The following is a 124,620-nucleotide window of genomic DNA, read 5'->3' as shown; positions in this document are numbered from 1 at the left end:
GATAGATCGATAGATAATAGATAGATCGATAGATGATAGATAGATAAATAATAGATAGATAATAGATAGATAATAGATAGATGCTAGATAGATAGATAATAGATAGATAGATAATAGATAGCTAGATGGATAGATAATAGATAGATATATAGATAATAGTTAGATGGATAGATATTAGATTAATAGATAATAGATAGATAGATAATAGATAGCTAGATGGATAGATAATAGATTGATAGATAATAGATAGATAGATAATAGATCGATAAATAATAGATAATACAGTAGATAGACAGATAGATAATAGACAGATAGATAATAAATAGATGCTAGCTAGATAGATACTGTAGATATAGATAAAAAGATAATAGCTAGGTAGATGGGACCTCAGCCTCCTCTGTACACACTGTATCCACATCTTTACATGAAGCTGATACTGTTGCACTTTTGTGTTTATTTTTATATTATTTGTATAATATTGTTATTATTTAATGTAATATTTTTAAGATAGATAAATAAACAAGAAAAGAAGCAGAAGCCTGACCAGAGATAACTGTGAGTGCCCATGATCCGGAAGTCGCAGTGCTCTGGATGCAATGGATGTTTACGGCGTCCTAAGCGCTGCAGTCTGTTGAGCGCAGGTGACTCCTCCATGTTCAGTGAGCCGCGCGGATTCACCGCATTCAATATATTTCTATTGGTGAAATTTCTCTTGCAGAGGCTCGTGTCTCCGCAAGAGAAATTGACATGTTGCGGTCTGGAAAGAAGCAATGCGTGTACGTCTCCGCGGGCGATCCGCCGGCGTTTGTGGTGGGCATGGGATTTCTTGAAATCCCATCCACTATGCTCTAACATCTGGACTCTGCGAGTTTGATGCTGCATAAATACGCAGTGTCAAACCCACAGCTGTTCCTGATTGTGGGCACGGACCCTAAAGCTATATGCCCACATTCAGGATATATAGCGGCATTTTGGCCGCAGCGTGTATTCGATACCTGCACTTTCTTATCACACAGGTAAATCCGCATGTGTTCATTGAACCATGCGGATTTACCACATCTAGTGATACCCATATGGCAGATAATTGACATGCTGCGACTCGGAAACCTGCGCCGCAGGCGAGTTTATGCAGAAGCAAATAGAAGCACAGTGGACATGGGAGTTCTATAAATCCCATCCACTGTGCTTGTAACCTAGAATGTAGGTGATGCGCCCCAGAGGCCGCGGGATACTCGGCACCAGGCCCGTTAACTTCAATGGGAAATGTCACAGTGGCAGTGACCCGGTCCGTGGCCTCAGGCGGTCATGTAAAAGATCGTTCTGGAGAGGACACATCACTTGTGCTTATTTTATGGTCATGTAAAAGGGAGTAATGATTAGGGATAAAGTTTATGTAGTGAATCGTGACGCCAGTTGGAGTGTTCGACTGTAGTATAGCCGGCACTGCAGATGATCCCTGGGGCAGGTAATGGCACTGCAGATGATCCCTGGGGGAGTAGATGGTGATTGCAGTGCAGATGTTTAACCCTCTCCAACCAGGGCAGGACCCCCACAGATTGTGATGGAAGTAGAAGGCACGGAGTAATAAGGCAGGAGACAAGGAAAGTCACTTTATCATTTACTGTAGTTCAGGTGCAGTTCAGAGGAGATATTACAACTCTCACCAGGTTACAATCTGCTCTGGAGAATGGGAGTTATCCCTCCTCTGCCTTGACTCCTCCTGCTATTCTAATCCCTGTTCTGGGACCAAGGCTTCCCAGAGTTTAAAACTTCCGATATAGCCTCTACTCACTGTGTATTTCTCCTTTGGCAACTTGCAGCATGGATCCTGTGTGTGAGCAGCTCAAGTTCCCAATTGCGCTATCCTTCACTGATCCTCGTCCGCTGCCGTTTTCCCGGGGAAAACACTCTGCTGTTGGTTGTATAAATCCACACAGTCTCTCAACTTACCACCCTGCTCTGAAAGCATGGATGGTCTAGGGGCTGATTCCCTGATGCTTCTAGCTTTCACTCCTGGATCCAGCACATGTGTCATGGCTCCCAAGAGCATTCTTCTTCTCCTTCACACTGAGAACAACAGCTCTTCTCCTCCCCTCCCAGTTAAGGTGTGTCTGCAAAGCTCTAAGCTTCAGACAAGTGAGGGAGTGAGGTGAATAGTGTGTGTGTGTTGTGGTCTCTAGCAGAGAAAGCATAACTCCTATTGCTCACAAAACACATACAAAACAGTATATATTTAACCCTTTTGTGGCGATAAAGATGCAGGGCGCCACATAGGCGTTTCGGGATGTACTCTAAGGGTGTGTGCACACGCTGCAGATTCTGCTGCGGATCCACAGCGGATTTGGCCGCTGCGGATCCGCAGTTTTTGCTGCGGTGTACAGTACCATTATTCCCTATGGGAAATGGAAACTGCAGTGCAGACGCTGCGGAATTTTCCGCGCGGATTATCTGCGGTTTCTAACCACAGAAAGAATTGACATGTCAATTATTTCTGCGGATTCCGCAGCGGTTTCCTATCTCCTCCATTGTGGAGATGGTGAAACCGCAGGGCCAAACCGCAGGCAAAACCGCAGAATAATCCGCAGATAAACCGTAGGTCTTTTGACCTGTGGATTTATCTGCGGATTTTGCAAAATCCGCGCGGATGAATCCGCAGACCAATCCGCAGTGTGTGCACATACCCTAATAGGTATGTGCACATATTCAGGATTTGCAGCAAAAAATTCTGCTGTAATCCTGATGTGTTTGCAGGAGAAACACTGCATTTTTTAACACTCATTTTTATTGCATCTTTTTCCACACTCACTGAAATGGATGAAATCTGCATGAAAAAAAAACTCCAAGAATTGACATGCTGCAGAAGGAAATCTGCAGCAAATCTGCAAGGAAAGAATAAGCAACGTGTGTATGAGATTTCAGGAATCTCATTAACTTTACCGGTACTACAGTAGAAAATCCTGAAGATTTTGTGACAAAACTGCATGGAAAAAACATGACAGTAATGTAATGTGTGCACATACTCTAAACTCATCTTTCTTTTTATTATAGTTGATCACTTTATCATTATGTTTCTCTGCTCTTTCCGTGAGCTCATATCTACAGAACCATCTGATAATCCACAAGCAGAACCTAAAACAATAACAAAATGAGCAAATACCCCATAGTAAGTAAATAGTACAAGTAATAACATAAGAAGCAGAAAAGCCATCTCACCGCGAGAAGGTGTACCCAATCGGGATGGATATTAATTCTTCATCCCACTATGTGCCAGCAGACCTCAAAATAGATGGGGGCAGAACAGGACCCAGACACGACTGTTCAGAAAGAAGCCCAGCCCAAAAAGGGGGAGCCAGAACTCGGTTTGTACGAAGTACAAAAAAACTACAGCAAAACCAAATAAAATGAGCCGGAACATATGTTGGCATAAGTGCAATGTGTAGGTGCACAATCACACTGTGGACATTTAACAAACATCTGCTGCAAGTTCTGATGTGTTGGCAGCAAAAATACCGAATTGAGCATTTTGTTTGTGTTTTTACCTGCGCTTTTAACCCCTTAAGCCCCAAGGGTGGTTTGCACATTCATGACCGGGCCAATTTTTACAATTCTGACCGCTTCCATGGATCCCGGTGATTCTGACATTCTTTTCTCGTGACATATTGTACTTCATGTTAGTGGTAAAATTTCATTCAAATAACTTGCATTTATTTGTAAAAAAATTTTTCCCACTTTGAATTTTTATGCCCTTAAATCACAGAGATACGGCACACAAAAAACTTAATAAGTAACATTTCCCACATGTTTACTTTACATCAGCACAATTTTGGAACCAAAATTTTTTTTTTTGTTAGGAAGTTATAAGGGTTAAAACTTGACCAGCGATTTCTCATTTTTGCAACACCATTTTATTTTTACGGACCACATCACATTTGAAGCCACTTTGAGGGGTCTATATGATAGAAAATACCCAAAAGTGACACCATTCTAAAAACTGCATCCCTCAAGGTGCTCAAAACCACATTCAAGAAGTTTATTAACCCTTTAGGTGCGTCACAGAAATTTTTTGAATATTTTAAAAAAAAATGAACATTTAACTTTTTTTTCACAAAAAAAATACTTCAGGTTCAATTTTTTTTATTTTACCAAGGGTAACAGGAGAAATTGGACTGCAAAATTTATTGTGCAATTTGTCCTGAGTACGCTGATACCTGATATGTGGGGGGAACCACTGTTTCTGCGCATGGCAGAGCTCAGAAGGGAAGGAGTGCCGTTTGACTTTTTCAATGCAAAATTGGCTGGAATTCAGATCGGACGCCATGTCACATTTGGAGAGCCCCTGATGTGCCTAAACAGTGGAAAACCCCCACAAGTGACCCCATTTTGGAAACTAGACCCCCCAAGGAACTTATCTAGATATGTGGTGAGAACTTTGAACCCACAAGGGCTTCACAGAAGTTTATAACGTACAGCGGTACAATTAAAAAATCATATTTTTTCCACAAAAATGATCTTTTCACCCTAAAAGTTATTGTGCAATTTGTCCTGAGTACGCTGATACATGTGGGGATGTCCCAGGGCACATGGACGGGATAGTACGTCATATGGGATTAAGGGGTTAATGGGTATTTTTGCACACATTAATACAGTTGAAATATGAAACAAAAAAGCTGCAAGGATTGACATGCTACAGAATTAAATCTGCAAGGAAATGATAAGCCATTTGTTCACGAGTCTTCATGGAATCTCATTCACTTTGCTGGTACTAGGAAAGAGTTTGTGACAAAACTACATGGGAAAAAAAAGCAACAAAAATGCAATGTGTGCAAATGTAACAAGGTGGCACCTGGTGGTAGTCATCACTGAGTCTATTAAAGTAACAGTCTATAAGCACCCTGGCCCCTTGCACATGAAAAAGACAGGCGCGGTACTAATCCTACAACACAGTCAGTTAACTTCTTGCCACGCTCACTGCAGCCACTGAGGGTGAGGATCCAGGAACAACAGACAGGCACAGTTCTTATCCAACAGGGAAAACTTTACTGTACATGAAACAATGCTTCCTGCTCTGTCCCTGCAGCTACTTGAGGCAAGTCAGTATCAGTGGCTCCCTCCCTAACTTGAGAGGTACAGCAGTCTTTCTGATGATGGTCTCATGGTCTGTCTACACTGCCCGGCAAACTGAGGCAGCGGTCTTTGGCAGCTTTGTCCCGTCATCCGTGGAACCTTCTGCTCCTGGCTGTAGGAGCGTCCTGCCCTGGGCAAGCCTGCCCAGGCACTTACTGGGAGACAGGAATTTCCTGTCCCTTTGAGGCTGCCGACCCAACCCCCTTAGTTAACCTTTTACTAGCCCTAATCTAACGTAATGTTAGATATTACAATGCACAATAGTAAAACATTAAGACAATATCAGACATACAAGCACAGCACATGAATAACAGTAATACATAGTAGTTTATAGCGAAACCGTCCGGACACCGCATGGGGCACACATGCCGGACATACAGGAGAGAGGGAGCAACTGAGGGTCCCCACCACCTCCTTAAACACACACCCTAAACTCGTCCTCTGACTTTTTTTTATTGCTTATTACTTTGTCATTATATTTTGGCGTTTCTCTGCTCCTAGGTGAGCTCGTATCTACAGACGAGTCCTGCAAGGTTTGATGATCTTCTATCTAATGCCTCAGTGGTTATATAGGAAATTAAAGGCATATTCCTCACGTCTGGATCTCCCACTGACAGCAGTGAATAACATGTGCTTTTCCTTTTAAGAAGAATATTCCTTCATGATCCGCCCCGCTGTGACTCAGTGTTACTGGAATAGCAGGAAGTTTCTGCCAAGCTAAAAGAAGAGATTGAAAGTAAAAAGCTGACATTGGGGCGATAGGACGGGTTTCCTGGAGATCCCACAGAAAGCGCAGAAGTGACATATTATATTATCCTTTATTTTAGGATTTGTCATAGTGGGACGCGTCTGTGGGGTGGTGATTGGCAGCAGTTCTGGATTCTTCGGGGTTGGGAAGGTCCACAACGTGTCTGATGCTACTGACTATGTGACCCTTTAAATCTGGGATCATGGAGATGTGTCTGCACCTTCAGCTTCTATTGTTCCTGGGAATTGTTTTGAGGAATATCCCGCAGGTAAGAACTGAGCACAATGGGAACAGGTGTTATCGGTGTCTGTGTATGGCACCATGTGCCTGGGCATGGGGACAGCTGGGGAACCAAGGTCTATGGATGAGACTCTACAGGGTGTATGGTTAGTAAGGCAGATGTCCATGTGGTTCCAGCTGTGATCCTACAGCGCCAGTCCATATGGGGATGTATGGATACCGGGCTGTGGCTGGAATATATATATAGGAACATGTGGCTGGAGTGCTTAGATACAGGGGGCTGCAGCGAGGGCTTAGATATAGGGGCTGCAGCGAGGGCTTAAATATAGGTGCTGCAGTGAGTGCTTAGATATAGGGGCTGCAGCAAGCACTTAGATATAGGGGCTGCAGCGAGGGCTTAGATATAAGGGGCACCAGCAAGGGCTTAGATATAAGGGGCTCCAGCGAGGGCTTTGACATAGGGGGCTACAGTGAGGGCTTAGATATAGGGGCTGCAGCGAGGGCTTAGACATAGGGAGCTGCAGCGAGGGCTTTGACATAGGGGGCTCCAGCGAGGGCTTAGATATAGGGGGCAACAGCGAGGGCTTAGATATAGGGGCTGCAGCGAGGGCTTAAATATAGGTGCTGCAGTGAGTGCTTAGATATAGGGGCTGCAGCGAGGGCTTAGATATAAGGGGCACCAGCAAGGGCTTAGACATAGGGAGCTGCAGCGAGGGCTTTGACATAGGGGGCTACAGTGAGGGCTTAGCTATAGGGGCTGCAGCGAGGGCTTAGACATAGGGAGCTGCAGAAAGGGCTTTGACATAGGGGGCTCCAGCGAGGGCTTAGATATAGGGGGCAACAGCGAGGGCTTAGATATAGGGGCTGCAGCGAGGGCTTAGATATAGGGGCTGCAGCGAGGGCTTAGACATAGGGAGCTGCAGCGAGGGCTTTGACATAGGGGGCTACAGTGAGGGCTTAGATATAGGGGGCAACAGAGAGGGCTTAGATATAGGGGCTGCAGCGAGGGCTTAAATATAGGGGCTGCAGTGAGTGCTTAGATATAGGGGGCTGCAGCGAGCACTTAGATATAGGGGCTGCAGCGAGGGCTTAGATATAAGGGGCACCAGCGAGGGCTTAGATATAGGGGGCTCCAGCGAGGGCTTAGATATAGGGGGCTGCAGCGAGGGCTTAGATATAAGGGGCACCAGCGAGGGCTTAGATATAGGGGGCTGCAGCGAGGGTTTAGATATAAGGGGCTGCAGCGAGCGCTTAGATATAGGGGGCTGCAGCGAGGGCTTGGATATAGGGAGCTGCAGCAAGGGCTTAGATATAGGGGGCTGCAGCAAGGGCTTAGATATAGGGGGCTGGCTGCAGCGAGGGCTTAGATATAATAGGGGGATGCAGCGAGGGCTTAGATATAGGGGGCTGCAGCGAGGGCTTAGACATGGGGAACTGCAGCGAGGGCTTAGATATAGGGGGCTGCAGCGAGGGCTTAGAAATAGGGGCTGCAGCGAGGACTTAGATATAGGGGGCTGCAGCGAGGGCTTAGATATAGGGGTTGGAGCGAGGGCTTAGATGTAGGGGGCTGCAGCGAGGGCTTAGATATAAGGAGCTGCAGCGAGGGCTTAGATATAAGGGGCTGCAGCGAGGGTTTAGACATAGGGGGCTGCAGTGAGCGCTTAGATATAGGGGGCTGCAGCGAGGGCTTAGATATAGGGGACTGCAGCGAGGGCTTAGACATAGGGGGCTGCAGTGAGAGCTTAGATATAGGGGCTGCAGCGAGGGCTTAGATATAGCGGGCTGCAGCGAGCGCTTAGATATAGGGGACTGCAGCGAGGGCTTAGACATAGGGGGCTGCAGTGAGAGCTTAGATATAGGGGCTGCAGCGAGGGCTTAGATATAAGGGGCTGCAGCGAGGGCTTAGATATAGGGGCTGCAGCGAGCGCTTAGATATAGGGGGCTGCAGGGAGGGCTTAGATAAAAGAGGCTGCAGTGAGGGCTTAGAGATAAGTGGCACCAGCAAGGGCTTAGATATAAACGGCTGCAGTGAGGGCTTAGATATAAGGGGCTGCAGCGAGGGCTTTGATATAGGGGGCTGCAGCGAGGGCTTAGACATAGGGGGCTGCAGCGAAGGCTTATATATAAGGGGCTGCAGCGAGGGCTTAGATATAAGGGGCACCAGCGAGGGCTTAGATATAGGGGGCTGCAGCGAGGGCTTAGATACAGGGAGCTGCAGCGAGGGCTTAGATACAGGGAGCTGCAGCGAGGGCTTAGATACAGGGAGCTGCAGCGAGGGCTTAGATACAGGGGGCTGCAGCGAGGACTTAGATATAAGAGGGCTGCAGCGAAGGCTTAGATATAAGGGGCTGCAGCGAGGGCTTAGATACAGCGGGCTGCAGCGAGTGCTTCGATATAGCGGGAAAAGCCTATCGGTTCCACAAAGTGAATTGGCTACCTATTTTCTGATAGTCGGCCATATAGTAGCCGTGTCACGTGCTTCAATAAAGCTAGTAGATATTTGCATACCTTATGTTCCCTAAGATTGCATCAGAGCTGAATTTATTTCCTCTTCAGGGCAGAGTTGAGATAAACCAGTAATTTGACCTGCAGTCCCATGCAATAGTCAGAAAATGCTATATTGTATTGTATTCTGCCAAATGGCAAACTCATCTCATCTACAACTGAATGATCACAGCCCCCAAGTGGAAGGACACTATGGAATCACACATCACAGGGGAATTAGAGAGTTTCAATTTCATTTGTGTGTGTATCCTGCGGTTTCTAGATATGAGAACTAACGTCAGGACTCATCTACATTGCATACATGTATATAGCAGAGCTGAGATTATTAGCTGTGGCAGAGCTGAGTAGGTCATTTTGCAGGACTCACAGTCACATCCATGTGTTACATCCAGGTCTGTTTACCTGGGACTGCCGGAAAGTCCTGAGCATTGTCACATAACCGGTGCAACGTATTCACCTCTGCTACATTATAGGACATATAAAGCCAGTGAGTGTCTCACTGCTGTTTGTCGTCACCTTCGACCATCATTGTACAGATATAATCTATGTAACATTGAGGCCTATTGTAGTACTTATCTGACATTTTTATCCTGAGTCTGAGCCAGATAAAAAGTATCAAGAGGAGTCCAGATAAAAATACAGAACTGTGCGGCATAAGGCCCACCCATGACACCAATCGTTATCTCTGGGTCTGCCTGCGATAATCCAGTTACAGCTCCATCAGTCCCATAGAGAACAGTGGTGTCTATACCTCCCTTCCAGGGCAACATCGCTAACACCGCCCAATCCAAACGTAGTGCCCCTATGGGAGCTATTCTGACTTATGGATATGTAGAACGTATGGTGCCTGGATAGACCTCTCTTTCTGGGCCCTTTCCGTATCGACCTGTACTCACGTTCATACCGATTAATCAGACAGCTTAACTCAGCCACGATCTCATGTAAGAAGACTCCAGGAAAAGAGGGATGCTTTAACTGAAATTCTTGTATTATGATGAAAGCAGCAGGTAAAAAGGAATATTCTTCAGAGGACATGTAAGAAGATGCATACAAATGGAGGGACGATCACAAAATGGAGAATAAGGGAGGGAACAAACATACATCACAGGACTACGGGGAGAGAGTTGGGACAAAATACAGGGAAAGGCAAACTTCTGCCTAGCAACAGATGATGCAACACAAGGAATGCAAATATTAAATGATTTCCCAAGTCGTGGGACATGACACTCCCCGTCTGAAATCCTTGGATTTCACGATGTCCGTAACTCTTCGAAGTCGTTCGAACCTGAAAAACAAGAGAAAAGAAAAACATGCATGCAATAATAAACATTTTTAAAGTCCAACTCGTTGTTGTTGACCCGTAGATCACACCGGAAGATAAGTCCAAGTCTATTAAACCCATCTTCGGATTGGGGAAGCCGAAAACATGCCAACTCTTCCACAAACCCAGCAATCCAATGGCAATGTTCAAAGTTCAATCCAATGGAAAATGTCAATGTTCAATAAAACTGGGGAATGAGGAGGAATGCTCCCCGCCGTGAGCAACGTCCAGGAGCAATGTTCAGTTCATGTGACGTCCTCCTTTGGCAGTAGCAGCACGAGATTGGTGACCGGACGGAGGAAGGTTCGGGTAGAGCCCCCTTTTGTCACCTTAACTTCTGTCTTACGCGTCTTTCCGTCCTCGCTGGGCATGACCTTGGTGATAAGACCCATTGGCCAGTCGTTACGATGAGCCTCTTTGTCTTTTAAGAGAACAAGGTCTCCGTAGAAGGTAAAGGAATCAATTGCAATGTCCATTTCGTCTCTTACAACTTCAGCAATTTCTACTGCCAGTACTGCAGCGCAAAGTTCGAGTCTGGGTACAGAATGTGCAGGCTTTGGGGTTAATTTGGCCTTACCCAGGATGAAACCACAATGCACCTTATTAGCTTCTAAGGTCTTCAGATAAGCTACTGCGGCTATGGCTTCTGTAGATGCATCACAGAAAATATGAACTTCTCTTCTGATTGCAGCCAAAGATGATCTTGGAGAATAACAACGTGGGACTTGGAGTTGCTCTAAGAACTTCAATGACTTCTTCCATGTCTCCCACCTTTGCTGTTTCTGAGTCGTCAGCGGGGTGTCCCAATCGGTGTTCTCGGCAGTGAGCTGTCTTAACAGTATCTTGCCTTGAATAGTGATGGGTGCTACAAACCCGAGAGGATCGTAGATGCTGTTTATGACAGATAGGACTCCTCGTTTGGTAAAGGGTTTGTCACAGGGCGACACTTGGAAGGTGAAGGTGTCCTGTTTGATATCCCACAGTAGACCAAGGCTGCGCTGTGTGGGAGGAACATCAGAACCTAGGTTGAGGTCCTTTAGGTTCGTGGCATGGTCCTCAGATGGAAACGCGCTCATTACCTCTTGACTGTTAGAGATGATCTTGTGGAGTCTGAGGTTTGATGTGGATAGCATTTCCTGTGTCCTGGAGAGTAGGTCAATTGCCTCTTCACTTGTGGGCAAGGACTTGAGCCCGTCGTCTACGTAGAAGTTCTTCTCTACGAATTGACGAGCATCGGATCCGTACTCTCTCTCACCTTCCCGGGCTGTCCGTCTCAGTCCGTAGATCGCCACAGCAGGTGAAGGACTGTTGCCGAAGACATGGACCTTCATCCGGTAGTCTATGACTTGATTGTTGACATTGTTGTCTTTGTGCCATAGGAACCTAAGATAGTTTCTGCTGTCTTCCTTCATGATGAAGCAATGAAACATCTGCTGAATGTCGGCCATTATAGCAACAGGTTCTTGTCTGAAGCGGATCAATACTCCAAGGAGGCTGTTGTTCAGGTTGGGTCCAGTTAGTAGCAGGTTGTTGAGAGAGAGGCCTTCATACTGAGCACTGGAGTCAAACACCACTCTGATCTGGTTAGGCTTGTGAGGGTGATAGACACAAAGGATGGAAGGTACCAACATTCTTCTCCTTCCTTCAGTGGTGGCGCAGGTTCAGCATGATCTCTGTCAAAGATGTTCTGCATAAAGTCAATGAAATGCTTCTCCATCTCTGGTTTCCTCTTTAGGGTACGCTTTAAGGATGAGAACCTTGCAGTTTCTTGCTGCAGGTTGTTCGGCAACCTCGCTCTTGGGAAACGAAAGGGTAAAGGAGCTACCCAACTGTTGGAGTCATCTTGAACAAATTCTTTGTCCATAACCTTTATGAATTCTTTATCTTCCCTTGTGGGTGCTAACTTGTTGTCTTCATTTGTGGAATCAAACACTGTTGACCCGAGGTTTTCGTCCCAGGGCTGGAGCATGTTCATGTTGTTGAAGGATTCCTGTTGCCTCTTGGTGTTGCTCACTTTCTCTTTCACCCAGTAATGATGTGGGCATGGCTGAAAATGAGTGCTGCGACCATTTGGCAAGATGTGTGTTTTGTAAGAGGAGATGTTATTAGGTCTCTTCATCTTGAGTATGCAAACATTGCCTATAATTACCCAGCCTAGGTCAAAGCGTTGGGCAAATAAATAGTGCGTCGTGTGGTCCGTTAATTTGCTGACGTACCTTGTGCAGCCGGAGAATGTCTCTGCCAAGCAAAATCAGGATATCTGCGCTGTTGAGGGCTGGTATCTTGTTTGCTATCCCCTTGAGATGTGGGTGATGAAGAGCAGCCTCTGGCGTTGGGATCTCTTCTCGATTGGATGGAATCTGGTTGCACTCGACAAGTGTAGGTAAGGGTATCTCTACGGTGTTTTCGAGGGATGTCGCTATAAGACCACTGGCCCTTCTCCCAGAGACCTCTGTAACACCGCTGCAGGTACTTAAGGTGTAAGGGTAAGCATTTCCCTTTAAGTTAACATATCAAAGAGTTCTGACCTTGCAAGTGATCGGTTGCTCTGATCATCCAAGAGGACGTACACCTTCACGGCTTTCTCTGGGTGACCGTTGGGATATACGTTCACCAGGCAAATCTTCGCACAGGACTTGTCCCAGAGACCTTCTCCGCAGACTTCTGTGCATGAAGAAGATATTGTGGTATGACTTGCAGTTTGAGCTGCGTCCTCCCCATCATGGCTCGTGGTGGGGGAAGGAGTACGTGTAGAGTCAGGACGGTATGGGTGGAGTGCTTGTACGTGATCCTCACTGTCACACTCCATACACTTAATTGTAGTTTTACAGTCTTTAGCAAAGTGTTCAGTAGAAGCACAACATCTGTAGCATACCCTGAACTTCTTTAGAAGTTCCTTGCGTTCTTGGAGCGGTTTCTTCCTGAAGCCGATGCCCTTTTTTAAGGGATGTGGCTTCTTGTGGATGGGACACTCACGATTTGGGTTCTCTATCTTTTCACCCTTGTTGCTCTTGCCTGGAGCTGATGTTGGTAAGGGAAGAATATCCGTCTTCTTCACTGACACTGGACCCCTGCGGTTTCTGTCATTCGAGCATGTGCTCACGTATTTAGAAGGAGGTGAAGCTGGGCCACTGGATTCTCCGTAGGAAAAGCTTGGGTCGTTCTTACGCTCTGCAATGTCTTTTATAAACTCACAGAAGTAGGAGAACGGAGGAAATGACACTTGATGGTCTTTCTTGTATTTTGACCCTATTGCAGTCCACTTCTCTTGTACATTGTATGGTAACTTGGAGATAATGGGGTTTACTCCATGAGCAGTGTCCAGGTAGCTGAGGCCAGGTAGGTGGGTGTCTGCCTTGGCCAGCTGGAGCTCTAACAGCAGGTCACTGAGCTCTAGGAACTTTGAACTGTCCTTGCTTGATATCTTTGGAAAACTCTGTAGTCGCTTGAACAGTGCATCCTCTATGGCTTCTGGACTGCCAAAGTTTCTCTCTAGTCTTTCCCATGCAGCCATGAGACCAGCCGTTGGATTACTGATATGTACAGACCTGAGTCTCTTGACACGCTCTGTGGATTGTGGTCCTAACCATCTGATCAGCAGGTCCAGCTCTTCCGCAGCAGTGATGCCGAGGTCACTAGTTACGGTTCTAAAGGCACTTTTCCAACCTCTGTAATTTTCAGGTTGGTCATCGAACCTTGTGAGACCGGTTTTAGTAAGTTCACGGCGAATCATGTACCTTGCGAAGTCGGACATGTCTGTTCTTTCTGACTTAGGATGCACAATTGTAGGCTGAGCGGTGTTGTACATAGGGGTGGAGACGTCTTGGCCTTGAAACATGGGGAAGTATGGAGTGGCATATGCATTTAGTCCAGCAACTGGTTTGGTGGGTATAGTTTCTGCTACCTGCGGAGGTGGCACTGTGCGGTTGTCGAGGGTATAATGACCTGCCGGCATATTGGGTTGCAAGTAGGTATTAGCCTGTGGATTTTGGTGAGATGCAGGGTTTTGGCGCATACTGGAATATGAAGGAAGTTCAAGTTTGGGAGCATTGTACTGACCTTGAATGCAGGATTCTGTAAGTGGCTCGGCATCCTGGTACTCTGGAGAAGCGTCAACACCATCAGGAGTGTTGGTGATGATCTGCGGTTCGCCATCTTGGCTTAGCACGTAGTCTCTTGTGCGTTCAATAGGGTCTTCTGCCTCCATTTCACACAAACTGACGCTGTCTCTTTGACTCCCACTGATAGCCTGCTCGAGTACCTTTAATTCTGCTATGGCTGTTGCATGCTCACATTCCTTCTCTAGAGCTTCCTTTTCCGCTTTCATGCGTGCCACTTCTGCATCCATTTCTGCAGCAGCTGCATCCATTTCTGCTCTCTTTTGTGCAGCAGCTGCGTCCATTTCTGCTCTTTTTTGTGCAGCAGCTGCATCCATTTCTGCTCTCTTTTGTGCAAAGGCAGCTTGTACCTTAGTAGTTTCAGCCTTAGCACGTGCTCTTATAAGCTGCTCAGTAAGAGTAGAATATTTTGATGAACTTGACCTAGATGAACGTTTTGAGTGCTTACACGATTTGGATGTGCGAGTTGATGCATCTGGTGTCCGTGCGATTCTAGCCTCTATCTTGGCTTTAATGTCACGTACAGTGCAGTCTCTTTCAGAATTAAGCTGCTGGAAACCTTGCAATTCATTTAAAGTCTCTGGGAGATTCAGTTTCTTCAGGAGAATAATGTATTGGTCACTCTTCTCCATATACATTTGGTATGCTGTGCATAATTGTTCTAGAACTCCCTCTGGTGGTAACTCATGAGAAGCAGGCCTTGATGCAGTGTCTATATGACTCAGCACTTTCTTCCATACTGAAGACACATCACTATATAATTCACATTTTGCAGTCTCTAAATTCTCCATGACTTTCCATGTGGGTTTGACTGTACGTTTTCCCCTTTCGCTAGATGGTGGATGGGGGTCTGGGTCTCTTTCCTGTGCTTGTAAGTCTGGTAGGGACATTGTATTCCTTGCTTCAGACATGATTAGATTGCAGGCAGGAAGAGTTGATGATGGGGGTTATACTTCCCACTGTTCAGCAACAGGAAATACACAGACTCTGCACAGAGTTGATACTTTGCATCTAATGCTGGAGCAGCTGCAGGGTCCTGTGTAATGATGGGAGTTATATTCCTCTCTGTTCAGCTGCAGTGTGTGGCTTCTATGCACGCTGGGGTCTGGCTGGAACTGGGTTACAGTCTATCTGGAAAATGTCCTTTTCCACTGAGATTCAGCACAGACCTTGAGTTACTGTCTCTGAAGGCAGGTTATTCCTTTTTACTATTCTGACTCATGGATATGTAGAACGTATGGTGCCTGGATAGACCTCTCTTTCTGGGCCCTTTCCGTATCGACCTGTACTCACGTTCATACCGATTAATCAGACAGCTTAACTCAGCCACGATCTCATGTAAGAAGACTCCAGGAAAAGAGGGATGCTTTAACTGAAATTCTTGTATTATGATGAAAGCAGCAGGTAAAAAGGAATATTCTTCAGAGGACATGTAAGAAGATGCATACAGATGGAGGGACGATCACAAAATAGAGAATGAAGGAGGGAACAAACATACATCACAGGACTACAGGGAGAGAGTTGGGACAAAATACAGGGAAAGGCAAACTTCCCCCTAGCAACAGATGATGCAACACAAGGAATGCAAATATTAAATGATTTCCCAAGTCGTGGGACATGACAGGAGCCTTCACATTGCGCTTTTCTGCACGTTCATGGGTCCCGCTGGGGCTTGCGTTGGAACCCCCCACCCACTGCAAAATGAGATTCAGACATATGCGCCGACGGGGGCATAGACTATAATGGTGCCGGCAGAGCGAACATGCACTCTAATGTGCATCATTATCGGGCATATACGACTACTGGAGAGGGACACGCAGACATGGCAGACTGTACAGTTTCATGCCCCCCATTCAGTATTACAGCTTCATGATGATGTTTCCACGCACAGTGTGATGCTTGAAAGATGCCCCCAACACACCAATGCCCACAATGCCTCCACACACAGAGTGTGAAGGCCCTAACACATGCTAGGATTTCCCTGCTGTGCACCCGCTACATGATTCCACCACAGCGCCTCCATTACCCATATGGAAATGCCCAGTGTCCTCCCACACCATGATGTCTCCACACACAATAATTCACCCAATGATTCCCCTAAAATGCCACCCACACAAGGATGCCCCCACAGTGCCACCCACACAATGAATCCCATACAGTTTCACCCACACAAAGATGCCCCAACAGTGCCACCCACACAATGATGCCTCCACAGTGCCACCCACACAATGATGCCTCCACAGTACCACCCACACAATGATGCCTCCACATTGCTCCACACACAATGATGCCCCCACACAATGATTCCCTCACAGTTTCACTCATACAAAGATGTTTCCATAGTCCCACTCAGTAATGCCTCCACTGTGTCACCCACACAATGACGTCTCCACAGTGCCAACCACACAATGATTACCCCACAGTGCCACCCACACAATGATGCCTCCTCAGTGCCACCCACACAATGACGTCTCCACAGTGCCACCCACACAATGATGCCCTCCTCAGTGCCAACCACACAATGATGCCCCCACAGTGCCACCCACACAATGATGCCTCCTCAGTGCCACCCACACAATGATGCCTCCTCAGTGCCACCCACACAATGATGCCCCCAAAGTGCCACCCACACAATGATGCCTCCTCAGTGCCACCCACACAATGATGCCCCCAAAGTGCCACCCACACAATGATGCCTCCTCAGTGCCCCTCACACAATGATGCCTCCTCAGTGCCACCCACACAATGATGCCCCCACAGTGCCACCCACACAATGATGCCTCCTCAGTGCCACCCACACAATGATGCCTCCACAGTACCACCCACACAATGATGCCTCCACATTGCTCCACACACAATGATGCCCCCACACAATGATTCCCTCACAGTTTCACTCATACAAAGATGTTTCCATAGTCCCACTCAGTAATGCCTCCACTGTGTCACCCACACAATGACGTCTCCACAGTGCCAACCACACAATGATGCCCCCACAGTGCCACCCACACAATGATGCCTCCTCAGTGCCACCCACACAATGACGTCTCCACAGTGCCACCCACACAATGATGCCCTCCTCAGTGCCAACCACACAATGATGCCCCCACAGTGCCACCCACACAATGATGCCTCCTCAGTGCCACCCACACAATGATGCCTCCTCAGTGCCACCCACACAATGATGCCCCCAAAGTGCCACCCACACAATGATGCCTCCTCAGTGCCACCCACACAATGATGCCCCCAAAGTGCCACCCACACAATGATGCCTCCTCAGTGCCCCTCACACAATGATGCCTCCTCAGTGCCACCCACACAATGATGCCCCCACAGTGCCACCCACACAATGATGCCTCCTCAGTGCCACCCACACAATGATGCCTCCTCAGTGCCACCCACACAATGATGCCCCCAAAGTGCCACCCACACAATGATGCCTCCTCAGTGCCACCCACACAATGATGCCCCCAAAGTGCCACCCACACAATGATGCCTCCTCAGTGCCCCTCACACAATGATGCCTCCTCAGTGCCACCCACACAATGATGCCCCCAAATGCCACCCACACAATGATGCCTCCTCAGTGCCACCCACACAATGATGCCCCCAAATGCCACCCACACAATGATGCCCCCAAATGCCACCCACACAATGATGCCTCCACAGTGCCACCCACACAATGATGCCTCCTCAGTGCCACCCACACAATGATGCCCCCAAAGTGCCACCCACACAATGATGCCTCCATAGTGCCACCCATATGATGCCCCCACAGTGCCACCCACACAATGATGCCCCCACAGTGCCACCCACACAATGATGCCCCCACAGTGCCACCCACACAATGATGCCTCCATAGTGCCACCCATATGATGCCCCCACAGTCACAGTAGTCCAAACATAATAATGGCCCTAGTGTGCTTCCCACACAATTCTGCCCCCTCAGTGCCCATCATACAATGATGTGCCCACAGTGCCCCCTCACACAACGATAAACTGCTTTGGTAAAATGAAAGGTGCGCTGCGATTGGTTGCTATAGGTGTCAAGGACAGTAGGCCTCATTTTACATGACTGTCAAGAAGAAAACTGTTGCCCATAGCAACCAATCACAGCACAGCTTTCATTTTACTAAAGCAGTTTCAAGAATGAAACCTGCATGCTGATTGGTTGCTATGGGCAACAGACCGTTTTAGGCATTTTTGATAAATGAGGCCTATCCACCACAGACGTCTCTTACCACCAGTCTGCTTCAGACAGGTGACATCTTGAAAGAGACTGAGTGGAGCGGTGGGTGCACATGTCTTTAGGAGTTACGGAAACAGACAAGCAAGTCCTTTCCGGCTCGTTAGAGAGGAGAGAACCTGCAAAATAAAATTAAAAAAATCCATATTTACCTCTGGGACTGGTGCTGAATCTTCCTGTGGTCATGTGACATTATGTCATGTGACCGCTACCCCTAATCAGCAGCCGCTGATCGGCTGCAGCCGTCTCTATTCCATCACAGCGTGGTGACAGGAGGAACAATTGATCAAAAGTTCAAATCCCATTGGGAAACTTAATAACTTAATAAAAATAATGTAAAAAAAAAAATAAAAAAAATTTAAAATGTAAAAAAAAATAAAACTTTTTAAAAGTTAATAAAATCTAAAATAAAATGAAAAGAAAAAAAAAACAACATATTTGGTATCGCCGCATGTGACAGTAATAAAATATCAATACTTATCCCATACAGTGAATGCTGAAATAAAAAGAAAAAAAAGGGCAAAATCGCTGTGTTATGGTCACTTGGTCCTCCAAAAAAATAAAAGAGAGATTAGAAAGTCATATGAACCCCAAAGAAGTGCCGATAAAAGTTTCAGCTTGTACCGCAGAATCGATATGGCTCTTGGAAGGCAGGTAGGAATAATAGGGTGCGAAGAGCGGCCCACTGGTCATCTGTGGCCTAAATTCCCCCATAGCCCTAACTATAATCCTAATACCTATGCAATGAAAGCCTTGAATGCTTGGAGGTTATACACCCCGTACTCCATATATATCCAGCCTTACATTATAGGCTGGAGTCCTATGTTAGTACCCTACACATCTTACTCTTCAGCCCTTATTGTGGAGCTCAGAAGCATTTTGCGAACCCTGATTTGTGGCAGCTGCAGGATATACATTGCAGAACCAGGTTTTTCGGTGGCTTGTGCAGTACAGGTCCCTGATGGCTGTGAAATGCAGAACCATGATATCTGGTGGTTAAAGTACGGTATATAACGCAGAAGTCTGGTACCAGCACTATGTAGTACATCTGCTATACCAATGGTGGTCACATACAGCGCAGATTATGTTGAAGGGTTAAACTGAAGGTCCTGGGCCCCGATGCTATTTTTTTTATTATTGCACGTCATTTGTAGTTCAATTCAGTGTATATAGGAAAAAAGGTCCTTTTGTGCCCCTTTAAGGAGGAAATGTCGCTTTCCTTAAATATGCACTTTTGTTACCTGGTGTAAATGCCGATGTTCTCCGGAATCTGGTGATATTTTTCTTTTGTTTCTGCGCCTCTCTGTTCCTGAGATATAGCCCTTGTTTTCTTATTTGTAAATTTTGTCTTGTTCGCTCAGGGGGTGTGGCCGCGTACTATTTGTGGGCGGATTATTTGAGAGCCATGCCCCTTTAGTTAATGAGACAAGATTTACAAACAAGGAATAGGTGGCCATATCTCAGGAACGGAGAGGCGCAGGAAGAAAAGAAAAACTGCGTTGGATTCGGTAGAACAGAGGTATTTAAACCAGGTAAACAAATTACATGCTAATTGCAAGTGACAGGTCTTAATTAAAGTACCATAAACACCATCAAACAAAGCTGAAATCATACCAACAATGACGGAATAGCAGAAATAATGTCATCAATGTCTAATTATGACTGCTATATAATTGTTATTGAGACTCACAAACCTCAAGTGTTAAACCATCAAACTTCAGACGGGGCAAATGCACATGTCAAATTTTAATGTTGTGTGAATGTTAACTTATACTTCCAAAATTCATCCCGTGATGGAATCTCAACTTGGCTTTAATGCAGTCATTAGTGTAAAAATTAAGTAGTTACGTGGTCCTATCGAGGGGGCTGAGGATAAAGTGGTGCCTCATGTCAACATCAACTAATCACTTCAAATCCCTAGTCCACCATCGAAAAACCTCGGCCAAGCAGTGTGTCTTGTTGATGTCCCCAACACTAAGTGTAAAATGGAAGAAAGCAATTTTATGTGAGTTATTACCCCCAAGTGTATATTTCGGCAGGCAGTGGGTTATCTGTCAGTTGGGGTGTGCCTAGGGTTTCACCAGCCAATCGGAATGTGAACATCTCTTGGTGACCCCCATGCGTGAACACTACAGTAAGCTTGCAGTCATAGTAATGTGGAGGGTGGAGCACCACAACCTTGGGCAGGTCCGTTTTACCTATTGCCCTTCCATACAGTGCATTTGTAATCATTGGGTGGAACAGCTTTTTTATCTCTCGTAAATTGTTAACTTGCACTAAGATGTGGTAACCCGGCATCTACAATCTACATATTGACCTTCTATTCTGTACCATATAATTAACTCGTCAACTACTTTTTATCAATAATTACCAGAGATGACTCCACTATCAGTAAACTAATTACCGTACTTGTATACTATTTATGTCAGCAAAATAGACTCTGTCCATAATTAGGACAATCTATATTATTTGGGAATTTTCACTGCATTGTATCCTGTTCATTGTCATTAGAATGTATAAAGAAGCGAGCGTTGTCATCTCAGCCGCTGCCTATGCAGAGCGCAGCAGCCTGTGACACACTGACCTGCGCTCTGCAGCAACTGAGATGACAAAAGCTGAGCAGCAACAAGTGCTTCTCACAAAATTAGAATATCATCAAAAAGTTTATTTCAGTCTTTCAATACAAAAAGTGAAACTCATATATTCTATAAAGTCATTACACACAGAGTGATCTATCTCACGTGTTTATTTCTGTTAATGTTGATGATTATGGCTTACAGCCAATGAAAACCCAAAAGTCATTATCTCAGTAAATTAGAATAATTAACAAAAAACACTTGTAAAGGCTTCCTAAGCGTTTATAAAGGTTCCTTAGTTGTTTCAGTAGCTCCACAATCATGGGGAAGACTGCTGCCCTGACAGATGTCCAGAAGGCAGTCACTGACCCATTCCACAAGGAGGGGAAGCCACAAAAGGTCATTGCTAAAGAAGCCGACTGTTCACAGAGTGCTGTATCCAAGCAGATTAATGGAAAGTGGAGTGGAAGGAAAAAGTGTGGTAGAAAAAGATGCACAAGCAAACGGGATAACCGCAGCTTGGGAAGGATTGTTAAGAAAAGGCCATTCAGTAATGTGGGGGATATTCACAAGGAGTGGACTGCTGCTGGAGTCATTGCTTCGCACCACACACAGACGTATCCAGGACATGGGCCACAAGTGTCACATTCCTTGTGTCAGCCACTCATGACCAATAGACAACGCCAAAAGCGTCTTACCTGGGCCAAGGAGAAAAAGAACTGGACTGTTGTCAGTGGTCCAAGGTGTTTTCAGATGAATGTAAATTTTACGTTTCATTTGGAAATCAAGGTCCCAAAGTCTGGAGGAAGAGTGGAGAGGCCACAATCCAAGCTGCTGGAGGTCTAGTGTGAAGTCTCCACCATCAGTGATGGTTTGGGGAGCCATGTCATCTGCTGGTGTAGGTCCACTGTGTTTTATCAAGATCAAAGTCAGCGCAGCTGTCTACCAGGACATGTTAGAGCTCTTCATGCTTCCCTCTGCCGACAAGCTTTATGGAGATGGAAATGTCATTCTCCAGCAGGACTTGGCCCCTGTCCACACTGCCAAAAGTACCAATACCTGGTGTACACACAACAGTATCACTGTGCTTGATTGGCAGCAAACTCGCCTGACCTTAACCCCATATAGAATCTATGGAGTATTGTCAAGAGGAAGATGAGAGACACCAGACCCAACAATGCAGATGAGCTGAAGGCTGCTATCAAAGCAACCTGGGCTTCCATAACTCCTCAGCAGTGCCACAGGCTAATCGCCTCCATGCCACGCCGCATTGATGCAGTAATTGATGCCAAAGGAGCCCCGACCAAGTATTGAGTGCATTTACTGATCACACATTTCAGTAGGACAACATTTCGGATTTATAATCATTTTTCAAGCTGGTGTTATAAAGTATTCTAATTTACTGAGATAATGACTTTTGGGTTTTCATTGGCTGTAAGCCATAATCATCGACATTACCAGAAATAAACATGTGAAATAGATCACTTTGTAATGACTCTATTAAATAGAGAAGATTAGCTTTTTGTATTGAAGAACTGAAATAAGTTAACTTTTTGATGATATTCTAATTTTGTGAGAAACATCTGTAATGAATGAAGACATGATTGAATCATATAGAGCGCGTGCGATTCAATGCCGTTTTCATTCATTACTAAGAGCTGCTTTTAGATTTTTCCACGTTTTCTAGGAGGTTGGTTTAGGTTTTAGGGATATGATTAAGGACAGGGTTAGGGTAATAAATTTGTTATATAAAAATATAATAAAAAAATTAGAAGTAACTAATATAACATGTAAAAAACTTTGGTCTTTGGTGATGGCTCCTCTCTCCTCTATTTGGACCCCGGTGTTGTGTCATTATTTTTGTTGTCTTGAGTATTTTAATGTTAATACGCACATGACAAATACAATTCTGACGAAAGTCATAGTGGAATCCCCCAGGGAACATCCACTTGTTATATTTGGAATTTTCTTTTTTTTTTTTTTTTTTTTAGCAAATTCAGAAGAACAACTTATTTACTGATATATTCATATGGCACATGCAGTAAATATATCATATGTATATTATATATGTACCAATGCAATATGGCATAGTCCAAAATTGGGTATTTCTTTAGGACCATATTGCCGACTCTCCCAGAACTTCCTGGAAACTCCCCCAAACAGGGATACCTTTTAGAATCCTGGAGAACTTGACAAATCGCCAGGGCGCTGCGAAACCTTCCAGAAATCAGGCTCTGCAGTGGTTTAGGTGGGGCTTAAATGCTTATTCAGGGTCTCGGATAGAGACGTGGAGAAGAAATAAAAGGGCCAAATGTCTAAATAAAATACTATATTTTGACTATGGGAATAAGTTTCCTCCTGGAAGGGCACTATGAAAAATTGTAAAGTATGCCACTTAAGGATTAAAGCTGGTCCAGAAGATGACCTCAGGATCCTACAGCGAGCCTCGGGCCTGACGTAATAAGACCAATCTGGTGCTGGGGTGATGAAAAGAAGTACAGAGGTGGTTTTGCACTTTGGCCATGAGGACGGCCCTAAAAGCCCCTCAGTTATCACTACTTTTATAAGTGGCATTCAGTACTGGGGAGGGGGGGTCCTGTTAAAGATTTTGCATTAGAGCCCAGGACCTTCAAGTAGCACTATTGTGGTAATTGCAGGTACGCAGGATGCAGTGACGAATCGCGAGACAACTTTCCACAGTCACGGCTTGATCACCAAAAAGGGGTAACACGGGTTGCCCTCACAGGGGCTCTAAAACAAGCATGCACAAACAGGTCGAACACGACTACTTCCGGCAATAGCCGGTCACTATAGGGCCATGGTATGGCCGACTACAGGTCCGTAAATATTTAGTCAACTTAGCCGTCCAGACATCCCTCGCCGTTCGGGATGGTGGTTTTTCGGCGTAGTAGTCGCTGGACCCAGTTGCTGAGGCGTTGGCGAAGTCTTTGCGCGCTACAGCCCGCTGATGACACTGGAGCCCCACAGGCCCCGGCGGAGTCAATGGACGGATGGGCCGCAGTCCCCGGACTGGGGCAAGCGGCAGCGATGTAGGGTGGTGAATCACAGACCACCTGTGCAGCTAACGGCTGCGACGGGGAGTCCACGGCCAGCAGAGGCTCGGCCCCTGCTGCGGACCGGAGCGGGACAGTGGTGGCCGGCGGCGGCACTGTACTTGCCGCAGCCACTGGTGAGAGCAGGGCGGCTGTGGGTGGCGGGGAACAGGCCGCAGCCACGGACTGGAGCGAGATGGCAGCGACCGCGGGTAGGCCGCAGCTGCAGGCTGAGGTGAGGTGGCAGCGGCAGCGGGTCGAACTGGGGCCACAGTGGCCGCGGGCTGGAGCGGGGCAGCAAATCTCGGATGATCGCCCTGGCGCCGTCCCTCTGGAGTCCTTAGTCGGCGTCTTCCCTGGCACTGGTAGGTCGCTCTATCTAGCAGTCGCTCCCTCGGTCTCCTGCTGCCTCTGTCCCGGTCTGCTGACTCATCGTCCGGGGGATTCCCCGCCTCCTTTATGCTGGTTCCTTCCCCAGCCCATCTGCCTGTCACAACGGTCCAACTCTGTCCCCCGGGGACAGTTTCCCCGGAACCCAGATGACGGCTCCCTTGGTTCCGGCCCGGACACTCGACGGGGGCCGTTCCTCCCACACTATTAAAATTGTGCATGAAGTTTAGCTGCCAAATAAGTCGTCACTCATCACCTATGGAGGGCACAGTCGACCCCAATAAAACTCTAGGCAAATTCGACTATTTCATAGCCTAGCAGGGTCTTGGATTTGGCACTCCTTCAGTGGGCCGCTGGTGGAGTCTAGACTATTCACAAATCTTTGTGCGTTTCTAGACCAATAAAAAAAAGTGAAGTGCGAGACTTTATGATGTTTCATAGTCACGTAGTCACAAGAGCCTGCAAGAAATCAAGACAGAAAGAGGAAGAGCTTCTCATTGCAATGGTGTCCTGTGGTTCGGGTGGGGCGACGGTGACAGATTGCGTGTGTTTTGGAACTGGATTTGCGTTTCCTGATACTATACAAACAAACAATTATCATTAATTAAGTAGCAAACCAAAACCAAACAAAAAAAAAAGATAAAGTGCTAAGGGTAGATAGTATTGCAATAATACAGTTATTATAGAGTTAAAGGGTTTTTCCGGGACTCCTCTATTGAGGGTGCATCCTCAGCATAGATTGGAACCGCTTCAAACAAGTGACATCCACCTTTTTTGCTTTTTCTCCCAGGCGTTTTTCAAAATCTAAAAGTTGAAAAAACGCTTAAAAGATGAAACATGGGAACAGCAAAAGGGTTTTACAGTAGTGGATAGTAAGGGTTTGTGCACTCAGTGTCTTTTTCAGGTGGATTCCGCCTGGAACTCGCCTCAAAACCACCACAAAAAGTGAAAATAGTGCATAGCAATGTAAAAACGGCTATGAATATGTAACGTTATGGGCAAATTTGGAACTTTTCTCGGAGGTAATAGCTTCTGAAGATGTTAAATATGTGAATTTTTCCTTCACATAAAATCAATCACATATAGGACTGGTGCCTTTATTTTACACTTGAAATGATGGACTTTTATTTGTGCTCGGGAAAATAGGATAAATGGAAAACGGCCATCCAGAACAGTGAGGATCCGCGGAACCAGAATAAAAGCGCAAGATTTATTTCTACGTACAGAATGGCCATAGGTTGAAAAGCTTAGCATAAAATCTCAGCAGTTTGACTCGGGTTTCACTTTTTTGGCTTCTTCAGGGGCCTGGTAAACAAATGAGATCATCTGTAATTCATACTAACCACATTCTTTGGGGAAGATATTATTTAAAGCAGCACAAAAACAGAAAATCTAAACCTAGACGTTATGTCAAGGATTATTCTGGACAGAATTTCCTAGAAAAAAAAATAAAATAAAATAAACTTAGCGAAAATATATAAAAAAAAAATAAATAAAAATGACAATCAACTAGTATGCAGTATATAAAACTACATGCAAAAATATCTGATTCATGCGGTCCACGGTTTGGGCAGCATGAATCAGGTAATAGGTTCCCTTTAAGGGGTTAAAGTACCGTAATTGTTGTGATGTTGCTATCAGTCTCCTGCAATCAACTGTACAGGCTCAATAGGTTCCCATTCCATGACAGCAAACATAAACCTTGATGGACAGTAATTACCTAGCAACTGTTACAGTTTGCACCACAAGCGTTTTGATGCATGCTACTCTGACATGTCTGTAGGTGATCAGTTTTGTCTGACTACAAGTCCCAGCAAGCACATTTATGGGAGTGGGCAAGTGTCCTTCAGGGGGTTGCTAGTATATAGTATATTTTCTTACATTTGATTCCTTATTATTGTGATTTTTTTTAACTTGTTCTGAGATATGTACTGTTACTTTAAGGCCACCTGGAACTAGTGAGGCTTGGGCTCAATTCAGATCCATGATGATGCAAAAGGGAAGGTTGCCGTCATTCACCTATAGTTTGTTCAGAGTTAGGTGGCAAGTATGGGGGGACATACTGTAGGGACATCATCCTTGGAGTTGACTGAAGCCTCCTCGGAGTTGACTGAAGCCTCCCCGGAGTTGACTGAAGCCTCCCCGGAGTTGACTGAAACCTCTTCGGAGTTGACTGAAACCTCCTCGGAGTTGACTCAAGCCTCCTCGGAGTTGACTCAAGCCTCCTCGGAGTTGACTCAAGCCTACTCGGAGTTGACTCAAGCCTCCTCGGAGTTGACTCAAGCCTCCTCGGAGTTGACTCAAGCCTCCTCGGAGTTGACTCAAGCCTCCTCGGAGTTGACTGAAGCCTCCTCGGAGTTGACTGATACCTCCTCGGAATTGACTGAAACCACCTCGGAGTTGACTGAAGCCTCCTTGGAGTTGACTGAAGCCTCCTTGGAGTTGACTGAAGCCTCCTCAGAGTTGACTAGAGCCGCTTCAGAGTAACAGTTTGTGTAGTGTGGATCTCTGACATGACTGTAGTTGATCAGTTTTGTCTGACTACAAGTCCCAGCATGCAAATTTATGGGAGTGGGCAAGTGTCCTTCAGGGGTTTGCTAGTATATAGTAAATTTTCTTACTTTTGTTTCCTTATTATTGTGATTTTTTTAACTTGTTCTGAGATATGTACTGCTACTTTAAGGCCACCTGGAACTAGTGAGACTTGGGCTCAATTCTGATCCATGATGATGCAAAAGGGAGGGTTGCCGTCATTCACCTATTGTTTGTTCAGAGTTATGTGGCAAGTATTGGGGACATACTGTAGGGACATCATCCTTGGAGTTGACTGAAGCCTCCTCGGAGTTAACTTAAGCCTCCTCGGAGTTGACTCAAGCCTCCTCGGAGTTGACTCAAGCCTCCTCGGAGTTGACTCAAGCCTCCTCAGAGTTGTCTCAAGCCTCCTCAGAGTTGACTGAAACCACCTCGGAGTTGACTCAAGCCTCCTCAGTGTTGACTCAAGCCTCCTTGGAGTTGACTGAAGGCTCCTTGGAGTTGACTGAAGACTCCTCGGAGTTGACTGAAGGCTCCTCGGAGTTGACTGAAGCCTCCTTGGAGTTGACGGAAGCCTCCTTGGAGTTGACTGAAGCCTCCTCAGAGTTGACTAGAGCCGCTTCAGAGTAACAGTCTGTGTAGTGTGGATCTTCCTCATAGCTTTTCACCTTACACATCCGCCTCTCCTGATCCTCCACGTGGTCCACTCATTTTGACCTGACAAGTATTTTTTTTCCGCCATTGACCTGACTTTGGAAGTCACAGTCTTCTAATTCAGGACAAGGAAGTTATAGAGGGGAGAAGATATTTCCATTCCCCGCCGCAGACGTCACTTACATTCAAGATGTGGGAATTTTTTCTTGCATATTTGTGAGGCGGTCGACGCGCCTTACAGATCACTGCTATGCGCTTTTCCTAAGGACATGAATTTTTTTTTTTTTTTCATGTTCGTGAATTTGTGAAATTAAGCTAAAGGGAGTAAGAGCAGTGTCCCTGTACACCCTGAGGAGCTGTGTACACATGCGGGGGTTTCACAAGGCCTTTACATTTAAGTCATATCCATAGGCATCAATGTATGTTGGGAAGGAATTTGGGTCAAAGAATGTGTAGGAGCCCCTTTATTCTAGTAATTGGTGAGGTTCCAGGTTCAGCTGCCGTAAGAATCACGTCAGTGGAGGCCACATCTGGATATCTGGACTTTCTTGATCCTTAGGATAGAACAGTTACTCAGTAGCCTCCTGGGGTAACTGACACAGCGCCATCTATGTGTGTGGCTGCATCTGGTACTACAGCGCTGACCTCCAGTATCGTGGTAAGGCAGTTAGATGGTCCCCTCTTTTTGCAGATTAGAGAGGGTCCTGGTTACGTTGTCATAAGTGGCAGATCAGTGGCGTTCAGCTGCTTGGAGTTGTTCACACAGAGTTTTTGAGGAGGATTTTGGAGCAGATTTTGCCGCAAAATCCTCATGAAAAATACTCTGAATAAACTTCCTATTAATGGGAAAACTCCTGTGCTGTTTTTTTTCTGTTTTCTACTGTATGGAGAAAAAAAAGTTACATGTCAATTCTAGACGTGCTTCTGGTTAAAAATAAAAACTTTCCAAATTTGACTTCTGAATTGACAGAAGCAGAAAAAAAACACTTCATACATAAAAACTGTGTTAAAAAACCCCATAAAAAATACATAAAATATTAGTTTTTGAAACTGCATTTTTGACAGCCGGGAAATTCCAGATGAAGAAATCATTGTGTGCATTGGAACTGGATTTGATACAGACTGCGACTTTTATTTTTTTAATAGTATGTTCACACTGAGTTTTTCCGACATGTTTTTTTATGCTGTTTTTGTGGATGAAGTTTTCTTTCTGCTTCCATTGGTTCAGTAGAAGCTCCTCAACAATTTTTACGAGGCTTCTTTTTCCGGCACCATGTTTATTAACTGTGTTTTCCCCTTGGAAATGAATAAGAAAATTATTCAAAGAGTTTTTGATGCTGTTTTTAATGTGGAGTTTGGAGTAAAATCTGCTCTAAAAAATTTCTTGAACATACCCCAATATTTACCCTGGTTCTCTAAATAAGTCATGTGTGATCAGTGTGGGTCGGATTCTTTGAGCCCCAACAATTAGTCAATCTGGGGGTCACGGGCGGCATCTGATGAAATGTCTGAGATGGCCTATTACACACCCTCCGCAACAGGCATGAGGGTCCTCCCACGAACAATGTCTCCCACAAACAATGTCTCCCTGGCAGAAGTAATGACATCGCTGAGCACAGCTCCTGTAATACATCACGGCCAATACTGGAACATTTCCTCTTAGGGAAAGAGAAGGTACGAGAACAGCAGCAGAGATTCCTCCGGGTGATGAATCGCTTATTTATACTGAGGCTGGAAAAGTGACAAACATGAACCAGGCTCTACTGGCTTTAGAGGAACATATTCAACACAAATATTCATAGCAGATCCACAAAATATAATATTAAAGTCTCTTAGACAAAGGTCCCTGCAGTATCATACAGGATGTAACTCAGGACCAGTAATGTAATGTATCTACACAGTGACTGCACCAGCAGAATAGTGAGTGCAGCTCTGGAGTATAATACAGGATGTAACTCAGGATCAGTAATGTAATGTATGTACACAGTGACTGCACCAGCAGAATAGTGAGTGCAGCTCTGGAGTATAATACAGGATGTAACTCAGGATCAGTAATGTAATGTATCTACACAGTGACTGCACCAGCAGAATAGTGAGTGCAGCTCTGGAGTATATTACAGGAGGTAACTCAGGATCAGTAATGTAATGTATGTACACAGTGACTGCACCAGCAGAACAGTGAGTGCAGCTCTGGGGTATAACACAGGATGTAACTCAGGACCAGTAATGTAATGTATGTACACAGTGACTCCACCAGCAGAACAGTGAGTGCAGTTCTGTAGTATAATACATGATGTAACTCAGGATCAGTAATGTAATGTATGTACACAGTGAATGCACCAGCAGAACAGTGAGTGCAGCTCTGGGGTATATTACAGGAGGTGACTCAGGATCAGTAATGTAATGTATGTACACAGTGACTGCCTCAGCAGAATAGTGAGTGCAGCTCTGGGGTATATTACAGGAGGTGACTCAGGATCAGTAATGTAATGTATGTACACAGTGACTGCACCAGCAGAATAGTGAGTGCAGCTCTGGGGTATATTACAGGAGGTAACTCAGGATCAGTAATGTAATGTATGTACACAGTGACTGCACCAGCAGAATAATGAGTGCAGCTATGGGGTGTTGTGAACTCATTTTCTGGTTTACCTATGGCTTCTGGTGAGGATGGTGGAGCTGGCTGTGATGACAGAGGAGTGAGTGAGTTCTCCATCTGGGCTCCCTCTAGTGGTGACAGTAGGTAATGAAGCTGATCTAAATGGCAGAGACCTGCCACCTGAGGAGGAGGACTGTGAGTGGACATCAGGAGTCTCTGACTGGATTTAAGACAGCCGACTCCCTAATTTTGTGCTGGTGATTTTCCTGCCCTGAGGTTGTGGTTTCCAGTTCTGTTCCTGCCTTCTCAAGCTAAGTGTGCTCTGCTATTTTTTCACATGAGATTTGGTCTGGTTTACTCAGTTTTTGTGGTCAGCCAGCCCCTGCTGGGGCTGTGCTGAATTTCCATTCTTATGTCTCTGTTTATGCCAGTTTGCTTTTTGTCCCTGATCAGATTGGTCTCTTTTTGCTCTGTCTTCAGAATATACCAGAGTGCTGATATAGGGAATTGAAGTGTAGCGACTTCAGGGTTTTTGTTATCAGAAAGTGTTGGACATTTTTTGGCATTGTTTTGTGTGTGATTGCAGACAGCATCTTTCCTTTCCTGTCCTTTATAGTTAGTGTGGGCCCCATCGTTTGCTCAGCCTATTTTTCTGCCTGTGTTTGTGTTTTCATCTTGTCTCACCGACAATACATGTTTGGGGGCTGTCTATTGCTTTGGGGTCTGCTCTGGGGCAGTTTAGTTTTCCCCTTTTCTTTCTTTAGGCTTATTTAGTTCTCCGGCTGTGACGAGGCGTCTAGGATCATCGTAGGTACGCTCCCCGGCTACTGCTAGTTGTGCAGATAGGATCAGGGGTCTGCAATCCGCTTAGTTACCAACCTCTCTGGTTTTCTGTGGCTTAGCTTGTTTTTGTTTTTCCTCCTCGGTGACTCATTCATAACAGAATCACCAGCCATACCGCAGATTCTAGGGTACTCAAAAGCAGGGAAAAAAAAAATTTGTAAAAAAAAAAAAAGGGTCAGAATTTTTTTTTCTTTATATATATATATATATGTATTTTTTCCTCTTTTTCTCTGGGGCCATAGGAGGATTTTTTCCTTAATGGAGATTAAGCAATTGTCTGATCCTGTGGAGCAGCTCGCTGCTGAAGTGCGGGGAATCTCCGCCTATCTTGCTCAATAACATGTTTGCTCAGCCTGTCTTTCTGTCTGTGTTTGTGTTTTCATCTGTTTTCACCGTCAATACATGTTGGGGGCTGCCTATTGCTTTGGGGTCTGCTCTGGGGCAGTTTAGATTTCCCCTCTTCTTTCTTTAGGTTTATTTAGTTCTTCGGCTGTTAACTAGGTGTCTAGGACCACCGTAGGAACACCCCACGTCTACTGTTAGTTGTTGTGAATAGGATCAGGGGTCTGCAATCCGCTAGCTACCAACCTCTCCGGTTTTCTGGACTTAACTTGTATTTTTGTTTCTTCCTCCTCTGGTGACTCATTCATAACAGAATCACCAGCCATACCGCAGATTCTAGGGTACTCAATAGCAGGAAAGAATTGTAAAAAAAAAAAAAAAAAAGTGTCAGAATTGTAATTTTTTTTTATGTATATTTTTTCTTCTTTTTCTCTGGGGCCGTAGGAGGAATTTTCTTAATGGAGATTAAGCAATTGTCTGATCGTGTGGAGCAGCTGGCTGCTGAAGTGCGGGGAATTTCCGCCTATCTTGCTCATTCACATGCTGCTGAACCAAAGATTCCTACTCCTGATGTGTTTTTTGGGGATCGGTCTAAATTTTTGAATTTTAAGAATAATTGTAAATTATTTCTTGCCTTGAAGCCTAACTCATCGGGGAGCTCTGCGCAGCAGGTTAAAATTGTCATCTCCTTGCTGCGCTGCGATCCCCAGGATTGGGCGTTTTCTTTGACACCTGAAAATCCTATTCTGACTAATGTGGATGCATTTTTTCAAGCCTTGGGGTTGTTGTATGATGAACCTAATGCTATTGATCAAACTGAGAAAGCCCTATTGGCATTGAACCAGGGTCAGGATTCTGCAGAGTTACACTGTCAAAAATTCCTAACGCGGGAGGTTCTTACTACATGGAATGATGGTGCCTTGGCAGCTCTCTTTCGCAAGGGCTTATCAGAAACCGTAAAAGATATTATGGTGGGATTTCCTGTTCCCTCTGGTCTTGACGATTCTATGTCATTAGCCATTCAAGTTTATCGGCGTTTATGTGAATGTAAAACTACACGAGAGGTGTTACCACCTTTTGGACAAATGTCTGAACCTATGCAATGTGATGGGGTTTTGTCTAGGGTGCAACGTCAGGAGTTCAGAAGGCGCAATAAGCTGTGTTTTTTCTGTGGAGATGCCTCTCATACTATTTCTGTCTGCCCTAAACGAGAGAAACGTTTTGCACACACATTTGCTGTGGGCAGTATACAACCTAAGTTTCTTTTGGCAATTACTCTGATCTGCTCCTTATCCACATTTTCCGCCAAGGCTTTTTTGGATTCAGAAGCGGCTTTGAATCTGATGGGTTTGGATTTTGCTAAACATTGTAGTTTTCCCATGATACCTCTGCGGACGCCTATTCCTTTGAGGGGTATTGATGCTACTCCTTTGGCGGAGAATAAACCTCAGTTTTGGACCCAGGTGATAATGCGGGTCACCCCAGACCACCAAGAAAATCGTAGATTTTTGGTACTGCATAATTTGTATGATACTATTGTTCTGGGTTTTCCCTGGTTGCAAATCCATAATCCAGTTTTGTATTGGAAATCCGTTTCTGTAGTGAGTTGGGGCTGTCGGTGTGCTTTTGGTGACGCTCCTGTTTTCTCCACCTCTCCCCAGTCGCATGATGTTCCTGACTATTTGGCTGATTTTTATGATGTATTTAGTGAGAATAAGTCTGCGTCTTTGCCTCCTCATAGGAGTTATGACTGTGCAATTGAGTTGAGCCCTGGGTGTAAATTCCCCAAGGGTCGACTTTTCAATTTATCTGTACCCGAGCACAAGGCTATGTGATCCTATATTAAGGAGTCGTTGGAGAAGGGTCATATTAGACCATCCTCTTCACCCTTAGGTGCTGTTTTTTTTTTCGTGGCTAAGAAAAATGGTTCATTAAGTCCTTGTATTGACTATCGTTCCCTTAACAAGATTACGGTTAAATATCAGTATCCGTTACCCCTGATTTCTGATTTATTCTCCAGAGATAAAGGTGCTTGCTGGTTTACTAAGCTTGACATCAGGGGGGCGTATAATCTTATTCGCATCAAGCATGGGGATGAATGGAAGACGGCGTTTAATACTCCGGAGGGACATTTTGAGTACCTGGTGATGCCTTTTGGGCTCACTAATGCCCCTTTTGTCTTCCAATCCTTCATGAATGATATTTTCCGTGACTTTGTGGATAAGTTTTTGATCATCTATTTGGATGATATTCTAATCTTTTCCAGTGATTGGGATTCTCATGTGGAACATGTTCGGACTGTGTTCCGGATTTTGAGGGAGAATTCCCTGTATGTTAAGGGATCGAAATGCCTTTTTGGTGTACAGAGGATTTCATTTTTGGGATTTATTTTGTCTCCGTCAACTATTGAAATGGACCCGGAAAGGTACAGGCCATTTATGATTGGGTTCCGCCCACTTCGTTGAAGGCTCTCCAGAAGTTTTTGGGTTTTGCTAATTTTTATCGTAAATTTATAGCTAATTTTTCTGGTATTGCCAAACCACTGACTGATCTGACCAAGAAGGGCGCTGATGTGCTGAATTGGTCTCCAGAGGCTGTTTTGGCATTTCAGCAGCTGAAGCGGAGGTTCACTTCTGCTCCGGTTTTAAGGCAACCTGATGTCTCACTTCCATTTCAGGTAGAAGTAGATGCTTCAGAGATTGGTGCTGGAGCTGTTTTGTCCCAAAAAGATCCGGTGACTTCTAAAATGAATCCCTGTGCCTTCTTTTCCCGAAAGTTCTCCCCATCTGAACGCAACTATGATGTGGGGAATCGGGAATTATTGGCCATGAAGAGGGCATTCGAGGAGTGGAGACATTGGTTGGAGGGAGCTAGACATCAAGTTGTGGTCCTCGCTGACCACAAGAATTTGATTTACCTGGAGTCGGCCAAACGCTTGAATCCTAGACAGGCTAGGTGTGCCTTGTTTTTCACGCGTTATGATTTTGTGGTCTCCTTTCTTCCGGGCACTAAGAATATTAAGGCAGACGCCCTTTCTAGGAGTTTCTTTGCTGATTCTCCTATTGTGACCAAACCTACTACCATCCTAGGTGAGGGGGTAGTTCTTTCTGCCATCTTGCCCGATTTGAGACGTGACCTGGAAGATTTTCAGGAGGACAAACCTGAGCATTGTCCTATGGGAAAATTGTATGTTCCTGACCAGTGGAGGAAGAGAGTGATGTCTGAAGTTCATTGCTCCGCGTTGGCTGGTCATCCAGGTATTTTTGGTACCAGAGATTTGGTGAGTCGGTCTTTTGGTGGCCCGCCTTATCTCGTGATGTCAGGAATTTTGTGCAGTCTTGTGGGACTTGTTCCCGGTCTAAACCCTGTTCTCGTTCTAGTGGGTTGTTGATGCCCTTGCCGGTGCCCAAGAGGCCATGGACCCATATCTCAATGGATTTTATTTCTGATCTTCCTGTCTTTCAGAGAATGACTGTTATCTGGGTGATTTGTGATAGATTTTCTAAGATGGCCCATGTTGTACCACTACCAAAGCTGCCATCTTCCTCAGAGTTGGTGTCCTTGTTTTTACAACAGGTGGATAGGTTGCACGGGATTCCTGAGAACATTGTGTCAGACAGAGGAGTCCAGTTTGTCTCCAGATTTTGGAAAGCTTTTTGTTCCAAGCTGGGAATTCAGTTATCCTTCTCCTCTGCGTTTCACCCACAGACCAATGGGCAGACTGAGAGAACAAACCAGACTTTGGAGTCCTATTTGAGATGTTTTATATCTGCTGATCAGGATGATTTGGTCTCATTTTTGCCCTTGGCTGAATTCGCCATAAATAATAGAGCTAGTTCTGCCACATTGTTGTCGCCCTTTTTCTGTAACTTTGGGTTTCATCCTCGATTTTCTTCAGGGCAAGTGAAATCTTCAGCCTGCCCAGGTGTTGACACTGTGGTAGAGAGAATCCAGCAGATTTGGGGCCAAGTGGTGGATAAGTTGTCCCTCTCTCAAGAAAAGGCCCAGCGGTTTTCCAACCGGCATAGGACCATTGGTCCCTGGTTTAAAGTGTGTGATATGGTTTGGTTGTCGTCTCTATGAAGGTTGCGTCTCCAAAGTTCAAGCCAAGATTTATTGGACCTTATAGGATTTTGGAGATTCTTAACCCGGTTTCTTTTCGATTGGCTCTTCCAGTTACGTTTAAGATCCATAACGTGTTTCATAAGTCTCTGTTGAAGAGGTTTGTTGAGCCAGTGGTTCCTATGGCGGCACCTCCTGACCCTGTGTTGGTTGAAGGTAATGTAGAATATGAGGTAGAGAAAATACAGGATTCTCGTCTGGCTAGATGGAGACTCCAGTATTTGGTCAAGTGGAAGGGTTATGGCCAGGAGGACAATTCTTGGGTCACTGCCTCTGACATTCATGCCGATAGATTGGTTTGTGCTTTTCACCAAGCCCATCCTGATCGGCCTAGTGGCATGCATGAGGGTTCGGTGACCCCTCCTCAAGGGGGGTACTGTTGTGAACTCATTTTCTGGTTTACCTCTGGCTTCTGGTGAGGGTGGTGGAGCTGGCTGTGTTGACAGAGGAGACGTGAGTTCTCCATCCGGGGTCCCTCTAGTGGTGACAGTAGGTAATGAAGCTGATCTAAATGGCAGAGACCTGCCACCTGAGGAGGAGGACTGTGAGTGGACATCAGGAGTCTCTGACTGGATTTAAGACAGCCGACTCCCTAATTTTGTGCTGGTGATTTTTCCTGCCCTGAGGTTCTGGGTTCCTGTTCTGTTCCTGCCTTCTCAAGCTAAGTGTGCTCTGCTATTTTTTCACATGAGATTTGGTCTGGTTTACTCAGTTTTTGTGGTAAGCCAGCCCCTGCTGGGGCTGTGCTGAATTTCCATTCTTATGTCTCTGTTTATGCCAGTTTGCTTTTTGTCCCTGATCAGATTGGTCACTTTTTGCTCTGTCTTCAGAATCTACCAGAGTGCTGATATAGGGAATTGAAGTCTAGCGACTTCAGGGTTTTTGTTATCAGAAAGTGTTGGACATTTTTTGGCAGGGTTTTGTGCGTGATTGCAGACAGCATCTTTCCTTTCCTGTCCTTTATAGTTAGTGTGGGCCCCATCGTTTGCTCAGCCTATTTTTCTGCCTGTGTTTGTGTTTTCATCTTGTCTCACCGACAATACATGTTTGGGGGCTGTCTATTGCTTTGGGGTCTGCTCTGGGGCAGTTTAGTTTTCCCCTTTTCTTGCTTTAGGCTTATTTAGCTCTCCGGCTGTGACGAGGCATCTAGGATCATCGTAGGTACGCTCCATGGCTACTGCTAGTTGTGTGGATAGGATCAGGGGTCTGCAATCCGCTTAGTTACCAAACTCTCTGGTTTTCTGTGGCTTAGCTTGTTTTTGTTTTTCCTCCTCGGTGACTCATTCATAACACTGGAGTATATTACAGGAGGTAACTCAGGATCAGTAATGTAATGTATGTACACAGTGACTGCACCAGCAGAACAGTGAGTGCAGCTCTGGGGTATATTACAGGAGGTAACTCAGGATCAGTAATGTAATGTATGTACACAGTGACTGCACCAGCAGAACAGTGAGTCCAGCTCTGGGGTATATTACAGGAGGTATCTCAGGATCAGTAATGTAATGTATGTACACAGTGACTGCACCAGCAGAATAGTGAGTGCAGCTCTGGGGTATAATACAGGATGTAACTCAGGATCAGTAATGTAATGTATGTACACAGTGACTGCACCAGCAGAATAGTGAGTGCAGCTCTGGGGTATAATACAGGATGTAACTCAGGATCAGTAATGTAATGTATGTACACAGTGACTGCACCAGCAGAATAGTGAGTGCAGCTCTGGGGTATAATACAGGATGTAACTCAGGATCAGTAATGTAATGTATGTACACAGTGACTGCACCAGCAGAATAGTGAGTGCAGATCTAGAGTATAATACAGGATGTAATTCAGGATCAGAAATGTAATGTATGTTCACAGTGACTGCACCAGCAGAATAGTGAGTGCAGCTCTGGGGTATAATACAGGATGTAACTCAGGATCAGTAATGAAATGTATGTACACAGTGACTGCACCAGCAGAGCAGTGATTGCAGCTCTGGGGTATATTGCAGGAGGTAACTCAGGATCAGTAATGTAATGTATGTACACAGTGACTGCACCAGCAGAATAGTGAGTGCAGCTCTGGGGTATAATACAGGATGTAACTCAGGATCAGTAATGTAATGTATGTAGACAGCGACTGCACCAGCAGAATAGTGAGTGCAGCTCTGGGGTTTAATACAGGATGTAACTAAGGATCAGTAATGTAATGTATGTACAAAGTGACTGCACCAGCAGAATAGTGAGTGCAGCTCTGGGGTATAATACAGGATGTAACTCAGGATCATTAAAGTAATGTATGTACACAGTGACTGCACCAGAATAGTGAATGCAGCTCTGGGGTATAATACAAGATGTAACTCAGGATCAGTAATGTAATGTATGTACACAGTGACTGCACCAGCAGAACAGTGAGCGCAGCTCTGGGGTATATTACAGGAGGTAACTCAGGATCAGTAATGTAATGTATGTACACAGTGACTGCACCAGCAGAATAGTGAGTGCAGCTCTGGAGTATATTACAGGAGGTAACTCAGGGTCAGTAATGTAATGTATGTACACAGTGACTGCACCAGCAGAATAGTGAGTGCAGCTCTGGGGTATAATACAGGATGTAACTCAGGATCAGTAATGTTATGTATGTACACAGTGACTGTACCAGCAGAACAGTGAGTGCAGCTCTGGGGTATAATACAGGATGTAACTCAGGATCAGTAATGTAATGTATGTACACAGTGACTGCACCAGCAGAATAGTGAGTGCAGCTCTGAAGTATAATACAGGATGTAACTCAGGATCAGTAATGTAATGTATGGACACAGTGACTGCACCAGCAGAATAGTGAGTGCAGCTCTGGAGTATAATACAGGATGTAACTCAGGATCAGTAATGTAATATATGTATACAGTGACTGTACCAGCAGAATAGTGAGTGCAGCTCTCGGGTATAATTCAGGATGTAACTCAGGATCAGTACAGGATCAGTAATGTAATGTATGCACACACGTCATTTTTTTTTGGGGTGTCCTCCATTTTAATAACCAGTAAAGGCTAAGTATACAGTTGTGAGCTGATATTAATAGCCTGGGAAGCTTCATGGGTATTTACCCCCTTCCCAGGCTATAAACATCTGCCCCCAGCAGTCAGCTTTCCCTCTGCTGGTTAAGAAAATTACGCAGGAGCCCACGCCATTTTTTTTTTCACACAAAGAATCTTTTAATAATTAAATACATGTACAGTAATCACTAAATGTATTTGTTACTGACATCTGTGTATCTAACTATTCTATTTGTATTTACTGTATGTAATCCATCTCTTCTATCCTGCCATATTTTACTGTACGCAGCAGATGAATTGCCGGATTTTTTTCTTTTTACTATATATAATGTATATATTACTGACATTTACAGTATATATGTATTCTATGTGTACATATCTATTTTATCTATTCTATTCTGACCTGTCACTATAATATTACTGTATGTGGCACACGAATTGCCATTTTTTTAAAGGACACCGGTGCATAAAAATCGAACAGAAGTCACATGGTCTGAGTGCTGATTTTTTTTTTCTCGCACCCATAGGCTTGCATTGGCGAGTTTCGGCCGAGTCTCGGTAACAATAGCAGACTGCTGTGATTTTACACGCACGCTGAATACTCCTGAGAAAATAAACGCTGATGGGCGCTGCCTCAGAGATTAGCACTGGGCCGAGTGTTGTGTGATGTTTTGTCCCATAGCACTCGGCCGTATTCTGCAGTAGTGTGATGCCGACCTTACACTGATCTAAAGGGACCCAAAGAGAGCCCTGATCTGCCAAATCACGGGGATGCTAAGGTCATGCTTGAAATCAAAGGCATTAAACACTGGAGATCAGAGTTCATTCTGCTTCCAGCCAATAGCAGGGCCCAACGCTGCTGGTGCATCTACAATGCCTATGTCCATGTGATCCCCACGCTGACCATGTATGGCACTGTGGCGTCAAAACTGTATAATTACAGCAAAATTTGCATGATTGTTTAACCATGAAACCTCAACTTAGACACAGTATCCTATCTTCTTCTACGGATTACTTCAATCTTTTTATTTTTTTCAATCATTAGCTACAATAACACATAAAGAATCTGACTGTCTGACGCTCCAGTGGCTTTTCACTTTAATTGTTCTTCAGGATGAAAGACACGTTTCATAATGTATTTATGATGGAAAAAGTGTTTCCTGTTCTTGTTGTTTCCTCCTGTTGATTAATGTTAACTGACCTGAGAAGGGAAGTGGCAACAATAACAGAAGACAAATGGTTTATTGGAATAAGCACATGGCGCAATTTACAAGAATATAACTACTATAATACTGCTGCTATGTACAAGAATATAACTACTATAATACTGCTCCTATGTACAAGAATATAACTACTATAATACTGCCCCCTATGTACAAGAATATAACTACTATAATACTGCCCCTATGTACAAGAATATAACTGCTATAATACTGCTCCTATGTACAAGAATATAACTACTATAATACTGCTCCTATGTACAAGAATATAACTACTATAATACTGCCCCCTATGTACAAGAATATAACTACTATAATACTGCCCCTATGTACAAGAATATAACTGCTATAATACTGCTCCTATGTACAAGAATATAACTACTATAATACTGCCCCCTATGTACAAGAATATAACTACTATAATACTGCTCCTATGTACAAGAATATAACTACTATAATACTGCCCCCTATATACAAGAATATAACTACTGTAATACTGCTCCTATGTACAAGAATATAACTACTATAATACTGCCCCCTATATACAAGAATACAACTACTGTAATACTGCCCCTTATGTACAAGAATATAACTGCTATAATACTGCTCCTATGTACAAGAATATATCTACTATAATACTGCCCACTATGTACAAGAATATAACTACTATAATACTGCCTCCTATGTACAAGAATATAGCTACTCTAATACTGCCCCCTAAGTACAAGAATATAACTACTATAATACTGCCCCTATGTACAGGAATATAACTACTATAATACTGCTCCTATGTACAAGAATATAACTCCTATAATACTGCTCCTATGTACAAGAATATAACTACTATAATACTGCTCCCTATGTACAAGAATATATCTACTATAATACTGCTCCTATGTACAAGAATATAACTACTATAATACTACCTCCTATGTACAAGAATATAACTACTATAATACTGCCCCCTATGTACAAGAATATAACTACTATAATACTGCCCCTATGTACAAGAATATAACTACTATAATACTGCCTCCTATGTACAAGAATATAACAACTATGATACTGCCTCCTATGTACAAGAATATAACTACTATAATACTGCCCCTATGTACAAGAATATAACTACTATAATACTGCCCCCTATGTACAAGAATATAACTACTATAATACTGCCCCCTATGTACAAGAATATAACTACTATAATACTGCCTCTATGTACAGGAATATAACTCCTATAATACTGCTCCTATGTACAAGAATATAACTACTATAATACTGCTCCCTATGCACAAGAATATAACTACTATAATACTGCTCCGTTGTACAAGAATATAACTACTATAATACTGCCCCTATGTACAAGAATATAACTACTATAATACTGCCTCCTATGTACAAGAATATAACTACTATTATACTGCCCCTATGTACAACAATATATCTACTATAATACTGCTCCCTATGTACAAGAATATAACTACTGTAATACTGCCCCCTATGTACAAGAATATAACTACTATAATACTGCCCCCTATGTGCAAGAATATAACTACTATAATACTGCCCCCTATGTACAAGAATATAACTACTATAATACTGCTCCTATGTACAAGAATATAACTACTATAATACTGCTCCCTATGCACAAGAATATAACTACTATAACACTGCTCCGTTGTACAAAAATATAACTACTATAATACTGCCCCTATGTACAAGAATATAACTACTATAATACTGCCCCCTATGTACAAGAATATAACTACTATAATACTGCTCCTATGTACAAGAATATAACTACTATAATACTGCTCCCTATGCACAAGAATATAACTACTATAATACTGCTCCGTTGTACAAGAATATAACTACTATAATACTGCCCCTATGTACAAGAATATAACTACTATAATACTGCCTCCTATGTACAAGAATATAACTACTATAATACTGCCCCTATGTACAACAATATATCTACTATAATACTGCTCCCTATGTACAAGAATATAACTACTGTAATACTGCCCCCTATGTACAAGAATATAACTACTATAATACTGCCCCCTATGTGCAAGAATATAACTACTATAATACTGCCCCCTATGTACAGGAATATAACTCCTATAATACTGCTCCTATGTACAAGAATATAACTACTATAATACTGCTCCCTATGCACAAGAATATAACTACTATAATACTGCTCCGTTGTACAAGAATATAACTACTATAATACTGCCCCTATGTACAAGAATATAACTACTATAATACTGCCTCCTATGTTCAAGAATATAACTACTATAATACTGCCCCTATGTACAACAATATATCTACTATAATACTGCTCCCTATGTACAAGAATATAACTACTGTAATACTGTCCCCTATGTACAAGAATATAACTACTATAATACTGCCCCCTATGTGCAAGAATATAACTACTATAATACTGCTCCTATGTACAAGAATATAACTACTATAATACTGCTCCTATATACAAGAATATAACTACTATAATACTGCCCCCTATGTACAAGAATATACCTACTATAATACTGCCCGCTATGTGCAAGAATATAACTACTATAATACTGCCCCCTATGTACAAGAATATAACTACTATAATACTGCTCCTATATACAAGAATATAACTACTATAATACTGCCCCCTATGTACAAGAATATACCTACTATAATACTGCCCCTATGTACAGAAATATAACTACTTTACATAATATAACACTGTCCAGTCCTGAGCAGTGATATAGGGAGATATCGGTTTTTAGCCCTTGTGAGATTAGGCAGCTGTAGCATATAAAGGTTTCTTGGATTCTGACATTTACAGTTTGTTTTGCTTTCTATCCCATCACGACATTTAGCCGGGGGATTTCTGGTTTACTGGAACCCATTAGGGTTTCTTATGAGCTGGCTTCTTCTCCAGCGTTTACCTCTTGCATGGGCTTTTTATTGATTATTTCAGGCTGTTCTTTTCTCTAGTTGTTGCAAAGGGACACCTCCAGCATGGCGTGATGTGCTAAAGCCACTTATCTTAATTTCTGCCAAATCCAATCAGTTAAACCTTCCTTAAAGGAACAGTAATTTTATTCTATTGTTCCCTGTTCTCACCTCTATCAGGAGTGGGTGACTGCTGTTTCTGTGTTTTATAGGTGTAATGAATTTTATGTCTGGTTATTCCACCACACCCAGGTGCTGTGGCCAAGCTTTACTATTTGGGTGTGACTTTGAGTAAAGCAATATCTCCATGGAACTACAAAAATGAAGACAATTGTTAGTTGTAGGTGTTGGAAAAAGCCAACTCAGAGCCTCTATCTATCCCTGAAAGATTTCTGTGCTGAATATATTTATCTGGCTAAATAAATGATATAATTCTGCCTGTCTGCAGTCACCACGAGGGGGAGCTCACTGCATTATTAGCAATATAACTCGAGAAAACTTGTTTTAACAATATTACCCATTCATCCACTGTTTGTCAGTCTGCTTGAGACAGCAAAGTTGAGTGTGCTGCTGGTGAGTGACCAGCCAAAATGTAAGCTGTAGCTGGAAGGATGACATGCCAGAGTCTCTTTCTGAATGGAGACTGTACGGGTCAGCTGGGAAAGCTGAGCAGTCTGTGTGTCATGATCCATGCTGGATCAGGGCTGATATAAAGCACAGGTAACCTTTTTTTTTCCTAAGCTGTGCTTAAGGTGTTTTTGCCCCCGGTGGCGATTAGGATTATTGCACTGTGGTGTCGTTTGTTCTAAGTTTGCCCCGGTGGTGGTGAGCGTCATTGCACTCTAGTTTCTTTTGTTTAGTTCACATGATTATAATGCAGGTGTGATTGCTGGCTCTGCTATAAAAGCGTTACAGGTGTTGCAATCAGTTTTGGTGATAGTGTTCATTTCAACCATCCTTGGTGGAGGAAGGATCTAGAGAGAGGTCCTGGCAGCTCAGTCAGAGCCATGGTGTGAAAGGAGTCATAGGGGATTTCCTGGTAGCTCTGACAGAGCTTGGTGGCAGCGATTCAGGAGGAGAGCTGCATGCTGGTGGTGGACTCTGTTGCCAGGAGCAAGTGCAACAGAGTAAAGCTAAGTTGTGTTTCCCTGTTTGTGTTTTCTCCTTAGTGTGTATTAGTACAGCGGTGGGGCCAGTGCCTGTGCCACCCAGCTCCCTAGCAAGGGATAGGTGTAGGGTGTGCTAGGGTGACAGGTTTCTGATCGGCGCCCGGTGCGGAACCGGCATAGGGAACGTTAGGAGCGTTAGGGACACTGAATCATGGAAGTGCAGGAGGTCTCCATGTCCCCTTTCCCTATCGCAGGGCCCACCGTTGTAACTGTCTCCCTACCCCTTGTCTTGTTGTTTTAGTTACCGGCCTGCGAGCCGTGTCACACAGGACAGTATCACGTGCCGTGTCCTGTTGTTCTAGTTACTGGTCTGCTGGTCGCATCACACAGGACCGGTCCACGTGACACTGTGTGTTGGAACTGCAGAGAACCGTGTGGAAGCTGCAGCCTGTTCAGTGTGAACTGTGTCCAGGGCTTGTGAGGCATACAATACAAACATGGGTAAGGAACACCTGGCTGTTTGACACTCGCTGTATTTATGATCCATTTACATAGGGTTTGCTCCACACACTGGTGTCTTATTAGTATACCATATTATTGCCCCTTATATATGGTGCAATTCATGTGCTCCCTATTGTACTGTGGACACATTGCACATTTTGCAGGGATGGGTATTGATTATTTATACACAATGAGACTGGTCTGATTTGTCTTTAATTCATTCCATTATTTTATTTGTCAGTGAATGACCTTTTACTTCCCATTTCTTCACTTTTTGGTCAGTGTTTCCCCCTTTTCAGCCTTCACTGAGAACCTCGCTTATTTACTGCTGTTATACCTACATATTGGGAGATTTTGAGATTATTTGTTGGATTGTGTTTATAATTTGTTTCCCATAATATTCATATTTTATTACTTAGATGCTGTGACTTCAAACTTTTTAGGTTATTGTATTAGTAGGGGTCTTCTCCTTTTTGTGATGTTTTCAGTCCAGATATATTCTCTTTTAAAATTACTTACTCCAATAATACTGCTACATGATGGCTACTGCATAGTACAGTTTTGTGCTCACTTTATGGCACCATTATGCAAATGCTGTATCACAGTATTATATGGCTACTTTCCTGTAGTTAATTGTCACTTTATATTACGTCGATAATATTATGGCAGCATTAGTCTCATTGTTTTTTCACCTTCCATGGAGGACATCATACATGTTCAGTTCAGAAGCCTTGGAAGACTTATCAAATGCTGAGATAGAGCAGAAGAAAGCATATATGTACGTAATAAGACTGGAGTATTGGAGGGCGAGCATCTAGAAAAGTAATGGGACTGGAGTAGTGAAGGACGAGCATCTAGAAAAGTAATGGGACTGGAGTAGTGAAGGACGAGCATCTAGAAAAGTAATGGGACTGGAGTAGTGGAGGGCGAGCATCTAGAAAAGTAATGGGATTGGAGTAGTGAAGGACGAGCATCTAGAAAAGTAATGGGACTGGAGTAGTAGAGGGGGAGTATCTAGGAAAGTAATGAGACTAGAATTGTGGAGAGAGGAGCACCTTTTTAGGTAATGGTCATTGGAGTAGTGGAGAGGAAGTATCTAGGAAAATAATGGGACTAGAATAGAGGAGGGGAAGCATCCAGGAAAGTAATAAGCACTATAGTGGTGGAGGAGGAAAGCATCTAGAATGGAATGGACACTGGAGTAATGGAGGGGAGAGTATCTAGAAAAGTAATGGGCACGCACTGGATTAGTGAAGGGGCAGTATCTAGGAAAGTAATGGTCACTGGAGTAGTGGAGGAGTTAAGCATCTATGAAATTAATTGGACTGGAGTAGTGGTTGGGGAGCATCGAGGAAAGTAATGGGACTGGAATAGTGGAAGGGAGAGGCAGTCATCATAGCCATAAACTACTGTCAATGTGGTGTAAAATTATTCTGTTCTCAAGCTCAGTATCAAATAATTTATTTTCTTTACTCAGGTTTTTGCCCTTGAACAAGTTTTCTGCAATAAAACACAGTTCCTAAATGAAGACTTGAACACATGCTGTGCCCGCTGTCAATCAGGTGAGATGTTTTATGATACACTTTGTTTGTGGATTTTTTTTTCAGCCACTTCTTCTCTCCTTTCCTCATGAGCTCATCATTTATTCTGAAAAACAACTAAAATCTATCCTACTCTAAACAAGATGGACTACCAGCTCACTAAGGGACCAGATTACAGCTGCCCAGTGAGTGTTGGAGAGAAGCACAGACGAGCACACACTGCTGCTTTCTACATGGTGAATTATCTCACCCCAATACTGGATTCACAGCTGCACTGCTCAGTATTTCTGTATAATGCCCTCCATGCTGCAGCTTCTGAATATGTGCAACAGAAAAGCAGGAATCCCTCATGTGTGCTGTGTATGGAAGACTTGATAGCATCTAGTCTCCATCTAATAGGTCAGAGACAACTACAAATAAGAGATGCATTCTGCAGAGGAAAAAACATGGTGAAAAATGTAGAATACAAATCGCAAATAGTGTAACTCCTCATTTACACACAGGACGTCTTATTCTGAAAAGCCACCTGAAACAACAGAAAAACACAAATTGCATATAATAATAATTTTATTTCTATAGTGCCAACATATTCCGCAGCACTTTACATTATAGAGGGGACTTGTACAGACAATAGACATTACAGCATAGCAATAATCACACAGATCAAAACAGATACCAAGAGGAATGAGGGCCCTGCTCGCAAGCGTACAATCTATAAGGGAAAAGGGGAGACACGAAAGGTGGATGTAACAATTGCTTTTATTGTTTTTATGGTTTGGACCATCCCTAGTGTAAGAATCGGGTGTTCCTGTTGCTGCATGAACCAGTTAACAGTCTAAATATGTAACAGTACAGACACAGAGGGCTATTAAATGCAAAAAGCATGTGAGAACATGATGCGAGGAACCTGGTTATGGTAAAAAATTTAGAAATGAGCCACACAGGGATATTTCGTTAATGCGTTGAGGCGGTAGGCCAGTCTGAACAAATGAGTTTTTAAGGCACGCTTAAAACTGTGGGGTTTGGGGATTAATCGTACTAGCCTGGGTTGTGCATTCCAAAGAATTGGTGCGGCTCGTGAAAAGTCTTGGAGACGGGAGTGGGAGGTTCTGATTAATGAGGATACTAACCTCAGGTCATTAACAGAACGGAGGGCACGGGTAGGGTGGTAGGCTGAGACGAGGGAGGAGATGTAGGGTGGTGCTGAGCCATGGAGTGCTTTGTGGTGAGGGTAACAAGTTTATACTGGATTCTAGAGTGGATGATTAGCCAGTGTAATGACTGGCACAAGGTAGAGGCATCGGTATAACAATTGGTGAGGAATATGATCCTGGCTGCAGCATTCAGGACGGATTGGAGAGGGGAGAGTTTGGTAAGAGGGAGACCGATTAGAAGAGAGTTACAATAGTCCAGACGAGAATGAATAAGAGAAACAGTAAGAGTTTTTGCAGAGTCAAAAGTAACAAAGGGTCGAATTCTAGAAATGTTTTTGAGGTGCAGATAAAAAGAGCAAGCCAGTGATCAGATGTGGGGGGCAAAGGAAAGCTCAGAATCAAGTATGACCCCAAGACAGCGGGCATGTTGCTGGGGAGTAATGCTGGAACCACACACGGAAATGGCAATGTTGGGCATAGGTAGGTTAATAGAGGGAGGAAACACAAGGAGTTCAGTTTTTGACAGGTTCAGTTTCAGATAGAGGGAGGGCATGATGTTAGAGACAGCAGTAAGACAATCACTGGTGTTTTCCAAAAAGGCTGGCGTGATATCAGGAGAAGAAGCGTATAATTGGGTGTCATCAGCATAGAGATGGTACTGGAACCCAAATCTACTGATTGCTTGACCAATAGGGGCAGTATACAAAGAGAACCGATCCTTGAGGAACCCCAACAGTAAGGGGAAGATGAGAGGAGGAGGAGCCAGCAAAAGATACAGTAAAGGAGTGGTCAGAGAGATAGGAGGAGAACCAGGAGAGAACGGTGTCCTTGAGGCCAATGGAACGGAGCACTGTGAGGAGGAGCTGATGATCCACAGTGTCGAATGCTGCAGAGAGATCCAAGAGAATTAGCATGGAGTAATGACCATTAGATTTAGCTGTTAGTAGATCATTAGAGACTTTAGTGAGGGCAGTTTCAGTAGAGTGTAAAGAGCGGAAACCGGATTGGAGAAGGTCGAGGAGAGAGTTATCTGAGAGATAGTAGATCAGACGGGAGTGGACCAGGTGTTCCAGGAGTTTAGAGATGAAGGGAAGATTAGAGACAGGTCTATAGTTCGCGGCACAGTTTTGGTCAAGGGATGGTTTTTAAAGTAATGGCTGTATGATGCATATCAAACAGTGTACATAATGAAAAAAGTGAAAAAGTCTAAGAGAATATGAAGGTTCACCCAATTCTTGGTAAAAACTGGGACTTCGCTTCTATCAATGTCAATGCAGTGATATAACACATGGGGGGAGTTTTTTCACTTTTGCTTCAACTTTAGAGGAGGACGAGGGGGAGAAAAATAAAAAAAAATAAAAAAAAAGCACTGAAGAAAAAAATATTTGCGTCTATAATCCTTGTTTGGTACGACTGGAAGCTAATCATGAGAAATTCTATAACATGAGCAACAAGTACAGATAAGAGAAGAGTACAGTAAACGTGACATATTACAAAACCCAGGAGGAGTAGGCAACCGATCAAGCCAGAGAATTCTTACTTCCTTCTCAGAAAGAGGAAATCTTCACTTCTACTTTATGGTGGAGGAGGGACGATGTTCTAGAAACTGCCCAGAGTTCCTGAGCAATAACCTGCTGAATCAGATACTGCGCAATGGCAGCAACAATGTAGTATAAAGGTCAAGTCCTCCTTAGTTTAGTTATTGCAATAACCCCTTAGTGCCACAGACTAATAGTGCAGTGCCAGGTCCCAAAACTGAGTGCTCTACAGTTATACCGTAGCGTTTCTGGGTGCACATTTCACAATTACTTTTGGTGCTACTGACGATCGTTGGGACTGACCGTTTTATCAGTATTCCTTGGCGCCAATGAAGGCTCTCCAAATAATGCATACCTACCTTTATATTATACATATATGTAGAAAGTAAAGTTAACCTGTCAGGAGCTTTAGGATCACCAAAATGATCACATTACTGCGTAGGGTTGTAAAAGACAAGTGTCACTAGTGTGTCACGTCCACCTCCTGGGAGATCTATGGTTAGGTGACCATTACGTATTGTGAATCGCAAGTCTTCCATTTAGCCTGTGTGTTTTGTTCCTTATATTAATGAACTTCGTTACCTTTGGCACTGAAGAGGTTATCAACTCTTTTGTATGCTGGTTATAGACATGCAGCGCCATCTCACAGCTGCTCCTGACCTGCTCATTTCCTCTCTCTCTCTAAAACCTGGCCAGACCTTCTCATCCCCGCTTGTGAAAGTTTACTTCCTGGCTTGCTGAAGTTGGAGTTCATAGTTGCTGCTGGAGATTGTTGTTTGTTGTTTTTGGGTGTATGCTTTCTCCATTATCCTCTTTCTATTTTTTTTGTACATTCCTATCCTTCCCTATATTCCTCTCTACCCTTGGTGAGTGTTTTTGTATGTAAGTTGCTTTTTGTCATCCCTGTTTGTCTTATGTGTTTATACACTAACATATCTGTCCTACGCCACCTAAGACAGAAAGGTTAGGGTATATCAGGAGCATAGTAAGGCCAGAGACTCGGGCCTCTCTACCTTCAAGAGTATCCCTGGGACAAGGATAGTTAGGGCCCCAGTTCCAGAGACAGTTTGAGGCCCCACTTCCTTACCAAAGACCATCACAAGTTCACACATATCATTTCCTCTCTCTCTCTAAAACCTGGCCAGACCTTCTCATCCCCGCTTGTGAAAGTTTACTTCCTGGCTTGCTGAAGTTGGAGTTCATAGTTGCTGCTGGAGATTGTTGTTTGTTGTTTTTGGGTGTATGCTTTCTCCATTATCCTCTTTCTATTTTTTTTGTACATTCCTATCCTTCCCTATATTCCTCTCTACCCTTGGTGAGTGTTTTTGTATGTAAGTTGCTTTTTGTGATCCCTGTTTGTCTTATGTGTTTATACACTAACATATCTGTCCTACGCCACCTAAGACAGAAAGGTTAGGGTATATCAGGAGCATAGTAAGGCCAGAGACTCGGGCCTCTCTACCTTCAAGAGTATCCCTGGGACAAGGATAGTTAGGGCCCCAGTTCCAGAGACAGTTTGAGGCCCCACTTCCTTACCAAAGACCATCACAAGTTCACACATATCATTTCCTCTCTCTCTCTAAAACCTGGCCAGACCTTCTCATCCCCGCTTGTGAAAGTTTACTTCCTGGCTTGCTGAAGTTGGAGTTCATAGTTGCTGCTGGAGATTGTTGTCTGCTGTTTTTGGGTGTATGCTGCTTTCTCCATTATCCTCTTTCTATTTTTTTGTACATTCCTTCCCTTCCCTATATTCCTCTCTACCCTTGGTGAGCATTTTTGTATGTAAGTTGTTTTTTGTCATCCCTGTTTGTCTTATGTGTTTATACACTAACATATCTGTCCTAGGCCACCTAAGACAGAAAGGTTAGGGTATATCAGGAGCATAGTAAGGCCAGAGACTCGGGCCTCTCTACCTTCAAGAGTATCCCTGGGACAAGGATAGTTAGGGCCCCAGTTCCAGAGACAGTTTGAGGCCCCACTTCCTTACCAAAGACCATCACAAGTTCACACATATCTTTGTTGTCATAAAAGGATATTCCATTGCTGAAAAAAAACATTTCCAAGACTATCAACTTTAAATGATGTCCGAGAGGTCCGTATTCTACTCTGCAGTGACATTTTAAAACGTCACTGCAGAATAAGCAGCTGCACAAAAGCTTTCAGCTGCGGGGAGCCGAGTGTCCAACAAAACTGAGCTCCCCTTGCAGAAGGCAGAGATGGTTTATTACGATCTCTGCCTTACTAATCGCTGAATACACAGCGCTGAACAGAAGCTTAGTCCTCCTGACCCAGGCAGGTGTCATGTGAAAATGGGGAAATCAAGAAAACGTGGGGAAATCAGGTAAAACAAAAGGATTTAAATGTAGAAATGCTCCCACCCCCATGTGGTCTTTTATGTCTTTATGCGGGGCACAATATGTGATATAAATGAAAAATAGATAAATAAAAAAAGGAGGAAATACAAAAAAAGCGTTTACCAATCCAATTCATAGTTAATAGTAGGGATGAGCGAAACGGGTCGAAAAATTTCAAAAGTCGCCGACTTTTGGCAAAGTTGGGTTTCATGAAACGAAACCCGACCCTAGGATGAGGCCGGCCACGAGGTCGGCGACTTACGCGCCAAAGTCGCGTTTCAAAAGTTTGTTTTGCGCTCTTTTTCAGCCAATCAGGATCCACGGACACTGTGGGCAACGTGATGACATAGGCACGGGTCACCACCATCTTTCAGAAGGGCATGCAAGTGATTGGCTTGCTTTGGTGGGCGTCGCAGGGGGTATAAAAGGGCGTGCACGCCGACCGCCATCTTACTTCTGCCGATCTCAGTATAGGGAGAGGTTGCTGCTGATTCTGTAGGGAGAGCGTTAGGCAGGGAAGAAGACAAAAAAACTGCTTCTGCTGCTAGCGATTTGGCCTGCACAACACACCAGTCACTGTGTGTGCAGTGCAAGGGGAGGCTATATTGTGGTGTATCAGTGGTGTTGGTTGTTGGGCTGCCTTTTAAGGCTTCCTGACAGGCTGGCATTGCTGTTTACCCACTGCTCTGCAAACTGCTTTTTTAAAAGCAATCCAATCTCCCTTATCCTCTAGTCACTTTTGTCACAGCTGTGCCATCGAGCCTGTGACATAGCGCTCAGATATCAGTGGGCCTCACACAATCCAAAAGTGTCCAGTGTCCACAAGTGTCTGCAGAAATTCAAAATCTCCCTTATCCTCTAGTCACTTTTGTCACAGCTGTGCCATCGAGCCTGTCACATAGCGCTCAGATATTCATTGGGCCTCACACAATCCAAAAGTGTTCAGTGTCCACAAGTGTCTGCTGAAATTCAAAATCTCACTTATCCTCTAGTCACTTTGGTCACAGCTGTGCCATCGAGCCTGTCACATAGCGCTCAGATATTCATTGGGCCTCACACAATCCAAAAGTGTCCAGTGTCCACAAGTGTCTGCTGAAATTCAAAATCACACTTATCCTCTAGTCACTTTGGTCACAGCTGTGCCATCGAGCCTGTCACATAGCGCTCAGATATTCATTGGGCCTCACACAATCCAAAAGTGTCCAGTGTCCACAAGTGTCTGCTGAAATTCAAAATCTCACTTATCCTCTAGTCACTTTGGTCACAGCTGTGCCATCGAGCCTGTCACATAGCGCTCAGATATTCATTGGGCCTCACACAATCCAAAAGTGTCCAGTGTCCACAAGTGTCTGCTGAAATTCAAAATCTCACTTATCCTCTAGTCACTTTGGTCACAGCTGTGCCATCGAGCCTGTCACATAGCGCTCAGATATTCATTGGGCCTCACACAATCCAAAAGTGTCCAGTGTCCACAAGTGTCTGCTGAAATTCAAAATCACACTTATCCTCTAGTCACTTTGGTCACAGCTGTGCCATCGAGCCTGTCACATAGCGCTCAGATATTCATTGGGCCTCACACAATCCAAAAGTGTCCAGTGTCCACAAGTGTCTGCTGAAATTCAAAATCTCACTTATCCTCTAGTCACTTTGGTCACAGCTGTGCCATCGAGCCTGTCACATAGCGCTCAGATATTCATTGGGCCTCACACAATCCAAAAGTGTCCAGTGTCCACTAGTGTGAGCAGAAATTCAAAATCTCCCCTGTCCTATAGACACCTTGTACCTTGTTTTACATTACTATATAGTTTGTTGGATTTTGTCTACATTTTTACCAAAAATGAGGAAGGCTGGTGGAAGAGGCCGTGGAATTGGGCGGGGGTTGGCAGCTGGTAATGATGGTGTTGGTGGTGGATCTGATGGTAGTGGCAAGAGCAAAATAGGACCGAATGCAGGAGGTGTTGAGCCTGCGTCATCGTCTGGCTCCATAAGGCTTCGAAGGCTTAGTTTTCTAGGAGTTGGCAAACCGCTTTTAAAGCCAGAGCATCAGGAAAAAGTTTTGTCTTACATTGCTGACTCAGCCTCCAGCTCTATCGCCTCCTCTTCTTCAGTTGTAAAAAGTAAAAGCACTGAGTCGTCATTGGAGGCTCATGTTCATGAACCACACCTTTCCTTGTGTCCTTCACCCCAACCAAGATTGAAGGATGACGCAGGCCATACTACTGATTACTCCATGGAGCTGTTTTCACATACCATGCCTGGATTATCAAGTGAAATGGTGAATTACCCAGGCCAAGATGAATCTGACATGGAGTGCACTGATGCACAGCCGCTGATGGATGATTCTGCTGGTACATTCACTCAGAGCACTACATTGTCCTCGCAGTGTACAGAGCCAGATTCTGACCCTGATGAGACTCAGGTGCCCCTTCCCGCACACTATACCACCATACACGGTGACACAGAGGAAGGAGCACATGACATTGAAGAGGAGGTGATGGATGACCCAGTTGTTGACCCAGATTGGCATCCATTGGGGGAAGAGGGTGCTGCTTCCAATAGCTCAGATGAGGAGCATCCACAGCAGACATCGACATCACAACAGCTGTTATCCGGCAGGCCCGGAGCACTCCAAAGACAGGTTCCAAAAATCAAAAGAGTTGCTGGACAGCTTGTCCAGAGGGTCAAAAGATCACAGCGTGCTAGGCCGCAAAATGTCTGCCAAAGTAGGAAGAGTGCAGTGTGGCACTTTTTTGAACAAAATCCTCATGATCAGGCCAAGGTTATCTATAAGAAGTGCGCAAAGACCTTTAGCCGAGGGAAAAATCTGAAAAATTTGAATACCAGTTGCATGCTTAGACATTTAACCAGCATGCACTTGCAAGCGTGGACACAACACCAAAGCTCAAGTGCCACATGTGCAACTGATCACAACGAAGGTAGTCAGCAACGCTACATTGTTTCCCCCACTGTAAGCCCACCGGTTAGCACAGCAGCAAATGTTGAGGTGTCGTTGCAAGGCCACAGCAGTCAGGGAATCCCACTGTTATATCAACGAAAGACTGATTCTAGGCCATCAGAAAGAACACCAACTCCATCACCATCATCAACCCTCTCTCAGTCCGCCCTGTCCACCACTACTTCCACCATATGCAGCTCTCAAGTCCAGCTCACCCTCCCAGACACTATGAGTAGGTCAAGAAAGTACTCAGTCTCTCATCCGCGTACACTGCGTTTGAACGCCCACATTGCCAAACTAATCTTGTTAGAGATGATGCCCTATCGGTTGGTGGAAAGCGCAGCTTTCCGCGAACTCATTGCCTATGCAGTACCACGCTATGACCTACCCAGTCGCCACTTCTTCTCTCGCAAAGCCATCCCAGCCCTCCACCATCATGTGAAAGACCGCATTGTCCATGCACTCAAGCAGTCAGTGAGCAGAAAGGTGCACCTCACTACTGATGCATGGTCCAGTCGGCATGGCCAGGGCCGTTACGTGTCCATCACTGCGCACTGGGTTAATGTGGTGGATGCAGGGTCCACAGGGGACAGCGGTGGTGGGACAGTGCTGCCTAGCCCACGGTATAGGAAACAGTTGGCTGTAGGCGTTCGACCCTTCTCCTCCTCCTCCTCCTCCAGAAGCGAAAGCTCGTCCACAGAGCGCAGTCGTACGAGCACTCCATCTGCAGCTGCCACTGTTGCACATGAGGTGTCCCCCTATCGAGCAGCTAGTGGAAAGCGTCAGCAGGCTGTGTTGCAGATGATGTGTTTGGGCGACAGACACACCGCCGAGGTGCTGGCCGAGTACTTTCAGCGACAAACTGAGTCATGGCTGGGCAGTGTACATCTTGAGGTAGGCAAGGTAGTTAGTGATAACGGGCGTAATTTTGTGGCAGCCATAGCCCTTTCAAAACTCAGCCACATACCTTGCTTGGCTCACACCTTGAACCTGGTGGTGCAGTGCTTCCTCAAAAATTATCCGGAGTTAACAGCCCTGCTCCAGAAGGTGCGAAGACTGTGCGCGCACATCCGCCGGTCGCCTGTACACTCCGTTCGTATGCAGAAGCTGCAGCGATTGCTCCACCTTCCCAACCACCGCCTCATTATCGACATTGCAACAAGGTGGAACTCCACCCTGCACATGGTGGAGCGGCTGTGCGAGCAGAGGCAGGCCATAATGCATTTGTGGGAGGATACACGGCCAGGCACTTTGAGAGCAGACATGGAGTTGACCGGTGTGCAGTGGTCGAAGCTGAAAGACCTCTGTAAAGTCCTTCAGTGTTTTGAGGAATGCACACGGCTGGTAAGTGCAGACGACGCCATCCTAAGCATGAGCATCCCACTTATGCGTCTGCTCATGCAAACTTTGACGCACCTTAAGGAGCAGGCGTCTGCAGCCAATGTTGATGAGGAGGAAGAGGAGGAGGGAATCCTTGATGACATTCAGCCATTGTCTGCTCAGGGACCTCTCCTGGACGAGGTGGAGGAAGAAGAGGAGGAGGAGGAGGAGGATGATGGGGATGATTACTTAGGGGAGGAGGATGCATCTCGAGGGGCAAGTGAAAATGTTGGCGTGGCAAGGTCTGGTACAGGGTTTGTGCGTGACTGGAGGGATGTATATTTGCCAGAAAGTGCTCCTCCAACCAGCACTCGCAGTGCATCATTGACACCGGGAACATTGGCCCACATGTCAGATTATGCCTTGCAGATCCTAAAAAGGGACCCCCGCATTGCCAAAATGATGAACGATGACGACTACTGGTTGGCCAGCATCCTGGATCCACGCTATAAAGGCAAATTACAAAACATCATGCCACAGGAGAACCTTGACCTAATATTGGCTAATAAACAAGCAACTCTAGTAAATCGGTTGCTTGAGGCATTCCCAGCACACAGCAGCGGTGATGGTTCTCACACGAGCCGTACGGGCCGGGGTCAGCTTGGCAGAGGTGTTCGTGGTGCACACAGCAGAAGTGGCGTTGGAGACAGGGGTTTCATGACAATGTTGTGGACTGATTTTTCAAGTACCGTTCACACAACTGGTAATACTGCATCGATGGAAAGTGACAGGAGACAGCAGTTGTCAACTATGGTTACAAACTACTTTTCCTCCCATATCGATGTTCTCCCACACAGGTCATTCCCCTATGACTATTGGGCCACTAAACTGGACACCTGGCCTGAATTGGCACAATATGCCTTACAGGAGGTCGCTTGCCCAGCTGCAAGTGTGCTATCGGAAAGAGTCTTCAGTGCAGCTGTATCAATCCTGACAGAAAAAAGGACCCGTCTGTCAACCCAAAATGTGGATGATCTAACCTTCATTAAAATGAACCATGCATGGGTTTCCAAGGATTTTGTCCCACCTTCCCCTGATGACACATAGGGTGACAGAAAAATGGCTTGCTTTGGTCCACCTCTTCCTGGGACTTGACCTATTTCACCTTTTGCATCAGCTGAATGTCCAACATCAACATATGCCACTTTCTAAAACTCCCTAACTGTGCTGCCCCCCCCCCCATGGCTGGGGTCACCACCTAGCGCACGACACCGTGCGAGTGCCGTTGCCCTGGACAGGTGGGTGGGCCGACTCTTGGGCGCGGGCACTGGCACAGGGTCCCTCATAGTGCAATCAAGTGTCTCTGACGGTGGTGGTGCACACCCGCCGTCAGACACACCGCCGTACTATGAGGGGCCCAGTGCCAGTACCGACGCCCACGAGTGGGCCCCCCTTGCTTGGGCAGGGCCCCAGCATTTGCAATCTTTACCTCTCCCTGCTCCTCCGCTGTGTAGTCTGGGCCGTCAAATCCATACTGGGCGTAACACCGTCTGAGCCTGCCTCCTGATGTATAGACATATATTTTGAATGTGTACGCTATCCATACATGTTATCTGGGGATACGGAACCCTTTCTCACCTTTGTGCAATCACGTGCAATCCATACTGGGCCTGACATCGTCTGAGCCTGCATCCTGATGTATAGACATATATTTTGAATGTGTACGCTATCCATACATGTTATCTGGGGATACGGAACCCTTTCTCACCTTTGTGCAATCACGTGCAATCCATACTGGGCCTGACACCGTCTGAGCCTGCCTCCTGATGTATAGACATATATTTTGAATGTGTACTCTATCCATACATGTTATCTGGGGATACGGTACCCTTTCTCAGCTTTGTGCAATCACGTGCAATCCATACTGGGCCTAACACCGTCTGAGCCTGCCTCCTGATGTATAGACATATATTTTGAATGTGTACACTATGCTATCCATACATGTTATCCGGGGATACGGTATCCTTTCTCACCTTTTGTGCAATCACGTGTAATCCATACTGGGCCTGAGAACGGCTGGCGAGCTGTTAAGCAAGCTACAGCACCTGTGGTTTGCACACGTAAGTTTTTCATTTTTTTCAGGAATGACGGTTAGGCCTAATTCCGGAACTGCGGTTGACCTGCACTTACTGGGAAATCATCGTTCGCGGGTAATAATTGTAATCACAGATCCCCATCACTAACGTTGTTCAGCGGGTTATCTGCACCTGTAAGCGACAAACGCTGGCCTTTTCAGTGTAGCGCACATGCAGCCACGGACATGTAAGGGCATGACACACCAGTTATTGGCCAATCTCATGTGCCAGAGCCTCACGTGTCCCTCTAGTAAGCCGGACTCGGACCGCGGGGCATGACGGAGTCTCGTTCGTTAACGGAATTAAGCTTGCAATGTGTGCATCTGTTCTGTAGCTTGCATGGTTGAGGTTTCCCAGGTGGAGTCGAATTAAACCATAGGCTCCACTCCTGGTGGTGCCCTTCTGGACATTCCTTTAAGGTTCAGCTTTGCAACCATACTGCCCACGTAAAACAAACACTTTGCCTTCATGAACGCTGTTTGGAGGGTCATGACTCGTGGGAATAACGCCGCCCGATCAGTTAACCTGCTAGAGAGATCCTTCGTTGCTCCCAAGCATGACATCACACTCCCTAGGAGGAAGGTAATGCCACTGTGGCGACCGTACTCCTGGGGGCGACACAAGTGCACTGATGCCCAGCCACTGCTCGATGAATCTGCTGGTACATTGACCCAGACCACTACATTCCCCTCGCACGCTACACGACCTGAATCTGACCCTGATGAAACTCAGGTTACCCTTCCCATATACAGTTCCATCTTATACGGTGACAAAGAGGAAGCTGCAGATGAAAGTGCAGGTTCGGCCCACCCGCCATCAGACACACCACCGTACTATCAGGGGCCCTGTGCCAGTGCCGTCGCCAACGAGTGGGCCCCCCCTGCTTGCTCAGGATCACAGCACTTGCAAGGTTGAAATACTGTGCAGTGAGATGGAAGATGGGAACGACGAGGAGTCCAGACTAGTACAGGGATTCCCTAGCGAGGAGACTTATTTCATTGTTTTCAATGTTGGGACAGCAATTTTTGGGGAGCACTATACTCTGGAGAATGATAGATGGGGCCCACCATACACTGGAACATTCCAAAGGTGGACATCAGACACTGGAGCAGCATTTACAGGGCCCATTATACACTAGAGCATTAGAAATGGGGCCCATTATGTTTGGAGCATTATTTGGGCCCATAAGACAGTGGAGCTTCATCCATGGGGACCAACATATACTGTAGCATTATGTGGAGCTCATCATATACTGTTTCAAACATTATATGGGACCAATGATTCTGTATGGAGAAATAGATGGGCCTCGTCATGAGCTGTAAAAAGTGAAGTATTTTTCATTGTACTATACCGCTATTTCTCTGCCGTATCGGAGCATGATGAGTTGTGGCATGTGTTAAAGGGGCGCTCTTTCGCCCAGGGCACATGAAAACCTGGAGCCAGCCCTCCCCCCCCACAACTGTAGCCAAATAACCCCCATTTTTCAGTGCGTAACTTGTATTATGAAGTTAATTAAGTTTGACAAGCTTAAGTAAGAAGAATTGATGCTTTTGGCATTCAAATGGGCACTGTAGGTGTGTTTCCTGTCCTCCTCTCACTGCCGACTTTTATTCCCCATTGACTTACATTGGGTTTCGTGTTTCGGGACGACCCCGACTTTTCCCTATAATCGGACGATCTTGCTCGACCCGACTTTTGGAAAAGTCGGGTTTCACGAAACGAAACGCGACCCTAAAAAACCTAAAGTCGCTCAACTCTAGTTAATAGCCCCGCCCCATATATATAAAAAAGAACAAAAGATAAAAGGTGTCCAATACATAAAAATAATTGCTACAGAAAGTGGAACAAATTTTAAATGTTACTTAGTGATCCTTTGTAGACATAAAAAAAAATGATAAACACAGACAATTGTTTCCTTTATTTTACCATTGATATCCCCAAATATCGAAAAAAATAGGTAAAAGAGAGTTTGAAAATAACATAAAAATTAAGCTTTATGTAGATGCAAAAATCATTTGAATATCTTAGCGAGAAAACGTTTTTAGCTCTTTAAACAGCATAAAGAAAAAAGATAAAGAAAAAATATGGGCAGCACACCTTTGGTATTAAATTAATGCACAGGTGCACAAATATGCTGTGGCCAATATACAGATATATATATACATACACAGCTGCTGCCGGCGCCCCTGCACTGTGTCCCTTTCCCCCTCTATGCAGGGACGCTGCCTTAGGTTGGAGTCACACACAACGTATAAAAAGTCGGTCCGTTTTTGACGGACCAGAATCGCACAAATGTTTCAAACAAAACAGTGATCGGTGACAAACAGTGATCGGTCTGTCATCCGATTGTCATGCGAGTATGTCGCATGACAATTTTGTCGCATCTAAGCATCCGTGTGACATCCATATGGAATCTGTACGGCGAGATTTTCTCGCTGGCTTGCAAAATGGACATATAATGGAGCCCAATGACAGGTTAAAACACAAACGAAAGAATAGATATTGACACATAGAATACATATACTGTATGTATATATATATATATATATATATATATATATATATATATATATATATATAAACACGTCATTGAGACATATACAGTGGGGAAAAAAAGTATTTAGTCAGTCAGCAATAGTGCAAGTTCCACCACTTAAAAAGATGAGAGGCGTCTGTAATTTACATCATAGGTAGACCTCAACTATGGGAGACAAACTGAGAAAAAAAAATCCAGAAAATCACATTGTCTGTTTTTTTTTCATTTTATTTGCATATTATGGTGTAAAATAAGTATTTGGTCAGAAACAAGCAATCAAGATTTCTGGCTCTCACAGACCTGTAACTTCTTCTTTAAGAGTCTCCTCTTTCCTCCACTCATTACCTGTAGTAATGGCACCTGTTTAAACTTGTTATCAGTATAAAAAGACACCTGTGCACACCCTCAAACAGTCTGACTCCAAACTCCACTATGGTGAAGACCAAAGAGCTGTCAAAGGACACCAGAAACAAAATTGTAGCACCAGGCTGGGAAGACTGAATCTGCAATAGCCAACCAGCTTGGAGTGAAGAAATCAACTGTGGGAGCAATAATTAGAAAACGGAAGACATACAAGACCACTGATAATCTCCCTCGATCTGGTGCTCCACGCAAAATCCCACCCCGTGGGGTCAGAATGATCACAAGAACGGTGAGCAAAAATCCCAGAACCACGCGGGGGGACCTAGTGAATGAACTGCAGAGAGCTGGGACCAATGTAACAAGGCCTACCATAAGTACCACACTACGCCACCATGGACTCAGATCCTGCAGTGCCAGACGTGTCCCACTGCTTAAGCCTGTACATGTCCGGGCCCGTCTGAAGTTTGCTAGAGAGCATTTGGATGATCCAGAGGAGTTTTGGGAGAATGTTCTATGGTCTGATGAAACCAAACTTGAACTGTTTGGTAGAAACACAACTTGTCGTGTTTGGAGGAAAAAGAATACTGAGTTGCATCCATCAAACACCATACCTACTGTAAAGCATGGTGGTGGAAACATCATGCTTTGGGGCTGTTTCTCTGCAAAGGGGCCAGGATGACTGATCCGGGTACATGAAAGAATGAATGGGGCCATGTATCGTGAGATTTTGAGTGCAAACCTCCTTCCATCAGCAAGGGCATTGAAGATGAAACGTGGCTGGGTCTTTCAACATGACAATGATCCAAAGCACACCGCCAGGGCAACGAAGGAGTGGCTTCGTAAGAAGCATTTCAAGGTCCTGGAGTGGCCTAGCCAGTCTCCAGATCTCAACCCTATAGAAAACCTTTGGAGGGAGTTGAAAGTCCGTGTTGCCAAGCGAAAAGCCAAAAACATCACAGCTCTAGAGGAGATCTGCATGGAGGAATGGGCCAACATACCAACAACAGTGTGTGGCAACCTTGTGAAGACTTACAGAAAACGTTTGACCTCTGTCATTGCCAAAAAGGATATATCACAAAGTATTGAGATTAAATTTTGTTTCTGACCAAATACTTATTTTCCACCATAATATGCAAATAAAATGAAACAAAAACAGACAATGTGATTTTCTGGATTTTTTTTTCTCAGTTTGTCTCCCATAGTTGAGGTCTACCTATGATGTAAATTACAGATGCCTCTCATCTTTTTAAGTGGTGGAACTTGCACTATTGCTGACTGACTAAATACTTTTTTTCCCCACTGTATATATATATTTCATAGAGTTCTTCATAGCAGAATAGCCGCAAAATCAATTGCCGGCTTCTGTGAAATTATTCCAAAACCCGACATGAAATGACACATGGTTTACATACAGTAAACCATTTCATTTATTTTATTTTTTATATCTCTTTGACTAATAATTAGATGAGGGTTTGTATGTAAAATTTGTAACATGTAGGTGTTAAACTAAGGGGTTAATTCATTGGAAAAAAATGCGTGGGCTCCCGCTTTAAATTATCAACCAGAGAGGGAAACCCAGTGAGTGAGGGCAGATATTAATAGCCTAGAGAGGCACCATTGTTTTTGCCCCCCCTCCCCCGGCTACAAAAATCTGTCCCCAGACACCCCAGAAAAGGTGCATCTATAAGATGCGCCTTTTCTGGCACATAGCCTCTGTATTTCTATTGCCCTGTAGCTGTGACTAATGGGTTAATGATGGGTTAATGTCACGTTGCTATTGGAAGGTGACATTGAGCTGATTAATAATAGAGAGGTGTCAATAAGACACCTATCCATTATTAACCCTAGACTAGTAAAGGGCTAAAAAAACACACTCTTTTAATGAAATAAAGACACCAAGTTTTTGACCAGATTTATTGCTCTGCTAATCCATAAATAAACCATGGACCTGTAAAAAAAATAAAACAAAAAAGCAACAATATTCTTACCTCTCCGCTGGTCAGTCACGTCCCCCGCTGCAATCCATCAGAAGGGGTTAAGTGGTTTATAACGGGATCAGTGCTAATGTGACCAGCCCGATGTAAACCACTGCCAGAATGAATTAGTTCCTCTCTGTGCAGCCTCCCCGGCTGTCTGGAGATGAACTAACGAGCATGGGAAAGTTTCAGAATTTTTTCCCACGCTCATCAGTTCACCTCAGGTCAGCCAGGGACTCTGTGCAGCCTCACTGATGTCCCTGGCTGACCTGAGTGGAACTGATGAGCATGAGAAAAAATTCTGAAACTTTCCCACGATTTTCTATTGCCTAGCACTCGTCTGTATTATTCGCTCGTGTGACTCCGGCCTTACTCACTGCCCCGGGCCTCGGCACAGACCCCGGTGTGCTCCTGCTTCCTGATTCATGCTTGCGCACCACGGAACTGGCGACGCACCAAATGCGCACGCTTCCTGAACATTCTTAATGGGGCAGCACGCGCATTTTACTAAATGCCCTAAGCTTGTTGCTGAGAGGAAAAAAACAAAAGGAATGACCTAGCTACAAAAGGCACTTCCAATATACCATATCACCTATAAATTCACAGAAGGATATGCCAAGTAAAAAGTAATCGTTTTTATTTAACAAAAATTAACACACAAATTAAAAAGAATTTTCGTCTTAAAATTAACACACAAATATGGACCTTAAACTACAGGAATAAATACCCACGTTATAAGCTATTATATAAGTTTCATAACAAAGTTGGCATATTCAGAGCATATAATGAAAAAATCACAGAATTCCACAAAGGAGAGTTTCTACAGTTGTACATTCTATAAGTGCTTATATAGTTCAATGCATATGGAAACTTCAGTATACAGATTTACAAAAAAAGTTTAAAGCTCAGTATTCAAAATTTTGCAAAAATTGCATATAAATTATATACCAACCCTATTTAGGGATAAATGAGCATGTAATATTTAACAGAGTAAAAATGTTTATATAAACCTCTAAAAAAAGGATTTTTACAAATACAGCTCTATGTTAATATCACTATAGCTTATAACCTAATACAAAGAGAGCCACCATGAAACCACACAAACAATGCCACATCCAACAACATGTATAGAAAAACAAGCTTGTATAGTTTGGCATTTCTCCTTTTCTTTCCCCCGTTTTTGGAGGTTCTTGTCCCTTTCTTTTTAAATTTTCTTTTAATATTTTTCTTTTCGCTGATTGTTAATAAAGAAATTAATATATATTAGTCATTTTATAATGCAAGTATAATAATTTTATAACAGAAATGTATATATATTTTGTCTATTAAGTGTCTATCATGTGTTCAAGCAATGAACTTTGTCGTCCTTTTGAATCAGGTGACCTGTTAGACGCCGAGCACCTGAATGACAAGTGGACTGTTTTTTCTATTTAAGAACCTGTTCATGATACCTGCATGTGGTTTTTTCCTGAGGAAGGAGTTCTGTGAAACTTCGAAACGCATCGAATAAAGACCACTGTAATAATAATTGTTCATAGTGATCGCAGCGCGGATTGTCTGACCACTTTTTTCCTATCCTGCATCTTCAGAGAATAATACGGAAGAGAGATTTATTAACCGGGAATTCATAAAATTTCAAAGTTAATATTCTCAGCTAAGGAAAACCTATTTGTGGACAGGAACGCATGTCTGAACGAGGCTTTAATTACTCTACCCAGCAATTTAATTCACTAAAAGTTCAAGTTCTTTTAATAAAGGACACAAGTGCACCCGAAGATTATTGTATTCGTCATCTAAATACATGTATTTAGGCTGTGTGCCCACGATGCGATTTTTAAGCGTTTTTGCCGCGATTTTCGAAGCGAAAACGGTTAAAAATTGTGTACAGAACGCCCTCCATGCATTCCTATGGCATTCCGCACATGCTGTGCTAATGCTGCGTTTTTTTCCGCGGTGGAATCGCATCGCGGAAAAAATTGCAGCATGCTCATTCTCTTGTGCGGAATCGCAAAGAATTGCCGCGATTCCGCACCCATAGGAATGCATGAGAATCGCTGACTTCCCGCATGTGGCTATGCCCACCATGCGCGAAGTTAAGCGTCTCATGTGCGGTTGGTACCCACGGTGTGGAGGAGAGGAGACTGTCCTCCAGGCCCTGGGTACCATACCCCTGTAAAAAAAAGAATAAAAAATCGGGGTATATTTACCTTCCGATGTCCCGCGCTGCATTCCCGGGCCTCAGCGTTCCCAGTAATGCCTTGTGGCAAGGTCCTGTGATGTTTGATGAGTGTGACCAACCTGTCAATCACTTTCCAAGCGATGCTTCAAATCGCTTGGAAAGTGTTTGAATATCGCGACAAAATCGCGGTAAAATCGCGCGGGGAAAAAAACGTGCGATTTCTGGGAAGGAGTCCGGTTTTCTGTGTCCGGATTTTAACGCTACGTGGGCACATAGCCTTAGTGTTTGAGACACTTTTGCACCTTCCTTGATGGTTGTAAGACTCTAGAAGAGTGCGAAAACGCCAACATGAAACAGGTGACACAAGGAAGGAAAAATGTCCAACGTGTCTAGCAAGTTGGGGCAAATTTATCTTACCGCTTTGCGCCTTTTTGATGGCCTTGTGTTGTCTTTTACAGGCTTTTATCGCAGGGAGACATGTACGCTGTCTACAGAAACGCTGTGCTTGCCATGTAAGGAGGGGACCTTCACATCAAACTGGAACTACCAACCAAGATGCAAGCCGTGCTATCCCTGCGGTAAGGAACGCTCTTATTAGAGCCGACTCAATTATTAGGGGTCCAAGAATTGTCTGAGGATGCTAAAGAACCAAGGTGTTAGGCCACCAATGCAAGACATATGTGAAGCCATAAAGCATTTTTTATGTAAAAACAGCAGGGGGGAGCTGAATTGATCTTTACATATTGGTACATATTGGTAGGACATTGTGTTGGTAGCACCAGGGCTGCCACTAGGAATTTCGGGGCACCATACTTACAAAGTTTTCCGGGCCCCCTTAAGCCGAGTCCCACCCCATCTCCATCCTGCCCCATGATCCTGCACCATGTGTCTACATCCTGCCTCTGATGTCAGCTGCCAGCCTCCGATTGGCTGGCGGCTTTTAATTATTGCCGTGCGGGCCCGCACGGCAATAGAGTTTAACTAAACCTGCGTCTCGCACGCAGGTTCATTTACTGCACTGGCAGAATCCTGCCACTGGGGCCCGATGAGCAAGAGAGAGGGGGCACCATGCGAGCGCCTTCTGCTCATCAGGCCCCATACGTCAGTCAGGGCAGTAATGCCCTGATGGCGGCCCTGGGTAGGACATTGTTTACTTTAACACATATCACTAATTTAATTAAAGTGTACTAATACTAACATCCATGTTTATTTGAGGATTATAAGACATTATTATTATTATTATTATTATTTATTTTTAGAGCACCATTGATTTCCCGGGGCTGTACATAAGGAGGGGTCACATAGAAGATACAAATATAAATTACAAACTAAAAATGATCGACTGGTACAGAGGGCCCTTGTGGCTTATGGTCTACATTATAGTTTAAACTTGAGAAAAATCAGCCAAAACATTTTTTTTTCATCAAACGCTGCAAAAACTGATAGCAATGTTTTTTGCTGACCTTTTGCACTTACTTATTGCTTTCTATGGGAGAAAAAACACTACAAAAACACTGAAAGAATTAACATGTTGCAGTTTTACCAATACAGTAAGGACAAAAAAAAAGCAAATTGTGTGCATGAGATTTCCGAAATCTCATAGCTTTTGCTGGTACTGTAAAAAGCAGATTTTAATTTGTGTGTGTGTGTGTATATATATATATATATATATATATATACTGTATATATATAATGTAGCAAAAAAGCAGCGTGTGAACATAACCTTAGGATGGCAAAGGACCCCATTACTGTGCGGAGACCCGGACTTTTTCAGTCCTCTGCTTCCATCACATTAATAAAATCACAATACAAATTGAACCTTATTTTTCAATATGGCAACATTTTTTATGGAAAATACTAGCCATCCCGGAGATGCAAAATTGAATTATTTATTTGCTCCAAAGTGATGCGATAATTTAATCCTTATGAATACAGAAGATTTAGTTTATTAAACAGTCCTCAGTGTTTTTCTTATCCTGAGTAACCCCTTCTCTCTCTCACAGGCCTGAGCTTAGTGGAGAAGGAGCCATGTTCCTCCACCCATGACACCGTCTGTGGCTGTCCAGAAGGGCAATCTTGTGCCATGTACGATGGAGTGGGCACATGTCGGTTATGTGAACCCTCTTTGAGTCTTGATCCCACTACACCAGGACCAGCAGAGAGCCCACCAGGACCAGCGGAGAGCCCACCAGGACCAACGGAGAGCCCACCAGGTGAGGATTTTGTAATATTGAAAATTCCTGGTGTTGGTGGTTGCAGACGTCAGCCCCACTTATCCTACTTGTATAATCCATCTAAATACCTAAACATAATACCCAAAATTAAAAGAACAAGACACTAAGATACATTTTACAAAAAAGGTGTCACGCCGTGCTCACCTGGGGGCGGGACCTCGGTCCCGACGTCATCTCTTCCAGAGCTGCGGTCACTCCGGGGGTCCCGTAGGGTGCGCACGCGCAGCTCTCGTCCCCGGGCCTCCTCCTACATGTCACGTTTGCGCTTGCGCGCTCCTGTCAGTGCTGTATAGGGCTCGGTCCTCTCTATGGTAATGGAGGACCTGACCCGGAACCTGTAGTGGTCATGTGCTTTCTGGCTAGGTCCTGACCCGGAACCAGTAGTAGTCATGTGCTATATCAGACGACCTCCCCCTAGGGGAGGTGCCTGATTATTGTTGTGCTTCCTGGCTTGGTCTGCCTTGTCCCTGCCTGGCTGTGCGCTGTACTCAGGTCCTCTGCCTTGCACTCTGTTGTGCCTCTCGGCACACGCTCTGAATCTGCGCTCTGCTTTGTACTTGGTTGTGCCTCCTGGCACACGCTCTGACCCTGTGTTCTGTCTCGTACTCGGTTGTGCCTCCTGGCACATGCTCTGACACTGTACTCTGTCTCATACTCGGTTGTGCCTCCTGGCACACGCTCTTACCCTGTACTCTGTCTTATACTCAGTCGTGCCTCCTAGGCACACACTCTGATTCCGTGCTCTGTCATATACTCAGTTGTGCCTCCGGGCACACACTCTGATCCTGTACTCAGTCTCTTCCTCTGTTACACCTCCTGGCACACCTGCTGCCTGACTCAGTGCTCTGACGTGCTCCTTGCACGCTTCCTGCTTCACTCACACCCGGACGAACGAAGTCTCTGTATACCACGTGTTCCCAGGTCCACACTTTACATGTTCCTGCAGACACTCTCACCCACTCGTGTCTCCTGTGAGCCGGCCGCCTGGTTCCAGCAGTCGTGGTGCCTCACCCCCTGGGGCTTGCCCCTGACACTCCCTGTATAGGGGGTGGTCTTCACTAGGTCAGCTCGCCCTGGGAGGGTTGGTGTCACGACCCAGAGGGTCCACTCCAGGAGTCGTCATAGTATAATCAGGCCATGGACCCCGCTGGTGCCACCACCTCCATCCAAAAGGAACTGGTGTTCCTACGGGAGAGTCAGACCAGGATTATGGTCCTTTTGAAATCCATGGAGTCTCGTTTGTCGGCCATACAATCTGTTTCTGCCCAGTCCTCGGTCCTGCACCCGATGCCGCGCCTCGGCAAGCCACCCCGATATAGCGGGGACCCTAAGTTTTGTCGAGGATTTCTGAACCAATGCCGGTTACATTTTGAGCTTTTGCCGCAGCACTATCCCACTGAGCGTGCCCAAATTGCCTTTATTGTTTCACACTTAGAGGGGGAGGCATTAGCATGGGCGAACCCCCTCTGGGAGCGCAATGACCCACTCGTCTCTCGGCTTTCCACCTTTTTGGACACCTTCCGCAAGGTGTTCGACGAGCCGGGTCGGCTGGCCTCTATCACCGAGTCCCTCTTTAACCTCCATCAGGGTACGCTACCGGTAGGACAGTATGCCATCCGTTTTCGTACCTTGGCCTCCGAACTCGGTTGGAACAACGAGGCTCTCGTAGGGATCTTTTGGCGTGGCCTGTCCAGTCGGATCAAAGACGTACTGGCAGGTCGGGATACTCCCACCTCTTTAGAGGATCTGATCTCACTGGCGACACGCATCGACCTGCGGTTTCAGGAACGTGCCCGTGAATTAGCCAGAGAGAGGAGCTCCTCTCACCTCCTCCGTTCCTGCTCCAAGAAGCCGGGAAACTTCTCCGCCTAGGGTTGATAGGAGAGGCCTCCCTAGGTGTACGTGATTCCTCTCCCCCCCTGCTCGTGTCCATATTATTGAATCTCGGTGCCAAGCGTTATTCTGAGGAGGCTTTCCTGGATTCTGGCGCGGAGGGGAATTTTATCACACTCGAGGCGGTTAAAAAATACCGGATTCCTGTCAGATCCCTGGAGACTCCTCGGTCGATTGTTTCGGTCAATGGTACGTCCGTGCTGGAGTCCGTTACCCAGGCCACCGAAGAGATCGAGCTGCAGATCGGAGTCCTGCACCTGGAGAAGATCTCCTTCCTCGTCTTGTCCACCATGTCTCACGCACTTCTTCTAGGCCTCCCTTGGCTACGGACTCATGAACCAACCCTGGACTGGCGGTCGGGCGAGATACTCCGGTGGGGACCGTTCTGTCAGGAGAAGTGCCTGTTGCCCGTCCGTCTGATGAACTCTGCCGGTCCATCCCCGGCACCTACAGGTCTGCCGTCGGCTTACTGGTCCTTAGCAGATGTCTTCGACAAGAAGGAGGCCGAGACTCTGCCCCCCCATCGGCCATATGACTGTCCGATTGACCTCATTCCTGGTTCTACGCCACCCAGGGGTAGGATATACCCACTATCCCCTGCTGAGACCCAAGCTATGTCTGACTATATCCAGGAGAACCTTGCTAGAGGTTTCATCCGTAAGTCCTCCTCGCCCGCGGGAGCGGGATTTTTCTTTGTAAAAAAGAAGGACGGCTCCCTCCGTCCTTGCATAGACTACCGAGGCCTGAACAATATCACGGTCAAGAACAAGTACCCATTGCCATTGATCCCGGAGCTCTTTGACCGACTTAGAGGAGCTCGAATTTTCACCAAACTGGATCTTCGTGGGGCCTACAACTTGATCTGCATTCGTTCCGGGGATGAGTGGAAGACCGCCTTTAACACCAGAGACGGTCACTACGAGTACTTGGTCATGCCCTTCGGCCTCTGCAATGCCCCAGTGGTTTTCCAGGAGTTCGTGAATGACGTCTTCCGGGATATGCTGTACTCCTGCGTGGTAGTCTATCTGGATGACATCGTCGTTTTTTCTCCAGACCTCTCCGCCCACAGAAAGAACGTGCGTCAAGTCCTCCAGTGCCTGAGGGAGAACCGCCTTTATGCCAAGCTCGAGAAATGTGCCTTCGAGCAAACGTCCCTGCCATTCTTGGGGTACATTATCTCAGAATCAGGTCTATGCATGGATCCGGCAAAAGTGTCCGCCGTCCTCGATTGGCCACAGCCCCATGGGGTGAAGGCAATCCAACGCTTCCTTGGTTTTGCGAACTACTACCGACAGTTCGTTCCTCATTTTTCCTCGTTGGTTCGCCCCATCTCGTCCCTTATCTGCAAGGGAGCTAACCCAAAGGCTTGGCCCTCTGAGGCTGAAGAGGCCTTCCAGTCGTTGAAACAAGCCTTCGCCGCTGCTCCGGCGCTTCACCGACCTGTGGTTAGTAGACCTTTCACTCTCGAGGTAGACGCATCCTCTACTGGGGCTGGCGCAGTCCTTCTGCAGAAATCCTCTTCTGGACGTTTTGTCACCTGTGGCTTCTTTTCTAAAGTATTTTCCTCCACTGAGCAGAACTACTCCATTGGCGACAAAGAGCTATTGGCCATTAAGTTGGCCTTGGAGGAGTGGAGGTACTTACTGGAGGGTGCCATACATCCATTCAAGATCTTCACAGACCATAAGAACCTGGCGTACATCCAGTCCGCACAGAGGCTCAATCCTCGGCAAGCCAGGTGGTCCCTATTCTTCGCCCGCTTTGACTTTGAGCTACATTTTCGGCCCGGCGATAAGAACGTTAGAGCGGATGCGTTGTCAAGATCATTCCTGTCGTCTGATGCAGAGGAAGAACCCTCTCATATCATTGATTTATCCAAAGTAATTACTGTGGCTCCTGTCAAGTTAACCACGTTACCTCCGGGAAGAACCTTTGTGGCTGAGAATAACCGAAAACGAGTGCTAAATTGGGGACATTCGTCCAAGATTGCCGGCCACGTTAGTGTCAAAAAGACTTTGGACTTAATCTCTCGCCATTATTGGTGGCCTTCACTCTCCCAGGATGTTAAAGACTTTGTAGCATCTTGCCCGTCCTGTGCCCAGAACAAGATACCCAGACAACCACCCTCCGGTCTTCTGTTCCCGCTTCCCATTCCGTCGGCTCCATGGCAGCACATAGCCATGGATTTCATTACTGATCTGCCTTGTTCTTCCGGTTGTACTGTGGTCTTGGTGGTTGTAGACCGATTTTCAAAGATGGCTCACTTCATTCCTCTTCCCGGACTACCCTCTGCTCCTGACTTGGCGAAGATCTTCATTTCCCATATCTTCAGGATTCACGGCTTCCCCCAGCACATCGTGTCGGATAGAGGGGTCCAATTCACCTCCCGGTTCTGGAGAGCTCTATGCGGACTCATGAAAGTGTCATTGGATTTCTCTTCCGCCTATCACCCCCAAACCAATGGGCAGGTGGAACGTACCAACCAGATCCTTACATCCTATCTCCGGCATTTTTCTAATGCTCATCAGAATGACTGGGTCGGTCTACTTCCTTGGGCTGAGTTTGCCTACAATAATCACTCCAGTGAATCATCTACCAAGTCTCTTTTCTTCATCGTCTTTGGACAGCATCTCAATGTGCCTCTACCGGTACTTCCTGTCTCGGGGGTACCTGCTGCCGATTCTCAGTCTGTGGAGTTCTCCAGGGTATGGCAGGAGACCAAAACCGCTCTCGAGAAAGCACGGGAAAGAATGAAATTACACGCTGACAAGAGGCGCCTGGACGTTCCTCCATTTCTCCCTGGTGACAAGGTGTGGCTCTCCACCAAATACGTCCGCCTTAAGGTACCATCTTACAAACTGGGTCCCCGTTACATAGGTCCTTTTGAGGTCCTCAGGCGGATTAATGATGTTGCTTACAAATTGAAGCTGCCTCCTTCACTCCGTATTCCCAATTCCTTCCATGTGTCTCTCCTAAAACCTGTGGTTCTTAACCGATTTCATCCTTCTCCAGGCCGCACACCCCAGCCTGTTGGCTTGGGGGATGAGTTTGAGGTGAATGACATTTTGGCCATGAAGAAGGTAAGAGGGAGAACCATGTTCCTGGTCGATTGGAAGGGTTTTGGCCCCGAGGAGAGGTCATGGGAACCCAGGGAGAATATCCACGCACCCCTGATTTTGTCTAAGTTCCTCTCCAGTTTTAGAAAGAGGGGGCGTAAAGGGGGGGGTACTGTCACGCCGTGCTCACCTGGGGGCGGGACTTCGGTCCCGACGTCATCTCTTCCGGAGCTGCGGTCACTCCGGGGGTCCCGTAGGGTGCGCACGCGCAGCTCTCGTCCCCGGGCCTCCTCCTACATGTCACGTTTGCGCTTGCGCGCTCCTGTCAGTGCTGTATAGGGCTCGATCCTCTCTATGGTAATGGAGGACCTGACCCGGAACCTGTAGTGGTCATGTGCTTTCTGGCTAGGTCCTGACCCGGAACCAGTAGTAGTCATGTGCTATATCAGACGACCTCCCCCTAGGGGAGGTGCCTGATTATTGTTGTGCTTCCTGGCTTGGTCTGCCTTGTCCCTGCCTGGCTGTGCGCTGTACTCAGGTCCTCTGCCTTGCACTCTGTTGTGCCTCTCGGCACACGCTCTGAATCTGCGCTCTGCTTTGTACTTGGTTGTGCCTCCTGGCACACGCTCTGACCCTGTGTTCTGTCTCGTACTCGGTTGTGCCTCCTGGCACATGCTCTGACACTGTACTCTGTCTCATACTCGGTTGTGCCTCCTGGCACACGCTCTTACCCTGTACTCTGTCTTATACTCAGTCGTGCCTCCTAGGCACACACTCTGATTCCGTGCTCTGTCTTATACTCAGTTGTGCCTCCGGGCACACACTCTGGTCCTGTACTCAGTCTCTTCCTCTGTTACACCTCCTGGCACACCTGCTGCCTGACTCAGTGCTCTGACGTGCTCCTTGCACGCTTCCTGCTTCACTCACACCCGGACGAACGAAGTCTCTGTATACCACGTGTTCCCGTGTCCACACTTTACATGTTCCTGCAGACACTCTCACCCACTCGTGTCTCCTGTGAGCCGGCCGCCTGGTTCCAGCAGTCGTGGTGCCTCACCCCCTGGGGCTTGCCCCTGACACTCCCTGTATAGGGGGTGGTCTTCACTAGGTCAGCTCGCCCTGGGAGGGTTGGTGTCACGACCCAGAGGGTCCACTCCAGGAGTCGTCATAAAAGGTAATGGTAACCATCTCTATGGGAGATTTGTAAACTGTCACCCACTTGCCTGCTGTTGTATTCATCCTCGGGATTTTATCTGCGACAATCTGCAGGTAAAATCCACAGCATTTCCGTTGAATTAAATTTGTCTCAGCATGTCACTATAGGGCGATGCACTGCAAGGATTCTTTACGGCATGCTGCAAAATGAATCCTTTCTAAGGGAATGATCGGGGATGGCTTTAAGGGGTGGGAAAGTGGACTCTGTGATTGTGTTTTAGCAAACTAACACAATATCAGGGAAGCATTATGTGAAAGTATTACTTATACGGCACTATTGTCCCGGCACTATAAGGCCGTATTTTGTGGCTGACATTGCAAGAAAATCTGCCAAAAAGTAATAGATGATGGGGGACCTACTTTTCTTTTCAAAGTCGCTCCGGTGCCACACACACTTCTACATTAGAAGGTGAGCGCCACTGATGCCGTCCATTCGGCAGGTGCCTCCCAGGAGGCGCGCTTGATTCCTGCCAGCGAGTGTTGTGCACATGTCCTACTCTTATGAATAGTACGTACAGGTGCGTGATACCTGCCGGCCATACACGTGTCCTGGTAATCACCTGTTCAGAAGATGTCATCAGTGCGTTTCACCCCCTAATGTGGCCACATGGTGGCTCGGCGGTTGGCGCTCTCGCAATGAAGTTCTAGGGTTTTGGTTTCAAATCTGACAATGATCTCAGTCATGGAGTTTTCATGTTTTCTCCATGTTCATACTGGTTTTACCACACACGAAAAACATGTGGTATACCAAGAGAAAACTGGAAAGGTTTTCTTCGCATTCTGTATTAAGCACCTTTTTATGATGCATCACTTTCTGGTGGCCTCATCCTGAAACCAAAAGTAGATGAAGTTCTGTGACTCTTCTCAATTACTGTTTACCAGAGGAGGTCATAGTCAAGCTTGCAAAGGGTTAATCTGCTAAAGAAAGAATCAGCTGCGTGTAAAGGATTAGGCAGGGGTAACACTACCGTAGAATACTGAGAGTGAGTTCTATGCGAGAAAACATCACACAGCACTCGGACCAGTGTTAATCTATGGGTCAGTTCACATCACCAGGTTTTTTTCTCCAGCGTATTCTACGTGCGTGTAAAATCACAGCATGCTGCAATTGGCACCGAAACTCGGCCAAGACTCGCCAATGCAAGCCTATGGGTGCGAGAAAAAAAATCCCTCAGCACTCGGATCATGCGAGTGCTGTCCGATTTTTAAGCACCGGTGTCCTTTGGAAAGCCGGCAATTCATGTGCCGCATAGAGTAATATTACAGAGTGACAGGTTAGGATAGAATAGATATATACACATAGAATAGGGGAACACATAGATATATAGGGGTCAGTGACACACACACACACACACACACACACACACACACACACACACACATCAGCCATATCCTCCTTCTTCTCCTCTCGCTTCCTCAAGCTCAATGTGGACAAATCTGAACTCATCATCTTTCCTCCATCTCACAGATCTTTCTTATCTGACCTATTTATCACAATTAATGACATCACACTTTCCCCAGTACCGGAAGTCCGCTGCCTCGGAGTAACCCTTGACTCTGCCCTGTCCTTCAAACCGCACATCCAAGCTCTCTCCACCTCCTGTCGCCTCCAGCTCAAAAATATTTCCAGAATCCGTCCTTTCCTCAACTCTCAATCTACTAAAATACTTGTGCACGCCATCATCATCTCCCACCTCGACTACTGCAACATCCTTTTCTGTGGTCTCCCTGCTAACACCCTTGCACCTCTCCAGTCCATCCTTAACTCTGCTGCCCGACTAATTCATCTCTCTCCTCGCTACTCCTCCACTTCTCCCCTCTGCAAATCTCTTCACTGGCTCCCATTCCCTCAGCGTATCCAGTTCAAATTACTAATACTGACCTACAAGGCCATCTATACCCTGTCTCCTCCATATGTCTCTGAACTAATCTCCCGATACCTTCCCTCACGTAATCTACGGTCATCCCAAGACCTCCTTCTCTCCTCCACACTTATTCGCTCCTCACCCAACCGCCTCCAAGACTTCTCCCGAATATCCCCCATCCTCTGGAATTCTTTGCCCCAACATGTCTGACTATCAACCACATTCGGATCCTTCAGACGGAACCTGAAAACCCACCTCTTCAAGAAAGCCTGCAGCCTGCAATGACCCCACTACCTCCTCACCACTACTGGAGATATCACGTACACCAACACCGGAACTGCTGCAACCCACCAACCTACTGCCTCCTTCCCCACCATCCTGTAGCATGTAAGCCCGAAAGGGCAGGGTCCTCTCCCCTCTGTATCAGTCTGTCATTGTAACTTGGTTTACTGTAAGTTATATCTTTAATTTCTATGTAACCCCTTCTTATGTACAGCACCCTGGAATCAATGGTGCCATATAAATAAATAATAAATATATATATATATATATATATATAATTACATAGATAGAGGAATAGCCAGTAATTCATCTTCCGTGTTTTATAAAATTACTGCAGGAGCCGATAGGAAGGAAGAGATGGATTACATACAATTATTAATACAAATGGAATAGGTAGATACATAGATGTCAGTGACAAATACAATTAGTACAATGTGTGTGCAAATTACTGGACATGTATTTAATTAATAAAAGATTATTTTTTGGAAAAAAATTGGCATGGGCTCCCATGCAATTTTCGCAACCAGCAGAGGGAAAGCCGACAGCTGGGGGCAGATGTTTATAGCCTGGGAAGGGGGTAATACCCATGGAGCTTCCCAGTCTATTAATATCAGCTCACAGCTGTATAATTAGCCTTGGATACTGCCCCCCCAGGCTAAAAACATCAGCGCCAATTCTGGCACTTAACTTCACTCTTCCCACTTGCCCTGTAGCGATGGCAAGTGGGGTGATAGTTGTGGGGTTGGTGTCACCTTTGTATTGTCAGGTGACATCAAGCCAAGAGTTTAGATGTAAGAATAGGGACACAACAGAGAGCCTTATCGTCAGCCTCCCTTTCTTAGTCTATGTTCACATGTTGCATTTTTGCTGCGTTTTTTAACGCAAATTTTAAACTGCTTTTTACAGTAAAAGCTACAGCTATGAGATTTCAAAAATGTCATACACACATTGTTTGTTTTTTTTCCCTGACTGAATTGGAAAACTGCTGTGTTTTTTAAATCTTCAGCATGTCACTTCTTTCAGCATTTTTTTCACCCATAGAAAGCAATGAGTAAGCGCAAAAACTGAGCAAAAAAAACACAGGTATCAGGTTTTGCTGCATTTTTGGTGCAAAAACCTCAGGAAGTTGCATCTTTTTTTAAGCACTAAACTTTATCATCATGCACAAGAGACAAATGGAGCTGATAAAAATGCAGCAAAACCATGATTTTTGTAAGCTTCTTTTTCTTGCAGAAAAACACGCAGCAAAAACGTAACGTGTGTGAACATAGCCTTAAAGGGCCAGAGGTTTCATTTCCAAATTTGACAGGATTTTTTTTTTTTTTTTAGTTTTTCTAGTTATTAATATTTCAGAAAGGTTTTATACTTTTGCTTGAAGCATAGTAGGTGGTAAGTTTTCGTTAAGGGGTTTGTTTTTTGAATGTTAACCCCTTCACTATCTTTTATGAACGTGTTCGTCAGAAGTAGCATTCCTGCCATTGATGAGGACTTGCATGCCGAGCCCACATCTTCTCTAGCACTTTATGGCTGATTTAATCTGCCATCATATGCCTCTAGCAGCCACGGGTGAAGTGGTGCTGGAGCAATGCTATGCATAGCACAGGCAGTTGGACGATCGAAGCTTCAAGTATCTCAAGGGAATTGTTAAATTCAGCAAAAAAAAAAAAAAAAAAGTTTTTTAAAAATATGAAAGAAACAAACAAAAAAAAAACTACTGTAGTTCAAATCATCCCCCTTTTGCCCCCACTAAAAATACTTGGTTTCGCTGTGTTCAGAAGAGCCCGATCTATCAAAATATAAAATAAATTAATTTGACTGGTAATCATCGTAATGATAAAAAAGTGAAAATTCCAGAATTAAGTTTTTTGGCCGCCGCAACATTGCAGTAAAAAGGTGATCGAAACATCGTTTCAGGAGGGAAAAAATGAGCCTGATCCCGAAAAATGAAAACGTTACGTGTCTCAAAAAATGGAGAGAAAAATATATATATATTTTTTTTTACAAATTTCTTTTCACCACCTAAATAAAAAAAAAAAAAAAAAAGAACTATACATGTTTGGTATCTGCGTACTCGTACTGCCATACAGAATCATATTTTCAGGTCAGTTATACCATATTGTAAATATGGTAAATAAAAATTTTTTAAAAAAATGTGGCATTGCACTTTTTTTTGCAATTTCAACGCACTTTGATTTCTTTCCCCACTTTTCCAGTACACTATATGGTCTCATTCAAAAGCACAACTCATCCAACAAGAAACAAGCCCTCATACGGCTCTATGACCGGAAAAATAAAAAACATTATGGCTCTTAGAAGGAGGGGAGTAAAAAAACGAAATAAAAAAACAGAAAATTGCCCGGTAGTGAAGGGGTTAATAGAAAAAGTTGTCATGTCGCCATCATTGATCAGCACCCTAAATATGGTTGTGGCCATGCCTGGTATTGCAGGTTCTGGCAGCTTTATCTGATACCTGGGACTCATTGGTTAGCAGAGATATGTGCTGGCAAAATCATGTGGCTGTGAATGGTAAATAGTGAAAGGGGAGAAATTAATAATAATGTCCTAAAAAAACTATAATATTAAAGGAGATTTTTTTTCCTAACCATTCTCATACTCTGGGAACGCTTCCTATAAGCGAAGTGCAGAGTTCCCACCTCCCGTTCACCTGGTTGAGGCTTTCGGTAAAGGTGTCGTCATAATCTTGTCTTTTTTCCTGCAATGAGCCTGATAAATGACGGTATAGCAGATGTTTAAAGACCATGAAATAAGGATAAGTGAGAAGATTACAGACCAGGAGAAAAAACACATGAAATTCAGAGGCATTAAAAGTGACTTGTCAGATCTCCTATGTGAGAGCAACCTAGGATAAAAGAGTGGATACTGACATTGAGAAAAACAGACAGACCCTACCAACACTTAGAGAAAACCGGAGAATCTTGCTTGACCCACCGACAAATAGAAAAATCCAATGGGTCCTGCTTTTTCTGCCCACTCATAGAGAGAGTCTGTGAGTCCTGCTTCCCCCCATCCACTCATAGAGAAAGCCTGTGAGTCCTGTTCCCCCGCACACTCATAGGGAAAGCATGTGAGTCCTGCTTCCCCCGCCCACTCATAGGGAAAGTCTGTGAGTCTTTCCCACACCCACTCAGAGAGAGTCAGTGAGTCCTGCTTCCCCCGTCCACTCATAGAGAAAGCATGTGAGTCCTGCTTCCCCTGCCTACTCATAGGGAAAGTCTGTGAGTCCTTCCCACACCCACTCATAGAGAAAGCATGTGAGTCCTGCTTCCCCCACCCACTCATAGGGAAAGTCTGTGAGTCCTTCCCACACCCACTCAGAGAGAGAACCTGTGAGTCCTGCTTCCCCGTCCACTCATAGCGAAAGCATGTGAGTCCTGCTTCCCCTGCCCACTCATAGGAAAAGTCTGTGATTCCTTCCCACACCCACTCATAGAGAGAGCCTGTGAGTCTTGCTTCTTCCACCCACTCATAGAGAAAGCCAGTGACTCCTACTTCCCCTCCCCATGTCTAAAGAAAGCCTGTGAGTCCTGTTTCCACTGCCCACTCATAGAGAAAGCTTATCATTCCTGCCTCTCCCCACCCATACATAGAAAAAGCCTGTGTGTCCTTCTACCATTACATACATAAAGAATAAAGTTGGAGAAAAACAGGACTAATTTAAAAACTTTTAAACAAAAATACTGACTTAAAATCTAGAAATCTCAATATTTTGAAGTTCAGCGTTTCCTCCTTTGTCCGGTACTGCTCAGGTGTCAGAGTAATAACTGTTACATTTCCGCTAGTCACTTACTAGTCATGGCCACGCGAGCCCTGTATCAAGTTGTACTGTGGCCCCATAGTTACTTATTACCACTAAACAGATGTTAAAAAAATAATCCAACATGGGGCACACGAGAGCTTTCTGGAAAGAACCAGACTGGAACCACGAGTACTAAACATTGCTATGATTTTATCTCCTTGCAGATATGAAGTATATCTGGATCATCCTCGGAGTGGCGCTTTTCCTTCTGACCATAATTCTAGTTGTGATATGCATTAAAACGTCGCTGTTGAAGCGCTTCGGTGCGTATGTTGTTGTATATCACTCTTTGGTCTAAGCTTATGTTGAGTTTCCATTTATATGCAAATTAGACATGCAAGTGCACTGGCGGCGGTGTCAGTATCAGTGCGCTTGCAGTCCTTTGATGATCTTTGCTTTTCCCCATTTCGCATCATTCTCCACTTTTTTGACAGTGGAGCTAGAGGTTCTGCTGCCCAATGTCACCTCAGCTCCTCACTGTTAGTCATAAAGCAGAGAGCGGCGCTAAGTGGCATAAAGTGAAGACTGCAAGTGCACTGATACTGATTCACCACAAATGTACTTGCAGTTGTGGGTTTCTCTTTATTTCTCCCTTTTCAGGTACACTCACTTCATGCAACAGAGTCTCTGTCTCCACTGTTAATCAAGAGCCAGGAGGTAGCACCGAATGGGGAGAAGCGAAAAGTAGCTAGGGACTGCAAGTACACTGACAATGATGCACCCACCAGTGCACTTACACTCGGCTCCTTTTCATATCTCTTTTTTCAGTGTTGAATTTTGTTTCTTGATTGACAGTGAAGACTCGAGCTTACATCAATGCAGCGGAGTCTCTGTCTCCACTGTCAATCAAATGGGGAGAAACAAAGAGAAGCCGAGGACTGCAAGTGCACTGATACTGATACAACTACTGGCATTTGAATAAAATTGGAGTTTTTGGCACAAGATTTCACCCTGCCCCATCCTGCCCCACCTCTAGTTTCCTAATGCAATTCTGAGTGGCAGGTTCCCTTTAACACCTATCAACAGGACAAATGATGAGTGTATGATTACTGGGGGTCTGGCCAATGAAATCTCTACTAATCCAGATAATAGGAAGTCAATGTACCCTGTGCGAATAAAATCGTTACTGAGCATGTGCGACCACTACAGACTATAACTCCTTTAGGCACTTCATGGACAGTTGATGGTCGCACATGCTCAGTAACACTTTAGTCACACGGGACTTTAGGACCTTCATTCTCTGGATTGGTGGACTTCTCAGTAGTCGGACCCTCAATGATAAAACATTTATCCTCCGTCTTGGGAAGGGATAACCCATCTCCATCTTTCGCAGCTCGTAAGTCTAGTTTTGGCTCCTACAGAATAGTGACGAGGAATCTGATGGCCACAACCCCCGATATGCTCAGGAATGACCCCCCACACCCTCTTATTCTAAATTTGTCTAATTTGTGATCCTTGGGTTCATGAGACAATTGCACATATTGGGACTGTTTCTTAATGTTTCAGCTTTGATATTTTTATGTTTCATTGGATGTTCTCTTTTTTACTGTTTTTCAGGTCGCATGATTAAAAACAAGGTGAGATTCTATCCTCGGTGATACTTATGATAAATCATTTCTGGATTTTCATAAATACAGAATTCTCCTAGTATATTGGTGGTTAGGAGTCTAAGTGTTGGACTGAGTTGCCAAGGGCCCACCAGTAACCAGCTCCAGGGTCCGAATTTTCAGCTATATGAAAATGTGACATTTTCCACAATCACAAATTTATATAAACGAGGTAGATTATTACGTGAATAAATTGCCGATTCAGGTCTGTACATAGTGATTCTAGTATATTGTGCCAAGTACTGCTTATATAAGAGGGTGGTGGCCCACCGGAGGATTCTCCTCTTCTCCTGTGGGCCAGTCCAAGCCAACTATAGGGGATGCAGAGGTATCACTAACACATAGGTCCTGATGCTTCAGGGGACCCAAATGCCCCTCTGTGAGGAGCTTCAGGTCACATCTCTAGTTTACAGCTTTTCTTATCAGTGGATTATAAGGTTTCTTTTTAAGGATATAAACCCGAAAAAAGATATTCAAAAATATCGACTATTTTAAAAACGCCACCAGAAAATATTCTATACAATAAAATATTAATTTCAGACAAAAATGATGTGAATAAGAATTTTTATTTAATTTTTGACCATTAAAAAACATAAAAAACATACATGACATAAATGTGTGCAGGGGTACACAAAGAAACCAAGCAGCTGAGAGAAAGGGTATACCCCTTTTGAGAAAGCATTCAACGCGAAACGCGCGTCAGGGGGTCACAGGAGAGCTCACTGGTGTACTGGTGATTATGGGTAAGCGATATTCACTTTGATACAGATGGATACATTGATTTGTTTACTATTCCGGACAATGTTATTTATATTTGCTCATACCTTTTTGATGGATTTTTGTCTAGGATTTACTCTGCTGTTATGCATATTGTATAACCCCTGATCTCAGTACCACCATGTGTACCCCTGTGTTGGCCGTGGTATTCCTCTTTTCCTCTTCATTGCTATAAGCCTTTATATTGGTTTTTACATAATTTCAAAATTATTTGAACTAATAAAATACAAAAATCTTCTTAGGCTGGTTTCACATTTGCGCTTTATAGTGCAGCGACAGCCTGCGCACGGCCGCCGCTAAGCCCCGCCCCCTGCCGGCTCCCTGCCCGCCCCATCCGGTCATCGCTGCCTACTAGCGCACATGGGTGCTTGCGATCTGCGCACCCTATCTTTAGCATAGGGTGCGCAGATCATGCGCTGGCCGTGCGCTAGCAGGATTTTGCCGTGCGCGGCGCACTTTTGAAGGTGCACTGTGCACGCCGAAATGCAACATGCTGCGTTCGGCGCACACGGGCGCACCTTCAAAAGTGCGCAGCGCACGGCAAAATCCTAGCGCACGGCCAGCGCACGATCTGCGCACCCTATGCTAAAGATAGGGTGCGCAGATTGCAAGCGCCCATGTGCGCTAGTAGGAGGCGATGACCGGATGGGGCGGGCAGGGAGCAGGGAAGGGGGCGGGGCTTAGCGGCGGCCGTGCGCAGGCCGTCACTGCGCTATAAAGCGCAAATGTGAAACCCGCCTTAGTGGATGGTGTTTCTTTGCTCCGTTTTTCTCGTGTTAATCCTTCCATTGGGAGCATTTCCATTTTTTTTATTTTTGTTGGTAGGCATTATGCCTTTGTCTTGGGGGTGAAGTTATTTCTTCAACATTTATTACAATTGCTTTATGCTTATTTTGACTTTTTTTTGTTTTCATCCTTTCTAAGGATGTAGGAAAGTTGAGTTTTTCATTTGGTTATTGCTGAGGATGGGGGTCTCATGTGTCATCTATGAACACCATACAGCCTCCCAGCTGTCATAGGGCACCCATACACTTCTTTGGGGCCATGTAGTATGTACAAAGGTATTTTCTGTTCTTTTACATATAAATCTGTATCACCAGACGCTGTTTTACGGACCCATGATAGAGGGCAATTTTTCCACATACATTGCACGTCATAAGCGAATCCTTCTATTGCCCCATAGAACAGCCTGGACTGTTCAGTAGTATGCTGCCATGCTTTATTAGCAGGTTCAGAGTCGTGCCGACGTGTCTGTGCGACAACTGTGGACTGCCGCGGTCCTTCACTGTGCTGATTGATGGGGGTCCCTAAAGCCAGATCCCCTCTAGTCAAACATTTATTTGGATTTCATTCCAAGTAGTAACTTTTCAGAGTTTACCCTTATATTTAATTTCACCTTATGCTGAAACCTTTTTCTTTTCTTAATTTACAGAGATCTTCAGAATCGGTCCCTCAGACGGAGACTGCAGGTAAGTCAATGGCAGCACTCGCCTGAGTAGTGTCCATTATGAGTGGGTGATGAGAGTGTTATAGGTACATTTATAATACCCCTAAAGGGGTTTAGGGAATTACACCTAATATACCTGGTGGTTTGGACTGTTTCAGGGGTTAATAGTGGGGTCCAGAGCTGAAAACTGCCCGTATAAATTACGTTTATTTTATTAGCTCTATGTTCTGAAACCGCTCCAAACCCAAGTCTCCTTTCAATCAAATGTGATGAAATGCTCATGTCTGCCACTAGGGGGGCTCACTTCATAGAGTTTATACAACATTAAGCTCCCTCCAGTGGTGGAGGTAGGAGTAAAATCATATTAAAGGGAATCAGCCCCCGAGACATATATGACCTATTAATATGGGCATACAGGTGGTAGAAATGTTACACTAGTCCTACCTGTATGCCTCATATTAACGGTCTTGTTGTTGTGAAATGTTATATTCTTTCCTTATGCTAATGATTTCTTCCATTCTCCGTGGCGTGCGATGCCTGGAAGAAATCCCTGTCTCCTCTCCTCATTACAATACTACCCCCTCCCATCAGCATCAGTTATGCCCCCGGAATCCCGCGCCTGCACCCTGCACTCCCTCAGAAATACATACCTCATCCTCCCTTCTATGAGCTCTGCATTCAGGGATCTTCTGCACAGGCACCGGCGAGTCACTGTGACCTTCAGTGTGCGCGCCAATAAGATGCTCTCCCCACTTCCTCTCTGCATAGTCATAGCTAGGAACCATGTGTACAAGGTGATGACTGTGCAGGGAGGAAATGGGGAGAGCACCTTATGGGCGTGCACACCGGAGGTCACTGGAGCGGAAGTCTCCTCCTCCTGTGCAGAAGATTCCTGGATGCAGTGCCCATAGAAGAAAAGGAGGAAGTACGTATTGTGGAGGGAGTGCAGGGAGCAGGCGCAGGATTCCGGGGCCAGAACTGACGCTGATGGGAGGGGGAGGTAGTATTGTAATGAGGAGAGGACGCAGGAATTTCTTACAGTACCGTCACCGCCTGCCCCGGTGCCTGGAAGAAATCATTAGTATAAGGAAAGAATATAACATTCCTGAATAACAACACCATTAATATGAGGCATACAGGTAGGACTAGTGTAACATTTCTATCACCTGTATGCCCATATTAATAGGCCATATACGTCCCGGGGAAGGGGGGGACAGATTCTGTTTAATCCATGGTTCCTCCTGAATGGTTTGGATGTGATGGCCATATATTAGGAAACCCAATCTTTGGAACACTCAATTGCAGGGTTATTGTTATATAGTCTTCTACTTATGAATTGACAAGTTGTTTTTTTTTGCAGTGGGTATTCAGGTGGTTGGCAGTGCAAATGGTGGGCCAGCATTCCCTCTTTTGAATGGTCGACCAAACACAATGCCCCAACAGGAGCAAGGAAAAGCTTTGGGTTACCCCATTCAGGAAACTGATGCCTCTCAAAGTGGGGTAATTACTCTGTTATGCAAGTGAGTGGCGCAGTGTCTGATCCATGATCCACCATCTTCTACGTAGTCCATAAATCCTCTGGGATACAGACTGTGGGATTACATATCACCTTAGGTTGGAATGTAATATATGAGACCTTCTTATTACTGGACTTGACTGGTCTACACTCCTAAATCCAACGTCATGGGCAAGTAGCGTAATTGGATATATGGCCTGTTTACGTGGCAAATCCACAGATTGTGAAATACTGTTCCATTGTATATTGGGGTCTTCAGGGTTCTCAGACTACTCAGGACATCATTTGTAATGTAAACCCTATTGCATAAGACGGGTCTTGACTGATTTTTGTAAATCGAGCCAAAAAAGTGGAAACCCCAAGACTTTGAACATTGGCATTATGAGCCACTAGTGGGAGGTCACTACAACTCCCCGTATAACTCACTGCACAATTTTGGAGGTGCTGAAGATCTGCTGGTTGCCAGCCATTTAACGGTGGATCTCACATTGTTGTCCGTGATAGTTTGTATGATGTTCGTTTCGAAGACACGTTATGGATTCTTTGCAGATATTTCCATCCCTCTGTCATGATCGTCCGTAGAAGATATCCTTTTTATCAGTTTGATCTTCTACCACTTTCTTGAAGACATATTAACGATATATCACCTATCCTGAGCACATGTCCTCCAAGGCTGAGGAGCTTCTCTGGTCCATCGTTGGCCAGTCATTGTCTGGACTGATGTCTCGGAAGTTAGAGCCAAGGCTCCGGAGGATGCATCGACTTTGGGAATAGTTTAAAAAAATGTTTACTAGATCAACCAAGCCTGAAGACGTGCTCTGAGACAGGCTGCTTGGGCTTCCCCAGACTGATGAGCAACAGTGGTGGATCTCCAAGACATGTCATTTATTGCACCAGCTGGTCCTAATAGGCAAACCAGGGTCTGCCTAAAAGCGATGCTTTTCTTTTCTCTTTATGGAAAGTCAATTTGATGCAAATGAATATCTGCATTGACCCAACGTGGGAAAGTCTCTTCAGATTAGTATTAGTCAAAGACAAAACATTTAAAGGGTTTTAGTCATCTAAAAAATGTATGTCCCCATCATGGGCGATGGAGAGGTTGTGGTGCTTGCACGTCTCTGTCCAACCTTTGAATTGGAGTCCAGAAGATTTCTGAGGCCACTTCTGCATTCCTGTCGGCACATGACCGGGTTTTGTTCTTGAGATTGATGAAGGTCTCCAAAAAAGTGCTATCTTAATATTTTGGAGATTTTAAAAGGGTTGTCCACTAACCGAACAAGCAATAGTTCCCCTTATCAAATAAAAACACTGTACACTCTCCTTCCGTACAGGCGCTGTTCCACCGATGTTTGTGTTGGGTTCCCTGGGCTGGTGCCACATTGTTATGCTACGTGAGCCCTGCAGTCAATCATCCGCCACTAGTGGCTGCTACGCTCTCACACCTTCGGATGAACCATGGACAAAGAGAAGTAGCAAAAGTGATTGCAGGGCTCACATAGCATAAAAACCCAGGGGAAACCTGGCACCGACACCGCTGGAACAGCGCCGGTACGGGAGGTGTGTTTTCAGTGTTACTGTTTTATAAAAGGGGTACTTTCTTTAAAAATGGGTTGTCCAGGTAGTGGACCACTTCTTTAAGGTATATCTTGTCCCAAATATTACGTCTCCTTTATGGACCAATAGTGTGAATCATGTCCAGCTTTCCATTGGTAATAACCAGAGGTGTAATATGGGCCCCAATACAAAATCTGTAAAAAGCCCCCATCTTATATAGAGTATTCGTATTACAAGGTTCCTCATATGGGACAGAGGGACTTTTGGGGCTCTCTCAGGCACCAGGGTCCGGGTGCCACCTCATCCTCTGCTTCCTGTATCTACACCCCTGGTCATAAATAATCATATCCCTCCTTGCTGCTTTCCTTTTTACTTTATCATGAAAAATAAAAACAAAAATGGCCACGGGTCTATTACTGGCCCTGTGGATCACTTGATTTTTTTTTTTAATTTTTTTATGCTTGATGAGCCATCTCCTCTATCCCTAGTCATCAATATAAGGGTCTTTGAGGGACACTGTAAGTAGAAGTCCACCCAAAAATTCAGATTAGAGTTTTGGGCGTTCTGTACCGGTCTAAATGGCATTAAAGGGGTGTTCCGTACATTTTTCTAAAGTGGCCAGAGGGAAGGGATGGTTGTAAAACATCCAGTGATCTCTACCAGATCTTTGAGTGATGATGTCCTGTCCATACAGTCACGAGACCACTGATCGGCTGCAGGGTAAGTGGAATGATGGGTGGGGTGTCTTCAAGTCACGCTCATCAGCCTCTTGCCCCTGCGGTCAATCAGTGGTCAGTTGAGTGTATGGACGGGTTGTCATCACTTCTGGTCCCAGCGGAGACCGCAGGGGCAGCGGCACTGGAGCAGCAGGGATTCGGGGACGTCAGCAGTTCTTCTTTATTTTACAACCACCCCTTTACCCTGACCAGTTTGTAAAAAAGTAAAAACCCCTTCAAAGGGGGACAATAATTCAGATGCCCATCCTTATGATCGGCCATTAATGTTCGTTCGGTGGAGGACGGTCGAGCCTCTTTGTAAATCATTAGACCCCTACTGATGATGATGTAGAGGATAAACGTTCAATATAATAGTCCCGAAGAACCATTTTAAAGGGTTTCCTGACACATAATAAATTATTATCCTCACTGTAGATCAGAACCCGTCACAAATCTGAGACCCCGCAAACAATGAAGATGTTGGGGGCTCACCGGAGCAGCGTTGCCCCTAGACGGGATTCAGGAGACGGACCCTCACCGATCAAATACTAATATCCAATGTTATAGGGGTTGTCCAGCTTTGAGGACTTTTTTCTTTCCTGAATGAATGTATTTGGGGCTAAAAATCATTTTTGTGATTGGGTTTCATTATAAACGTTGCACCGTTTAGCTTTTACAAGCTTTCCGTTTCCCGGCACATTGATCATTGATGTGGTCTGTGGTTACAAATCAGCTGAGAGGAGATCGGAAAGAGACATAAGAGTCGCAATCACTCCTGTCAGACCGTCAGAGAGAGCTCGATGATGGATTCTCAGTTAACTCATTCTGCAGCCAGCAATAGACCGTAGGTAGTTTAGGCTATAGAAGGCGAACGGTACTAAATTTTTACCAGCACCCAATTGCAAATGTGATTTTTAGCCCCAATTACATGTATTTAAGTAAAAAAAATGTACAAAACGATCAGATTCTACTTTTGTATGTTCTACGTGTAAACTGTGACTATATCATTTTGCTGTAAGCCACCATCCTTTCTTTTGCATAAGTTAAATAAATATGAACAACTTTTTGATCACTTTTGTTGTTGTTTTGTCCATCTGGTTTGTGATTACCTTAGTGTTTGACTCTGATTTATATATCACAGTCAGCCACCAGGTAGCGCACTCCAAAAAAAGCACAACCTTTTACGAGTACTATCTGGCCAGGTGTGGCCTCTACTGGGCACACGTAATATCACCACATTGATGCTTCCCTCTCATCACTGATTGGCAGCTTTCTGCCTATGCACAGTGTACATAGAAAGCTGTCAATCAGTGGTGTGGGCGATGGTTAAACAGGGCTCAGCATTCAGAAGAGAACTGCTAGATTTGCAGCATAGAAAACTGTGATTTTATCCAAACTGCAGCAAGCAGCCCAGTAAGTGATACGACACTGGAATCAGGGTCTCTGCCCCTACATTATGCTGCTCTCAGATGGGAAGGCAAACCTTGAGAGTTGCTTGTACAATACACTGCACCACTTTATTATTGCAGTCTAAAAAGAAAAATTACAATTGTAAAATTAGCAATCTCCTATGAAGTCTTCATGGGAGGACTAACATTTCCTTCAGTAGACCCCTGGCTAAGATGACAACACCAATAGTTCCATGCTCCTTCCCCCCTTAGACCACCTGTCAAAGGCCTTTTACTGAGCCATATCAGATCACCTGCTTTGCACTGATGAGGGGCAAACACCCCAAAACATGTGTCTCCAAATGGAGTGTCTAGTTTGGCATATTATCCTAAGGCTGCTTTTACACTTGCCGTGTTTTTGCGGCCCCAATAGATTTCTATGGGGCTGCAAAAACGGCCCGCAAGAATACATTGGAGCGCTGTGTCCCGTATGGCTGTGAGGACCGTGTATACGGCCTTGAAAAAATATCGAGCTTGCTCGATATTTCTCACCAATCAAGGACACGGCCTCCATTTAAATCAGTGGTACCGCAAAAACAATGTTAGCTTGTTTTTGCGGTACACCGTATTTGCGGATCGCCGTTTTTGCCCTCCTATTTGTTATAACAGGGAAAAATGGCGATCCGAGAATGTTTTTTGCAGCCCGTTTTTGCGGGAGACCGCAAAAATTACGGCAATATGGCCTGCAAAAACGGCCCATAAAAACGGGCCGCAAAAAACCCGGCAAGTGTAAATGTAGCCTAAGTCAACCACTTATCTTAAAAAGTGGGCAGTGAGGGCCCTAAAGGTTTCTTTATATTTGCCCTTACTTATTTTTATCCAGTGGTATCGACTGATGTTTTTTGTGCTGAATTCATCAAAATGACATGCACGTTCATGAGTTTTGCGCAGAGTAAAAAAATGGTCTTTTTTTTTTTACATATTTAACCATTTTGTCAACTTTTGGAGCAAAAAGTTGCACGGTTTGTAAAATGTTTTAAAAATTGCAGTGTACTTAAAATCAACCAGAGAGGAGGAGGGGCGAGAGTGGAGCACGTTTGGGGCAAATTTTGAAAATAATGAATCGGCGAAAATATCTGGAAACCCTAAACTGCACCCAAGGTGGCAAACTAAAAAAACAGATGAAACATATAAAAATAGACTTCAAAAAAGGCACAAATGGAAACAAGAATTTGGTGCAAACAGAAAAAAAAAATCAAAAAACGATGAAAACTCAACAAAAAAGCAAACGCAATAATGAATCAGACAGTAAATGTTTTCGGGGATGTTTATCGGTGGAGCAATTTCTCCATGCTCTTGTTATTTACTCTCCAGATAACCTTTTAACCCCTTTCCGACTTTGGGTGTAAAAATATGGCCAAGTCGGACTCCCCCTGTTTGGTGCGAGCTCCAGCGCAGAGCCTTTCCAGGCACATGTCTGTTGATCTATACAGATGACGTGCCTGCAACAGCCGCGGGTGGAATCGCGATCCGCCCGCGGCTGTTAATAAATGCCACTGTCAATTTCTCACGGATTGACAGAATGGAGAAGGTGAAACTTTATTTTTCTCCAGAGAAAAAGCGATCCCACTCTGATCAAACCCTGATCTGAATAATCGGACTGTTTTTCTCGGATCGGGTCTTGTGACTTTAACCTGTTAGTGATTCTAGAATGCCGTCACGTGTTTTCAGCTATAGGTTTATGATACGTGTGAGTTATTATAGCGCCTGACTCAATGTACACAAACAACTATAAAAAAAGAAATACTTCTATGGAAGTAAGTACAAAGTGCAAATAGCCGAGACTGTATTGTAAGAAGTCTGCCAGATCAGCAGATCATATGGTGACGAGATCACTGTGGAATCCGGACCGCGACACATCCTGAACGTGATCTTATGCGGTGTAAATCTTAGTCGTGTCAGCAGCACACGATATGGGGGATTTATTTTCCCTGTGACCTAATAGGACAGGTAGAGATGAGAACACTATATCAGGTGCCGCAGTCTTCAACCTTTGTGTATTTTACAGTTTTATTGCCAGACTTATTATCATCTCTTCCTGCACAACAGATGGGGATACAGTGAGAAAATCGCTACGGAGGGTCCTAATGCACAGACCCCAAAATGTACTGTATTAAAAATCTTATCAGAGGAATTTTCTTCTTTCTCTTCCTGGACGGATCACTAATTATCACTAATTCTCAATTCACAGGTAAAATGTGAATACAGACTCTCATCCAAGAGATAGTAGATGACAGTTGGAGCTTAAAAAGTTCTATGGAGAACCGTAACTGTCATTTTAGGAGAACTTGCAGCAGAATGTCTGTCTCCGCCTCTAGCTCCTCCTCCCTCCATCGAATTTTCAAAGCACCAACTGTCATCTCCTATCTCAGTACTGTGAACGTGTCCTCGCTTACTACAGATGGTACAGTTTTTACCCATCAAGTGAGAGTGAAATGTCAGTCCAAGAGGATAAAAAAGCAGATTTCTCTGATAAGAAGTGTCACAAAGTTGCTTATCAAACACTTCCTATTGGCTTATGAAATAAAAATTGCCGAGTAATCATTTAACCCCTTAATGACTTATGGTGTACTATGTTGTCTCCCTGCCTTTTTTCCACTACTGTGTACAGCACAAGATATCAGACAATCGCAGCTTCAAGTCATCTAAGAAGACTATTAAATACAGACTGAATAATAAGAGAGACTAGATTCTGAATAAAAATAAGGAAGAGGGAAGGGTCAGGTTAGTGAATTGAAGTGATAGGCTTGTCTAAAGAGATGTGTTTTTAAAGCATGCTTAAAAATGTGGGGGCTAGGTATTAGATCATTTGGAGTAGTGTATTCCAGAAACCTGGCACAGCACGAGAGAAGTCTCGGAGACGGAGGTGCGAAGTTTGGATTACGGAGGAAGCCAGTCTTAGATCAGTTGCAGAATAGAGAGCGCGGGTAGGATGTCGATTTAAATGAGGGAGGAGATGTAGGTAGGTGCAGAACTCTGGAGAGCTTTGTGGATGAGAGAGATGAGTTTGCATTGTATTCTGTAGTGAATGGACAATCAGTGCAATGAATGGTATCGGTGTAGCGGCTAGACAGAAATACGATCCTTGCTGCCACATTCAGGATGGATTGATTAGAGGGAGACTGATTAGAAGAGACTTGCAGTAGTCCACGAGAGTAAGAGTTTGTGCAGTTTCAAAGTTGAGAAAAGGTCGAATTCTGAAGATGTTTTTAAGAAGCAGGTGACATGAGCAATTATATGTAGGGAATGTGACACTAGTCACTTCTCACGGCCAAGCCGTGAGTCAGAGTGGTCAAGGAGTCCAAGGTCAGAAGTCAGGAGGGTACGTCATAAACAGAAGGAAGAGACAAAACGTAGTCAGGTAACGTTCCGAGGTCAGAGTACTGGGAGGATAACATCAGAGCTGAAGGGATTAACAGGCGGATAGTCAGAACAAAGTCCAAGGTCAGGCAACAGATCAAGCAAACAGAAATCAAGGCACAGGAAGGCGGTAGGCACAAGGCACAATTCTCACAGGCTGAATGTATGTCTGGCAGTGAGCTGGGAGACACAGCTCAGTTAAGAAGCATGGTCATTAACTGGAATAATGAACATATGGAGACAGTCGACGCCTCACATTCTCAGATTGGATAGTCAAGCTGTCAATCAACACACTGACAGCTCAGCACACTTCTATACCAGATTGGAAGGCCGAGCTGTCAGTAACTGCATCCCAGACACACTGAGGGGCAGAACCATGACAGGGAATAAAGGAAAGTTCTGTTTCAAATATATGCCCAAGTCAGCAGGCGTGCAGCTAGAGAGTTATGGCTTAGCCACCCAAGGTAATTGTAAGGGTAATTGTAAGGGTGATGTCAGGAGAAGAGGTGTATAATTGGATGTCATCAGCATAGAGATGGCACTGGAATCCAAATTTGCTGATGATTTGTCCAATAGGGACAGTATATAGATAGAGGAGGAAGTGGGCCTAGGACTGAGCCTTGAGGAACCCCAATAGTAAGGAGAAGATTAGAGGAAAAAGAGCCAACAAAAGCTACTGTGAGGAGTACTCAGAGAGGTAGGAGGAGAACCAAGAGAGGACAATATCCTTGAGGTTGACAGAGAGGAACAAAAGTGAGTTGGAGCTGGTAATCCACAGTGTGAAATGCTGCAGATAGATCAAGGAGAACCAACAGGGGGTAGTTGTATGTCAATACCTGGATAAGAATGAAGTGATTAAACAGAGTCAGCATGGGTTTGTAACTAATAAGTCATGTCAGACTAACTTAATTTCCTTCTATGACGGTATCACTGATTGGGTGGATCAAGGAAATGCTGTAGATATAGTATATCTTGACTTCAGCAAAGCATTTGACAAAGTCTCTCATACAATCCTTATTGAAAAAATGATTAAGTATGGTATGGACAAGGCAACTGTTAGGTGGATTCATAACTGGCTTAGTGATCGGACCCAAAGAGTGGTCGTAAATGGCTGCACATCCAGTTGGAAGAATGTCTCAAGTGGGGTACCACAGGGCTCTGTCCTGGGCCCTGTATTGTTCAACATCTTTATCAACGATTTAGATGAAGGCATTGAGGGTAAACTGATTAAATTTGCTGATGACACAAAGCTAGGAGGGATAGCTAATACTAGAGAAGAGAGAGAGAGGATTCAAAAAGATTTAAATAAACTGGAGAAGTGGGCAGCAACAAACAGAATGGTTTTTAACAGGGAGAAATGCAAAGTACTACATCTGGGCAATAAAAATGGAAAAAGCATATATAGAATGGGAGGAATAGGGCTAAGTGACAGCACATGTGAAAAAGACTTGGGTATACTAATAGATCACAGACTGAATATGAGTCAACAGTGTGATGCAGCAGCAAAAAAGGCAAATGCAATTCTAGGATGTATTAACAGAAGCATACAGTCTAGATCACGTGAAGTCATTATTTCCCTCTACTCCTCTTTGGTCAGACCTCATCTGGAATATTGTGTCCAGTTTTGGGCACCACATTTTAAAAAAGACATCAACAAACTGGAGCAAGTTCAGAAAAGAGCGACCAGAATGGTGACCGGTCTGCAAACCCTGTCTTATGAGGAAAGGTTGCAGGATTTGGGAATGTTTAGTTTGCAAAAGAGAAGACTGAGAGGAGACTTAATAGCTGTCTACAAATATCTAAAGGGCTGTCACATTGTAGAAGGATCAACTTTATTCTCATTTGCACAAGGAAAGACTAGAAGCAATGGGATGAAACTGAATGGGAGGAGACACAGATTAGATATTAGAAAAAACTTTTTGACAGTTAGAGTGATCAATGAGTGGAACAGGCTGCCACGAGAAGTGGTGAGTTCTCCTTCAATGGAAGTCTTCAAACAGAGGCTGGACAGACATCTGACTGGGATGATTTAGCGAATCCTGCTTTGAGCAGGGGGTTGGACCAGATGGCCCAGGAGGTCCCTTCCAACTCTACGATTCTATGATTCTATGATTCTATGATTCTAGTGACTATTAGATTTTGTTGACAGTTGATCATTTGAGACTTTAGTAAAGGCGGTTTCAGCAGAGTGTAAAGAGTGGAAACCAGTTTGTAAAGGGTCAAGAATAACGTCATCAGAGACATAGCGGATCAGATGAGAGTGAACCAAATGTTCCAGGCGTTTAGAGATGAAGGGAAGATTAAAGACAGGTCTGTAGTTAGCAGTGCAATTCTGGACCAGGGATGTTTTTTTAGTAAAGGGGTTATGACATTGTGTTTGAATCAACAGGGAAAGATACCAAAAGAAAGAGTGAGGTTAAATATTTTAGTTAGGTAGGTAGTGACAACTGGGGAAAGAGACTGGAGGAATTGTGAGAGAATAGGGTCACTTGAGCAGGTTGCAGGGCGAGGAACCTGGTAACTTCTTCTGTGAGAGGCTCAAAGGTGGAAAGTGAGCTTGAAGTGCTGGAGAGAAGGGGATCCAGGGAGGATTGCGCAAAAAATTTCCTGACGGATAAGATTGATTTTTTTCTAGGAAGTGGCCTGATTGTCAGCGCTGAGCTTGGTGACAGGGTCCTGTACTTTAGAGCTCAGAACGGCATGGAAAGTTTTGGATTGTTGACTAGTGTTGTGATGATGGTGGAAAAGTAGACTTATTTGGCCAGATGTCGAGCAGAGTTATAGGTTTTGAGCATGAACTTACAGTGAATTAAGTCTTCTTTCGAAAATGATTTTCTCCACTGACGCTCGATACACCTTGAGCACCGCTGTTATGAATGAGTCACCGTAGGAGGCAAAAACAGAAATACTAGCTAAGTCCAGAAAACCAGAGAAGGTGGCAGCTATCGGATTGCAGACCCCTGAACCTATTAACACAACTAGCAGTAGCCGTGGGGGGTTCCTACGGTGCCCTAGACCCCTCGATCACAGCCGGAGAACTAAATAGCCTAAAGACAGAAAGGGAAATCTAAACTGCCCCAGAGCAGACCCCAAAGCAATAGGCAGCCCCCAACATATAATGACGGTGAAGCAAGATGAAAAAACACTCACACAGATAGAAAGATAGGCTGAGCAAATGATGGGGCCCAAGCTAACTAAATAGGACAGGATAGAAAAGCTGCTGTCTGCAATCCGCCAAAACCCTATCGAAACAAGAGCCAACAGACTGATAGGGAAAAAAGCCCTGAAGACGCTAAGCTTCAAAAAGACTATATCAGTACCCAGGTATTTTCTGAAGACAGAGCAAAAAGGAATTCAGCTCACCGCAGCAGGGAATGGCAGAAATCCAGCAAAACAAGGCAAAACAAAACCAAAACAAAAATGCAAAAAGCAGAGCAGAAAACTTTGCTTTTGAGGTGCAGGAATCAGACTGGTCTCCAAGAATCCCTCAGAGAAATCACCCGCAAGGCAGAATGGCGTCGCCTGCATTATATCCAGTCAGCAATTCCAGTCACCCAGTCATCATCATTCTGCTCAGCTGTTTGGTAATCAACCTCACTACCTTCCTTCACCAGAAGAGGGAGTTCATCAGACCTCAATGGTGAAGGGGAAAATGAACTCACAACAGTACCTTCCCCTTGAGGAGGGGTCACCGAACCCTCATCCACGCTACCAGGTTGATCAAGGTGAGCCCGATGAAAGGCACGCACCAATATTTTGGCATGAATATCAGAGGCAGAGACCCAGGAATTATCCTCCTGACCATAACCCTTCCACTTAACCAAATACTGGAGTCTCCGTCTAGCCAGACGGGAATAAAGTATCTTCTCTACCTCATATTCCATGTTACCTTCAACCAATACAGGGTCCGGAGGTGCCACCCCAGGAACAACAGGTTCAACAAACCTCTTCAACAAGGACTTATGAAACACATTATGGATTTTAAATGTGACAGGAAGAGCCAAACGAAAAGAGACCGGATTAATAATCTCCAAAATCTTGTAAGGTCCAATAAATCTAGGCTTAAACTTAGGAGAAGCCACCTTCATAGCGATATTTTTTGATGATAACCAAACCATATCACCAACCTTAAACTGGGGACCAATGGTCCTATGTCGGTTGGAAAACCGCTGGGCCTTTTCCTGGGAGAGAGAGATAACTTATCCACCACTTGGTCCCAGATCTGGTGCATTCTCTCCACGACAGCGTCAACACCTGGGCAGGCAGAAGGCTCCACCTGCCCTGAAGAAAATCGAGGATGAAACCCAAAGTTACAAAAAAAGGTGACATCAAAGTGGCAGAACTAGCTCTATTATTTAAAGCAAATTCGGCCAAGGGCAAAAATGAAACCCAATCATCCTGATCAGCGGAAATAAAACATCTCAAATACGACTCCAAGGTCTGGTTTGTTCTCTCCGTCTGCCCATTGGTCTGAGGGTGAAAAGCAGAGGAGAAGGACAACTGAATTCCCAGCTTGGAACAGAAAGTCCTCCAAAATCTAGACACAAACTGAACTCCTCTGTCAGATACAATGTTCTCAGGAATCCCGGGCAAGCGAACCACCTGTTGCAAAAACAGGGGCACCAACTCAGAGGAAGATGGCAACTTAGGGAGTGGTACAAGATGAACCATCTTAGAGAACCTATCACAAATCACCCAAATAACGGTCATTCTCTGAGAGACAGGCATATCAGAGATGAAATCCATTGAAATATGGGTCCATGGCCTCCTGGGGACCGGCAAAGGCATCAACAACCCATTAGAGCGAGAACAAGGTTTAGACCGGGAGCAAGTCCCACAGGACTGCACAAAATTCCTGACATCACAAGACAAGGCAGGCCACCAAAAAGACCTACTCACCAGATCTCTAGTACCAAAAATACCTGGATGACCAGCCAATGCAGAGCAATGAACTTCAGACATCACTCTCTTCTTCCACTGGTCAGGAACATACAACTTTCCACTGGGACAACGCTCAGGTTTGTCCTCCTGGAACTCTTCCAGATCACATCTCAAATCGGGCGAGATGGCAGAAAGAACTACCCCTTCGCCTAAGATGGTAGCAGGCTTGATCACCACAGGAGAATCAGCAAAGAAGCTCCTAGAGAGGGCGTCTGCCTTGACATTCTTAGTGCCAGGAAGAAAAGAGACCACAAAATCAAAACGTGTAAAAAACAAGGCCCACCTAGCCTGTCTAGGGTTCAAGCGTTTGGCCGACTCCAGGTAAATCAAATTCTTGTGGTCAGTGAGGACCACGACTTGATGTTTAGCTTCCTCCAACCAATGTCTCCACTCCTCAAATGCCCATTTCATGACTAACAGTTCCCAATTCCCCACATCATAGTTACGTTCAGATGGAGAGAACTTTCGGGAAAAGAAAGCACAGGGATTCATTTTAGATGTTACAGGGTCCTTTTGGGACAAAACAGCTCCTGCACCAATCTCAGAAGCGTCCACCTCTACCTGGAACGGGAGTGAGACATCAGGTTGCCGCAAAACCGGGGCAGAAGTAAATCTTCGCTTCAGCTCCTGAAAGGAAGAAACAGCCTCCGGAGACCAATTCAACACATCAGCACCCTTCTTAGTCAGATCAGTCAATGGCTTGGCAATACTAGAAAATTTTGCTATAAATTTCCGATAAAAATTAGCAAAACCCAAAAACTTCTGGAGGGCCTTCAAAGAAGTGGGCTGAACCCAATCATAAATGGCCTGTACCTTGGCCGGGTCCATTTCAATAGTTGACGGAGACAAAATAAATCCCAAAAATGAAATCCTCTGTACTCCAAAAAGGCATTTCGATCCTTTGACATACAGGGAATTCTCCCTCAAGATCCGGAACACAGTCCAAACATGTTCCACATGAGAATCCCAATCCTTGGAGAAGATCAAAATATCATCCAGATAGATAATCAAAAATTTATCCACAAAGTCTCAGAAAATGTTGTTCATGAAGCACTGGATGACAGAAGGGGCATTAGTGAGCCCAAAGGCATCACCAGGTACTCAAAATGTCCCTCCGGAGTATTAAGCGCCGTCTTCCATTCATCCCCATGCTTAATGCGGATAAGATTATACTCCCCCCTGAGGTCAAGCTTGGTAAACCAGCAAGCACCTTTAACTCTGGAGAATAGAGCCGAAATCAGGGGTAACGGATACTGATATTTAATAGTAATTTTGTTGAGGCCACGATAGTCAATACAAGGCCTTAATGAACCATCCTTTTTGGCCACGAAAAAAAACCCGGCACCTAAGGGTGAAGAGGATGGTCTAATATGACCCTTCTCCAACGCCTCCTTAATATAGGATCGCATAGCCTCGTGCTCGGGTACAGATAAATTGAAGAGCCGACCCTTGGGAAATTTACACCCCGGGCTCAGTTCAATTGCACAGTCATAACTCCTATGAGGAGGCAAAGACGCAGACTCATTCTCACTAAATACATCATAAAAGTCCGCCAAATAGTCAGGAACATCATGCGACTGAGGAGAGGTGGAAAACACCGGAGCCTCACTAAAGGCACACCGACAACCCCAACTCACCACAGACACAGATTTCCAATCCAAAACTGGATTATGAATTTGCAACCAGGGAAACTCCAGAACAATGGTATCATGCAAATTATGCAACACCAAAAATCTGCAATTTTCTGGATGGTCTGGGGCGACCCGCATTACCACCTGGGTCCAAAACTGAGGTTTATTTTTCACCAAAGGAGTAGCATCAATCCCCTTCAAAGGGATAGGCGTCTGCAGAGGTGTCATCGGAAATCCACAACGTTTAGCAAAATCCAAGTCCATTAGGTTCAGTGCTGCTCCCGAATCCACAAAAGCCTTGGCGGAAAATGTGGACAGGGAGCAGATCAGAGTAATTGCCAGAAGAAACTTAGGTTGAACACCACTCACAGAAAATGTGTGTGCAAAACGTTTCTCTCGTTTAGGACAGGCAGAAATAATATGCGAGGCATCTCCACAAAAAAAAACACAGCTTATTACGCCTTCTGAACTCCTGACGTTGCTCCCTGGACAAAACTCTATCACATTGCATAGGTTCAGACACTTGTTCAACAGGTGGCAACACCTCTCGTGCAGTCCTGCGTTCACGTAAACGCCGATCAACCTGAATGGCTAATGACATAGAATCGTCAAGACCAGAGGGAACAGGAAATCCCACCATAGTATCTTTTATGGCTTCTGACAAACCCTTCCGAAAGAGAACTGCCAAGGCATTATCATTCCAGGTAGTAAGGACCGCCCACTTTCAGAATTTTTGACAGTACAATTCTGCAGAATCTCAACCCTGGCTCAATGCCAACAGGGTCTTTTCAGCCTGATCAATAGCATTAGGTTCGTCATACAACAACCCCAAGGCTTGAAAAAATGCATTCACATTAATCAGAATAGGATCATCTGGTTTCAAAGAAAACACCCAATCCTGGGGATCGCCACGCAGCAAAGATATGACAATTTTAACCTGCTGCGCGGAGCTCCCTGACGAGTTAGGCTTCAAGGCAAAAAATAATTTACAATTATTTTTGAAATTCAAAAATTTAGACCGATCCCCAAAAAACACATCAGGAGTAGGGATCTTTGGTTCAGCAGCATGTGAATGAGCAAGGTAGGTGGAAATTCCCCGCACTTCCGCAGCGAGTTGCTCCACACGATCAGACAATTGCTTTATCTCCATTGAGAGAAAAAAAAATTCCTCCTATGGCCTCAGAGATATAGAGGAAAAAATATACACACTTTTTTTTTTTTTACAATTCTTTCCTGCTATTGAGTACCCTAGGATCTGCGGTATGGCGGGTAATTCTGTTATGAACGAGTCACCGTAGGAGGCAAAAACAGAAATACTAGCTAAGTCCAGAAAACCAGAGAAGGTGGCAGCTATCGGATTGCAGACCCCTGAACCTATCAACAACAACTAGCAGTAGCCGTGGGGGTTCCTACGGTGCCCTAGACCCCTCGATCACAGCCGGAGAACGAAATAGCCTAAAGACAGAAAGGGAAATCTAAACTGCCCCAGAGCAGACCCCAAAGCAATAGGCAGCCCCCAACATATAATGACGGTGAAGCAAGATGAAAAAACACTCACACAGATAGAAAGATAGGCTGAGCAAATGATGGGGCCCAAGCTAACTAAATAGGACAGGATAGAAAAGCTGCTGTCTGCAATCCGCCAAAACCCTATTGAAACAAGAGCCAACAGACTGATAGGGAAAAAAGCCCTGAAGACGCTAGGCTTCAAAAAGACTATATCAGTACCCAGGTATTTTCTGAAGACAGAGCAAAAAGGAATTCAGCTTACCCCAGCAGGGAATGGCAGAAATCCAGCAAAACAAGGCAAAACAAAACCAAAACAAAAATGCAAAAAGCAGAGCAGAAAACTTAGCTTTTGAGGAGCAGGAATCAGACTGGTCTCCAGGAATCCCTCAGAGAAATCACCCGCAAGGCAGAAGGGCGTCGGCTGCCTTATATCCAGTCAGCAATTCCAGTCACCCAGTCATCATCATTCTGCTCAGCTGTTTGGTAATCAGCCTCACTACCTTCCTTCACCAGAAGAGGGAGTTCATCAGACCTCAATGGTGAAGGGGAAAATGAACTCACAACACACCGCTATAGAAAATGTGTTTGCAGCATGTGCCAGGGTTGCCGTTGTCTGTGTTGGGTCTTTTTGCATGTAGCCGGTTCTGCTTCATCCAGAACACTCTGCAGTGTATTATAATGTGACAGTGCAGACTCTGTACAGGAGAGGGAGGAGATTAGAGCTAAAGATGTCTGTAAATTGTTCCTAAGCTGCTGGGTATTGATAGCACGTATAGTGGATTTCTGTACGTGTGGTAATTGGGGGTGTACTGGGCATATAGAGAGTTTTTGACACAGAAGGAAAGAAGGTTATGGTCAGAGAAAGGGATATTGGTAAAGTCATTCACTGAGCAGAACTGGGAGAAGAATATGTCCAGAATATTCCCATCTTCATGTGTAGGAGCGATAGCAATAGTAAGCTGTGAAAGGCCAAAGGAGAAGATTAAAGAAAGAGGATGAAAGGTGAGTGGGGAGAACGGGTCATCAATGGGGATATTAAAGTCCCCCATGATGGGAGTGGGAATGTCACTGGATAGAAAGTGTGGAAGCCGGGGGGCAAAGTGATAGAGGAAGTGGTTAGTTTTGCCTGGTGCACAATACACAAACCACCACTCACCGGGAGAAGGGTTTTTAGAGTTTGACATTGTGGACTTCAAAGGAAGAAAATATAAGTATTGGTACTGGGAGCATAACCTGGAACGCACATTAATAAACATCAATTCTTGCCGGCATTCAAAATCCATGGTGCTCGTGTCTGGAGTTGGTATCTCTTTCCAAATAACATAAGAAGACCGGCACTCACTTGTAAGTTTGGAAAATTTGTCGATTATTAGAGATGAGATGAGCAAGCACTAAAATGCTTGGATGCTCGTTGCTCGAGCAAGCAATTCTATTGCCCGAATGCTCGTAATAACAAGTATAATGGGAGTGAATTGGAAATCCGAGCATTTTTCTAGCAGACCCTACAAAGAGGTCTGGGGGGCAGTGGAAATTTAAAAAGGATTTTAAAAAAATATATAGGTAAACCCAAATTGAAGCTTTTTATTAAAAATAAATGGAAATTTCAGTGTAAAGCATGTACTACTCTATGTATGACTAATTGAATCCATAAAAAGTTTTGGAAGCTTTTTTTTAGCGTTTAATATACCAGTGAAATGTAGCAAAAACCACGTTAGAGTGTATGGATGAATCATTGAATCCATAAAAATGTATTCAAGTTTTTGTTTTTAATTTTATATAACTCTGAAATCATCGCTCCCCCCTCCTGTCTTGCTTTACGCATTTCTTTCTTGTAATTCCTGCACTCGCGTACTGTTACCGCGCGTGCGCAATCAAATGGCCTTTCGCGCGTGCGCAGTATGCTTTGTCCAACAGTGGGCAAAGCATAAAATCAGTATTGGGCATACACCGACAAACACCATTACGTTCTATGGCCTGGAAGTATTGCGATGCGTGAGGGAACACACAATTTGCATTGCAATACTTCCGGTTGGGCAAAGCATACTGCGTACGCGCGAAAGGCCATTTGATTGCGCACCCGCGGTAACAGTACACGAACACAGGAATTACAAGAAAGAAATGCGTAAAGCAAGACGCAAGAGAGGACAGGGGAATGACGGACAATAAGCCCCGCCCATCGGACCATACCGAGCTGATTTACATACACCGCGGGAGGAATATAAGCGGTATTTATTGATCACAGATGGGGAGTCAAGGGGTATCAAAAGTACTGTTATAATGCATAGTTGACACTGAATTGAATGATATTTTTATATGATATGCGAAAAAAGTGGTGACAGATTCCCTTTAAGTGTGACAAACATGCAAAAGAAGAGGAAATCAGGAAGGAGGCAACACTTTTTCACACAACTGTATGTTTATAAGTGTTCGTGACCCAAAAAAGTCTTACCGGAGTGTGGTTGTCTGAGTAGTGTTTTGCCACGGAGAAGGAGTATGGATGTTCAGTGAGAAGAGTACCGGCCTGTGCGGTCTTGCTAAAGACAATTCGACCAGCGGAAAAGGGCACCCACTGACCCTCGCGTCTCCACACTGTTCACCAAAAATCCTCCATACCCCTCTATATCTTTGGCTCCATTTGAGCACTTACCTTATTGCCGGCCATCCTCCTCTTCGGTGCAGGCGTGATATCAGTAGCATGTCAGTCACCTGATCACACTGCTCACATCGCCTGACCCCGGAATTGCTGACAGTCAAGGCTTCAATCATACTCGTACCTGAAAGATTGAAGCCCTGACTGATCATTATATCCTAATTTGATACCAAAACTACGTTTTTATTTTCTTTAGCTAAAACCAAATATTTTTTTTTAAATCTTCCATACGACTTTCAGACTTTTTATTTCACTTTTTGGGTGAGGCTACATGACTCCCGAAATAAACAGCCATGTTGCAATCATTTTTTGAGTTTTCACTTTTTGGCATTCAACATATGGAATACATTTTTTCAATTGTTTTAGTTCAAATTATAGAAGTTCTCAGAGAGATAGAAAATATGATTTTTTTCAATAGATATATTTTAGATTTTTACATTTGCATTTCAGGAAAGAAAAGTAGTTTATTTATAGATATATTTAAAAAAAATATTTGTATTATATTTTTTTTTATTAGTTCCCTTAGGGGACTTAACCTGTGATCACTTATCTAATACATTGCAATACTGTAGTATTGCAGTCTATGGAACAATTACAGGTTTCCTATGAAGCTGTACTAAGCTGGTAATCACGAGGGCCCTCTGTAGGCCCCTGGCTTTATACCAACCTATTGGAACACCCGTGATTGCATTGGAAGCGCCCATCTCCCATGTTCCTCACCTCCTTGGATGGTACTGTCATCTGTGACAGCAGCATATAAGCGGTTAGATTGTTGGAATCAGAACCGGCTTCTGTTGCAGCAGATACTCTCTGGTGCCAGATGTATAACACAGAGGGTACCTGTGCTGAATGGAATGGACTGAGTTTTTGAGCACCCTCCATATAGTAAAAGCACAAATCCGCTGTGCATATATGGCACATGTTACTAAAGAGTTAAGGGACTAGTCGTCTCAATTAATTTTGGGGTCTGAATTAATTTTGGGAGTCTGTTGTTGGGTTTGATACGTCGCTGTTCTGCTCATGTCGCTGATCACATGTGTGGTACTGTAGAAACTGCAGGAACTTGGGATGTCGTCACGGACAGGGGACAGATCAAGAGTTAACAGGGTTTTATTAACAAGAACACTCCACGCAGGGAGTGGCAAGGTACGGAAGGGTATGATAGGACAAAGGACAGGACAGGGAGTTTGAATGGGGTAGGACAAGGACGATCGATAGTTCAATGGAAAAAGAGGAAAAACTTATCAGTCTGTAGTCTTCTTGATTGCTGCATCTCGGTTCTCCAACGGTGGCACCGGCAACAGCGGCACATGACGTCTTTGAGGTGTCTGTAGAGGAGCAGAAGAAAAGTCCCTGAAGGACGCGGGAAGGTCCTGTACCCTGGAACTCCAAACACTGTGCTAGTCCAGTACAAATAACTGCCGGAGTGAGGCTTCACTCCACAGTGTATTGGGAACTTGGCTGACGGGCTCTGGCCTAGTCACCTGCGGCTTAGAGTGGAGCGAGGGCGTTTCAGTCTCTGGTCTCATCTGTGAGTCATCTTCCGGTATGGAGGATAGCGGGGTACAGGCAGTCCGTATACTACTTGCAGCGGACCTGTAAGCAGGTAAACTGTCATGTCGGCCTGAGATCATGGGATGTTCTGCCTTCATGGCCGTCACTGTACCCGACTGCCTGCTTCAGTTTCCCGCCTGCACTCTGACCCTCTTCCCGAGCGTAGCGCTTTTTAACTCCGCACCGCTTACCTCAGTCACATGTAAGAGACAGTCCCGCTCTGGAAGTCTTCCCCCTGTAACATTGATGACAGTCCCAGCAGTTCTGGAACCGGAATGAGAGGTACCCCCGATCTTGTTCTTCCTCTTAGTGCCATTGTCCAAGGCCTCCAGTGATACCTTACAATGGTTACTGTATCTACAGTGCTCATTATAATCTGATACTTAGCTTCTGGACACTTGGTAATTCTAGCGTGGAGCTCTTGCAGTTTTACATATGTATATAGTATGTGATTAAAGAGGTTCTCCATGACCTAGACAACCCCTTTTTTAATTAAAGTAATTCCCATTATAAAATAATAGTGCCTTTTACTTACTTCTTGTACTGGTGCTGTTTCATCGATTTCGGGGAGGGATCTCCCCCCTGTGCTTGTGTGACATTATTATGCTATGTGAGCCCTGCAGCCAATCATCAGCCAGTAATGACTGCTGCACCCTTACTTATTCCTTTTACTTGAGGTTCAGGTTCTTAGACAATCGGAAGTAGTGAGATAGCATCAGACTGAATGGCTCCAGGGCTTACATTGCATAACAATGTCACACAAGCCCAGGGGGGAGATCTGGCAATGAAATAGCTGGAAAAGCGCAGGTAGGGAAGTGATTAAGGCCCCGTCACACACAGCGATCTCGCTAGCGAGATCGCTGATTTTGTAACGCCACAGCGATCTCACCAGCGAGATCGCTGTGTGTGACGGGGATCAGCGACCGGCCCCCCTGCCGGGTATCGCCGATCGTGCTCGATCTACCTGGGCCATTTTTTGATCACTGGTCTCCTGCTGGCCAGCGTGCATCGCTGCGTGTGGCAGCGAGAGACCAGCAATCAGCGACACTGGACGCTGGTTTCTAATGTAAACATCGGGTATCCAGGAGCCGTGTGGCACCTGAATACCCGATGCTTACATTAGAAACCAGCTTGCTCGCTGGTCCTGATCGCTGGAGGGGCTGTCTATGTGACAGCTCACCAGCGATCAGCCTAACAATGTCCCAGCGATCCCATCCATGTCGGATCGTTGATGGGATTGCTGGGACATCGTTATGTGTAATGGGGCCTTTATATTTTATTTTATAATGGGAACTACTTTAATTTAAAAGGGGTTGTCCAGTTAATGGACAAACACTTTAAGGGTATAAACATGAGAATAACTTGGAGTCTGAATGGTTAACAAGATATATTTTATTACTTACAAAACTAAAAAATAACATGTACAAAATGCAAAAAAGACAGACAGGAAACAATCTCTGATAAAAAAAAAGTACAGAAAATCAGATGTGAAAGTATACTCACAGGAGATGTGTGGGGTCTCCCAAAGCGGTGACCAAAATGGTTAAAAAATATCCAACATTACATCAAATAAATGTACTGACATGTAAAAGGAGAGACCTCCTTACCCATTATTGGAGTCAGCTAGGTTTGTTACCAGAGAAAAAAATGAAGTCCCCGACGCACATTTCGATATTATTTTTTTATTTAATCCTAAAAAGTTTTGTAATCAATTAACGATATCTTTTTAGCCATTAAAACTTCAAGTTATTCTCCTATTTATACTGTTATTTTGGAGGGGTTCATGTTTTCTTGTGGGTATTTTCTATGACCATGGATTGTGGCATTATCCACGTTCATTATGCTAATGGGTTATTGTTTGTATCTAATTCCCTTTATATTTACCCCATATTTGTGCCACTTTCTTATTTTCATAATTCTGGAACGATCTTTCCATTCTATAACAGCTGACCGGGTTATGTAGTGATTGGCCATTCAATGTTTATATCTGACTGAGAACTGATGGGTAGAGGGGCGGAATCCCCAATAATCTGATACTGATGACTCATCCTGAAGGTGACTCATAGGTATGACATGTGATTGGGGAATCCCTGCAAGTTTCACTAGTGTAAGGCCGGCTTCACATTTGCGCTTTATAGCGCAGCGACGGCCTGCGCACGGCCGCCGCTAAGCCCCGCCCCCTCCCGGCTCCCTGCCCGCCCCATCCGGTCATCGCCGCCTACTACCGCACATGGATGCTTGCGATCTGCGCACCCTATCTTTAGCATAGGGTGCGCAGATCGTGTGCTGGCCGTGCGCTAGCAGGATTTTGCCGTGCGCTGCGCACTTTTGAAGGTGCGCCCGTGTGCGCCGAACACAGCATGTTGCATTTCGGCGTGCACGGCGCACCTTCAAAAGTGCGCAGCGCACGGCAAAGTCCTGCTAGCGCACGGCCAGCACACGATCTGCGCACCCTATGCTAAAGATAGGGTGCGCAGATCGCAAGCGTCCATGTGCGCTAGTAGGCGGCGATGACCGAATGGGGCAGGCAGGGAGCCGGGAGGGGGCGGGGCTTACCAGCCACTGTGCCCATAATGCCAGCCACTGTGCCCATAATGCCAGCCACTGTGCCCATAATGCCAGCCACTGTGCCCATAATGTCAGCCACTGTGCCCGCAGTACCAGTCAGTGTGATCAGCAGTGCTAAATGGGTGTGGTTGGGGTGTGGACATGGGTGTGACTAGTTGTGAAATGGGTGTGGTCATGGAGCGTGGCCTAACATTTGCCATGGCGTGCTGCGTGCGTCGCAGTTTTTGTACTTCTTTCCCTTCAAAAGTTGTGAGGTATGGTGTTGACTTACAAATAACGAGGTAAAATACTGACCAAATACTGAGCGTGTGAACGTGGTTTTAAGCGCACGTCAGCACAAGCCGGTAGTAACATGGCAGTCGCAGGTGATACATCTTCTCCCTACTTACAGTAACGCTACATGTGGTGGGGGGGCGGTATTATGTGTGGTGATGTGGTGGGGGGGCGGGATTGTGTGTGGTGATGTGGTGGGGGCGGAGCTACTGTGCAGGGGCGGGATTAGCGAGTAATCACGATGCCTCTTATATATATAGATATGGGGAACGTCCAATACAATTCGGAAACAAAAAAATAAAAAAATAGATAGGGAACAGCAAAGAAGCCTGTTTGGTTAAAAAAAAATGTTTTATTGAAAAAGTAAAAAGTAAAAAAAAAAAATAGGCAACAATGCAATGAGTAATCATATAAAAAATAGTAGTAGGTCTAATTACACAAATGATGCGACGACACTACAGGCACTGAGAAATTGTATGTAATCGAGTGGCAAAATTATTGCACACAAGATAAATATATCATATATATATATATATATTTGTTAGGCGGCACGTTGGCTCAGTGGTTAGCATTGTATGGTGGCACAGTGGTTAGCACTGCAGCGCTGGAGTCCTGGGTTCAAATCCCACCAAGGACAACATCTGCAAGGAGTTTGTATGTTCTCCCCTGTTTGCGTGGGGTCTCTGTTTTCCTCCCACATTCCAAAGTCATACTGATACTGAATCCCCCATCAGGGACAGTGATGATAATGTCTGTAAAGCGCTGTGGAATTAATGGCGCTATATAAATGAGTAAAATAAGTAAATAAAATAGTCCATAGATAGACAGAAAAAGAATACCTCAATGTAATATTGTGGTATGACCACTAGATGGCGACTCCGTGTGATTGTACTTACAGCATGTGTTGTAAATGGGACCAGAAACAGCGTAATAAGGAGATGTACTTTGTATTGTATATGCTGAGTGGTTTTCTAGTGTTGAGCGAATTTGTTCAGATTTGGTCGCCAAATCTGAGTTTGCCATATTGGTTCCTTATTCGTGCCGAATGTATGTTTGATGTTCTGCTCTGAACATATTCATTGACTCTAATGACGTTCGGCTGTGTCCAGCGAATATTGCAATGCTGCCAATCGTATTCGGAACCGAATCTGAACAAATTCGCTCAACTCTAGTTGACACTCCATGTTTTCCTTAGCGGACCTGTGGTGTGGTGAATGTAGCGTTACTGTAAGTAGGGAGAAGATGTATCACCTGCGACTGCCATGTTACTACCGGCTTGTGCTGACGTGGGCTTAAGACCACGTTCACACGCTCAGTATTTGGTCAGTATTTTACCTCGGTATTTGTAAGTCAAAACCATACCTCACAACTTTTGAAGGGAAAGAAGTACAAAGGCTGTGACGCACGCAGCACGCCATGGCAAATATTAGGCCACGCTCCATGACTACACCCATTTCACAACTAGTCACACCCATGTCCACACCCCAACCACACCCATTTAGCACTGCTGATCACACTGACAGGTACTGAGGGCACAGTGGCTGACATTATGGGCACAGTAGCTGGTATTGTGGGCACACTGACTGGTACTGAGGAAAAGAAAGGACAGAGAGAGAGAAAGAAAGAAACAAAGAAAGAGAGGAAAGAAAGAAAGAAAGAAAGAAACAGAGAGAAAGAAAGAACATAGAGCGAAAGAAAGAGGGGAAAGAAAGTGTCATGATCCAGGGTGGATCTGACAGATTAAATGCACAAGTAACCTTTTTTTTCCTGTGAGCTGTTTTGCTCAGGGTTGGTTTTGTCCCCGGTGGCAAGTATGGTCATTGCACTTGTGATTAGAGATAGTTTTACCCAGGTGGCTAGTATGGTCATTGCACTGGTGTTTTAAGAGATAGTTTGCCCCCGGTGGCGTTTAGAGTAATTGGATGGGAATCACTAAAAGGTGTGTTTGCTCTATAAAGGTGTGTCAGTAGTGCTCACTCACGTTGGTGATATTATTATTGTTGGGCTTTCCAACCATCCTGGGTGAAGGAAGGAGCTGAATGGGGAGCTGGAGGAGAGTCCAGGGCGGCTCATTCAGAGTCCTGGAGTGGCAGCCATGGTGTCAGCGAGGAGTTCGTGTAAAGCATGGTGGAGTGGCAGCTATGGTGTCAGTGAAGAATTCCTGCAAAGCTTGGTGGAGTGGCAGCTATGGTGTAGAGCTGCACTCAGTTTGCTGGACTCTGTTACTGAGAGCTGCACTCAGTTTGCTAGACTCGGTTGCTGGACAGCTGCACTCAGGTGCTGGACTCTGTTGCTCCAAGGCGGCACTCAGTGCTGGATGCTGTTGCTGTAAAGCTGCACCCAGGTGTTGGATACGGTGGCAGAAGATGCACTCAGGTGGTGGTCTCTGTTGCCAGGAGCAAGTGCATCAGAGCAAAGCTAAGTGTTTCCCTGTTTGTCACTTTTCCTCATGTTGCTGTTAGTGCAGCGGTGGGGCCAGTGCCTGTGCCACCCAGTTCCCTAGCAAGGGATAGGTGTAGGGTGTGCCAGGGCTACAGGTTCCTGAGTGGCGCCCGTTGCGGAACCGGCGTAGGGAACATTAGGAGCGTTAGGGGCACTGACTGCAAGAGGTCTCCACATTCCCCGTTCCCTATTGCAGGGCCCTCTGTTGTAAATGTTTCCCTATCCCCTTTTGTCTTGTATTAGTTACCGGCCTGCGGGCCGTGTCACACTGGACAAATACACGTGCCATGTCCTGTTGTATTAGTTACCGGCCTGCTGGCCGTGTCACACAGGACGGGGCACGTGACATTATCACCAACCATACATTTTTGTTTTCTGGTGAGCCTCAGGCCATGTTCAGACCTGTGAGCTTTTGCTGCTGGGCCTCACTGAGGTGAGTGAGGAGCTGCATGGTGTGTAAGCAGTTCCAGCAGCAGTAATCAGGGTCTGGGGCCTTCCCTGTGACTCAACCGGAAAATCAAATAGCGGCTGGCAATGAAGCCCCCTAGAGTCGCTGGCGGGGAGCGGGACTTGCTCATACAGGTGGATGCACCCAGACAGGTGGGTGGAGTTGGTGTCCCCATGGTGCTGTCTGGCATTCCCCGAGGTGAAGGGGTACGTCCCGGTAGTGAGCAGACTGGTTATATAGTCCGTGGGGCTCACGCCAAATCTTCCATACCACCGAAGAAGCCGCCCCCTCCTGGTCGTGTGGAGGAAGGCGACCAGGGAGTGTATTTTTCCTCCATATTCAAGGCCCCTCCCTCTCCGGTGTGAGTAACAGGTGTGCTACGGGGGAGTAGAGGCAAATCTCAACCCTCGCCATTAGCCAACCCTGGGCGGCGCAGACCTCATGGTGTAAAGGTATAACCAAAACAAAATTCCACATGGTCAAATGGAAGAGAGCCTCTAGACCACAAACATAGAAAACCAAAGAAGGGGAGAGGACCATGAAGGTCAGAAGAGAATCAAGGGTAGACGTAGTTATGGTGAGGAAGGATATAAGTATCTATGAAAATTATCAGTAACACCTCAAAAATAAATATCCTTCATCTATTAATAACCATAAATATAGATGTATAATGACATTACTCCTTGATACAATAGAGGCTCCATATATAATAAGTAATTAACATAAGAAGATTTTTTATATATATAAATTTTTGTTAGACAAAAAATATGAATATAGGGAAGGAGGGGAAACTGTCACACACTGCCTCCCGACGAAGCCATAGGCGAAACGCGCGTCGAGGCTCCCGGTGTCCCACACGTGCCTGCTGCACCCACTCTCCGTCACATCATGACTGAAGGTATTTAACATAATAATATATCTATCTGTTTGCTCCCGCTTATGCCACCTATGCTATATTGCTTATTACACAGCCATTACTTTACCTAAGTTTTCTATTGCGACTGTGTCAGATATGGTAAAAGGGGAGTCTTTTGCACTATTGAGAGTGGCTGTAGCTACCATGCTAGGCAGTGTGTGACAGTTTCCCCTCCTTCCCTATTTATTTTGTACAGGGAGACATTTGTCCTTTTTACATTGCTTATCTTTATATGCACAATCAGTTATTTAAGTCCGTACTTTATCGTGAATATTCTGTGCATTTATCTGCTGTGTATTGGCACATGGCTGTACACACAGGACTTATGTTTTCTCCTTGTTTTGGTTATTTATGATTATTTTATTCATATTTTCACTGTCCCGTGTTCTGTTTGCTTCCATGTTGTCACCATTCATATTTTTTGTCTAATAAAAATTTATATATATAAAAAATCTTCTTATGTTAATTACTTATTATATATGGAGCCTCTATTGTATCAAGGAGTAATGTCATTATACATCTATATTTATGGTTATTAATAGATGAAGGATATTTATTTTTGAGGTATTACTGATAATTTTCATAGATAGTTATATCCTTCCTCCTTACCATAACTACGTCTACCCTTGATTCTCTTCTGACCTTCATGGTCCTCTCCCCTTCTTTGGTTTTCTCGTGGTGTAAAGGGTTGGAGGGTGGTGTTCCCTTGGTGAATAGCGGGGGTGTGAGTGTGGTGACACAAGGGGATGCCTCTGTTGTCAGTCCCAGAATGAGTTCACCGAATTATGACAATCGAATGTGTGGCAATAAATGTTCAGGTCCGGACCTGTGTGTGAACGAGCATGTATGGGTGGCCACCAAAAAACATCCTGTGGAAGTGTGTTGCAGAGTCTTACCAGCTCATACCGAACATACACTTACATAACTCGTTCCCCAGGTCGGCACTTGGGAGATGTGTGGTGCCTCCAGAACATCCATTTCCTATACCAGCGGTGCGTTTGTCATTCACCTGAAGTGTCAGGTAGTGGTTGGGCTGAACTCTGGATCTGGGCGTCCCCGCTGTAGGTGGTTCCCTGATGAGGAGTGGTCTTGAGGGTCCAGTGGCTTCTCATTAAGGGGAGGGTACTGTCATGATCCAGGGTGGATCTGACAGATTAAATGCACAAGTAACCTTTTTTTTCCTGTGAGCTGTTTTGCTCAGGGTTGGTTTTGTCCCCGGTGGCCAGTGTGGTCATTGCACTTGTGCTTAGAGATAGTTTTAACCCGGTGGCCAGTATGGTCATTGCACTTGTTATGAATGAGTCACCGGAGGAGGAAAAAACAAAAATACAAGCTAAGTCCAGAAAACCAGAGAGGTTGGTAGCTAGCGGATTGCAGACCCCTGATCCTATTCACAACAACTAACAGTAGCCGTGGGGTGTTCCTACGGTGGTCCTAGACACCTAGTTCACAGCCGAAGAACTAAATAAACCTAAAGAAAGAAAAGGGGAAATCTAAACTGCCCCAGAACAGACCCCAAAGCAATAGGCAGCCCCCAACATGTACTGACGTTGAAAACAGATGAAAACACAAACACAGACAGAAAGACAAGCTGAGCAAACGATGGGGCCCTCACTAACAAGATAGGACAGGAAAGAAAAGCAACTGTCTGCAATCACGCAAAAACCCTGCCAAAAATAATGTCCAACACGTCTGATAGAAAAGGCCCTGAAGTCACTAGACTTCAAAATCACTATATCAGCACTCAGGTATATTCTGAAAACAGAGCAAAGAGATCAACTGATCAGAGACAAAAATAGAGATCTGCCTGTCCCAACCAGGGCTGGCTGAACACAAACACTAAGTAAACCAGACAAAATCTCATGGAACAATAGCAGAGCAAAAACTTAGCTTTAGTAGACAGGAATAAACTGGAGGCCAGAGCTCAGAGAGGATCACCAGCAATCCAGCAGGGCGTCGGCAGCCTTATATCCACTCAGAGATTCCGGATGTCCAATCACACTCCACCTGTTCAGATGACAGGTTTTTCCCATCCAAATCAATTTCACTACCTCCTTTCACCAGCAGAGGGAGTTCATCGGACATCAAAGGTGAAGGAGAAAATGAGCTCATAACAGTACTGGTGTTTTTAGAGATAGTTTGCCCCCCGGTGGTGGTTAGAGTAATTGCACAGGAATCACTAACAAGTGTGTTTGCTCTATAAAGGTGTGTCAGTAGTGCTCACTCACGTTGGTGATATTATTATTGTTGGGCTTTCCAACCATCCTGGGTGAAGGAAGGAGCTGGATGGGGAGCTGGAGGAGAGTCCAGGGCAGCTCATTCAGAGTCCTGGAGTGGCAGCCATGGTGTCAGCGAGGAGTTCGTGTAAAGCATGGTGGAGTGGCAGCTATGGTGTCAGTGAAGAATTCCTGCAAAGCTTGGTGGAGTGGCCGCTATGGTGTAGAGCTGCACTCAGTTTGCTGGACTCGGTTGCTGGACAGCTGCACTCAGGTGCAGGACTCTGTTGCTCCAAGGCAGCACTCAGTGCTGGACGCTGTTGCTGTAAAGCTGCACGCAGGTGTTGGATACAATGGAGGAAGATGCACTCAGGTGGTCGTCTCTGTTGCCAGGAGCAAGTGCATCAGAGCAAACTAAGTGTTTCCCTGTTTGTCACTTTTCCTCATGTTGGTGTTAGTGCAGCGGTGGGGCCAGTGCCTGCGCCACCCAGTTCCCAAGCAAGGGATAGGTGTAGGGTGTGCCAGGGCTACAGGATCCTGAGCGGCGCCGTTGCGGAACAGGCATAGGGAACATTAGGAGCGTTAGGTGCACTGACTCAGGGGAGTGCAGGAGATCTCCACGTTCCCCGTCTCTATTGCAGGGCCCTCTGTTGTAAATGTTTTCCTATCCCCCTTTGTCTTGTATTAGTTACCAGCCTCTGGGCCGTGTCACACTGGACAATTACACGTGCCATGTCCTGTTGTATTAGTTACCGGCCTGCTGGCCGTGTCACACAGGACGGGGCACATGACATTATCACCAACCATACATTTTTTTTTCTGGTGAGCCTCAGGCCATATTCAGACCTGTGAGTGAGGCGCTGCATGGTGTGTAAGCAGTTCCAGCAGCAGTAATCAGGGTCTGGGGCCTTCCCTGCGACTCAACCGGAAAATCAAATAGCGGCTGGCAATGAAGCCCCCTAGAGTCGCTGGTGGGGAGCGGGACTTGCTCATACAGGCGGATGCACCCAGACAGGTGGGTGGAGTTGGTGTCCCCATAGTGCTGTCTGGTGTTCCCCGAGGTGAAGGGGTATGTCCCCGTAGTGAGCAGACTGGTGTTGTAGTCCGTGGGGCTCACGCCAAATCTTCCATACCAACGAAGTAGCTGCCCCCTCCTGGTCGTGTGGAGGAAGGCGACCAGGGAGTGTATTTTTCCTCCATATCCCAGGCCCCTCCCTCTCCGGTGTGAGCAGCAGGTGTGCTGCGGGGGAGTAGGGGCAAATCTCAACCCTCGCCATTAGCCAACCCTGGGCGGCGCAGACCTCGTGGTGTAAAGGGTTGGAGGGTGGTGTTCCCTTGGTGAATAGCGGGGGTGTGAGTGTGGTGACACAGGGGGATACCTCTGTTGTCGGTCCCAGAATGAGTTCACCGAATAATGACAATCGAATGTGTGGCAATAAATGTTCAGGTCCGGACCTGTGTGTGAACGAGCATGTATGGGTGGCCACCAAACAACATCCTGTGGAAGTGTGTTGCGGAGTCTTACCAGCTCATACTGAACATACACTTACATAACTCTTTCCCCAGGTCGGTGCTTTGGAGATGTGTGGTGCCTCCAAAATATACATTGCCTATGCCAGCGGTGCATTTGTCATTCACCTGAAGTGTCAGGTAGTGGTTGGGGTGAACTCTGGATCTGGGCGTCCCCGCTGTAGTTCCCTGATAAGGAGTGGTCTTGAGGGTCCAGAGGCCCTCATTAAGGGGAGGGTACTGTCATGATCCAGGGTGGATCTGACAGATTAAATGCACAAGTAACCTTTTTTTTCCTGTGAGCTGTTTTGCTCAGGGTTGGTTTTGTCCCCGGTGGCCAGTGTGGTCATTGCACTTGTGCTTAGAGATAGTTTTACCCTGGTGGCCAGTATGGTCATTGCATTGGTGTTTTTAGAGATAGTTTGCCCCCGGTGGTGGTTAGAGTGATTGCACGGGAATCACTAACAGGTGTGTTTGCTCTATAAAGGTGTGTCAGTAGTGCTCACTAACATTGGTGATATTATTATTGTTGGGCTTTCCAACCATCCTGGTTGAAGGAAGGAGCTGGATGGGGAGCTGGAGGAGAGTCCAAGGCAGCTCATTCAGATTCCTGGAGTGGCAGCCATGGTGTCAGCGAGGAGTTCGTGTAAAGCATGGTGGAGTGGCAGCTATGGTGTCAGTGAAGAATTCCTGCAAAGCTTGGTGGAGTGGCAGCTATGGTGTAGAGCTGCACTCAGTTTGCTGGACTCTGTTACTGAGAGCTGCACTCAGTTTGCTAGACTCGGTTGCTGGACAGCTGCACTCAGGTGCTGGACTCTGTTGCTCCAAGGCGGCACTCAGTGCTGGACGCTGTTGCTGTAAAGCTGCACGCAGGTGTTGGATACGATGGAGGAAGATGCACTCAGGTGGTGGTCTCTGTTGCCAGGAGCAAGTGCATCAGAGCAAAGCTAAGTGGTTCCCTGTTTGTCACTTTTCCTCATGTTGGTGTTAGTGCAACGGTGGGGCCAGTGCCTGCACCACCCAGCTCCCTAGCAAGGGATAGGTGTAGGGTGTGCAAAGGCTACAGGTTCCTGAGCGGCGCCGGTGCGGAATCGGCATAGGGAACATTAGGAGCACTGACTCAAGGGAGTGCAGGAGGTCTCCACGTTCCACGTTCCCTATTGCAGGGCCCTCTGTTGTAAATGTTTCCCTATCCCCCTTTGTCTTGTATTAGTTACCGGCCTGCGGGCCGTGTCACACTGGACAATTACACGTGCCGTGTCCTGTTGTATTAGTTACCGGCCTGCTGGCCGTGTCACACAGGACAGGGCACATGACAGAAAGAAAGTGGACAGAAAAAAGAACAGAGAGAGAGAAAAAAGAAAGAGAGGAAAGAAAGAAAGAAAGAGGGGAAAGAAAGAAAGAAAGAACAGAGAGAAAGAAAGAACAGAGAAAGAAAGAGTGGATGAAAAAAAGAACAGAAAGAGAGAGAAAAAAAGAAAGAACAAAGAGAGAAAGAAAGGTGAAAGAAAGAACAGAGAGAGAAAGAAAGAAAGAAGCAATTAAAAAAGAAAGAGGGGAAATAAAGAGAGAAAGAAAGAACATAACGAAAGAGGGGAAATAAAGAACAGAAAGAAAGAAAGAAAGAAAGAACAGAGAAAGAGAGGAAAAAAGAGAAAGAAATAATAGAGAGAGAAAGAACAGAGAGAGAGAAAAAAATAGCAAGAAAGAACAGAGAAAGAAAGAACAAAGAGAAAGAGGGGAAAGAAAGAGGACAGAGAGAAAGAAAGAGCAGAGAGAAATAAAGGAAGAACAGAGAGAGAGAAATAAAGAATAGAGAGAGAAAGAAAGGGGAAAGAAAGAAAGAACAGAGCGAAAGAAAGAACAGAAAGAGAGAAAGCAAGAGGTGAAAGAAATAAAGAACAGAGAAAGAATTTAAAAAGAAGAGAGAGCGAAAGAAAGAGAGGGAAGAAAGAGCAGAGAGAGAAAGTAAGAACACAGAGAGAAAAAAGAGGGGAAAGAAAGAACAGAGAAATAAAGAAGAAAGAAATAAAAAGAACAGAGAGAGAAAGAAAGTGGACAGAAAAAAGAACAGAGAGAGAGAAAAAAGAAAGAGGGGAAAGAAAGAAAGAGGGGAAAGAAAGAAAGAAAGAACAGAGAGAAAGAAAGAACAGAGAAAGAAAGAGTGGATGGAAAAAAGTACAGAGAGAGAGAGAAAAAGAAAGAGGGGAAAGAAAGAACAGAGAGGGAGAGAGAAAGAAACAGGGGAAAGAAATAAACAACAGAAAGAAAGAGGGGAAAGAAAGAACAGAGAGAGAAAGAAAGATGGGAAAGAAAGAACAGAGAAAAGGGGAAAGAAAGAAAAAGGAAAGAAAGAGAACAGAGAGAGAAAGAACAGAGAGCGAGAAAGGAAAAACAGAGAGAGAAAAAAAAGAAAGAAAAGAGAAAGAAAGAAAGAAATATTAGAGAGAGGAAGAAAGAAAGATTAGAGAGAGAGTGAAAGAAAGAGGGTAAAGAAAGAACAGAGCGAGAGAAAAGATGAGAGGAAAGAAAGAAAGAACAGAGAGAGAAAGAAGGAAAGAAAGAAAGAAGATAGAAAGAGAGGAAAGAAAGAAACAGAGAGAGAAAGAAAGAACAGAGAAAGAATGAAGAAAGAAAGAAACAGAGAGAGAAAGAAAGAACAGAGAGAAAGAAAGAAAGAAAGAGGGGACAGAAAAAAAGAACAGAGAGAGAAAAAAAGAAAGAGGGGAAAGAAAGAAAGAACAGAGAGGAAAAGAAAAAGAAAGAGGGAAGAAAGGACAGAGAGAGAAAGAAAGAAAGAACACAGAGAGGAAAAAAGATGGGAAAGAAAGAACAGAGAAAGATAGAAGAAAGAAAGAAAAAGAACAGAGAGAGAAAGAAAGTAGACAGAAAAAAGAACAGAGAGAGAGAAAAAAGAAAGAGGGGAATGAAAGAAAGAGGGGAAAGAAATAAAGAAAGAACAGAGAGAAACAAAGAAAGAACAGAGAGAGAAAGAGTCAACGGAAAAAAGAACAGAGAGAAAAAAGAAAGAGGGGAAAGAAAGAACAGAGAGGGAGAGAGAAAGAAAGAGGGGAAAGAAATAAAAAACAGAGAGAGAAAGAAAGAGGGGAAAGAAAGAACAGAGAGAAAGAAAGATGAGAAAGAATAGAGAGAAAGGGAGAGAAAGAGAAAGAAAGAAATAAAGAGTGGAAAGAAAGAGAACAGAGAGAGAAAGAAAGAACAGAGAGCAAGAAAGGAAGAACAGAGAGAGAAAAAAAGAAAAGAAAACGAAATATTAGAGAGGAGGAAAGAAAGATTAGAGAGAGAAAGAAAGAGGGGAAAGAAAGAACAGAGAGAGAGAAAGGTAGAGGGGAAGGAAAGAAAGAACAGAGAGAGAAAGAAGGAAAGGCAGAAAGAAGAGAGAGAGAAAGAAAGAGAGGAAATAAAGAACAGAGAGAAGTAAAGAAAAAAGAAACAGAGAAAGAAAGAACAGAGAGAAAGAATGAAGAAAGAAACAGAGAGAGAAAGAAAGAACAGAGAGAAAGAAAGAAAGAGGGGACAGAAAAAAGAACAGAGAGAGAGAAAAAAGAAAGATGGGAAAGAAAGAAAGAACAGAGAGGGAGAGAGAAAGAAAGAGGGGAAGAAAGAACAGAGAAAGAAAGAGGGGAAAGAAAGAACAGAGAGAGTGGGAAAGAAAAAACAGAGCGATAGAGAGAAAGAAAGATGGGAAAGAAAAGAGAGAGAAAGAAAGAACAGAGAGAGAGAACAGAGAGAGAAAGAAAGAACAGAGAGAAGGAAAGAAAGAGAACAGAGAGAGAAAGAAAGAGAACAGAGAGAAAGAAAGGAAGAAGAGAGAGAAAGAAAGAAAGATTAGAGAGAGAAAAAGAAAGAAAGATTAGAGAGAGAAAGAAAGAGGGGAAAGAAAGAACAGAGAGAAAGAAAGAAGAAAGAGAGAGGAAGAAAGAGTAGACCGAAAAATTGAACAGAGAAAAAAAGAAAGAGGGGAAAGAAAGAACAGTGAAGGAGAGAGAAAGAAAGAGGGGAAAGAAATAAAAAACAGAGAGAGAAAGAAAGAAAGAGGGGAAAGAAAGAAAGAACACAGAGAGAAAGAAAGAACAGAGAGAGAGAAAGAAAGAGAAAGAAAGAACAGAGAGAGAAAGAGAGGAAAGAAAAAAGAACAGAGAAAGAAAGAGGGGAAAGAAAGAGAACAGAGAGAGAAAGAAAGAACAGAGAGAGAAAGGAAGAACAGATAGAAAGAAAGAGAGAGAAAGAAAGATTAGAGAGAGAAATAAAAAAGATTAGAGAGAGAGAATGATAGCGGGGAAAGAAAGAACAGAGGAAAAGAAAGAACAGAGAGAGAGAGAAAGAAAGGAAAGAACAGAGAGAGAAAGAAACAGAGAGAGAAAGATTCTATAATAAAAGAAAGAATAGAGAGAAAGAAAGAATGAAAGAAAGAAAGAAAGGGGAAAGAAAGAGAACAGAGAGAGAAAGAAAGAACAGAGAGAGAGAAAGAAAGAACAGATAGATAGAGAAAGAACAGAGAAAGAAAGATTAGAGAGAGAATGAAAGAGGGGAAAGAAAGCAAGAAAGAACAGAGGGAAAGAAAGAACAGAGAGCGAGAGAAAGGAAGGAAAGAAAGAACAGAGAGCGAGAAAGAAACAGAGAGAGAAAGATTCTATAAAGAAAGAAAGAATAGAGAGAGAAAGAGAGGAAGAACAGAGAGAGAAAGAATGAAAGAAAGATAGAAAGAAAGAAAGGGGAAAGAAAGAGAACAGAGAGAGAAAGAACAGAGAGAGAGAAAGGAAGAACAGATAGAGAGAGAAAGAACAGAGAAAGAAAGATTAGAGAGAGAAAGAAAGATTAGAGAGAGAAAGAAAGTAAGATTTGAGAGAGAAAGAAAGAGTGAGAAAGAAAGAGAGGAAAGAAAGAACAGAGAGAGAGAAAGAAAGAGAGGAAAGAAAGAACAGAGAGAGAGAGAAAGAAACAGAGAGAGAAAGAAAGATTCTATAAAGATACTATAGTAGCCCGGCTCCCATTGTAATGCCCACCTGAGCCTCCCGGTACAGGACATATCATGATCAGCTCACATGGCCGGCATCCCCAATTCCAAGGCGATCCCGCTGTCCGCGCTGTCGGAGGAGGACACGGTGATGGATCTGAAGCATTCCCTGAAGTGCCTCCATGGTTCCGTCACAATCTCCTCCCGAAATTACCTCATTTCCGTGTCAGGTTCTAGCACGTCACTTCCGGTGGAACATCACATGCAAATTTTAAAGTGCTTCTCGGGGCTCCGCCATGTACCCCTGTGTCCACGGGAAAAGTAAGCTCCCGGCTGGGGCAGTAGGGCAGACTCTCTCTCAAAATCGGGACTGTCCTAATGGATCCGGGTCGGTTGGGAGGTATGAATGCTTCCCACCATACACCTTGTACACGCATGGCTCCGTACACCTCGTTCACACGCATGTTGTGAATTCCCTTGATCGGATTTCAGGGACTGAACTCCCTCTGGTGGTTACTGGGGGTAGTGGAGCTGGCCAGTTTGATGGAGGTTTGCCACCTGACGACGATGATTGGAAATCTGGGAGTAATTGCTGGGAGCATATAGGTGAGCAGACTTCCCTTGGTAGTTGCTGGTGATTTTCTCCTGGTGCATCTTCAGTCCTTCTGTCTCCTGCCAGATCTGCATAGTTCAGTTAAGTGATTCTTTTGCTAATCCTTTGCATCTAATCTGTTTGTGTCTTTTTTCTCAAAAATTTTCTCCATCTGAATGTAACTATGACGTGGGGAATCGGGAATTGTTGGCCGTGAAATGGGCATTTGAAGAGTGGAGACATTGGTTGGCGGGAGCTAGACATCAAGTTGTGGTCCTCACGGATCACAAGAATTTGATTTATCTTGAATCAGCCAAGCGATTGAAAACTAGACAGGCTAGGTGGGCCTTGTTTTTTACGCGTTTTAATTTTGTGGTCTCCTTTCTTCCGGGCACTAAGAATGTTAAGGCGGACGCCCTTTCCATGGGTTTCTTTGCTGATTCTCTTGATGTGAACGAGCCTACTACCATTCTAAATGAGGGTGTAGTTCTTTCCGCCATCTCTCCAGATTTGAGACGTGCCCTGGAGGAATTTCAGGAGGATAAACCTGAACGATGCCCTATGGGAAAATTGTATGTCCCTGATCAGTGCAGGAGAAGAGTAATGTCTGAAATTCATTGCTCCGCGTTAGCTGGTCATCCAGGTATCTTTGGTACCAGAGATTTGGTGAGTCGGTCTTTTTGGTGGCCTGCCTTATCTCGTGATGTCAAGAATTTTGTGCAGTCCTGTGGGACTTGTTCTCGGTGCAAGCCCTGTTCTCGTGCTAGTGGTTTGTTGATCGCCCCAGCGCCGGAAAGCGGAGTCCTCGGTGCTGTCCCTGCGCTCGTTGTATGCCCTGAACGCTTCCTGTCCACCTCGGAGTGTGGCCTCTTGCGCCCGAGGCCACCTCGTAGTGTGGCCTCTCGCACCCCTGGCTGCCTCGGAGAGTGGCCTCTCACACCCAAGGCCGCCTCAGAGTGTGGCCTCTCTGTTATGAACGGGTCACCGAGGAGAATGGCAGAAATAGGCTAAGCAACCAGGAAGCCAGAGAGGTTGGTAACTTAGCGGATTGCAGCTCCCTGATCCCAACAACACAACTAGCAGTAGCCGTGGAGCATTCCTACGATGCCCTAGACGCCTCAGCACAGCCGGAGAGCTAACTAATCCTAAAGCCAGAAAGGTGAAATCTAAACTGTCCCGGAGCAGATCCTCAAAGGAATAGATAGCCCCCAAACATATATTTTCGGTGAGACAAGATGAGACAGACACAGGCAAAAAATAGACTGAGCAAATGATGAGGCCCAAACTCTCTAGATAGGACAGGACAGAAAAGATACTGTCTGCAATCACGCAAAAACCCTAAAAAATCCAACACATCTGATATATAAAAACCCAGAGGCCGCATGACCTCTCCCCCGCTAGATAAGCACTCTGGTATGAACTGGAAGTAAAGCAAAGATCCCACTACAACAGGGGACTGAAGAAACCGACACAAACTGCAACACATGGAGCGGAGCCCAGCGCTGCTCCCAGCAGGGAGCAAGCTGGACCCCCCCGCAACAAATCAGAAAGCAAAAAAAAGCACAAACAGATTAGATGCAAAGGATTAGCAAAAGAATCCCTTAACTGAACTATGCAGATCTGGCAGGAGACAGAAGAACTTAAAATGCACCAGGAGAAAATAACCAGCAACCACCAAGGGAAGTCTGCTCACTTATATGCTCTCAGCAATTACTCCCAGATTTCCAATCATCGTCGTCAGGTGGCAAACCTCCATCAAACTGGCCAGCTCCACTACCCCCAGTAACCACCAGAGGGAGTTCAGTCCCAGAAATCCGATCAAGGGAATTCATAACGCACGCGGCTCCTCTTCATACAGTTTGTATACACGTGGCTATGCTCCAAACACTTCGTACACATGCGGCTCCGCTCCACACACTTCGCACACTCGCGGCTCCGCTCCATACACTTCGAACACACGCGGCTCCGCTCCATACACTTCGTACACACGTGGCTCCGCTCCATACACTTTGTACACACGCGGCTCCGCTCCATACACTTTGTACACACGCGGCTCCGCTCCATACACTTTGTACACACGTGGCTCCGCTCCATACACTTTGTACACACGCGGCTCCGCTCCATACACTTTGTACACACGCGGCTCCGCTCCATACACTTTGTACACACGCGGCTCCGCTCCATACACTTTGTATACACGTGGCTCCGCTCCATACACTTCGTACACACGCGGCTCAGCTCCATACACTTCGTACACACGCAGCTCCTCTCCATTGACCTCGTACACACGCGGCTCCACTCCATACACACACAGCTCCGCCCTGTACACCTCGTACACACACGGCTCCACTCTGTACACCTCGTACACACATGGCTCCGCTCCGTACACCTTTTACACACATGGCTCTGCTTCGTACACCTCGTACACACACGGCTCTGCTCTACACCTTGTACACACACGGCTCCACTTCGCACACTCCGTACACATGCGGATCCACTCCGCACACCTCGTACACACACGGCTTCGCTCCATACACACACGGCTCTGCTCCGTACACACACGGCTCTGCTCCGTACACCTCGTACACACACGGTTCCCCTCCATACACCTCATACACACACGGCTCCACTCTGTACACTTCGTACACACACGGCTCCGCTCCGAACACCTCGTACACACGGCTCTGCTCCACACACTCTGTACACATGCGGCCCCGCTCCGTACACCTTGTACACACATGCTCCGCTCTGTACACTTCATACACACACTGCTGCGCTCCGTATACCTTGTACACATGCGTCTCCACTCTGCACACCCCATACACATGCGCTCCATACACCTTGTACACACATGGCTCTGCTACATCCATCCTGTAAACCCCTCCTGACCCCACACAAACTTCCCCTCATCCAGCATCATGACAACCAGCACACCAGAGTCCTGCATACACTGAGGCCCCTGACCATGTGACCCCAGACTCCTCCCCTATTGTGACCTCTTCACAGGTCCTGTGCGCACTTATAGAACAGCCTAGCGACATCATTGCTGGCTGTGAGGGGCTGCAGTGGATCTCTCTGGGAGGGCGAGAATGGGGTGAATGGGGGGTCATGCGGCTTAACTCAGTGCAGTGCGGGAAAAATAGACTCCTGGGCGGGACAGCGGGCAGGAGGGCCAAAATCGGGACTGTCCCGCTAGATCCGGGACGGTTGGGAAGTATGCAAAACCAGTAGTGGAATAACCAGAGGAGAAGTATAATAGAAACACATCACCACTTCTGCATTTATCACCCACTCGTGGTTTTGGCTTAGAAATATTGAGGTAAAAAACTGACCAAATATGAACTATGTGAACGAGGCCTTACCCTAAGAGCAAGTAGAGTGACAGTTACGACTCCTGACACTATCTGGTGCCTTACTAATAGAGAAGAGTCAGACGGCCGCATAACTCGGACGAGTATTGCAGCGTAGTGCATAGACTGGCCGTTAGCCTCCCGACGACAGTGTGACAGATGCACAGAAATACATACTGTCATGCTCCTGTCAGGAGAGCAGCCGGCCAGTCCATGCACTGCGTTGAGATCCCTGTCCGAGTTATACGGCCGTCTGACTTTAGGTTTGGCACCTTGCAGAACATCACACCTCGCTCTGCTGGACTGTGTGTAACATAAAGTTTCAGTGCCATTACGGACATACCTTTTTTGTGATTAATCAAACTAATAACATAAAATTATGGCCATCCCCATTAATAGATATGAGTCAGCAGTGCGGATTAAGGGAGGTGTAAGGAAAGAAGATCTCTCACTGTTTCCTGGCCACAATTGGGGACTTTTCTAAAGTGCTCCTAACCAACTTACACATCTATATACACTGCTCAAAAAAATAAAGGGAACACTAAAACAACAGAATATAAGTCCAAGTAAATCAAACGTCTGTTAAATCAAACTGTCCACTTAGGAAGCAACACTGATTGACAATCATTTTCACATGCTGCTGTGCAAATGGAATAGACAACAGATGGAAATTATTGGCAATTATCAAGACACCCTCAATAAAGGAGTGGTTCTGCAGGTGGGGACCACAGACCACATCTCAGTACCAATGCTTTCTGGCTGATGTTTTGGTCACTTTTGAATGATGGTAGCGCTTTCACACTTGTGGTAGTGGGTCGCCCGCCAGGGCAGTGGGGTACTTGATGGTTGCACTTTCACACTCGTGGTAGTGGATCGCCCGCCAGGCCAGTGGGGTACTCGGTACCGGGCCAGTATCTCAGAGGGAAGTGTCACAGTAGCAGTGACCCGGTCCGTGGCCCTGGGCGTCCATGTAAAAGGGGTTAAGCGTGGCTGGTTAAAGTTTATAAGTGGATGATACGTGACGCCACCTGTGGTGATCGGCAATAAAGGGGTTAAGCCGACGCTGCAGACAGATCCTCTGGGACAGATGGTATAAGGCAGCAAGATGTAATAGCTCCGCACAGATGGAGCTGTGGTCCCAGGGCAGTGGTAATAAGTGTTGAGGAAGAGGGTGTAGTGTCTGGCACAGAGATGTAGCAGTGCTGGAGGGTTTGCAGGAAGAATGCAATGACACAACAGGGTGCAGTTTCCGTTACGTTTACTGTGCTTTGTAAGTGCAGTCCAGGGTCCAGATTACAGATGGAACAGAGGCTGGCCAGCCTGGAAGCAACTTAGGAATCTCTCTATGCAGATGGGCTGTGTAGTCTCCTTTCTAGCGCTTATTTGAGGTACATACAGTACTGAGTTACACTGAAGTTCCTCTTGCTTGCTCTCTTTTGGAACTCCCTCGTATGGCAGACAGCTGTAGCCTTCTTCTTCTGGCTCACACGTTGCTGTTGTGCCTCCAAATCTTATGTGGGAACAGAGCATTTACAGCTTCCTATTCCTCCAGTTTCTGCTGCGGGAACATCAGTATCCGTACAACCTTGGAGACCGGACTCCAGATCATGCGCTACAGCTAGAAGTGAGCCTGAACTCTGCTCAATCTTCCAGCTCTTCTCCTCACATCCACACACGTTTCCCTCCTCATACGAACTAACTAATTTCCCCTTCCTGGCCCCCAGAGAGCAGTTCTTCCCCCAGTTTTTGGTTCAGAGCTCCATCTGCTGGCCTGGAGTGGGAACTGTGCTGTGTGTTATATTTAACTGATAGAGAGACCCTTTATTGCTTCTAAGCATGACATCACACTCCCTAGGAGGAAGATAATGCCACTGTGGCGACCATAATCCTGGGGGCGCCACACTCCCCCCAGTGCAATTCAGTACTCCCGGACAGAAGAAAACAAGTAAAACATATTAACAAATGA

The 124,620-nt window shown here is 45.0% G+C and overlaps 1 protein-coding gene across 1 annotated transcript; it reads left to right on the top strand.

Moving 5' to 3' along the window:
- The first annotated feature begins 5,837 nt into the window (after positions 1-5,837).
- Positions 5,838-87,341, top strand: LTBR (lymphotoxin beta receptor). The gene is made up of 8 exons (XM_073552936.1): positions 5,838-6,140; positions 45,716-45,800; positions 64,749-64,868; positions 66,294-66,503; positions 78,817-78,915; positions 80,210-80,229; positions 82,469-82,505; positions 83,844-87,341. Exons 1-8 carry the CDS (start codon positions 6,075-6,077, stop codon positions 84,005-84,007), a joined length of 801 nt encoding a protein of 266 aa, XP_073409037.1. The 5' UTR covers positions 5,838-6,074; the 3' UTR covers positions 84,008-87,341.
- The last annotated feature ends 37,279 nt before the right edge of the window (positions 87,342-124,620 follow it).

Source organism: Dendrobates tinctorius, unplaced genomic scaffold, assembly GCF_039654945.1.
Source record: "Dendrobates tinctorius isolate UK_male_01 unplaced genomic scaffold, ASM3965494v1 ptg000196l, whole genome shotgun sequence".
NCBI classification, from domain to species: domain Eukaryota; kingdom Metazoa; phylum Chordata; class Amphibia; order Anura; family Dendrobatidae; genus Dendrobates; species Dendrobates tinctorius.
The sequence above is the reverse complement of the archived record's forward strand: the minus strand, read 5'-3'. Positions and strand labels throughout refer to the sequence as shown.

Excerpts from the sequence above, each read along its gene's own strand:
- LTBR (XM_073552936.1), top strand. The coding sequence starts at position 6,075 with ATGGAGATGTGTCTGCACCTTCAGCTTCTATTGTTCCTGGGAATTGTT. Across the intron at positions 45,801-64,748 it reads CTGTGCCCGCTGTCAATCAG|GCTTTTATCGCAGGGAGACA; the intron begins GTGAGATGTTTT and ends TGTCTTTTACAG. Across the intron at positions 66,504-78,816 it reads ACCAACGGAGAGCCCACCAG|ATATGAAGTATATCTGGATC; the intron begins GTGAGGATTTTG and ends ATCTCCTTGCAG.